This window comes from Monodelphis domestica, chromosome 3 (assembly GCF_027887165.1).
Source record: "Monodelphis domestica isolate mMonDom1 chromosome 3, mMonDom1.pri, whole genome shotgun sequence".
NCBI classification, from domain to species: domain Eukaryota; kingdom Metazoa; phylum Chordata; class Mammalia; order Didelphimorphia; family Didelphidae; genus Monodelphis; species Monodelphis domestica.
Genome location: NC_077229.1, coordinates 130,764,472 through 130,908,650, shown reverse-complemented (window position 1 = coordinate 130,908,650; position 144,179 = coordinate 130,764,472). Strand labels below are relative to the sequence as shown.

Here is a 144,179-nt window from a genome sequence, read left to right as displayed (position 1 = left end):
TCTCTTTTCTCTTACAAGTCATGGATTTTGAAGTACCAAGTTCTCTCCTCACAAAGGGTCTATGGAATGCACTGATGCATTGGTAATTTCTAAGAATTGTTATTCTAAATACAATCTAGTTAAGGATGGCATTTTTAAAAATGAGAATTGAGAGTTGGGAGAATACCTAGTTGAATGTAGCTTAGATTTACATGGGGCTTTGAGTTTATTAAAATGTCTTCTCAAATGAGTTCTTGTGATGCTGAGAACTTGACTATTGTGATCCTTGATTTATCCATGAAAGAAACTGAAATTATTTGTCTGGGGTTCCATAGATGGTAGGTGTCTGAACTCAGACTATTTGAATTAGATTCATTCCAAGCCAATTGTGTTATTTCAAATAATCTTAACTGTATTGATATGCCAAAGCAACCTTCAGCTGGGGTGGTTCCTTTTCATAGTAAATGCTATCAAGTAGAATATAAATTCACTGAAGACAGGGACTATTTTTATTTGCATCTCTGTTTTTCTAATACCTATATAAGTTGGAGGAGATATATTTGAGTAAGAGTACCACACCTGGAAAAAATGAAAACCGAGTTCAAGTATTATCTCAAACACAATGGCTGTGTGATGGTGGACAAGTCATTTACTTCCTTATAGTCTCATTGCCCTAATCTATAGAATGGAAATAATAGCTCCTTATTCACAGAATTGTTTTGAAGATCACATGAGGTAACCATGCTTTGAGAACCTAAAGTATTATATAAATGCTAAATAAAGAAAAAATACAATAAAACTTTCTACTTACATAAGGAACTTTTCAGGGAATAATGACATGTGTCTCTGATTTATTGCAGACTTGATAATGAATTTTATTTCTAAATCCATGGCATGTGACCTTAGGCAAAACATTTCCCCTCTGGTTATGATTCCTCATCTTTCAATTGAGGGATTTCACATAGATGACAGTTGTTGCCTCTTTGGTTTTCAATGCTAGGAGTCATAATGAAGTTTTATATCCCACTTGGATGAATCTAGGAGTACACTTGGGTCATTTTGAAAAATACTTCAGGACAAGGCAGCCTAAACAGAATGAGAGTTGGCAGCTCTTAAATAAGGGGGCAGACCCAGAAGACAGTTATAAAATTGTAGAACTGGGAACGATCAATGAGGTATTCTTTTCCAACTCCCTTCTCTTTTTTGAGATGAATTGATACAAAGGTAACATATAAAGGAAAACCAAGTTTAGAGGAAACCAAAGTTTCTATGCTATACCTGATTGGCTTTTGTGGCTATAGACCCCATGAGATACTTGGGTGGGAAAGGAAACTGCTTTAAAGAGAGAAATAGCTATGCTGCTTTAGGTCCTTTGTTCTGACATGCTCCAGATTTTAGCCTCGTTTGTTCCATAGTAGATACCATATAAAGGAGCTTTAAACTCAATCTAAATACAAACTGTCACAATGTCACAAAAAAAGATCAGGAAACTTTAAGTAGCCTTAAAATAGATCAAATGTCCATAATGAGAAGTGTTTGCTGGTCTCTGATCTGCCAGAAGAACTATGAGTATTGTGTATAGTTCAATGGGTCAGAATTTAAGAAGTACCTTGATAATTAGAAAATACCTAATTGAGGGAAAATAGGACTGTGAGGAGTCTAGAGATCTTGTCATGCCACTTGGCAATTCGGTTTAATTCATTAAAATTTTCCCAAGTTCTTATAATGCATAAAGCACTGGGTAGATAGCACCAGTAAAACAAAGGCCAAAAATGGAATGATTTACTTTCATTTAACCCCCCCCCAATATTTTCCCCAAATGAATTATCTAGGTATGTTTACCTCATATTTGTACTTGTGAAATTAATTTTTTGACCTGAAGTATAAAAATTTACCTTCATCTTTACTAAATTTATTCATTTCATTTCAGCACAATTGGATAGCTAATCAAGATGGAGAAAGGTCAATGGCACCACATATTTGAGTAGAAAGTGAAATTGTTGAATCTAGAAACTTGAACAAGGAAGAGTTGTCACCTCCCCCAAATCTTTCCAACTCAAGATTTCCAGAGTTCTAATGGAAAAAAAGCAAGTTTCATGAATCATTATATTTTAATGGAAAGATTACTGGGAGTGACTAGGTGGCTCAGTGGATTAAGAGATTAGAGGTCCTAGATTCAAATCTGTCCACAGGTACTTCCTAGTTGTGTGACCCCGGGCAAGTCACTTAACCCCATTGCTTAACCCTTCTAGCTCTTCTGCCTTAGAACAAATACACACAGCATTGATTCTAAGATGGAAGGCAGGGATTTTTTAAAAACAAAAAAAAAGACTACAGACTCTGAACACATATAAATGTTTACTTCTCTCTAATTTGTTATATCTCTATATGTGTATGTATATATGTATACATATATATGCATATGTAAATTATGTATGCATGCATATATTTGTCCAAATTACACAATACATATGTGTATAAAATCTGTATACAATTAATTGCATGTAATATCTCTCCCCTTAGACTATGGGTTACTGCAGGGCAAGAATAGGATTTTGCTTTACTTTGCTTCACTAGAACCCTGCATAATGTCCAGGACACAGTGAGCACTTAATAAATGCTTGTTGATTGACTAAAGTCCTAAACTATGTGGATCTTAAGAATCGGTCCTTTACTACCACTGAGCCAAATATATGGCCATCAATGCTGATTAGTTCACTGGGATTTTAAGTATATATATATTATCACACTTAGAACAAAAGCAGAAGGGAACACTATTTAAAGAGTTGTTTAGAAAAGGGATTATAGATGTAGAAAATTGGGGATGCATTTTTGGTGGAGCTGTGAAATGATCTAAACATTTTGGGCAGCAGTTTGGAATTATACCTAGAATTATAAAAAAGTGTATAACTTTAGGCTCAGAAATAACATTTCTGGGTCCACTTCCCAAGAAGATCAGGGAAAGAGAAAAATAACCCCTAAGCTCCACAACATTTATAGCAGCTCTCTTTGTGGTGACAAAGAATTGGAAAATGAGGGAGTACCCATCAACTGGGGGGAATGGCTTGTGGTATATGATTGCCATGGAATATTAATTACTACCCCAAAATAAATGATGAACAAATAGATTTTTTTTAATGTAGAAAGAACAATATGAGATAATGAACAGTGAAATGAATAGAACCAGGAGAACATTGTTCAAAACTATAGAATTAATCCTGGAAGAATGAACAGTGACTGTTACCTCCAGAACATGAACAGAAAGGTAAAATACGAAAGACAATTTATATATACATGTTGGCCTCTTTGACAATATCTTTTGTGCCATGGGGAGAGTAGGGACAACCTGGAAAAATAGTGTACAAGATTTAGTATGTAGATATAAAAAAGCAAGCTAAATATATAGGAGATTTATGATTTAATTTGTGTGCTATCTTCTTTTTCTTTGTATCAAACAAAAAAAAAAGGGATTACATTTACTCTGTTTTCCCTTAGAGAATATCAATAGGAGCAATAAGGACAAATTACAAAACTTTTTTTTTTGCCAAAAAAGTTATATATCTAGTGGAATGGGCAACTTTTTGAAGTAGTGAATCCCTCATGACCAGAAATCTTTGAATAGAAGCATAATGACTGCCTGTCACGGGCTTTTGTGGGAAATGTTATTAGGGTTGGAAATGGATTAAATAACTTTCCCCAGACTAATTTCTGATAGTGTGGTTTAGTGGAAAGAATGCTATACATGGAATCAGGAGACTTGGGCTCAAATACTGGTTGTAATACATTCTGGGTAACTGTTAGCAAACCAATTAACTGCCAGAGTCTCTTTTTCTTCTGCTAAAAAAATGAGGGGTAATGGAGAAGGTCCCTCCCAACTCCACCATTCTGCTAATATAATACTTCCTAGTAATCTATAATGACTTTGTAGAATAAGTTTCCTGAAGCCATGAGTATAGGCTCCATCAATCTAAACAAATTGATTTAAGAAAGTTTTGGTGAAATTCAAGGTTGGAGTTACAACTCTATCTAAGGGTTAGTAAAGGAAACTAGGCACATTTGCAGTCACTCTCAAGCTTTTATTTCCTGGAGAGCAAAGAAATCAACCAGCCTTATAGTCACATTAAGAAACACAATATTAGGGTCAATGGACCATTGGATAGATTCCGAATGGCAACTTTAGCATACCTTCAGTGGGAATGCTGCAGAATAATTCAACAGTCCCTGCAGACTTAAGCTCTTTGGAACAGTGTGAGAAATGTGTTAGTAAGTTATTATTTTCTATCTAGAAAATGTTCTACTAACCTAATTACTTTCATGTTCTGGTCAGTTGGTAACTCCTTATCTCAAACTTTCTGACTCTAAGTCCTGGAACCTTTCCGCTTTACCACAAACACTTGGGCTGAGACCTGCTTCTGCCTCTTTCGTGGTATCTTAGTTGAGTCACTTCATTTCTCTGTAGTTCTTCATCTTTAGAATGAAAATAATAAAAACACTGGCAATCCCCACTCATAGTGCTGTTGTGAGGAGTCATTTCATTTCTCTAGATCTGTTTCTACAACTGTAAAGGGAGGGGGTTGAACTCTTCCTGATAAACTTTTGAAACTGTCTTCATTGCCAACATAGAGCTTTGCATGTAGGAAACACCTAATTAAAATGGTTGAACTGGAATGAATTGAATCTAGATTATCCCATATTCAGATGGAAATTGACTTTCTATGTATGACTTCTTGATGCTTTACCTTAAGGAGAATACCAATGGCTTACTTAAGGAGTTCTGGGCGGCATCTGTGAACACATCTCATACTGGGCTTTCCATCCCAAGTCAGCATGATCAAAATCTTTCTAATTACTGACAGTACTGCTAGCTGAACTACTTGTTGGTGGGAATATGTCAGCTGCTCCAGCAATTATTGCCGCTGGCTCTATGGGGCAGAGTGCTAATGTAAGGGCTTCAAAGGGTTGATGCCAACAGGTGACATAGTATTGTAATTCAATTATGGCATAATTAAAGTGGTCTGTTGTATACTGACATTCTCTCTGGGTTAAAAAATAATTCATCCTGGTAATGAATTAGTCCACCATGATCACCTTTAACTCAAACTTTAATGACAAATTTTGAGTGTGTGTTATATATCTGGCATCGTGCCTGCCTTATTTCTTCTTAGGTGATTAAAACTAAATACCTTGGATTGTTTTATTATTTATTTCTTAGCTTGCTGAATGAACTATTCTGGGAAATATCTGACTTCTCTACCATACCTCCACATCAACTACTTTTCCTGGCTCCCACCTCCAATTTTAGTTCTCATTTATCTATTATCTCTTCCCATTAAGATATAAGTTCCTTGAGGGTAGCTACTCTCTTTTTTCACATTTTTATTTGTACCCCTAACAATTATTTGTTTTCCCTAGCCTTGCACATAGAAAGCATTTGAATAATTATTGATTAATTTTTCCATATCTCAACTACTTGAGACTCTAAAGGACAGTAAAAGAACAGTGGTTCTAGAATTAGAAAAAAAAACCCTGAAATCTTAACTTCTCTAATTACAGAAAAATAATTGAATTTCATTAGGCCTCAGTTTTCTAAGTTGTAAAATGAGGAGGAGTTATGGTTTCAGTGAAAACAGCAATAGGTGGAGGTTTAAATTCCATTTCTAGTGTTTACAACTTTTATGACCTTGGGTGAATCATTTAATCTAACTGTCTGTTTCTTCAAGTATAAAATGAAAGGATAGGACTATTATTTAGTCATTTCAGTCATGTCTAAGTCTTCAAGACCCCATTTAGGGTTTTTTTTATTTTTGCAAAGATACTAGAGTAGCTTGTCCTTTCCTTTTCTAGCTCATTTTATAGATGACAAAATGGTTGCACACATAATTAAGTGACTTGCCCAGGGTTACATAGCTAGTGTCTAAAATCAGATATAAATAAAATTTAACTTAGTTTAAAGATGAGTATTTCTGATTCCAGTCTCTCTCTATTATACCAATTATTAGAAAAATTTTCCTAGAACAGAGTAGCAGCTTGCAGTGGTGTGCCTTCCTCTTATTGTTCCTAATTTTGTCCCCAGTGGTCAAGCAGGACAAGGGTAATCCTCTTTTCTGTGGAAGTCCAAATACTTGAATACAGTTATCATATCTTTCAAATGTAGTTTTGATTCTGGATTAGAATACATATTTGCTTCTATTGACTGATCTGCCATGATCTCCATTGCTTTCTCCATCCTAGTCAGCTTTTATTTTTTAATTCCAAAATAGGAACAGACTTTATTGATTTTTAATTTTATTTTTCTAAATTATATGTAACATAAATTTTAACACTTAGGCAAGTGATTTGATATAGATTGTACATATAAAAACATTTGAATAATAGACATGTTGCAAAAGAAAATGGGAACCGAAAAGAGAAAGAAGAAAAATAAAGTTTAAGTAGTATGCTTTAATCTGCTTTCAAACTCCATTAAAAAAAAAAGCCTCTTATTTTCTGTCTTAGTAACAACTCTAAAACAGATGGATTAGGCAAATAGTAATTAGTAACTTGCCCATGGTCATAAACTGGAAAAGTATTTGAAGCCAAATTTGAACCCAGGTTTTTCTGACTCCAGGCCTGGTGCCCTATCTACTGTGACACCTAGCTGTCCCTCTATAGGCTTTCACTGGAGGTAGATAGCATTTTTCATTAAAAATCCTTTGGAATTTGTCTTATATTATTATTTGAAGAGCCTATCTAAGACAGCCAAACTTACTACTGTTAAGGGTTAAATTTTGGTTGGAGTTTGACAAAAATGAGGAGAGCAGAGCAGTTTGATAAAACAGTTTTATTTGAGAGGAAGTACAGATAGAAAAAAAAAGAAAGGAGGAAAGAGAGATTAATACTCGAATATCTTATAACTAAACCTAAATTTCTAATCCCACCTAAAATTTCTAAAACATCCTACTCTGTCTTGGAGGACAGTTTCTCCTGCCTGGTAATACCAGGCCTAACTACCTACACTGTCTCCTTAGAAATTTATTCATTAACTAACTACTATGCTAATAAATAAACATTCATCACCTACAAACTGCTTAAATCTGCTTCTTTATCCCAACTGTCAGTAGTAAAAACTACCAGTTGCAGAGACAAAGACAGACCAACCTTCTGTTCTCTAGGGATAGCAAAAGACCCTTCAACTGCCAGCTGATGCTCCTTATATATCTTGTCTCCTAGGTAACAGAATCTTCAGCTCTGGCTCACTCCCACAGAATCTGTCAGTTCTGTTGTTCTAATTAAGAAATCCCTCTGCTCTTAAAGAGATAGAAGGGGAGATTAAGAAAATCCCTTTAACACCAGTTATACCATATTGCTATTATAGTGTGAAGTATTTTCCTGGTCCTTCTCATTTCACTTTGTATCAGTTCATTTAACTCTTCCCAGGTTTTTTCTCAGAACTATCTGATTGCCATTTCTTATAGCACAATAGTATTAAACAGCAATAATATACAAGTTGTTCTGAAATAACCCAACTGAGTGTCAATCTCTCAATTTCTATTTCTTGACCACTGTAGAAAGAACTGCTACAAAGATTTCTGTACATATAAGAACTTTTCCTTTTCCTTTGATATCTTTGGGGTACAGTTTCTCTAACCAATAGCCATTTACAACATTTTTTCCTAAGTTTAATAAATTTATTTAGTTCTCTCTTCTGAAAAACTGCCTGTTCATATCTTTTGACATTTATCAATTGGAGGATGACTTGTATTCTTATAAACTTGACTCAGTTCTGCATATGGGTTAGAAATGAATCCTCTAAGAGAAAAACTTACTGTAATTTTTTTTCTCCTAATTCTCTGGTTCCCTTCCAACTTTGATTGCATTGGTTTTGTTTGCACAAAATCTTTTTAATTTAATGTAATCAAAACTATCTATTTTAAATCCTGTAATACCCTGTCTCTTGCTTTAGCCTGAACTTTTCTCTCAAAGATCTTAGAGGCAAAATCTTTCATATTTTCTTAATTTTCTTATATTACCCCTTTTTTTCCTAAATTGTTATCTTATTTTGACTGTATGTAGGTATGTAGTATGAGATATTCATCTATAGCTAGTCTTTGCCAAATACTTTATAGATTTCCCAGCAATTTTTGTCAAATAATGAATTTTTCCCTTAAGAATTTTGGTCTTTGAGTTTCCCAAACACTAGATTACTGTAGTCATTCACTATCTCTTATGTTCCTAATTTGTTTCTCTAATCTACTATACTATATTTGACACAGTATCAACTTGTTTTGATGATTACTGATTTAGAATATTGTTTGAACTATGGCACACCTAGGGTACCTTCATTCTTTTTTTATTGTTTCCTTTTATATTCTTTGTTTTTCTGTTCTTCCATATGAACTGTTTTTCCCTAGCTTTCTAAAATATTTTTGGTAATTTGATTTGGAACTTAATAAGGAAATTAATTTAGGTAGAATTTTCATTGTTATTATCTTCACTTGGTCTATCCACGAGCAATTAATATTTTCTAGTTTTTTAAATGTAACTTTATTTGTGTGAAAAGTATTTTGGAATTGTGTTCAGTTAGTGTATTTGTTTTGGTAGTAAGGTTCCTAAATATTCTTACCTACATTTAATTTAAATGAAATTTCTCTTTCTCTTGCTATTGGATGTTGTTGATAATATATATTAATGCGGTGATTTTTATGTTTATTTTATGTTGTACAACTTTGCTAAAGTTATTAGTGGTTTTAATATATTTTAGTTGATGCTCTAGGATTTTCTAAATATATCATCATATTTTAAGGTATCATTGTTTTGTTTCTTCATTGTCTGTTCTAAATCCTTCAATTTCTTGTTTATTCTTTTATTGCTATAGCTAGCATTTGAAGCACAACATTGAATAATAGTGGTGATGATGAGCTTCCTTGCTTCACTCCTAATCTTATTGAGTAGGCTTCTAGCTTATCCACATTATACATAATGCTTGCTGTTGGTTTTAGATACTACTTATTTAAAGGGAAGTTCCATTTATTCCTTATTTTTTAAATAAGGAGTGTTGTGTTTTGTCAAATACAATTTTGGAATCTATTGAGATAAACCCATGACTTTTTTTTCATGATATGGTCACATATGCTGGTAGTTTTTCCCATATTGAGACAGTCCTGCATTCCTGGTATGAATCCCAACCTGGTCATAGTGTATGATCTTATACATTGCTCTAAATCTTCTTTCTAATATCTTATTTTAAATATTTATTAAGGAAATTGGTCTATAGTTTCTTTCTCTGTTTTTATTTTTCCCTACTTAGTTATTAGGACCATATTTGTCCATATTAGGACCATAAAAGGAATTTGGTTGAACTCTTTTTTTTACCTATTTTCTCAAGTACTGTATATGTTATTAGAATCAATTGTACTTTAAGAATTTGGTAGAATTGACTTGGGAATCCAGCTGATCCCATTTTTAGAGAGCTCAATGATAGCTTATTTTTCTTTTTCTAATAATGGAAGTTTTCTATTTCTTTTTCTGTTAATCTGGACCATTTATATTTTATAAATATTCATCCATTTCACTCAAATTACTAGTTTTATTAGCATATAATTGAGCAAAATAACACTTACTGATTATTGTAATTTCTTCTTCAGTGAAGAATTTACACTTTTCATTTTTGGTACTGATAATTTGGTTTTCTTTTTTTTTATCAAATTAACCAATGATTTATATTTTTATTACTTTTTTTTTTACAAAACTAGCTCTTGTTTTTCTTTATTAATTCAATGGTTTTATTACTTTTGACTTTATTAATCACTCCTTTGTTTTTCAAGATTTTCAATTTGTTCAATCGGGAATTTTCAATTTGTCCTTTTTCTAGTTTTTTTTTAAGTTATATGCCCAATTCATTGGTCTACTTTTGCTTTATTTTATTTATATGTCTTTAGAGATATAAATTTTCTTGTAAGTTCTGTTTTGACAGCATCCCATGAATTTTATTTTATTATTTCATTGACATTCTCTTTGATAAAATTATTGATTGCATTTATGATTTGTTTTTTTTACTCACTAATTCTTTAGAATTAGGTTATTTGGTGTCCACTTAATTTTTAATCTATGTTTCCAGAGGCTTTTTTTTTAATATAATGTTTATTACATTGTGATCTGAGGAGAATGCCTTTGATATATCTTCTTTTTCTCATTTGTTTATGAGGTTTTTATGCAATAATATATATATTCAGTTCTTGTGAAGGTGTCATGTATTGCTGAGAATAAAGTATGTAGTAGTTCTTTCTATTCTCACTTAGTTTTCTTCAGAATCTATCTGATTTTTCTGAAATTCTATTTATCTTTTAGACTTATTTCTTTATTATTTTGGGGGGGTTAGATTTATCTAGTTCTCAGAGGAAAATACTGAGGTCCTCTACTATTGTAGCTTTACTGTCTATTTTTCCTTCTAGTTCACTTAATTTTTCTTTTAACAATCTGGATATTTTTCCATTTGGTGAATATATATTTAGCACTGATAATATTTCATTGTTTATGGTGCCTTTAAAAAAATTAGCTTCCCTACTTGTCTCTTTTAATGCAGTTTATTTTTTGCCTTGTTTGAGATCTTGATTTCTACCTTTGATTTTTTTAACCTCAGCTGAAGCATAATAATTTCTGCTCTGGCCCCTGCCCCTTATTTTTACTCTGTTCACATCTCTCTGTTTCAAGTGCATTTTTATACAAACATAAGATTGGATTCTTGTTTTGAATCCACTTTTCTATTTGATTCTATTTTATTGGTGAGTTCATGCCATTCACATTCACTGTTTTTTCTTGAATCCTACTTTTCCCTGTTTATCATTCTTTTTCTTTTTACTCTGCCATTCATCAAAAATATATTTTGTTTCTGACAATTGCCTCCCTTAATCTATTCTGTATCAATTCCCCCTCTCTTATCCCTTTCCTTTCCTATTTCTTTATAGGGTTAAGATAAATATCTAAAATCAACTGACTGTGTATGTTATATCCTCTTTGAGCTAATTCTCATAAGCATGCATTTCAAAGGTTGTTATCCCCCCATCTTTCCCTCTAATGTAAAAGCTCTTCTCCTTGTTCCTCTTTAGTGTTTCTTCTTTTTCCTATTTTTAAATACCTTCCTCTTTTCCCAGTGCATCCCTCTTTCTCCAGCAGTAATTAATTTTTTTTCAAATCATACCATCATACTCAACTCACTCTTATTCCTGATCTCTATGTATCTCTCTTCTAATTGTGCTAGTAATGTTAAAATTATTGAGAATTACAGTTATTGTCTTCCCATATAGGAATATAAAGTTTAACTTTATTGATTTTTTTATGATTTCTCTTTCATATTTCTTTTTATACTTCTATTGAAATCTATATTTGAAAGTCAGATTTTTCTATTCAGCTCTGGTCTTCTCATTAGGGATGCTTGAAAATACTTTACTTCATTAAATATTCATTTTTCTGAAAGTATACTCAGTTTTGCTAAGTAAATTATTATTGTTATAATTCTAGCTCTTTTGCCTTCTAGAACAGCCAAATGTTTTGATACTTTGATGTGGAAGCTATTAAACTCTGTGTGATCTTAATTGTAGTTGCATGGTATTTTAATTGATTTTTTTCTGACTGCTTGAATAATTTCTCCTTGACCTGGGAACTCTGGAATTTGACAATATTATTTGTGGGCAGATTTGTTTTGGGATCTCTTTCAGGAGATGACTGCTGGATTCTATTAGAGCAGTTTTCCTTGATAATTTCTTGAAATATGTTGCCTAAGGTCTTTTTTTTTTTATCTTGACTTTCAGGTGGTTCAAAAATTCTTAAATTCTCTCTCCTTAATCTATTTTCTAGGACACTTGTTTTCCTAATAAAACATTTCACATTTTCTTTTATTTTTCATTCTGTTTGATTGTTTCTTGATATCTCATGTTGCTTTAGCTTCCATTTTCCTAATTCTAATTTTTAAGAAACTATTTTCTTCAATGAGCTTTTATACCTATTCCCTACTCCTCTCTCCAATTTTGCCAATTCTATCTTTTTTAAAGGTTTATTTTCATCAATGAATTTTTGTGTCACTTTTTGTATTGGACAAATTTTGCCTTTTAAAACATTATTTTCTGTAGGAAATTTTTTTTGCCTCTTTAATCATCTGGTCAATTGTGTTTTTTAATCTGTTTTATTTTCTTTAGTGCTTTGTTGTTCTTCTTTTTAACAAGATGCTAATTTTCTTCCCATATTTTTTCTTGCATCTATTCATTTCTTTTCCTAATTTTCCTTCTACCTCTCTTATTTGATATTTAAGATCCATTTTGAAGTATTCCAGGAATTCTTGTTGTTCTTCTGTTCAATTCACATTTTTGTTGATTTGAGGCTTTTACTATAGCTATACATTTTTACATTGTTGTCTTCTAAGTTTGTGCCTTAATCTTCACTGTCACCATAGAAACTCTTTATGGTCAGATCCTTTTTTCTTTATTATTATTGTTTGCTCATTTTCCCCAAAATAGTTCTTATTTTTAACTTTATGTTTAAGTTGCACTCTGAAATCTGACTAAGGGGGACATTGTCTCAAGCTTTTATTTTCTGAGCTACTTCTAGGATATTGTAGGTTTTCAATACTTCTATGGTGATATGATCTAAGAAGAGGTGTGGTCACAACTCTTCTGGCCTGGGCTTTGGTCTTTACACAGGAAAAGATCTTGTTCTTCATTAGCCACAAATGCTAGCACTCATCTTGTCCCTAAAACTCTGACCAGGCCCCATGCTCTGCTGTAGCCCATAATCACTAGTGCTTCTTTCTGCCTTTGAGACCAGGGTCTCTAGTCTCTTTGTGTCACCAGAAGCACAATTCTCTGAGTCCTTGTACTCCTATACTCATATAGCTACATGTACCAGTGCTCCTCTTCACTTTGGAACTACAACCTAGGACTATGTATGGGCAATGTAACAGGATCCTGAACCCAGTATCAACAAAAAGTCTACTGTCATATCTCTCTGAACAGTTTTCTGACTCCTTTATTATTGATGGGCTTAGAGCTCCCAAAATTGTTGCTGATATTGATACAGCTACTTCCAAGGCATACTTTTGGATCCCTGGCACATCTTGCCCTGTAATCCAAGCCAACAACTCTCCAGTGAGACAAAATTTTCTTGCTGACCTTCTAAGATATCTTAGGATGAAAAAACCAACCCTTTGGTTGGTTCTGCTACTCTAGAATTTTCTTTAAGGAATTATTTTAAAGTTATTTGGAGGGGAATTTGAGATAATTCAGGTGAGTTCTTATTCCTGATTTCTCATCTTTCACATAATTACTTTGTGACACAAAAGATAGGTGGGAAAGCCCTCTTATGGTCTTTTGATGGAGAGGAAATGGCCTGAATTCTTTCCATTATCCATTACAGATTATATCACTAGGTCACATTTTCCTCAGGTGCCCTCTCTCAGGGAAGTACAGGTAAGAAGAGAGTGTATATGCAAATCATTTATGGGTTTCATCTTGCCCCCAGACTTGCATTTAAATCACACTTATGATTCAAAGTCCCAAACTAAGTACTCACCATCCTCTCCGTGGTGTTGATTATGAGACCCTAAATAAAGTGTGGGAACCCCTTTTTAAAAATGCCAACATTATCTTAATTAACCTGATTTTAAAGTATGTTTCTTTGTATCAGTGAAAACTATCAATTCAGTGTCATCAACATAAAAATAAGTTGTGTTTGAACGGAGAGAGCTCAGAGAAAGATATTATCATTTCCTGTGAGAAATGGATTTTGTATCAGAAGTCTTCAGTACTCTATCATGTTGATAGCAGGACACTTTTGTATACTATCTGTTCTTAAATGTCAGAGTCAAGTTTCATAAAATATGATATTACATGGGGTTTGAACTTCAGATTTAGCAAAGGGTCATTGATTTACAACTTCAAGGAAATTTAGAAACCATGAAGCCCAATTTTCTCATTTTACATCTAAAGTAACCCAGTCCTTGTACAAACCATGAAATTCAATTTTCTCCTTTGACAGATAAAGTAACCAAGGCCTTCTTTGTACAATGACTTACCTGTGTTCTCAAAATTTATGAATGTCTAAAGTAGGATCTGAACTCAGATTTTCATGATTCCAAATCTCAGGACTTTATCAACTACACTACCAAGAACTGTGCCATAAAGTCCTATTAGATTTGTAGGCACAGATCCATGGTTCAAATCTCAACTCTTTAATTTCATATTTCTGACTTTATGGAAGTTTCTTATCCCCTCTGAACCTCGGTTTTCTTTCCTGTTAAATGGAGAAATCTGAAAGGAAGATTTCCAAGATTTCTCTAAGTTCTAAATCTATGATCCTATGAATTTGGCAATAGAACAAATTAAGAGTAATAAGGAGAGGTAGAGAGGTGCAGGAGGCTATAAGTGACAAAGAAACAGATTAAAAACAGAGACAAAGTGAAATGGTTATCTGTCATACTCTTCTTGTTGAAAAAATCTTTTCTGAGTGTTTCCTTTCTGCTAAGAACTTTCATTTTCCCTTGATGGCTGCCTCATTTCCCCCCAAGAAAACCAAACCACAGCTTCAGCCCTGAGTATTTAAAACAAGAGCAATAATATGTCTTAGACCAGAGTAGGAAATTAGAAATTTTTATATTTCTTAGTTTATCAAATGCCCTGGAACCAAGATGAGCAATATTACAAGAAATGAATGTCTGAAGCACAGTTGGTTGCTCTCTAAAGCTGTGTTTATTTATTTATTTATTTATTTATTTTTCTCTGTAGCTGAGGGTTTATCTTCTTAAAAACAGTACCATTAGAAAAAATATCTTGGAATGAACATTTCATAGATTTTTAGAGGAATCTGGGTCCGAATGGGTCCCAAAGATCACTTAATCAAGATCATGTCATCCTTCCCCTATCCTTTCCTTTCTCAAACTTTCAAGATTCTCTATCATCTATAGGATCAAATATAACATCTCTTGCTAGTCTTTTAAAGTGCTTCATGATCTGGAACCATTCTACCTTTTTCCCAGTATTCTTTCACTTTAGTCTCCTTCCAATACTCCAGCTGTTGTTATGGTAACACTGGTCTTCTAGCTCTGCCTTGAATATGGTCTCCATCTCTCAACTGGGTGCCTCTTCACTGAATGTCCCATCATGTCAAGATTGTTTTCCCTACTCAATGCTACCCTAAAGACTCGTCCAAATCCTGTCTTCTGTAGGTGTCCTGTCCTGGGGTTAGTTTACCTTTTTAGTTAGTAACTTCCCTCTTAGGTTATTCCCCATTTATGCTGCATATATATGCTGTATATACTTAGTTATTTGGGGGTAGCTAGATGATGCAGTGGATAGAGTGTGAGGCCTGGAGTTGGGGAGACTTATCTTCATTAATTAAAATCCAGCCTCAGAAACTTACTAGAAGTATAATCCTTGGTAAGTCATTTAATTGTTTTTGCCTCAGTTTTCATGCCTGCCAAATCAGCTGGAGAATGAAACAGCAAACCATTCCAGTAAATTTGCCAAGAAAACCATAGATTGGGGTCATGAAAAGCCAGGCATTACTGAAAATAACTGAATGATGCCTTGGTTTTTTGCATTTTTTTTTCTTCAATAGAACATAAGTCCTGTGAGATTAAGGGTCATGGTTTTTGCTTTTGTATTTTTGGATCCCTAACCCTTAGAAAACTGTAGTTGCTTAATAAATGTTTCTTGATTGATAGTTCAACTATTAATTTTTTTGTTTAGGAAGCTGAGGAGTTGAAACAAATAATTTCACCTAATCCACAAAGGCTGTAAGCAATAATAATAGGAAATGATAAAATAAGCTAAAATGGGATAAGTGACAAATGGAGAATAAAGATTGTTAATGTTGTAGCTCCCTGGCTTCAGAAGAAATAATCAGTGTAAAAGCTGGGACCTAAAGGATGTATTATAGTAGGCACTGTGTAAACCTTAAAATTTCTTAGACTTATAAATGTTGGAAATTTCACCATTGGGAAATTTCATACTTGGAAAATTTCTTACTGATAGTCTATTGGAATGGGAACCCCATTGGCATGGGAGATTCCTTCTCCTCCCTTCTTAAGATTACTTTAGGACAGAAACCTTTTGCTGAACAATGGAAAGGGGTTTGACCTATGCTTAAGCATAGAACAGGAAGTTCTTTGAGTCATGATTGATTTTAGAATTGATACAATAGAGATACTTGGAATGACAGAACCAGGTCTTGGAAAATACAATTTCCACCCCACTCAGTCCTAACAGGATTTAGGAAGGGCTGCAGCAAAGGATCAAGATTTAATTATTGAGAATATGACCTTCAACAGACATGTGCAAAGCCACAGACCTCTGGGCAGTCCTGGGTTAAGCTAGAGCCACCATTGGCACAGGGAAGACATGGACAGTGATTGGTAGATGTGAGAACTGAGGGGAGGGAACTTGGATGGTTTGCTTAAAGATAGAGGGGTCTGAGGACTGGGGTGGTTGGTTGGAGAGGTGGTGCTTTGAGAGTCGGCTCTGAAGGAAGCTGGAGGTGGAGGCCCCTGAGACTGTTTCTCCATTTTGGTCACGTGAGTAATAGGGACTGATCTCCTTTCTTTGCCTCAGCTATCTAAGGGCTTGGGCCTTTTGGCCCAGCCTAAACAGAAGGGGTATTTAAGCCCTATTCCCTTCTCTCCCCTTTCTCTCTCCCTCTCTCTCTCTATCTCTAATACCTTTCTTCATCCTGTTTGTAATTAAACTCCATAAAAGGTTGACTGCTGATTTGAGTTTTCATTTAGGAATTACATAGCTGAATTCCTTGGCGACCTTAAATTAATATATATCAGTCTTTTAGAGTGATTTCCTTGTCACATTGTGGCTGACCACATGGGAGTCTAAAGAATTCTCTCAATAAACTTCTGAAATTCCTTGCCTTTTTACTATACCGTCTCACCACTTAGTCCCTTTTAACAAAAAACTTGGCTTAAAGACACAGCTGCTAGAACACGTGAGTATAAAAAACTTTTTCTTTCTTCTCTTTTCTCCTTAAGTTAAATTGGAATCAGCAGTTTTTCTTTTTCTTCCCTTTAATCTTAAGGGATAGCTGGGTAGCTCAGCGGATTGAGAGCCAGGCCTAGAGACAGAAGGTCCTGGGTTCAAATCGGACCTCGGATACTTCCCAGCTGTGTGACTCTGATAGACAGAAAACAGCTGTTTTAAATCTCAGCAACAGGACCCTAAAGTCCTGGCTGGAAGAGCTGTTTCTAAATATCCTTTCCCTTAAGGAACAACTTCCTGGATTAGAAAAAAAAAAACCCTGTGGAAAGTTTGTTGCTTTGCCCTGCTCCCCACATGTTTTGTGAAATTACAAAATATATATATAAAAATGAGTAATACATTCTTTGACAATTATATGGCAGCTGAAGAATTAGGGGCATTGAGGAATGCAGGATACATCCAAATTTTTATATTAATAGGTACTGTCATTTTTGTACTCCTCAATACTATATTTAGAGATGCTAAAATAAAAAAAAATTGAGGATAAAATTAAAATAAATGAGGATAAAATAGAAAATATTGAGGATAAAATAGAAAATATTGAGGATAAAATAGAAAATATTGAGGATAAAATAGAAAGTATTGAGGATAAAATAGAAAAAATTGAGGATAAAATAGAAAATATTGAGGATAAAATAGGAAATATTGAGGATAAAATAGGAAATATTGAGGATAAAATAGGAAATATTGAGGATAAAATGCAAGCCCAATTAGAAGATCTAAAAAGTTTCTTACAGGATCAATTGGCAAACAACCACTCTACCAGAAACAGACCTCTTTCTGAACCTTTGAATGAGGAAATTTCCTTCCCTGAAATAGAGATGGAAAACACCTTCCCTATAGCCCAGTTAACAGACTGCTTCTCTCGTGCAGTGCAAATCTTGACTGAATTTAATCCCCAAAACCCTTCCCCTGTAATCCCAGTTTCTCATGTTCCCTCTCCTACAGAAAACCAAATTCCAACGCAAAGGAGATCTTGTCCTCCTAGAGAAACCTGTCCTTGTCAAACTGACCCACAGGTACAAAATTCAACTAGAGGCCTGTTTCCTCTAAGAGAAGTACCTGAAATAGGACGGAATGGGGATGTGGTGACTTTAAGACATAGGATACCGTTTAGTCCCCAAGAAATAAATGAATTTACACGAAATATCCCCACATATGAACAAGATCCTTTTCTAGTAACAAAAAAGATGGGAGACATATTTTTTCAGTATAATCCATCTTACAAGGATGTTGAGAACTTACTACAGGCTTTTTTAAGTGAATGTGAAAAAAATAAAATAATTTCTCATGTCAACAAAACCAGGGGGCGTAATGCAGCACATTGGCCATCTCAGGATCCCGAATGGGACTATAACAATCCTGAGGATTATCTACAACTATACCGTTGTAGAGAGGCCATCCTCACGGCAATGAAGGAATGTGCCGACAGTACAGATAAGTGGATGGAACTGGAAAAAATTAAGCAAAAGGAAGAAGAATCACCCTCCAGATTTATGGATAGAATTATCGAGTTTGGGGACAGATACTTAGATTGGGACTTAACTAAAGAGAGTAGTTTAAGACAAGTTAGAAGAATCTTTGTAAATAACTCTTGCAAAGCAATTAAGAATTATTTTAGAACACAATGCCCAAGATGGTCAGATATGGACCTTGAAGAATTGCGAAAAACAGCTATATATGTTTTAAAAGGGAAACAAAGAAAAGGAGAAAGAAAATCATGATGACATGAAGGAAGTGAAGAAAAAAATAAGATATTTAATAGATAGGATGACTAAATTAGAAAGTGGGCATGATAATGAACCAATGACAATTGCCCCTCTCCAGAAATCCAATTATCAATCCATTACTTGCCACTTCTGTGGGAAGAAGGGCCACAAAATGATGGAATGTAGAACCTTTCTTAAGATGTTTGGAAAGAATACACAGTTTAATAATAATTTTAGAAATAATAACTATAGAAATGATGATAATGGTTATAGAAACCAGAATTCTAGAAATTATAATAATGACTATGGAAATAACTATAATGAATATAGAAATAAGAACTTTAGAAACCAGAATTATAGAAATAGGAATTGGGAAAATAATGACAATGCTCCAATTGAAGAAAATGATAATACCCAACAACAAAATATAAGAAATGGAGCTCGTCCAAAACATGCTCGAGGTGCTAATGAACCTCAGAGAGGTGCCCTTCAGGAGGGTGCCCAAGGAACTTCCCAATAAAATGAAAATGATTCTTCTTAGATTGTATTGATTTTGTTGATGTTAATTAACCTTTTTCAGTTTTTTCTCCACTCTAAATAGCAGGAAAGAATGAACAAAGAACTTAAGACTATGATTGGCAAATTATGCACTGAGACCCATTTAAAATGGCCTGAAATTCTCCCTCTGGCCCTATTTTATCTTAGAAGCAGGCCTAGAGGAGACTTAAATATTTCACCATTTGAGATGCTTTTTGGACATCTGCCTATACAGGCTAAGCCTTTCTCCCTGGCTTATACATCGCTATTAGGGGGAGATATTATTATTACTTCCTATATAGAGGAGTTACAGCACAAACTATGTGAACTTCATGAATCCGGAGCTGCAGTACAATCTGGACCATTAGACTTTTCTCTGCATGACCTGAACCCAGGAGATAAAGTTTATATCAAGAATTTCAAGCAAACTGGAGCAACTCAACCTTCATGGGAAGGACCATTCCAAATAATATTAACTACTCCAATATCTATAAAGATTGGAGAAAGAGACTCTTGGATTCACTTCTCACATGTGAAGAAAGCATCTTCTGCTGAGACTGATTGACTGCATCCTATCATATGAATTGTGACTCTATCTTATCATATGAATTGGAGATAATAATCCATAGACAAATGGATGCTGTTTTTTTTCAAGAATATATTGAATTACTGATTTTTTTCTTATTTTTCTTATTTCTTTTCTTTTATTTTTTGATCAGAATATTTGATTTTTTCTCATTTTTTGTACTGAAGGTACACATAATTAATATTAATATTATTTTTCCCTACAGTAATACAAGTTAATATATATACTCTTACTATAATATCTATATATGCCTAAAAGCTTTAAACTATGGGAACCTGCCATTTATTGATAAAATATTATAGGACTGTGATTAATGTTTGTGTCTGATTCCAGGAAAAGAGATAAAAACAAGGAGCACAGACTAAACCTGAATAGTGCCAATAGAGCACACAAGAAATATTAAAGTGAGACTCGAGGTTGCGACGCTTAACTTATGTTTAAGTCGTAGGACTTCCTTGTATCTACACTCTTTACAAAGTACTCAAACAAGTACAAAGCTTGACTATCATACTGGCTCCCTATATCCCTGAATGGGAAAAAAATCAGACAAGGGAATGACATTTCCCCATCAAAATAGAATTCTAATTCTTTTCTTCTTATATTATGGCAACTTCCTGTAGTCTTGGCTACAAATGGCTAAGTGAAATATTACTGCATTCTGTCCTACATACTTGTGGGATAGAAATTACTTTAAACTGGACCTATACAAGGCCTATTTTGAATTTTTCTTATGTTTTTGATTATTTTTCTATTCTTTTGATAATTGACACATACACCCCCATAACTGAACATTGCATTCTGAGCTAAACTTGATATTTTTTTTAATACTTACTTCAGGGGGGATTGTATTTTAATTTAAAATCTAAGAATTTTTTTTATTTTTGAATTTTTTGTTGTTTGAGATTGTATTTTTATAAAAATCCAAGAATTTTGTTTAAGACTTTACTTTTATAAAAAAATTCAAAGATTTTGATTCTGTTTGAGAAAAGATCTTCAAGAAAGAAGCTTGAAACTTTTATATCCAGAGAATGAACTGCTGCAGAAAGATGCCAAAAACCTACACTTCATCAAGAAGATCAAGAATGAACTTTGGATGTGATTGATTGGACTGAACTTTTGATTGAACATTTATTGTAACTGTACACATTTATGCCAAAAGGGACTGCCCCTAATTTGGCTTTCTGTCAATGCGCCTAGCAAACATTGGTTTTGCTTTCTTTTCTTTTCTATTTCCTCTCTCACTATTCTAATTTCTCTTAGAAAATTGAATATTGTGTATATCTTTAGTTAGAAGTGAATTTAGAACTACAAAATGATTATGTTAAATGATCAATGGGGAGACTAGCCTCCCAATGATCATCAGTGGGGATTGTAAACCTTAAAATTTCTTAGACTTATAAATGTTGGAAATTTCACCATTGGGAAATTTCATACTTGAAAAATTTCCTATTGATAGTGGGAACTCTATTGGAATGTGAACCCCATTGGCATGGGAGGTTCCTCCTCCTCCCTTCTTAAGATTACTTTAGGACAGAAACCTTTTGCTGAACAATGGAAAGGGGTTTGACCTATGCTTAAGCATAGAACAGGAAGTTCTTTGAGTCATGATTGATTTTAGAATTGATACAATAGAGATACTTGGAATGACAGAACCAGGTCTTGGAAAATACAATTTCCACCCCACTCAGTCCTAACAGGATTTAGGAAGGGCTGCAGCAAAGGATCAAGATTTAATTATTGAGAATATGACCTTCAACAGACATGTGCAAAGCCACAGACCTCTGGGCAGTCCTGGGTTAAGCTAGAGCCACCATTGGCACAGGGAAGACATGGACAGTGATTGGTAGATGTGAGAACTGAGGGGAGGGAACTTGGATGGTTTGCTTAAAGATAGAGGGGTCTGAGGACTGGGGTGGTTGGTTGGAGAGGTGGTGCTTTGAGAGTCGGCTCTGAAGGAAGCTGGAGGTGGAGGCCCCTGAGACTGTTTCTCCATTTTGGTCACGTGAGTAATAGGGACTGATCTCCTTTCTTTGCCTCAGCTATCTAAGGGCTTGGGCCTTTTGGCCCAGCCTAAACAGAAGGGGTATTTAAGCCCTATTCCCTTCTCTCCCCTTTCTCTCTCCCTCTCTCTCTCTATCTCTAATACCTTTCTTCATCCTGTTTGTAATTAAACTCCATAAAAGGTTGACTGCTGACTTGAGTTTTCATTTAGGAATTACATAGCTGAATTCCTTGGCGACCTTAAATTAATATATATCAGTCTTTTAAAGTGATTTCCTTGTCACAACTGTGATTAGTAATCTAAGGCCCCAACCACTCCCTGACCTCATGGAGCATATGAGACAACATACTAACAAATCTCTATAATAAGATTTGAAGGAATAAATTCAGATTATTAACAAGAGGAAAGTACCAGCTTTAAAAAAGGGATGAGGAAAAGGCTTCCTATAGAAAGTGGAAATTTATCTAAACCTTTTTAAAAATCATAAAATTTAAAAAATATATATTTTCCATGTATACATGATTCATGTCCTTTCCTTCCCTTCTTCCCTTCCCACTCATGAAATTGACAAGTAATACCACTGGATTATAAATGTATCACTTGATCCCTATTTTCATATCATTCATTTGTGTAATAATAGAGTAATCTTTTAAAACAAAACCCCAAATCAGATAACCATAAAAGCATGTGATAAACCATATGTTTTTCTTTTAAATTTCTTCTCCCACAGTTCTTTCTCTTGATGTGGGTAGCCTTCTTTCTCATAAATCCTTTGGGATTATTGTGGATCACCGGTTTTCTCCTAGTAGCAATTATATTTGGTTGTCCCAGTGTTTCAGTTTCTGTGTTCAGTGTTCTCCTGGTTCTGCTCATTTCACTCTGAATCAGTCAATGAAAGTCTCTAACTATAACTGTCTTCTGAGGACAAGTTCTTCTTGCCTGGCAAATACCAGGCCTATCTAACCTACACTATCTATAATTGCTTCACTAACTCTCTAACTCCTTGAAATGATAGTGTTACCACTCACTCACTCCTTCAATTAGTTTTCTAAAGCAGTCCTGTCAGCAACTCACTGACCAACTGTCAGCAATTGACTCTCCTAATTGTCTGCAACTGACAGTCTGCAACTGATGCTGGCTCAGCAGGGGACTCCCTAGGTCCTACTTCCTGTCACTGTGGGCTGGTTAATCCCTACACATCCCACCTTTGAATTAAATAAATGAAAGAATTCCTTTTTATATAGTGTTCATGCAGCATAAGCTCGCAAATGGGAGGCTGGGTAAGACAAATAATTCAGGCATTTATCCTGAGTTAATCCAGGTGTTGGTCAATACCCTCCTGGGGAGGGGGTTATATAATTTTCATAAAATTCAAAGTTAAAAAAATTTTTGAGAGTAATTTCAGGAAAAGAAACTCACTAACTCCCTGAATTGAGAAAGTGAACTGTTTGGAGAATGCACCATGGAGATGCCTGCAGAAACCATACATTGCAAAAAAAAGGTCCAGAATGAACTTTGTGATGTAGTGAATTGAACTGAGGGGAGTTGAACATATTTACTTTGAATGTAAACTCTTATTCCAAAGGGGATTGCCCCTTAATTGACTTTTGGTCAATGTGCCTAGCAATCATTGGTTTTGTTTTCTTTCTCCTTTATTTCTCTCTTACCCCTGAATTATTGTAATTTTCCCTTAGAAAGTACAATATTGAATGCATCTCTAGTAAGAGATTTTTAGAGATATAGGCTGGTTATGTGAAATGATTCATTGGGGAGACTAGACATGTAAATCTGGGGGATTTCTACATGCTCTTCTCCCAAAGAATCACAGGACGAGTTGTGTAGGTAGAATTCTCTCCCCAAGGTTCATCCGACCCAGCTCATCTTACCCAGCCTCCCATTTGTGTGCTTATGCTGCATGAACACTGTGTAAATGGACAGATGTAACACACATGCATGGGATGGACAGAGTGTAAAAGTTTTGGAGTGGTACCACTCCCTCTTTCTGTTTCCTGGAATGTGGCTGGGGAGCTTGGCTGAGAGCTAGAGAGTGGTCAGTCAGGTTAGATTAGGCTTTATACTTCTGTCCTTATTTATTTTTTCTACTTCAATCGATTATTAATGAACTTTATGAAAAACAATACTTGGAGTTATTGTTATTAAATTTAAATTTTACAAGAGGCAAAACTAAAGATTGGCAACAGTAGGCTCACACTTTTTTAAGAGTTAAAATAGTCCATTGAATATCACTTTGACTTGTCCATAAAACGATGACTTTCATGACCTTCTCAGTCCTCTTAGAGGAATTAGAATGGAGAAGCAAGATTTCCTAGGAAATTTTTTTATGTTACTTCTCAAAGATAACATGATTTTGATCTGGAAGAGACTGTAGGCCATTTTTTCTACCTTCCTCATTTACAGATGGGGAAATTAATTCTCAGAGAGGTAAGTTACTTCCTGAATGTCATATAAGTAGCAAATGATTGATTTGAGGTTCAGACTTGCCTCTTCCACCTCCAAATCCAAACCATTTTCTGCTTGACCATAGCTGAGAATGTGTACATTTCTGGGTCAGCCCCTCTCTGAGATTGCTGCCTCTTCTTCTCTGTGGCCTAAGAAACAAGCCATTCAAGTTTATTTGGTCAATTAAGTATAACTAGACTCTGAGTGAGGACTTGAGGGACTGGATAGCCACTGACGAAAAACGGGCTGTCAGTGCGTTTGCCTTAGAATCATAGAATTCTAGCAGATTGAAGATAAGTTTTCCCTGTTACATTTTTCTTGTTCATTTTCCAGGTGGGTGGATTTTGTTTTTTAGTGCTGATCACATAATATGAGACTGAAAGAAATAAACAGATAATAGTACTACTAGGTAAAAATTTCTATAAAAATTAAAATGTTGTCTTTATTCAAAGTGCTGATGCAAAGATGTTCTCAACATGCGTTTTGCCCAATTATTTTCTCAATGGAAGGAAAGTGACAGTAAAGTAAATCAGAGAAAAAAAAGTGTCATTAACTTGCACATTTCCTCAGTCTAACTCTTAAAACAATCCAAATGACTTCTCCCCATTTTTCAAATTTGAATCATATTTGGTTAGGAACCTTTAATGATTTTGCTTGAATATTCATTCTTAGGAAGTCCTCTGGGTTGGATGCTCAGTTAGCTCATCTGTTTTTCCTATATCATTGGTTCTAGGCCTTTATACTACAGACACACACACACACACACACACACACACACAAACTTATAATATGTATAAAATGAATCAGAATCAGACTATACATATAATATGAATCAGAATCATCTAAGTACCAATTATTGTCAATTCCAAGTCAGATTTTGAGAGCACTCATGAAAATAACAAGCAACGTTCCTCATCCCATAGTTTCTATGAAATCAGGTTTGGTGGATTTCTTTGTTAGAGTCTCAGACTGAGTGGCACTGCTGTATTCCTGGATGACCTTGGGTAAGTCCTTAACCTATCTGGACTTCAGATTTCTATTCTATGAAACAAACGAAAGACTAACCTTCCCTGACCTGATAGAGGTGTTGGGAGGGAAAATGAGTTAATATTTGGAGAACCGCTTTGTGACCTTTAGAGCAAAGCCACTATCAGAGTACAAAGGTAATTTGAGTTTTATTTACCATCCCATTAGTAACTCAAACAGTTCAAGGGGCCCCTTATGCCAATTCCTTGTAAGTCCAATCTTGGAACATGTTCATTTTATGCATCCAAGGTCTTAAATAGGAATAGGAATAGCCCTTTCTTGTGAGGCCTAGTTTTAAAACATTTCCAAACAAAAACAAATAACAACAAAAACTTTTTTTCTTTTTTCCCCTGAGATCCCAAGGACCCCAGTTGATTCAATTGTCATGTCTGTCACTGGCAGGGAAAAAAAAAGGAATAATAGATGGAAGTAACTGAGAAGCTGTCCCAAAGAAGAATAATGGGTTCCCCTTCAGTGGAAGTCTTAGGCTAATTATTTCCATTTCTCTGGACCTCAAAGTCTTCATCTATAAAATGTCAGGTGGATATTAAAGGATCTTAGAAGTTCCTTCCACTTCTTAATCTATAATCTTATGATAGTAATTGCTTGGTATGTTATGGAGTGGATTCTTGACCAGAATCCAATTGTAGTAAATGGTCTCTGAGGATGCTTCTAATTGCGAAATCATGTGATTTAGTATAGTATCCCAAATTTTCCAGAGAGTATTTGATGACTTATGGGTTCAAGGACATTCATCATAGGACAACTATAGTAATACTGAATTTTTGTACAGCACAAGGCTCATTAGGTATAGTGATCTGATTTTCACAATGTTGAGAGTACAGCTAGAGTCCTATAGTTCTTAGTCCTATAGTATATATAGTGTATATATGTGCATATATGTGTATATATCTCAACTTAAAATTTCAACAAGCATTTATTAAGAACTAAGGATGGTTAGAATAATGATAGTTAACATTTTTGTGGTGCTTTATCTGTTGTGATTAGGTACTATAGAGCATTGGACTTAGAATCAGGAAGACTCATCTTCATGATTCAAATCTGGTCTCAGAAACTTACCAGATGTGTGACCCTGGACAAGTTACTTAACTCTGATGCCTCAGTTTAATCATCTATAAAATGTACCAGAGAAGGAAATGGGAAACCTCTGCAGTATCTTTGCCAAGAAAACCAAATGGGATCACGGAGAATCAAATCTCATTGCAAAACAATTGTGCTTTAAGATTTTTAAAGTATTGTACATAAATTAGTTCATTTTAATCCCTAAAAACAACCTTGTGAGGTAAATTCTCAAGTGATCTTCATTTGGCAGATGAGGAAATTTGAGGCTGAGTGACTTGCCCATGGCCACATATTAAGTGTCTGAGGCAGGATTTGGATTGAGATTTTTGACTCCAGATCCAGTGTCTAATACATTCCCTAGCTTTTTCTTACATAGAATAATGTTCTATATATTCAGGGTAACGGTGATCTAATCCTAAACAGTATTCTGCCTTGGAACTTATACTTAATAAAAATAAAGGATAAACAAGTGTAAGACTTAAAACAGTAGAGATTTATAAGACATTTGATATATATAGATATAGATATATAGATATATAGATATAGATATAGATAGATAGAGTTGCATTTCTCTCTCTGTCTCTATCGATTTAGTTAGGAAAAACCTTAGATATCATCTGATTCAAATCCCTAATTTTACAGGTGAGAAAACTGAGGTCCAGGATCAAATGAAATAATATTTGTAAAACACTCAGCACATTGCTTGGCACATAGTAGATACACTTAATAAATACTTGTCTTCTTCCTTTTAGAATAGTCAACTAAGGAAATAAAGGCAGAGCTAAGATTCAAACTTCCTGAAGCTTGTTAAGGACATAAAACAAGGGAGTGCAAATTTCTTACTAGGAATGCAATGTATACAACAAAGGCAAAGAGTGTCATTTCCTAAAATTCTATAAGTCAAACAAATATAGTTTTAAACTGAAAAAGAGAGAGAAAAAAGTTTGTGTATGCCAACCAACATAGGCACCCTATAAAGTAGCTTCAATGTGTGTGGGGTAGAATTGCAGTGAAGAAATGTAGAAATTCATAGGTGATGAGATCCATGAAAACAGAAAGTATTATGTTGAGATGTTATAAAAGAGATTTGTGTCCCAGTAGAGAGTAAAGTGGTTTAATATACTATAGGGAGAAAAAGCATGAACCCTTGCAGTGATGGCTAAGTTAGATTTGATAGACACAAAAGAAGGTCATAGGATCAAGGGGAGATACTGCTGGAAGTGCCAGCAGTGTGAAATCAATAGATTTCTTCTAACCCTGTGATTCTGAGATTCATCACCCTGCAGCTTGGTCTTCTTTGTGATATAACATACATTTGAGAATTAAAACATCAGGGAGATTAAAGTAAGTTGCAAAAAAAAAATTTCCATTGCCAAGTGTATAGTAAGAAAAAATAAAATATGATTCTCTAATGTTCAGCCATACCTTTTGAAACTTTAGAACTCTTTTATAGATGAGGAAGTTGGGACAGACATTAAGTAACTTGCCCAAGATCACATAGCTAGTAAGTGTCTGGAAGGACTTGAACTGAAGATTTACAGACTACTAACTAGTAAAACACTGAAGACATAGATTAAATGACTTATTCTGTCTTTTCCCTCAGCTATTTCTGTCTTAAATATAATATCCAGTATGGAAATTGAACCTTCTATCTGAATTTTAATAATCACATCCTAACTGACTAAATTAAGAGGACTGAATATTTTACCTCTCTTACTATAGTTCAAGTTTGAATTAGCTTTTTGTTTACTTTTGTCTGCAGCTTCATGTCTTTGATTCATATGGACCTTAGAATACAGTAAAAATTTGGGATCATTTTCAGACTTCATTTAATAGAGTTTTGATCTCAAGCATAAGAATTTATATTTTTCACTATCAAATATCATCTTATTAAATTCTAACATTGTAGCTAAGGGAGATTTTTTTATATTCTGACTCTGTCATATAATGTGTCAAAGTTTCAAGTTCTCTTCTTCTCTCTCTCCTTTCCTTCCTTCCTTCCTTCCTTCCTTCCTTCCTTCCTTCCTTCCTTCCTTCCTTCCTTCCTTCCTTCCTTCCTTCCTTCCTTCCTTCCTTCCTTCCTTCCCTCCTTCCCTCCTTTCTTCCATTACTTGTGTGACCTTTTAAAGGTCACTTACTCTCTATGGACCTGTTTCATCATTTGCAGCATAGATAACTTTTGATATTCTTTATAAATCTAGTATTATGATTTCTTTCTTTAAAATTTGGATATTTCCTCTTCCCTATTTTTGTGGTACCTCTCCCCTATTCCACAATCTTTCATATAAGACAAGGCAATGTCTCAATTATCAAATTTGCTCATCCATATTGAATTCCAGTAAATACTTCACCTGAATGACTCAGATTCATCAGAGGCAACTATATACTCTCATACTATTTCCTTACTTATCTTGGTTTTTATCTTCCATTAGGTAATTTCATTTTGACATTTTTCTTATAATGGTCATTCTTCTTGACCCCAGATGATTAAAGGGAGGGGGCATGAAAAAAAAGCAACTTGAGTATCTCTGACTTTTTCTTTTTGCTACTTATTTGTCCCATCTACTCTGAAGTATAGTTTTTAAACTCTTGGTTGACACCTTACTGCTTTATTCCAATATGCAGTTTAAATACCATTTTAATCATATAGGTGCTATTATTAGCCATATTTTACAGTTAAGAAAACTGAGGCTCAGAGATTAAATGCCTTGACCAAGGTCCCACTCTAGTAAGTGTCTGAGATGGGATTTTAACTCACTGATTCCTGGCTTGAGGTATAGCCCTTTAGCTACTGTACCCCTTGTCTTTATAAGAGTCAAGGCATTGTGGATTCCTAATAAACAATTATAGACTGAGAAAGCGGTACAGTGAAAAGACTACTAGATTTGGAAATAGAAGACTTGTGTTCATTGTAAGTCTATTTTCTCCTATATATCCCATCTAGCCTTAAATTTAGCATAATGGTTACATTATACTCACTCTAGTTGTATAGGTATGTTTAATCTAACATATGCAATTTTTTAAAGGAATCATGAGTAGAGGGCATAGGTAGTAAAAAGTCTCAGTTAACTAGAACATCCATTTAATCAAAATGACCTCTTTCTTCAATGGTTTAAATTAAGCAGGGATTTATTATCATCTGCTTTCTGGTCTTATATTGTTTAATGAACTTATATGTCAATAGGGCTGAAAATTCCTCAAGGACAAAATTATCCTCTTTCTCCACAATAACTACAATACATTCATTAAGCACTTATTAAGTATAGAGGAATGTGTTTTGATCAGGAGTAATGTAAAATTAAGTCTACATATTGTGACCTCCCAATGACATGTAAGCTCCTTGAGGACAGAGAATCTTTTAAATTCTTATATCTCTAGTCCCTTGCATAGTCCCTCATATACTTTTTTTTGAGTGGACAAGATGGCAATAAGTTTGAGTCCTGAGATTTCACTGGCATAAGGGGATTTTAGAAAGCTAACTACCTGCACCAATATGGATCTATAACTTAAAATCTTATGAGAATTACCTGAGGACATTAAGAGATGATAATGCAAATCTAGGCTCATATAGCAAATATTTATTAAATCTGAGACTTGAACAAAGTCTTCCATGCTATGAGGATAGCTCTCTATCCAGCACCATATTACTTTGTGGGTAGCAGGTGACTAATAAATTATTATTGAATGGATGATGGGAAGGTCTTTGCCCTTGAAGAACTTATAGTCTAATAGTGGAATACAATGTACAATTTTAGCATTGAAATTCAATATTTTGATGAATCATTCAGGATAGGTAGGAATAGTTGGGTTGCCAAATCATTGGAAGGAATACCTACATTGATGGAGATCTTGGATCTTTGGAATATTGCATTATAAGCATAATATGGTGCAAGAAAACATTGCTGTGTAAGAAAGTCATGACTGATACATACAAAATACTCACACACACTTGTTGGAAATGTAGCAATGAAAGCAAAATAGTCTTCAATTTTTTAGAGAAAATGGAATGTGAGAATAAGCGCTGAACTAATAATCAGGAGTTTAGAGGAAAGAGCATTGCTTTGAGTGTTGGAGGACATGGGTTCATATTGTACCTCTGAGGATTACTACCTCTGTGATCCTGGAAAGGTCACTTATGCTCTCTAAGACTCTTATTCTTAATCAATAAAGTCAGTGTGATGACCTAGATGTTCTCTGCAATGCCTTCAAGCTCTAAATCTATAACTTTATACCCTGTATTGAGTATTGTCTCTTCCATTTAATAGCTGTATGATACAAGATATATTTTACCACTGCTTTGAGCCTCGATTTTCTCATCTCTAAAATAGGGTTACACTTATTCATATGACCTATCTCAAAGGTTGTCAAGAAGAAAATGCTTTGGCAATTGCAAAGGACCACTCTCAACAATAGGGTGTCCAGATTGGCACCATGAACAGAGCACTGGATTCTGAGTCAGGAAGATTTATATTTGTGAATTCACATCTGGACACTTTGGACACTTCTTAGCTATGTGATCCTGGCCAAGTCACTTAACCCTATTTGCCTTAGTTCCCTCATCTAATAAAATGAGCAGCAGATAGAAATGGCAAATCACTCTAATGTCTTTGCTAAGAAAACCCCAAATGGGGTCATGAAGAGTCAGACATGACTGAAATGACTGAAGAACAATTATTAACAACCCAGTAGGCAGTCAGTTTTTTGTGTCTCCATAAATCCCAGAGATCTCTTTACGTTCATGGGTGATGATATTTGAAAGGGAACCAAAAGAGCAGTGAGCTCATGTAGAAGATTGGAGATCTAAGGACAAATAATGCCTGGATGGATATACATAACGAGTTGTGTTGCTTGGTGACAGAACCAATGCAGATCTTTGTCTGACTGATTTCTAATATCCTGGATTCTGGAAGATACTAGGCAGCAACTCATCCCTTTCCATCACAACAAATTGATGCATTCAACCTATGGCTTTAAAAATTGTATTTTATTATGAAAAGTAAAGGCGACTCAGGGAGATTAATATATGTTACTGAAGAAAAACATTTGTCAATTGCAGGGAGACAAACAGTTCAGAAACACCTCATTAATTCGGAGCCCACTCATTTGAAAGCTGTGAAGATTGGGATGGAGGCTCAGCTAAAATTTACATACTGAAAAAAGATTTGGAAAAAAGCAAACATGAATATAGAAGAATGTTAGCCTCCTTTGGAGAATATGCTAATTTTAAGTATTTACTGGTGTCCCTCATTCTCTTCCCTTTTACAAATCTGGACCATTTGCCCTTTTCTCTCCTTCATCTCCACTCAAATCTCCCATTCTCCAAAATATTTCAAAAATCAGTGAAAGTGACTTGCAATTACAATGACTAATTATTAGTACTCAAGGATGTCCATCTGGGTCCCCTTACTTAAATTTACAAGAGGGACAAAGGGGATCACTTATAAGCTTCCTATTTCTTTTGGACATTATATCAAATCTCCTTAGTCTTTTTAAACCTGTCCTTTCCAGGCAAAGGGTCATTCTTCTTGCAAGAGAAAATAGAAGAAAATAATTGTGAAAAAAGCCCAACTTTCTCTCTGTTGAATATTTATCTTTATATTAGCCACCTTGACTTCACTCACCTTCTATAAAGTCTGTCTTTTCCCATTGGGTTGCACATTTCTTGAGAGCAAGGAACTGTATTCTGTCTTTTTACTTTTATTTTTTTGGTATCCACAGCTCTTAGCACATTGGGTAAGATGTAGTAAGGGCTTAATAAAATGTTTGTTGATTGGTTTCTCCAGTGAGATTAAAGAAAATGCACTATATTGTTTGTTGTCCTAAACTTTTCTTCACAAATTTCACTCAGCTTATTCTGATCTTTACTACTTCTCCTAAGACTGTGCTACATATTTGTTTCAATCTTTTTTACCTGTCCTTGCTTCCATCTTTGGCCAATGCCTCTTTAAAATCGAAGCAGGTTAATCGGTAAATGTTGCAACCACTAAAATAAATTAGCCTATTTAGAAAACTCATTTCTTTTGACCTAGATTTATTTATTCATTTGCCCCAAGAATTATGTTCTTGAGAACTTCTTTTCCCTCTTGGGTTGATATCCCTTGTAGAATTTAAGCTCATGGGTTTTTATGTGTGACTATCATTATTTTTATCATTTCTCTGGACCCTTTGAAATATGTTTTACTGAAATCTAAAATGTCCTTTTTACTTTGCTGTTTTCCCTATCCTTTTCTATCATAGACTTCAAGATGGAAGGACTACTTTCACAAATATTTGTATCATTTCCTTTCCAGTACCCAATTTCTCTTTGATGGAAAAGCTATGTCTAGAATAGTAGTTTCATATACTGGTTCTTTTCTTTTGCAAGAAAAAAAATTATCATCCTACGATGAAGGGGCTCAGGGCGGGAATTGAAACAATATTTCATAATTATAATGATTAAGTGATTAAAATGTGTTCCCTTCCCTTTGTAGATATTGGGGGTGATGGGTGTGTGACATATCCTATACAAACAGACTTGTTAGATGATTTGAATGATTTTGCTGAAATGCTATCTTTTCCTTACTTTCACAATCACTGAATATCCATCTTTCCACTCTGCTTGTTCTTTCTCTCTGTTTATCTTTTGTATCTGTCTCTGTCTCTGTTTCTCTTCTATTTTTTTCTTCTTTCTTTGTCTCTCTGTCTCCTGTCTTTTTTTCTCTGTCTTTGACTCTATCTCCCTCATTTCTCTTGTCTTCTCTTCCTTCTCTTTTCTCTCTCTCTTCGTCTGTCTGTCTGTCTGTCTCTCTCCCTCTCTCTCTCTCTCTCTCTATCTATCTCTATCTCTCTCTCCTCTCTACTCTCTGCTCTCCCCTGTTTTCTCTTCTATTCTTTATTACATAAAATGATTTTTAGAGATGAGTTAGGAAAGCAGAAGAAGGGGATGAGTTTATTATGAGAAAGGCATTTTTAAACCCTAAAGAATTATATGGATACATTCAGATGTGATCATTATTTGGTCCAGATTGGTGATATAATTGTAGAAAACTCCTGGTGAAAAATGTCCTTCTGTCAATATAGAATCAACTACTTCTCTTCCATTTAAGAGTTTTTCAGAGTTGCCTCATTCACAGAGAAGTTTTGACTTGCCTAAGATCATATAGCCAACATGCATCAGAAGTAGGTCTTGAATCCAGGACCTTCTGAATGCAAAGCTGGCTCTTTATTCATTCTGCCTTTGCTGCCTCCCCGTGATCATTGCTATATACGTAAATAGCACTATTATGCTTTTGCATGCAATTAACGTCCTCATTAAAAATGATCCCTATCTATTCAAGAGGAATCAAGTCTGGCAGGACCTGTATTTGGCACATTCAGACATTAGCTGGCATTGTTAAGGGTTCTTGAAAATAAAAGCAGCCTGCATTTTATATAGTCATTAAAGAATAAGCTTTTGCTTACAAATTCTGGGGGTCTTCTCTCTTGATAATCCTAATTAGTAAGCGGCCCAGATATACTCATGATACGATAGTTTAAATAGGAAGAAAATAGAACATGGGAAACAGATAATGACCCATGCTAGAAATTTTAAATCTCCTTCCTCTCTCTTTAGATGGGGATGTTTTGCTAGCAGGCCTTCTTGAGGCTTTGGTATCACCTGGCTATGGAAGAGATTCTACCATGTCAGTTGTGAGCAGATTAGCTCTAGGCCCCCCTTCAGTTCAGTTCTCCTCGTTACGATGCCATGATTCATCCATCCCTCAGTTCCTGGGGCCCTAGCTGTGAGAACTCATTAATTGTTGGTAATTGTGCCAGGCTGGACATGGTTCAGTGAGAGGGAGGTCTATTCACCTGGAAAGCAGCCTGAGGAAGCAAGAGAGAGAGCCTCATATCCCAGCGGGGCTCCTGCCTCAGGTTAACAAACAGTTTGAACTTCAAATCAAATGATTTGGCCAGGGCACAAGTAACACACATTATATGCAAATTTGCTTAGCTTAGGGACACACATTCTCAGCAACAGAACAAAAGCTGTATGGCCAGAGCTGCCAAGTCACGCATGGGGCTAAAAAATGGGGCAATGTAAGGCCTGTCTATTTCTAATACTTGGAAAGGAAAAGGATCTAATGCTCTTTATGGCTCTAATAATCAATCCTAAAATGATGCCTTCAAGTTTTAATCTTCTAATTATCTTACTAGAAGCAAGGGGGCTTCGTCGTTTTGCCAAGGTACACCTCTAGAGCACTGCTTAAAAGTGAGCCTTTAAAGGCTTTCTCCTTAACAAAATATTAAAGGTTTACAGATTTCTGTGAGATCATGAGTAAGATTATCTCAGAGAGTTAACTTGGTGGCTGCCTGGGAGTGTGGAGACCTGGGTTCTTGTCCCTACTCTGCTGCTGTTTAATTTTACTTCAATAGTAAATATATTCCCTCACTTGTAAAAGGGAGGAGTTGGGCTCAAGGATTTCTAAGCATCTCTTTAGCTCGGTGTTTTATTATTTGGGTATAGAGGGAATTTATTTTTGTTTTTAGAGGCAAATGTTTATTAGGCTTTTTTCATAAAAACATTTTAATTTGTCAACTAAAGAAAATATCACTTAATCATAATATTGCAATCTCTAAAAGAAAAATCTGAGATTAGATTAAAATGTTAAAACATTGTTTTATGAGAAAATAGGGTTCATGTAATGATGAGGGAAGAGAACAGACATTTCTATAGTTGCTACTATGTGCCAGACATTGTGCTAAGGGTTGATCTATCTGATTTCCATCCTCATAACAAGCCCTATTATCATCATCCCTGTTTTTATGTTGAGGAAGTGGAGGTTAAATGATGCCTAGTCACATAACTCATAAATGTCTGAGGCTAGATTTGAATTTACCTCTTCCTGACTCCAGGCCCAATGTTCTTTCATTATCATCAATCTCCTAAGCACATGCTGGACACTCTGTTCACCTATGATTCAAGTTCTGAAACTCTCTTTATGTGTCCTTGGGCAAGTCAGTAACTGGACTTCCCTTGGTCTAGTTTCCTTATCAATGAAGGGAATAGGTTAGATACAATGACTTTTAATTTCTTTTTATCTTAAAATCTGTGATCACCTGATCCTACTTATTTCTTTAAATATCTGTAATCTTTCTTTAATTCTACTGTTGCAAAGGCAGTCTTTGGATGTAAGTCCTTTGCCCAGAAGGGAATGAAATCTTGGTTGGCTCTTGATTGACTCAGGGAACCAATCCATCCTAAAGTTGCAATGGCCCAGAAATTAGGTGTATTGCCTCTCTGGTGCACCCATCAAATCCTCATGAACATTAGAGATATTTGAGTGAGTGTGGGAAGAAGAGAATCAAATGAATTCAAGGAAAATGAGGCACCTGACTTGATTAATGCTTACAACATCCCTACTTGTATTAATTAAGTCAATACCCAATTAAAAAACAAAAACAATCCAAAACCTTCTAGTTCTTCCATGTGCCCTGACAAGTTACTGTTTGACGTTCACTTTTGCACAAATACACTTGTCCAGGAGAGTCCTTTAAAAGTCTCAGCCAAAATGGTTGCTGAGACTTTGTTCAGGCTTTTCCTTACCTGAAAGAGTCTGACATCCTTTCTCCATCTTTTTAAACATTCCTATCTGAATTAGAACCCTCAGGTCAAGTGCCACCTCTTTTTTTAAGCCTTCTTCAACCACACAAACACACAACCCTCTCTGTCCTCTAAATTAGCCCAAAAGTACTTGCTGTCTTTTCCCTTAAATGTTCTCACTGCTTTGGAGTGTTTTATTTATTTGTTTTTTTTTTGTTTGTTTTGTTTGTTTGCTACTTTTAAGACTTGGTTTCCTAATGAAATTATTATGAATAATTATGAAAATAACCCCTCAAACTCCCTTTTGCCTCCTCCTCAGGAACTTTCCCATGCCAGAGATACCCTCACCCCTGATTCCTCCCTGTCTCACTAGTGAATTCCTTTCTGGAGTCTCCAATGAAGGGAACATCCACCCATTCCAGCCATTCTTCCTGCTAACCTGGCTCAGCTGCTGACTCTTGGGACTACATTTCTACTTTGATTCCCTCTCTCCTTTTCACCTCTCTTTAATGTATTGTCCTTAACATTAAAATGTAAGCTTTTTTCAGGGGAAGAAATTACCTTCCTTTGTACTTGTATTTGTACTTATATTTGCAGACTTTAGCATAGAGTGTAAAACACTGTAATATTTAATGATTCCTTTATATAAAATAGAGGCTGTTTGAGGTCAGAAGTTATGTTTATATGTCTTATTACCATATTACCCTGAATATAATGTGACCCCAAATAAAGTGCAATCCCAAGATTTTGAAGGGTAACTGAGAAAGAGGAAATTCCCATTTTATTTTCTCCTTTTAGATTACAACTTTCTCTTAACTTGAAAATAATGCATACAATTTATATTAGAAGTTTTTTCAAGGTCCTGAAAACAATTTTAAGAAATTTTAATGCCAACACTTTTTATTAAATATATATTAATTTTATAGATATTTGCAAGAAACTACCTTCCAATATTTAATCATGTTTTCCTTCCTCTTCCATTTCCTCATCTCTCAAAGTGGAAACATCATTCAAGTCATTGCCATCACTATCTTCTTCCCACAAAACACCATCTTAACTACTACCCATTCTGTTTGACATAAATTTTTAAAATCCAAGCACAATGGACTCGGTGGAGATTTTGACCCCAGAGGTTTTGATCCAGTTCCCTAATACAATGACCTATAGTTTCTTCATTTTCATGATGGAGTAAATTCATGGTTTCTGGCCAACTCATTATATTCTTTACTCAAATGATCTTTGACTGACTTATTAATTACTATATCTAATACTTGTAATTGTGACGTCATTCCTCCTAGAATAGTAACTACTTAGGTTCATGTACATTTCAGCAATTCTCTTCTTCACATTTTTAGTCACGTGACCCTTGAAGGTATGGACTACAAGCATTCCTCTCTGACACAGTAATGCACTAGGGTGCCTATCCTAGACCACATTCAACCAATCTAACACAAGTTCCTCATTTCTCTATCCCTTTTCCTGCACACAAAAGATCAATCCTGATAGTCATTTAAAATCACAAAAGGAATCAGTTTTTACCTGTCAGCTCTGACAGCCAGCATCATGGTCATTCTAGTTTTCTCATTTCAAGTAGTTTTAATCAACACTGATTTGGCACCTTTAGTATTAATGGTGACATTTGATAGAATATTAAGACAAACAGGAGTTTGGTTGGCATTTCTGCCCCAAGAAATAGCCATGCTTTTTATGTATGCTGAGATACACAATATACGACTTATGGTTTCAAAGCTGGAAGTACTCGAATATAGTGTGAATGAGACTTTCAAAGGAAGATATTGGGGGAAAATGTCACACTATATTTGGGCTAATATAGTATATGCCTTCTCTATAATGCACAATAGAAAATCTATAATAAAAATTATTTCATGTTATTTGTTTAATTGGAATAAATTTGCTTACTGTAATATTTTAAGAAGATCTATTTGCAGTATTCAGTAATTAAGACATAATAGGAATTGACTGGCTTCCTTTACTTTATTTGCCTTTAACAATGATATCTAACTGCATGGTGGTTTTTCACGCCCTAGACAATGGATCAATTATTAGAGAAAAAAAAAACATCCCACATAACAATATTTTAGTACAAGCAAAAAAATACTCATAACCTCATACATTTTGCTAAAATGAGATCCACAATTGGAAAATAACATCTTGTGGAAAGGAAGCTCAAGGCCATATCATTAGATTTCATAATAATGTGGAGATTTGGAGAATGTAACCATAACCCATTTTCTTTTTATCATTGTATAGACAGAGTCTATAGAGTATCAAAAGAGGATTAGAAAAAATAAGTAAATGGATTTGCCTTAGAATATTTTATCCATCAATACAATCTCATGGCTCGATGTTAGCTTGTGGTCCAAATGGCACCATTCACCCAAGGAATGATTTTGTGTCATAGGAAGATAAAATTGTTCTGAGAATTAAGAGATGTAGTTCCTTGTCCTGACTCTTCTTTATGGATATTTTTTATTGTAATGATATTTATTGTAAGAATTTGACCAGTATCTGGAAACAAAGAGTAAGTCACATGAATCCCCTCAGTACCATATATATTCAAATAAAAGCCATTCAATGAATTCTGATCAAGGCCCTAATGAGGGTATAAAAAAACATAAAATATGGTTTCTACTTTAGAATATTTACATCACATCCCTACCACACATGATATATGATGTAATCATTGTCTAGTTTCTTTTCTAAACTCTGGTATCTTCATCTGCAAAATGCAGGGGAAGTTTTATTAGATAATTTCACAAATTTTTTAAAGATACCAAATGCTATGTATGCTATGTTAATGACATTATGTATTTGAAGAAATATTTTAGAGCTACTGGATTAGACCTGCTCTACTTGACCAGAGAAGAAAGAACTAGAACAGATGGATGAAAGCCACAGTAAGGCATATTTTAGTTAAACATAATTAAGGGCATTCTAGCAATTAGAATTCTCTAAAATTAGAATATTAGATAGTGAGTTCTGTGTCCCTAGGGGGTTTCATTCAGAGGTTACTGGTAACTTGTTGCAAATCTTATAGTGGTTCCAGAGTGTAGTGGATTTCTTTATGGGAAATTGTGTCCCAATAGAGGTGAGAAAACAGATGTGGATGAACATAATACAAATTACAACATGCCAAGTTCATAATAGGAATAATTGGGTTATGAAATCAGAGAAGGGAATTATGAATGGAAGATTGTTCCTTCTTTTTTATCTTCTTGAACAGCAAAATCCCAAAGCTTGAAGGAATGGCCCTGGTAGTCATTATTGGTGAAAAAAACACTCTGAAATTTTTAATTTTATGGGATCATCTCCCAGGCAATTGTAGATTTAAATATCCCCTGATATGGACATAATGCATTATTCACTTTAACACGAAATTCAGGGGATTAAACATATTTATAGAACTTGAGAATATTATGAAGTGATGGCAATGTGGGATTGTTCTATAAGAGAGAGATCTGTCTTCTTAATAAGTCATATTATGTTTGATATAATGTGCTGGAAGGCTCACTGGAATCAGAATTAGGAGTCATGAATTCAAGCTAAAGCTCTGTAATATCTGGGTATAAAGTCTTTCCTGAAAGAAAGAGGATCAGCTTTCCTATCTACTCTATTTTCCTCCCTCAACTCACTTCTATGCACCAAACTATACATCAGCTAAACTTGTTTGCTTTTCATTATTCCATGAACGTGGGCTTGTATTTTCCATTTTACAACATTATTCATACTATACCATTCTACATGACTAAAATGTGCTTTCCTCACATATTGGTCTATTAAATCCTACCTATCATTCAAGGTCTGCTCAACTGTCCCCTCAACAATGAAGCCATCTCTGATTATCTCCATGCTCATAACTGTCATTCCATCCTCTTATTCCATATAGCATTTTATGACTTCTCTGTGGCATAAGAACCTACCTCACCTCATTTGTATTAAAGATACACTAACATTTTTCCTACTCCACTAGATTGTAAATTCCTTGAGGACAAGAACTATCAATCATATTTTATTTCCCCGAAGACTATGTGGAATATTATATTCACAGTCAATATTTACTAAATGTATTTGACTTTAAATATGGAGTACAATTATAAAGAAATGAGGCTTAAAAACCATTAGAACATATTTTTCCCAAAGAAGTTGTTTCCTTCAAAACTATCAATGAATAGGGTCATTCATTTACTCCAATAGAACTTTGCACAAAACAACTCTGGTGATACTCTTTGGAAATGATCTCCAGAATTAAAAGCAATGGGGGAATAATCAACTACTCATTGTTTAGCCACCTCCAGTCTATGTTTTGATGGAAAATTGTAGCATTCAGCTAACCACATTCTTAACTAGATGACTCTCAATGATTTGGGGTTGTTTCCCAAGACTGAATTTACTTTTGAAGAGCAAAAATTTGCTACCTTAAAGGGCATGCAAAAGGATACACTATGATTCTCAAAGTTCAAGTTCTATCTAAGGTATTTTAAGTAATAACATAATTATTTTGGATCTTCTCTTTAAAAGTCCAACATATTCTCATTTAATCATTGCTTGAAGACCTCCAATGAAGGTTAACCCACTACCTCTAAGACAACTATTCCAGTGGTCTATTTGTTCTTAGACAAGATGTTTCATCTCTATTATATGCCCTGTTCATCCTCTGTGTCTGGGATGCATTCTGCCCTCACTTCTGCCTCTTTGTGATGATAAGAAAGGCAAAATTCCAAGGTGGAATTCCAAACTGGCTTTAGTTCCAGAAAGACCCAATTTTAATCCCTTCCTTTATGATCCTGAGAAAGTTGCCTAAACTCTAAAGGATCTAGGTAACTTTTAGAAATAAGTTGAAGTTGATTTGGGTTGAGAAAGGACATTTCCTCATTGAGAGAGCTCTGTATGCTAATGAAATTATGATTCCTATCCCTATCTCCTTTATGACTGGCGAGAGGAAGGGATAAGTATTTATATAGCATCTACTAAATGTCATGTACTGTCTTAAACACTTTTGAAATGTAATATGACACATGATCTCTGTGATCTTGGGTAAGTCACTTAGCCCTGTTTGCCTTAGGTTTTTCATTTATAAAATGTGCTGGAGAAAGAAATGGCAAACCAATCCAGTATGTTTGCCAAGAAAACTTCAAATAGGGTAATGAAAAGCTGAACATGACTGAAAAATAACTAAAAAACAAACATACCAGGTACTGTTTTATGCATTTTACAAATATTATCTCACTTTATCCTCATAACAATCCTGGAACAATGAGACCATTACTATCCCCATTTTACAGTTGAGGAAATGGAGGCAAAGGTTAAGTGACTCTCCTAGGGTCACATAGTTCATAGGTACCTAAAACTAAATTTGAACACAGATTGACCTGACTCCGGATTCAGTACTCTATCTACTTGCATACCTAAATGCCTCTATCTACTTATTTATATAATTACATATGCTCTTCTTCTGTCTCCCTAGTAAGAATGCAAGATCCTTATGTAAAAGGACTGCTTTACTTTTGTGTCTGTGTTCCCAACAAGCCTATTGTCTGGCATATAGTAGGTGCTTAATAAATACTTATTGATTATTGATTATGGACAACTCTACTTTTTAGTACATAAAACCTACACTTGCCCTTCGATGTGTTATTCCTCATTTTGTCCTCTTGGAACAAATACAAGTCTCACTCCTTTTCCACATGACCCTTCCCCCTTCACATACTTGAAGATGATTATCAATTCCTCCATAAGACTCTTATCAAGTTTAAGCATTCCTATTTTATCATAAGATTCCCATATGGAACGATCCCAAGTTGGCCTTAGGATATACTTGCAATGCATTTGTTGCTCAAAAAAACAAACCAAACCAAAACACAAACTTGCTCATGTAATGATTTAAGGTTTGTAAAGCCTTTAATGTAGACTATCAAGTCTTGAGGGAATGCAAACAAAGGGGTACGATATGATCCTTTCTTGATGAAGTTTGAATCTGTAGAAGTGGACACTGTTCAGTTTTCTTAGAAAAAAAGGCCAGACATCTATTAATTTCTTAGACAACCTTATTTGAAAACTCATTGAGATTCTGTGCTCTGCCACTGACTTGTTATCTGATGGATGGGTGACTCACTAAGTCTCATTGGTGTGTGACATTTTCCATCAGTAGCATGTGGATAACAGCATTTGCCACCTGGTTCAAAGAGGATATTTAAAGGGGTAATGAGTTAATGTTTATAAAGAGCAGGAAGGGAAATATTATGCCCATTCTTTTTTTTTTAATCAGTAGTGAATCAGAGGCACACAATGGTGGTGTTCTTGTAATGTAATAAAGGTAAGTGAATAGAACCTTTATTATCAGAGTATCACCATGAGCACAATGGATATCCATTAACATCTCTGTGTGCCTATGCCTGTGGCCAACCTAAAGGGTTAATCATCTTTGCCATGATAACACTAGTCATAAAACTTTAGTGATAGAATCGAGCCAAGAAATCATCTGGCCCAGGCCTCCTCTTTTCTCTCTCTGCTCTCAATGAGTGAGCACCTCATATGCCTTCTTCTAGTTTTTGGGGAGATACACAGATAAATGTGACAATCCCCACTGACCTTAAGGAACTTATGATACAATAGATATATAAGTACCATAATGAAATATATTGTCATTACTAAGGTACCAGCTGAACACGTGAAATTTACATATGCTATGCCTTATTCCCACTACACAATTGGCCCACGTCTTTTCAGGCAATATGTCTCTTCCATCATATATTTTATGCAGCTTTTTGCAAAAAGATCCATGGTTGATCCATGCCTCAGCCTAATACAGGGGAATAGTATGTATAACAAATTGTAGAAGGGGTAGGCGCATAAGTAAGGTACAAACACTATTGAGAGAACAAAGGGAGAAATCATATGCCATAATTCCAGCCAAATTAGAATCATAAAATCACAAGATCATGAAATTCAGAATTTGAAAAGGACTTCATTGACCATTTAGCCTAACCCACACCTTCCTTTCCTCTAAGGAACCCTCACAATAATCCACTCAACAGTTAGTCATATACGGTCTTTGTTTTAAGACTTTCAGAGAACAAGAACTCATTACTATGTAAGGAGCCCATTCTACTTTGACACAGCTATAATCATTAGGGAGATTTTTCCTGTTATCAAACCTAAATTTGCCTCTTTGTAGTTTCCACATATTACTCCTGGTTCTGTTGTTTGGGGCAAAATAAAAAGTCTCTTCACGTAGTGAAGACAGCTATCTTGTATCCTCCCAATCTTTTCCTCACCAAGCTAACCATCCCCAGTTCCTTCCTCTGATACTCATAAGGCATGGTTTAGTGGGCCTTCTTTACCCCCTGTTACCCTCTTTTGAAAATCTCTACATTATCAATGTCCTTTTTAAAGCCTCCTACCTCACTCAAATTGATCATCTACTCTGTGCATAGTATGATCAGGGCAGACTAAAGATGAGACTATAACTTCCTTATTCCTGAAAGTTATGTCTCACTTCATGTGACTCTAGAATGCATTAGATTGCTAGTCTACCATAGAACAATATTGCTTCATAATGAGCTTGCAGTCTGCTAAACTCCCTGGCACAATCTCAGACAAAGAGTCGTCTTTCCACGCTTCCCCTTATTTGTATGTGTAAAATCAATTTCTTAAAATTAACTGTAAGGCTTACGTTTTTCCATATTAAATTTCACCCAGAGGCAATCACTTCATGCCTGGGTGCGGGTAACTGAGAGTGGACTGCAATTCAGCATCTTTGACTTGGGAAGTGCAAGGGAGGTTTCTGGCAAAAAGCCTGGTATTGAATTTGCAAAACTACCCTCTGTTTTTTTCACCCACCATTTTCCCCAGTAGTGACAGTGGAGCTTAAAATAGAAATGCTTCACATTTCTAGAATGCTGTCCTCCCACACCCTGGTGAGGCAGATAATAGTTGTTTGTTGTTTTTACAGAATGAAAAATAGAAATTAAAAAAGCCCAACTCAAGATACCAAAAAGGTAGCCCTTCCCTCAGGGAATCCCAGGTAAGTGCACTGCCTTTCTAAGCTCATATTCTGGGAAATTTGTTCTCTTCTTAGTTTGTTCAGAGGGAAAATATAGACCTTAGCCAGAGGAAAGCAACAGGACAAAATCCATGGTTAATTTGCAGTTAACCTATGTGGCTGACAAGTGGATAACCATTTCCATTTTTATTTTCAAGTCAAGTTTTCTCATATACCTGGACAAAAGGAAAGAGCTTTTCAAAAAGTAATCAGGAGGCAGGCAGTAGGGATAGAATCAACAATGCACCAAAAATGGCTTCCTGTTTCCCTTGTCCTCTGGCTTTCTGATTTCAGTGACATATTTCCAGGGTGACTCTCTTGTCTCTGATTTTTTAAGTCAGACCCTGCCTGCCCTCCTCTGGTCTTTTTACACCTTCACAGGCAAGGACATCAAAAGCTAATGTGTCAGCCAGAAAAAAAGGAGTAAAAGAAAGATGTCATAAATGAAGACTGATAAATATATTTTATTTCATGCACAAAGGATAAAAATATGACTTTTTAAAATGGATGAAGGTGTATGGGGCTTCAGGGGACCAGCCAAGATTTTTTGTTCTTATGTTTGTACTGCTTTTCTTAATTCCTAGATAGATATGATAATTAAAAATAAAAAAAAATCTTTCCCTTCACATTATATGTTGTATAATTGTGTATTCTTCTCTCTCAGATCAAGAGACCAAAATGAGATAATATTTGCAAGGCACTTAGAAGACTACCTGTCCTATCGTAGATATTTAATAAATGCTTTATTCTATTATCCTATTATCCCCTTACCCCATGGAAAGATTTCTAGCTAAGCCAGTGCATCTACATAATATCCCTAAATGGATTTATTATCACCCCTTCTCCATTTCCATAAGAGAATGAAATGGCCTTGAGGGACAAGGAGTTTTGATTTGTCTTTTAGATTCCACTAACATGGTGTTTTACACATAGTATGCCTTTGATAAATATTTATCGAATTGAAATGAATGGAGTCTTTACCAGATAGGTTAAGAATGATTTCTGTAAAGTAACACTGCCTGTAATCCAGATGTAGCATCTGAAGTGGAGCAATGGGGAATTTGACTTAACCAAGATCATTTTGAAAATCAACTGTATGAAAAGACTAATCCCAGTCTCGTCTGTCTCTCCATTTATAAGATAATAGATCTAGAATTGGAAGGAATTCCAGAAGCTATATGTCATCCAGTAGTTCTCATTTTTCAGATAAAGAAATTGAGGCTCAGAGAGATTAAATGGCTTGCTCTATAAACATGGAAAGTGGGTCTTGAACCCAGTTAATTTGACCAAATGCAAAGTTCCAATCTAAAGGAAAGGAAGGGCAGTTCACTAATTTTACTTGAGAAAATAAAGGCACATTTATATTTTATTTGTACATTGAGGGTCTTGTAGATTGAGTTCCTATGTCAGGAAACTAATGACACTTTTCCTAGGCTTGAAGTATGATTTTATGCAGTTGACATCTGGAGTGGTTCCATTCTGACTACCTTCCAACATTTGAGGAAAAGAATATGAAATTAGTGAGAAAGGATGTGTATTTAGTCAACAAATCTGATTTTAAAAGCCATAGTTGATATCTATAATATGTAGTACCTTGGGCAAGTTCCCTGTACTCTCAAGCTGGAGTTGTGTTATCTATAAAACTGAGGTAAGTTAGACTAGGGGAACCTTAGTTCCTTTCCAACTCTACATCTCTTAAGCTTAAGGAGCTGCCTTCAATGGAAGGAAGAAAGTTGATTTTGGGCCAGAGAGAAGAACCAGAATCAAGTCTTAAAAGTATCAGGGTTATAAATTATGGCTCACTATGTACTTCCAAAGGAAGTACTTTCAAACACTGAAAGCTATTCAGACATATTATGGACCCTATCTTGAAGTAGTGAGTTCTCCATAATTACTGCTGTTCAGTAAGATGATATTCTTTGGAAACGGTATATGCCAATTATGTGAGCTGAACACTCAAATTCTTTCCAGTATGCTTCTCAGAATCTCTAGGTTGGAAGGAGCCTCTGAGGCCAGTTCATTCCCAAACATGAATCCTCCTCTGTCACTTGATAAGTGGTCATCTAGCTGTTTTTCCCTTAGTGAGAAGATATGACCTGCAGACCATTTCACTTTAGCATAGGTCTAATTTTAAGGGAGTATTTTCTACATCAAATGTACATATCCATAGACAGACAGACAGAGAGAAAGATAGATAATACATTCATACATACATAGAGATAGAAATATACAAATTCTACTCATTGACCCTTTTTCTGCTCAACTCTCTGGAGTAAAACTGAATCCAATTGATTCCTCCTCTGTGTGACACCATATCCTTTATTAGAAGGTATATATACACCCATGGGTCTTCTTTTCCCTAATCTAAACTTCATGAATTCTTTTTCAAAAGCCTTTTTTGGTATCATATTAAGGAAGGTCCATCAGTCTTTTTATTGCCCCCTTTTGGAGTCTAGTTTAGCTGAGAATAATCTAAAATGTGATGCCTCAAACTCAACCTGGCACTCCAGAATTGATCTAACTAAGGAAAAGTATATTGGGATTATAACCCCCTTAGTCCTGAACACTAATGACTATATTAACACAGATTGAATTTACCTTAACTTTTCTGACTGCAAAATAAAAACGTTGACTCATACTGAGCTTATAATCCACTAAAACTCCCAGAGCTTCTTCATTTTTATTACCATATCTACTCACTCATTTTGGGTTTTTTTAAGTTTTTATTTTGAAATTTGTGTTAAGCTTTGAATTAATTTCTTTTAAACATAATATTTTCATGTTAAATCTAACATTCAAGCCTATCAAAGTGTTTCTCGATAGTAGCAATTCCTGTTTGCTTTTTGTCTCATATATAGATTTGATAAGTACCCTCTTTACCTCCTTAGTCAAGTCAATGACACAAAGGTTAAACCACATATAACCAATATTCATAACTGGGGCAGTAGAGACCTCCATTGAAGTTGGTATAAACATGTGTGTGTGTGTGTGTTGTCTTTGATTCAGACCATCCAACAAATTTTATTTTTTAATTTACTACCTACTATTTTGTTTTCCATTGGTATAAAAGAATAGCTTGACAATCTTTGTCAAATGCTTTGCTAAGTTCTAGTTAAACTAGATCTTTAAGATTTCCATGTCCTTTCAAAAAGGAAATGAGATTAATTCAATGTGTTTGACTTTCTTGGTGAGGTCATGATGGATCTTTGTGATCATTGCTTTCTTTTCTAAGTTTACTAATCATCTTTTTAACAAAATATAAGAAGGATAAGGCCATTTTCCTATTGTCCCTGGGAAACTGGGCAAAGTTACTGTTCTTCCCTTTCTAGGTCAGTATTACTAAATGCTTCTTTGAAATTTAAGGAAACTTCAAAAATTTGCACAGCTCTTAAGGTACATGTCTATGTGATGATGGCAACTTCAAAGCAGTGTTTATAGTCATACTAAGTCTCAAAAAGATTCATCATTAAGTAACTTGTAGATGGACTGGGGTATAAATATTGAATCAGGTAGAAGAAAGAGCCACAGCCTATACTTGGGGTGAGCACAAAATTGACTTGTTCTAACCCAGGATGACTGGTAACCTTTCTGCTTATGGGAGCATTGAATAAACACGGTCATTTTCTCTCTTCTCCAACCCCTCCCTACTCCACAGCAATGCATGATAGCAAAACTTTTTGTACAAAAATCTATGAGATCTTGAGAATGATTTGGCAATTTACGTTATTATCTTGAGGCTTCATTTCCCCCCTCCCCCCACTTTTTGAGTTAGCAAATTCCATTTTCTAGGTTAAAAATTCAGGAAAGTATAGTAGTGTCTGCCCCCTTTGCCTAGAGTAAGTTTGTATATGATGAAGAAATTTCAGCTTTGGAAAAGTGTAAACATATTTTTGGTGGAGACCTGAGGGACAATTTTGAATATCCACCTTGTATAGTATAGGAATCACTAAAAATAAAAAGTAGAAAATATGTTGATGAGTCCTGATGCATGTTATCCTGGAGTAGTCTCACAAAAGAAGATGTAATTCCTAGAAGAGAAAAAACTCCCAAACCTCTGAAGTAGCAGAGGAGAGCTTTAGAAGAAGTAGAAAAAACAGAATGAGACTATAATCTCTCTTCCTCTGAAAATCAGCAAAGCACAAGTTCAAAGGTCAAAAATAATAGTATTTGAGAACTTGAGGGATTAATTGCTTCAGTTATGATGTTGTAGTAGTGAGTGGCCTGAGGGACTCTAGAAGTACACTAAAGAATCAGTGAAAGTCAGGGCTAAGAAATCATAAGGGACAGTAAGTTGTAAGAAGATTACTTAAGTAGTGTTTTAACTGAAATGCAACATTTTCCCTATTAGTGTGTCAATCTGTGGGAGAATGTATACCTTTATGTAAGTGGTGGTGGGATGCTGCCACTAAGTCTATTACTTGAATTTAAGTTATTTAAACAAATAAATTCATACTTCATTTTTAATGGTTCCTGCTTGGTTAATAATCATAGTGGGTTTCTGCACCATTTTTATATGCTTTAAGTTCTAGACTTGGCTCCTGTCATACATTCTAAAAGTTTTATAAATTAAAGTCAAGCTCACTAGCCCATAGATGGCCAACTATATTCTTTTCTTCCTCATTTAATATATTTAAAAAAAACAAAACCAGATTTCCCTTTTCCAGTCCCATCAGAAAGAAATGCTCCATGATTCTTTAGAGATCAATAACTGCAAGTTAGCAATCACATCAGCCTTGCCTTCTTAGTCTTTCATTATATAATTAATTAATCTAGGCCTGATGGCTTGGATTCATTGACATCAACTAGAAGTTTTATTGCTTTACTTATCTCGAGTGTCTTCTTTTTGTTAGCCATTTATGGTCTTTGCTTTCCAGTCCAAATATCATTCTCCTTGGAGGAAAAACAAAAATAAAAACAGAAGAAAAATAAATATCAAGTACTTCTTCCTTCTTTATAATATCTGCTATTGTAGTGTTATCTCCATCTGAAGCAGTCAACCCTTTCTTTTTTTATTAATTTCTTTTACCCTATATAGCCCATATGTACATATAACATATACACATACACACACACATGCCTTCTTTGTTCTTTTCTTCCTCCACTTATTCCAATTTGTTCTGAGCTTTAAGACTTTTATTCATTTATGTATCTACCTTTGCTTATAAATATATATGTTAATCTAAGATAATTGATGAGTTCCCTGATCACTGCATCTGTCCTTTAAGGAATTATTCTTCTCTTGTTGCTATTATTACACCTCTTGGAGTTTTTGGTTTATTTTGGTATGTATGTGTGTTCATAACTTCCTTCTTGAAAGCTTGTCATTCCTCTTGGAATTTACCTCCTCTATAGACTCTTAGTCCACATGAGTCTATCTTTTTTACTAGACACTTTGGAATCCACTGGATTCCAAATCCACACTGAACTTCCAAAGTATAGGATGCCTTAACTTCTTTTCTATATAACAATTATTCTGTGTTCAGTTTTCTTCTGATCTATCACAAATCCAAATGGAATGATAATTTTGTTTAAAATTTCTCATTATTTCCACTCAGTTCCTCTACTGGTGAGATTGCAAATCAGAGTAGCATCTCTCCATAAGGCTCCTTCTAATATAAAAAGAAGGAAATTATTAATTAACTTAAACAAATATATTAAGTAAGCACTAATGCAAGGTAGCACTGGAAATTAGGAATATAATGATACAAATATAACAACCTTGCTTTAAATAAGTTTTTCTCTCAAAATACATGTTGCTACAATTTTCACTAATTATTTACTGATGTTTTATGATCCATATTCTCTCCTTCTTTCCCACCCCTCCTCCTTCCCTAAAACAGCAGGTAGGTAATATGATAAAGATTGTACAAGCATTATTATATATTACATATACCCATGTTCATCATGTTGTGAAAGAAGACACATATTGATTACACTACAGAAAAATTAATGGAGGAAATAAAGTGAAGAATGGCATGCTTCAATCTGCATTCAGATATTGTCAGTTCCTTTTATAGCAATGGATAGCCTTTTTCATCATAAGTCCTTTGGAGTTGTCCTAGATTTTAGGATTATTGATAATTGTTAAGTCCTTCACAGCTGATCATCATGCTTTATTGTTATTACTGTGTACAATGTTCTCCTGCTTCTGCTCTCTTTATATAAGTCCTTCCAGGTTTTTTGTGATCATCTTGTTTGTCTTTTCTTATGTTATAGTGAAATGATTAAGGATTATCCAAAAGTTACTAGCTGCTCAGATTTGAGTAGATAAATAGCATCATTTAGATGCCTGGATAATTAAAATTCCTCATTGCTGCTCTTGTATACTTCTATGGCAGACTTGTGAGCTAGTTTTTTTATAGTATATTTTGATGACAAATTCACTCCTGTTGCTACTTCCATTGATCTTTCTCCATACACTCATTACTGTGCATTCATCTTCTGTGTCCTCGATTTTCTAACAGAAGTATATCTGTTTAATATGTAGTACTACTCTGATCCATCCTTTTACATATCTTGCTTCTTTGATAAAGGAATACACTTCCAGACCTATAATCTTTTCACAGGGTTCCATCTTGCCAAGTTTCAAGGATGTTTACAAGTTCAAATCTGTTTTCTTACATTGGTATGTTCAGCTTGTGCAGTTTGTTACTAATGCTTTATGGATTTGTATATACAGTTCAGAAGCCATAGATTTTCTTTCTGAATCTGTTCCTTGAATTTGTCTCATTGATTTGAGGACCTTTCTAGTGATATTTTTATTCCTATATTCTCTATGGTTTGTATAAGATTTTGTAGAAATTGAGAGGAATTTTTCCGCTCCAATCTACTTTCATTTTAAGTCCTTTTGATCAGATTTATAAGGCTCCAATCAATTGCATTTTACCTGTCTTTGTTATATAAATTCCATCTTTGAACAGGTGCTCATTATTTCTATATTTAAATAAATTTCATTATGGTAGCATTAGTAAGATGATGAAGTTATAGTCTAGTGTAGTGGCATTAACTGTTAGTGAAAGACATAGTACCAGAAATTGGGAATATAATGACATATAAAACAATTTCTACTTGCATTATAGTGTGAAATGTTAAAGAATATCAGCATTCTCAAATCTTGGCTTTGAGTTTAGATTTGGTTGTTCATTATTTATAACATTCTAGATAAGTTATTGAGTCTCTTTGGTCCTTAATTTCCTAAGAGAATAATTAAAATTTAATGTCTTTCTCATGGAATTGTAAGGGTCAAGTGGAATCAGACATGTGAAAGAAATGTATAACATTCTATAAATGCCCTATTTACAATATATCTTCAAGTTTCCCCTCTATATTACTGCAATCCTCAATACACATACATCAAAAAATTACCAAGTTATATTATTATATCTTTGAGAACCATCTGCATAGTGATAATTGCATCCATGAGAATGGTTGAGATCAACAAGAGACTGAGTACAAAGGCAAATGAGAAAAGATCCTAGGACAGATCTTTGAAAGAGATCGTGATCAGGGAGCAGAAGGTTGATGATGACAGTGATGGTAATATTTCCAGAGTATGAGTATCTTCTAAGATCAGTTTGACTAGAACTGAGTTAGAAGGTTAGTTGGTAGTGAGAGATAAAAAGGTAAATTAGGATAAGGCTGAACTAAAAAGAATTCTGGAACCATGGTCAGGAATTTGAACCTGATGCAAGGATGATTGAGCAGGAACTATTGAAAAGTTTTAAGAAACTGGTAAATATAGCCACATACATATACAGTGACAGATAGGAAAAGAGCCTGGAGTCAGGAAGGCCAGCTCAGAGAATGCTACTGTGACCTAAGCAAAAAAATGACCAAGATCTAGACAATTGACAGAGGCTAGGGGTCAGAGGACAGGGCAAATGTCAGAAGTTTTCAATGGGATGAAAGACTGTGAAGAATTGAAGGTATCTTTGAAGTGTCAAAATTTGGAGGGTAAGGAGGCTAGAAGGCAATGCTTCTGAAGGATAGGAAAATAACAAAGGAAAGGAGATAAAGGAGTTTGGATTTTAATGTTTGAGCTTGAATTGGCATCAAGATATCCTGAAAGAAGAAAGAGATCCAGCCTTATATTCTTTATCTTTTGTCTTCTTTCCTTTTTTTTTTTGAAAAGGGTTTTCTTGCCTTCCTCAGGCACTTCCTCTAAGAATAGGGGCACACTTTTAAAGGCAACACTGTTGGAATATGTTAATAAGTAAAGCTGAGTGTGTTATTGTGCTCCAAAGTAAAGTTCCACAATCCAATAGAACTTATTTTACTACATTTAGGAATACAATGTAGGAATCTATGTGAAAAGAAGATGAGTTTGAGAGTTTCTTTGAATGAAAGGGGACCTATGATTACTTAGGTAATTAAGTGACAAGACGCTGTAGAAAATTCAATTAAATAATGATTTATCATTCACCTACTATGATTAATGAAAATATGGAACACACAAAGGTAAAAATAAAAACAACTATTCTTGTTCTTAAGGAGTCTACATGTTACTGGGATACAAGGCTCTTTGAGGTAGAAGTAAATGACTTGGAATTTCTATTTGAAAGACACATTAAAGAACTATCATCGTCAATTCATGACTTGACCTTGGTCACATTACTTTGGACTACATTATAAAATAAAAATATTAGAATATTGGATTTAAGGATCCTCTCAACTCTAACAGTGTTAGGAGTAAAAATTTCTCTCTGTCTGTCTCTCTCTCTGTCTCTCTCTTTCTCTCCCCTCCACAATCTATAGATATTTAAGATTGAAGAACATAAATGTTCTGATTTGTCTACACACATATATGAATGCACACATGTATATACACATATACATATGGACATAAGTATATATATGTATAAAAGTGTGGGAAGATATTTATGTTTGTAAAATACACACATGTGTAGACATAGCCATACCATTACAAGTGTATGTGAGTTTATATGTGTATATATGTGTAGATAGATAGATATGAATGGATAGACAGATAGATACATAGATGAATGGATGGATGGAGAGAGAAAGACAGACAGACAGATTGACCGACAGATAGATACAGATAGACAGACAGACAGACAGACAGACAGACATAGACATGTAGTTATATATTTGGAGATGTACACATGTATACGCCAAAATTTAGAAGATGAGGGTCTTTAGAATTTAATTAAATTGGTTTATAGGCAGTGATATGTTATCTATCTTTAAGACCAACTACATGCTGAGGCATCTGAGCAGTGATTTAATGGAAAGATTCTATGGATTCTCAAAGATTGTACCAGTGGAGTATAAGTTTTTACAAGTCCTACCAAGTCTCAAAGATTATAAGCAGAGTTGCAGTACAAACTGGGTCTGTTGCCTAACCAGCCCAGCTAAAGACAGCTATAACTCAAGTGGAGTGATTGGGTCTTCATAGCAAGAGTACTGAAACTTAGAAAAAAGAAAAAGAAGAAATATAGTCATTTAGGAAGAAACAATGAAATTAGCATATCGTTAAGAAACATTATCATTTAAAAACAGGTCTAGATGCAGAGTGAGAGGAGCAGAACCAGGAGAACATTGTACACAGAGATGGATACACTGTGGTACAATCTAACGTAAGGGACTTCTCTATTAGCAACAATGCAATAACCCAGAACAATCCTGAGGAATTTATGAGAGAGAATGCTATCCACATCCAGAGAAAGAACTGTGGGAGCAGAAACACACAAGAAAAACATATGATCAATTACGTAGTTCGATGAGGATATGATTAGAGTTTTGATGTTAAAAGATCACTCTACTGCAAATACGAATAACATGGAAATAGGTTTTGAACAGTGATACCTGTAGAACCCAGTGGAATTGCTTGTCAGCTCAGGGAGGAGGAGGGAAGAAGAGTGTGAAAAATCATCATGAAGTATGTAACCATGGAAATATATTCTAAATAAAATAAATAAAATTTTGAAAATAAAAGGGGCAGCTGGGTAGCTCAGTGGATTGAGGGCCAGGCCTAGAGATGGGAGGTCCTGAGTTCAAATTTGGCCTCAGACACTTCCCAGCTGTGTAACCCTGGGCAAGTCACTTGACCCCCATTGCCTAGCCCTTACCACTCTTCTGCCTTCTACAAAAAGAAAAGAAAAATAAAATCAGGTCAAGAGCTTTCTTCCTATAGAGGTTGCAACTCAGTTCAGCTTCCTACTTCCTACCCATCTAATAGCAGGCCCATGGTCCCATGAAAAGTGATTTTTACCCTTAACTTGAAGACTATGCTCACCCCTTTCCCTCAGTTGATCTCTTCTTTATCCTATATGTTTCAAAATTCTTGGTCTTAATTTATAAAAATGCTATTTTACATCCCTAGAACCAAATATGGACATGTTCATAATTCCAATGGTAGGAGAAATACTGACCTAGAAAATGATAAAGTATGTCACCTACATCAGATAATCAGCTAAAACTCGTTAACTAGTTGGATATTGGCCGAAGTTAGAATTCTAGCTCTGTGATTATATGACTGTAACTTTGTTCTGAACCTCAATTTCCTTCCATGTCAAATTAGTTTTTGTTCTTAAAGGTCACTGCAAGATGTAAAACCCATGATCCTGTGATAGTCATTACCTTTCACCCTTCAGTATGTACTCTTAGATGCAGGTTTTGTCTCATAGCTACTTAATACTTTAAAAGTGTTTGTTTATAAAATAAGTGAACAAAAGAAGGAAAGAATGGAGAAAAGGGGAAGGAAAGAAGGAAAAAAGAAAAGAGGAAGGAGGGAATGAGAGACAAAAAAAGAAAAAAGAAAGGAAAGGAAGGGAGAATGAGAAAAAGAAAAGAAAGAAAAAGGGAAGGACAGAAAGGAAGGAAAACTAAGGAACTGAGGACATAAACTGAGGTTTATGTTCTAAACCTTTAATTTAATCCTTATTACTTCCAATTCTATAATAGGCTATATTACTATATTACTCAGATTGCTTTATTAAGGATAAGAGATGACCTAGGTTTTCACAAGGATATGTGAACAGACTCCAATTGCTGGCAGATGCTATAAAGTTGGAATTGATTCAAATAGAATAGAAGCTCCTTGAGTTAAGGGAATATTTTTTTTTTCTTTTGTCCCTGCTCTGCATCCTTAGAGCATGTAGCAGAATATCTTACACATAGACATTGTAGGTACTTAAATATTTTTTGTTGTATTAAATTCATGTTCTGACCCAGGTACAGACTTTATATCTGTTGACCAACTTAGATAAGTTCAGAGAGGTTCATTGGTAGAATGCTGATTTCTAGAGAATTAACCATCTCTGACTCAGAAACTCTTTACTGTTGTATTTTAAGCTATAGAAGATTTATCATGTAAATCAGTTAAGTAAATGTCCATATGGTGAAATAATGTGTTCTCTGACTTGCTGAAAGCTTCATATCATAGATTTCTATATAGAATGGTCCTCAGAGACCAGTGAGTCCAAGCCCTTTGTTTTACAGATGCGCAAACTCTGTCTCATAGAGGTTAAGTGAATTATCGAAGATCTCATAGGAAGTAAGTGGCAGACCCAGATTTCCAATTCAGGACCTCTGACAATAAATTTAGCACTCCTTCTCCTAATGGCTACTTTCATATCATCTCTTGTTGAAGACTCCACTGACTAAAAGACAGTTAGATGGAACCTGAAAGCTTCCCAATCTTTATTCAGGAAATATACTGCAAAACCTGGCCCTGGGTGGAAAACCCTGTCAGCATTGGCCACCTATCAAAAGCTCATCATTAAACAGTGGTTTCTTTGTGTATGTGGCCAGCCAATGATGAAAGAGGCAGGTATAGACATAAGATTTGAGGGAAAGCTCTGACAAAGGTAACAAATTCCTGAAACTTTCCTTTTCTTTTTATTTCCTACAATTAAAAGCAGTCTTCCAGATTAGGAGATCATGAATGACCTACATGGAGCAATGGGGACCTTTATAAGACTTTGCAAACTTGGGAAACTTCTGAAATAGTTTTTACACTAGAAATATGGGCTGTACTGCAGAAAATCTGCCCTGCTTTGAAGTTCTTCAGACTGATCTTTGAAGGTGATTTTATCAAGTTCCTCAATCTCCTCTTCCGGTCCCATTTGGCAGGCAGCCATGCTGGGCGTCTTTTTCTTTATATGTTTAGTTCTCATAAGAAAAAAAATAAAGGCCACACACTTTTCTTTATTAGCATCCAGGGAAACAATGACTAAAATAATTTATATAAATTTTCATCTATCAAATAATATCTTTATTATGTGCTTATTAAGTAAATTTGCAATTAAAGGGCCTTTCCAGTTTTATATCAATGTTCCTATCACTCTACAATCCACAAAAGATTTACCTAAACATGTTAGTGGCCTTCAATGCAGGATATGAGGGTATCTAGGTATTATTCTATACTGTAGTTGTATTACAAGGCCACCTGGCTATGTCTGTTCTTGATCAGAGACATGAATATAATGTAGATCAAGTGTGCCTAAACATCTGGGCATATGTTACTCTTGCTCTTGCATGCTTCTTTCCTTGATGACATCTTTGACATATATGACAGTCTACCTAAACATACTAACCATTTTTCCATTGCCCTTTTGGTCATCTAAAATTATGACTACAGAGAGCATAATCCTTTCATATTTTGACACAAATGATAGAAATATAGATCAATAGTTGATTGATAGATTAATAAGCAAAGCATTTATTAAGTACTTCCTATAATCACTGTTGACACATTCTGGAGATAGAAATATAAGCAAAAAGATAATCTATACCTAAAGAAACTTTCTTCTTTATTAGATACAACCAAGAAGTCTTAGAGAGAATTGGAGAGGTGAAAGAATTTGTTGAAGCCTGGATCTAGGAACAAAATAAACATTTCTAGGCTGCCAGGAACTCACCAACCTAGAGAGTGAGCTTCAGTGTGGAGTGATCTCTGTGGTAAGAAGAATTTTTGGAGAAAGGATGGAGAAGTATAGAGAGTGGGGAATGAAGATAATGTTTTATATTTATATCTCACCTTTTGTTAACTGAGTTTTACAATTATTTCTCTTGATCCTCACAGTAACTCCATGAGATAGAGTGTAAACTTTATAAACATTAGACAGATGAGAAAAAAATAGGTCCAGGAACTGAATGGATCATAGATTAAGTGATGGAAGTCATATCTGAACCCAGTCAAGTTGAGATATGTACCTCTTACTCTGCTAAGCACTAATGATCCAAACAAAAACAAAAAGAAACAAACAAAAATGGAGAAATTCCTGCCCTCAAGGAACTCACATTCTAATAGGGAAGTCAATGTGCAAATGTAGATCCAAGATGTATGCATGAAAATCTTGAATTAATCTTCAAGAGAAGGCATTTGAACTGAGGGGACATAAAAGGGGAGAAGGAATCTCAATGGTATCTTTTAGAAAATGATATTTGAACTGAGACTTGAAGGAAGTCAGGGAATCTGGGAGATTGAGATGAGGAGGAAGAACCACCTGATAACCCATGGAAAATCAACTAGTTTCCCTTTGTTAGTGGACAGGATTTTTGCCTTTTGATAGATTCTGTTAGTATCCACAATTATTTTGAATTTTTTATCTTATATTTTCTCCTCCTGTCATCACAATCTTTCTTATAATTATTACTCTAATATATAGTCAAAACATTGAAGTAAGGAAACTCTGGTATCTGTTGAGTTTTTCTCCTCTGCATTTTATGTGCAAAACTGAAAGTTATAACTTGGGAAACCACAACCAAAAGTGTGTTAGCCTTTTTTCTTAATTTTTTATGAGTCTCTGTTGGTTGGAAATAGACTTTTAGTTCAATATGAGTCAACATTTTGATATGGAAGTCAAGGTACTAATGTGATCTTAGCCTGAATTAAAATCAGTCTTATTTTCAGACCTGTGATACCTATAGTCTTTGGAGTATTGTGTTCAGACTAGAGCATCTCATTTAGGAATAATATTGGTAATCTATTATGAATTTAATTCCCCTTACCTCCACATACTCATGTCCTCATTTCTCACTAAGGTTGCTTATGTATGCAACAAAAGCCCACTCAGTGGTGCTGGACAGATAGTAGATACTTAATAATTATTTGTTGGTAGACTGATTGATAGACTTTAGCTAAGAAGTGGAGTACTCACCATTTTTCAAGTTAGGATCACAGAATCTTAGATTTGGATCTGGAAAAGTCTTTGGAGATCATCAAGTCCAAATGCCCAATTTTACAGATGAAAAAACTGAAGCACAGGGAGATTTAATTGTCTTGCCTAAGGACACATAACTAGTAAGTGTTTGGTGTGAGATCTGAATTTATTTTAATCCCTAATCTATTTTCTAATTTACTATAACCTGTTCATATCTATAGTGCACTCCCAATCATCTACTGAAATCTCTCTACCACTTCAACATTTAGCTCAAAAGGAATCTTGCTCTTGAAGTCTTTATTGAACTCTGACAACTCAAAGTTCTCTTTCCTCACATTCAAATTTGTAGAATTTTAATAAAACTTGTACTGTCTCTTCCATTAGTTTATAAGCTCCTTGTATTATTTTCCATTTTAAATGCTTGGAGCCAAGAACAATGCTTTCTTTTTCATAGGCACTTAAATGTTTGTTGAATTATCATCATTAGTAATATTTTTGCTAATGTTAATTATGTTAACATTTATAGTGCAATTTAAGGTTTGCAAAGCACTTTATAAATGTTTACTCATTTGATCCTCACAACAACCCTTCAAGGTAGGTGCTATTAGTTTCCTTGTTTTGTAGGTAAGAAAATTGGAGTCTGGGAAAAGCTAAGTCACTCACCCCAGGTCACATAGCCACTAGTAATTATTTGAGACAGGATTTGAACTTAGATCTTTCTGACTCCAAGTTTAGTAGACTAATCATTGCACTGTGAATATACCATTTTGAGATTTACAAAGCCCTTTATGTGTAATAATTCATTTGATTCCCATTTTCTAGTATTTTGACTTAGGAAGAACAAGTATAAGAGATAGAGACAGAACCTGCACCTTTGATTTTTTAGTATAGAAAACTCTCAGGCAAGGGACTTCCACGCTAAAGTGGGAAAAATAAGATGTGTATCACCTTCATTATAAGGCTGCTATTGGTCTTAGATAAGATAATGCAGATGAAGCATTTTGAATAATTTTCCAGGCCATGTGAAGGTCAATGATCATGATGAAGGTGTTAATGAAAGTAGTGTTGATAATGATGCATACTCCTTAAGCTTTAGAGATCATAAAACACAAGATATTGGATAAGAAATGGAAAAAATTCTCAATAATATCATGCATCACTCGATACGTGAATATCATGTTAAAGATATGTTATATTGACTAAAAATGGAGAGAAGATTGAAACAAGAAATTGAATAACTTAAAAAACCTTTTTTTTGGTTGAATAGAATATAAGGTACTTAAATTTTTAAAAGATTTCCATTCCATTTTATTTTGCAGGCATTAGGAGAGGATATGGTTTTGAGAAATGGGTGGGATGGTGAAGAAAATGACAAGAGGCTGATAATGGAGAGTAGGTATAGAGATTGTTCTGATTTCTGGCCAAAGGGAATGTTCTGAGGTTAAGAGGTTATGAGAAGAGGAATTTTTATCACTCTATTCTCTAAGGACTCCATGTGTTTCCTTGACCTTCTAATGCCCCAATGGTTGTACAAGGCACAACACAGCTTCTCTTTGTGGTAGATCCTCAAATGTCAAGTGGGCAATGAGTTCCAGGTGAATTATGCTTTACATCAATTTAAAAAAAAGCATTTGCATGGGACCATAACATTTAAACTATATTTTTCTACTATATAAACTACTCTCAGGGAATGATTCAGACACTTTGGAGAACTGTATGATGTTCTTCTGGACCAATTCAATCACAGGGAGGACTTCACTATCAACTGTTCATCAGTATATGCTAAATTACTAATTTACCAAAACTCACACCATAGTATAAATTCTGTCATGTAATATGTCAAATGTAATTTAGTAACATCAATTAAGGACCCACTGTGTACAAGGAACTATGTGAGATCTTAATAAGACTAAGAGAAAAATAAAGTAGTTCTCTTCAAGAAAGAAAAATTTTCTCAGAAGTCATCTAGCTCAGTCCATGCCTGAACATTCCGGAACATAACTCCAACAATTGGTGTCTCCATTTCACTTGAAGACTTCAAGGTAAAGGCAAATAATTAGTTAGAGAACATAATGGATGGAATTTTGGACTCAAAATCAGGAAGATTCAAACTTGAATCTTGCTTAAGATACTTGCTCTCTGCATGACCCTGAGAAAAATATCTAAACTATGTAAATTTTAATTTCCTCATATGTAAAAATGGGGTGAATAATAGAGCCTACCTCTCATCATTGTTGTGAGGATCAAATATGGAAATATCTGTACAGTTGTTTGTAAACTTTAAAGAATCACATATAAATGTACACATATTCGCTATTATTGTTATGTATCCATAGATTCTCAAAGATCACCACTGCAGATATAATCATTGGCTAGATGTTGGGTCAAAATTTGACATTCTGCCTTTGGACTCCTCCATTAACTTTTTTATCAGGGGCTAAGCAGAAACAAGGCTATTTTTTTCTTCTTAGGATAGCCACTGAAATACTAGAAGACCACTGGAATTCCTCCCATATGTTTTCTCTTCTGGAAACAAAGTATCTTCAGTTCCTTCAGCTGAGTCTTGCATGGAAAAAATTTGATTCCCTTCATTATCTTGGCTTCTGTATACTAGATTTTTCTGGCTTATTTTTTCCCTAAATGTTGCACACTAAAATAAAAGATACCAATCATTTTTACCTCTTATCACACTCACTTCATTCTGTACTTTGGGCTCCTCTTCAAGAAGCTTAATGTTAAAATTACTCGTTCACCCCCCTTCCACTGGCCCTATGATAAAAAACTGGATCTTTTGAAGATAAATTATTGTTTTGCCACTTTTGAAAAGGGGAAAAAATTTGACATGAATATAGTAAAAGGTGGGAAATGATGGAAGCAAAAAAGAGATTTCAGGAATATTTGAGAATGGTGAAAAGAAGATCAGCTAAGGTGATCCTCCTAATTACTAATCTACCTGACTGCATTGAAGGCCCATCCAAAATTCCACTTCCACCAGGAAGTCTTCTCCAACCTTCTTAATTCCAGTGTTTTCCTGTTAATTATTTCCTACTTATCTTGTATATAGCTTGCCTTGTATATGCTTCTTTGAATGTTGTTTCCCCATTAGATTGCAAGCTTATTGAGGGCAGGTATGGTCTTTTGACTTTTTTATTCACACTGGCACATAGTAGGAACTTAACAAATATTTTATTCAGTAAAATTGGATCAGCAAAGAAGTCAACATTAGAGATAAATGGGAAAGGGAAGGTAATAAATATTGGCATAGCACCTACTATGTTCTAAGCACTATGTTAAGTAATTTACAAATATTATCCCATTTGATATTTACATCAACACTGTGAGGTAGGTACTGTTATTCCCATTTTGCTGTTGAGAAAACAAAGGTAGACTCAGATTAGGTTATTTGCAAAATTAACAATGTAAAAATATTAATAACAATAATAGTATTAATATAACATTTTTAAGCTTGCAAAGCATTTTACATGTCATTCCATTTAATCCTCAACAATAAATAATCTTGGGAGATAGTTTCTATTATTCTCATTTTCATTTTACAAATGAGGAAACTGGAAAATGAGAGGTATTATGTTGTAAATTGCTTGAGGATAGAAATTTTTGTTTGTTTGTTTTAAATTTCATGAATTTTTCAAATGAATAACCATAGATTGAACTGGAAAGAACTTCAGAGGTTATTTACTTTAGTCACTTACTTTTAGAAATGAGGAAATTGAGGCCCAGAGATAAAAACTGAACAAGGTCATATAAATTAGTTGGAATAGTCAGGATATGAACCCAAGTCTTTTTATTCCAAGCTTAATACTCCACTAGACCAAATATTGTTATAGCAATATTATAAATTGTTATTATGACACTATTTCTTGTAGGTTTTGTTATTCCTCCCCCCAAACATTTCCCCATCACAATCTCACTTAATTTTCATAAGTTTGTGGTATAATTAGGGAATTTATTATCTTCTACATTTCTCAAGTGATAAGACTGGGCTATAGAAAGGACAACAGGCATAGACTCATAAAATTAGAAGAGAAATTAGTGGGTCCTGTTACAGATTTTTTTCTTTTTAACTAGAACCCAGAGATTTAAAGTTATTCATCCAAATTATGCCCAAAGGACCTTAAAAGAACTTATATCCTTTGATCCCCAAAGAAATAATAAGGAAAAATACTTGTATAAAAGTATTGATAGCTTCACTCTATGTGGTGGCAAAAAAATTGGAAAATGAGGGGGTGTCCCTCAATTGGGGAATGGCTAAACAAATTGTGTTATATAATGGTGCTGAAATACTATTATGCTGTAAAGAACAATAAACTGCTTGATTTCCATACAAGCTGTAGAGACCTCCATGAACTGATGCAGAGTGAAATGAGCAGGACCAGGACAACATTATACAGAGAAAGTGAAATATTGTGGGACAATCAGATGTAAATTAACTTTTCTACAGACAGCAGTGCAATGATCCAGGATAATCTGGAGAGATTTAAGAGAAGGAATGCTATCTACATTGAGAGAAAGAACTGTGGGAATAGAAACACAGAAGGAAAACATTTAATTTTTCACTTATTTATATGGGTATTGGATGTGGGGTTTTGGTTTTAAAAAGATTGTCAAAACAATGATTAATATGGAAATGGGTACTGAGTGATAATATATGTATAACCCAGTGGAATTGCTTGTTGGCTCTGGGAGGAGGAGGGAGGAAAGAGGGGAGGGAAAGTATCTGAATTTTTGTAACCATAGAAAATACTTTAAAAAGTAAGGTAATTTGTCCAAGGACACACAGATTTGGTGTCCTAGACCGAAATCCAAATTTGTTGACTTTAAGCCTACCATTATTCACACTACTCAACTGCCCCACTAAGATGCAAAAATTAATTTTCACTAATCATTTATCTGACAGGAATAGTTTGCACAATTGGAATCTACATCAAACAAAATTTTCTTTCATTAAAATCCAGCCTATTCCTCATCGAAACTTTAATGGTGACACTTATCAGGAGTGTCAATGGCTTTTATGAACTTCATGTCCTTTCCAAGAACAAAGGTGTAGTAAAATAGACAATAGGTAGATGCAATGGATAGGGGAGGTTTAAAAAAATGGAGTATTTTGAAGCCTGACAAGTTGGGTCTGAAATCACTGAGGATTAATAATTGTATGACTGTGACTATAACATACACACTCTGTTGAGCCAACATTTAGTATGAATGGATGAATGATAAAGCATTTTCAATTTTAAGAATTTATTATGTGCCAACAACTGTGTAAATTTCTGGGATCAAATAGACATGCAAGATAGTCCTTGCTCTCAAAGGGCTCATACTTTGATTAGGGAGTCAAAGCCTATAGGAAGATTCAACAGTAGGATTGATGGAAAGGCCCAGTGGTCCTTAGAATTCTTTAACTGTATAGATGACAGAGACCAAGGGTACTTAGGGTGCAGTGGCAGGGCAGATGGTAAATCCTGGTGGCTGGAGGGTTCAGTGACAGGGCAGATGGCAAGGCCAGGTGGTCCAGAGAGGGCTATATCAGGGCAGATGGCAATGCCCGGGGATGAACTGAAATATTTAAAAACTATTGTTCTCTTTCTGATTGCCTCTTTAGAGAAAATCTACTTAGCAAAAATCTCTTCTTTCTTAAAATTTAATGTTGATGGTCTAACAAAGAGAAAAATCTCCTTATCCCTCTCAAATCATTAAAGAAAGAAGAGCTCAAAAGGACCTTGTCTAAGAGAATCCTTGTCCTCCTTGTGATATGCTTGTTTATCACACATCTCACAATCCATGCAGTTAACATCTAGAGAGAAAAATGCAAAGGTTCCTCTAAGATTGTAGTTGCTCAAGTTTTTTTTTTCTTAAAAAGTTATATTATTATTATTTTAAGGAAGCAAAGCATTCAGGTTATGTTGGAGCAAGGGTCTTTCTGCAACACTTATCAGACACACATACCCTACATTTACCCCCAATTCCACGGCTAGTAGGGTGGTATTGGGGGCTAAAGGGAAACCAATTCCAAAATGTTTAGTATGAGACATTGTCAGGATTAAGTAAGAGAATGCATTTTAGATGGGACATGAGAAAACTATAACTGGCCTTCAATGACCCAGCTTGGGGTTCAAGGTCAAATAACTGACCACAATCAATTTTTTGGAGAGTTCAAGAGGAGGAATTTGGCAAATTCACTCAATTACTGGAATTTCTTGGGTTGACACAAATTCCAGTCCAGTGGTTACAAAAGGAAAACAATTCCAACAATGCAAAGGTGAATCCTACTCTGCTTTAATTTGATTGCAGATGCAACTGGGTTGTCATTTAATACATATTTTTCTATACATCTATTTTCCACTGCTATTATTTTTTCAGAGAAGTATTGTGGGATGAAGAAATTTATAGTAGGACTGAAGTCAAAGAGATTTGGGTTTATATTCAAGAAGTCATGCTCACTGTGAGGCAATGAGTAAGTTCCTGATTTCTTTTATGCTTTCATCTACCAGATTGAGACATGGTTGTGTAACCTACCCCAAAAAAGGTTTTTTAATGAGTTCTATGGAAATATGGGTTATTATTTTTCTTTCCATTTATTAATTCCCTTCCCCCAAAATTATTGCCTTTATTTTGTTGGTTTTGGATATGCTTCTATATTTTGATATTGAGATAGTCTAGATAATTGAACCTGGAGTCAGGAGCATTAGAATTCAAATCTGTCCTCACACACTAGTTGATTAGTTGACACTAAATGATTTAATCCCTTACTAAGTTCCTTCACAGGGGTTAGCCAGATGGTATAGTGGATAGACTGCTGGGCCTGGAGGCAAGACTCATCTTTCTGAGTTTAAATCTTGCCTCAGATACTTATTACCTGTGTGACCTTGAGAAACTCACTTTTGCCTCAGTTCTCTCATCTCTGCTCTTAGCTGGAGAAGAAAATGTACCTCTGCCAAGAAAACCCTAAATGGGGTCATGAAACGTCAGTCACAAGGAAAAATGACATTACAATAAAACTCCTTCACATATAAAATGAGAATAGTTAAAGCATTCATCTCCCAAGGTTGTACTGAGAAGAAAATGAGATAATATTTGTAAAGTATTTTGCAAAATTTAAAGTCCTATAGAAATGTGGGAGCAGCAAGTTAGCTCAGTGGATAAAGAACCTGGTCTGAAGAGAAGAGGTCCTGGGTTCAAATTTGAATTCAGACATTTCTTAGGTGTGTGACCCTGGGCAAAGTCACTTTATTTAGTATTAATTCTAAGATAGAAAGTTGAGTTTTTTTTAAAGCACCATATAAAAATATTAACTTATGAATAGGATTAGATACTCTTGTCTTTGCTGTTGGAATGGAAGTCCCATATGAGAGATAATATTTTATTTTTGCTTTTGTAATCCTAGGTCTAGGATAGTACTCAGCATATGGTAGATATTTAAGAATGTTTGGTTGACATTATTAGGTAGATGATTGCTAATAGCATTTAAGGTTTATAAAGCATTTTCATATATCATCTTTGTTCTTTATTTTGCTAACAATCCTGTGAGGTACATGTTCTTTTCCTTCTCCTCTTCTATTCTCTTCATTTATCTCTGTGATTTTTTTTTTGGTATTAGGAACTCCTCCTACAAAAACAAATTAGCGTTTATTCCTCAATTTATAGTCCTTGAGAATGCTTCAGTCATTAAAAAAGCTAGGCTATTTGCCCAGTGTTACACAGCCAAGATATGTCGGAGGTAGGATTTGAACTCATGTCTTCCTGCCTGAATCTAACTCTACCCACCATGCCATTCTGCTTTCTATCATTATATTTTTCATTTTATGGATGAAGATGTGAGGTCCAAAAAATTGAGTGATTTTACCCATAGTCATATAGCTCAGTAATATTGGAGGTAAAATTTGAACTCATGTTTTTATTGACTTAAAATCTAGCATTTTTCTGTTATATCACACTTACAATATACACCATCCATTTTAACCTTTTAAGTCTTGCTGTTCTGTAAGAACCCTCTCAAGGATTTCCTCCTTCTAAAGACCTTTCTTATAAGCTCCAAGCCACCTTATTACTGTCCATTCCCCCCCGAGTCCATACAAAATTTGAGGTCTATGTCACAGATTTGGTAAACTAATCACATGCTGCTTTTGTAATTGTCAGAGATTCTGTAAGAATCAGAGAATGCTGGAATTGTAATTAAGTTTGCCATGTGTCTTATTTCTTAGCAATAACCAGTGTTTCAATAGTAGAAATCAGAATCAAAGAGCTAGAGGTCATCTAATCTAATTTCCCATCGAGTATTGCAATTGCTTCTCTGGTATCTCTAAAGTATGGTCTTTATATACCTCCACAGGCTTGAGGTTTATTTTCTGAGGAGGCAACCTATTCTGTTGCTGGGTCGCTCCTTTTCCTCTCCATCCCTCTTCCTCACAACTCTGGTCTATATTCAAGAAAGAGCTCCTTCTCTGTAGTCTCTACCATTAACTCCTAATTCTGCTCTTTGGAGCCAAGCAATATAACATAAGAAACATTAAGCTCCCACTATGTGCCAGGCACTGTGCTAAGTGCCGAGAATACAAATAAGAAAAAGAAAGAGAAACTCTGTTCTAAAGGAGTTTACAGTCTAATGGGAGAAGACAGTGCACTAAAGAAAGCTAAAAATCAGGATGGAGGGAGATGTCAAGAAGTATGAATGTGCCATGGATTCTAAAGCAAGCAGAGCTACTGCTGGAAAGTGACAGTCATCTGAATAAGTATAAATAGAATAAGTATAGTTCCATTTTGACAGGAGCAACCTTCATATATTTGTAGATAGTCACTTAATCTTCTCCAAATTGACTATCCCTAGGTGCCTCATTTTAACTCTTCCTTATATCACATGGTCTCCAGGCTCAGCGCAATCCTAGTTATTCTATACACTCACCACAGTTTGCCCGTCTTCTTTAAGGCTGTCATTGACATTGAAGTTTATACTCTAGACTTTGTCTGATTCAGAATTCAGTTAGAATAGCATTTTCTCTGAGAAAAAAAAAACACAGCAGAAGATATATTCAATTATTTGGCAGTTCTCATGCTATTGAGTCATAAAAAAGTTTTTGTTCAGTCTTTTCCATCCTAGCTGACTCCGTGAACCCATATAAGGTTTTCTTGGCAAATATACTGGAGTAGTTTGCCACCTCTTTCTCCAGCTCCTTTTATAAATATCAAAACTGAGGCAAATGGCATTAAGCTAATTGCCCAAGGTCACACAGCTGATGTGTGAGGATGGATATGAACTAAGGTTTTCCTGACTCCAGACCTGGAGCTCTATCCACAGTACCACCTGGCAACCCAATAAAAAATCTATGTGTAACCAAAACCTCAAGATTTCATTCCTTAGAATTGCAGCCAAGCCTGCTCTTTGACAATTATGTACTTATATAATTGCTATGGCAGCCAGATTTGTGCTATGACATTCCATGATAACTCCAATATCTCATTTTTATAATGTTTTCTAAAAATTGTGAAACACTTTCTTCAGCTCAAAAGGTAGGTTGTTTAAGTATTGTTAACCTAATATTACAGCTTTTTGGAGTTAATTAATGAGCTTATTTGTTATATTTAAACACCCAGTTAACTGTCTCCCTTTCCCTGAGCAGAGAAGGCATCACTTGTCAAAAATTATGTATATGTGTGTGTGTGTGTGTGTGTGTGTGTGTGTAAAACTATTTCTTATTCATTTCAGTTTATCAGTAATTTTCTGGAGGTAGATATACAAAAGTCATTCTTTAAGCATTATTTATGTTTATGTTTATGTGTGTGTGTGTGTGTGTGTGTGTGTGTGTGTGTGTGTGTGTGTGTGTGTGTGTTTTCTCTTGGTCCTGTTCATTTCACTCCTTACAATTTCATGTAGGTCTTTTCATGTTTTTTTCCAAAATTAACCTTCTCATCATTTCTTATGGTGCAGTAATATTACATCATGATTGTATGCCATAAGTTGGTTAGCCATTCCCCAACTAATGATTATTCCTTTAATTCTCACAAAAAGAGATGCTATAAATATTTTAGAACATATAGGATCTTTTCCTTTTTCTCTGATCACCTTAGGAAATAATCTAATACTGATATTTCTGTGAAAAAAATGTATACACATTTATAACTCTTTAAGTATAATTCCAAATTGCTCTTCAAAATGGTTGGATCAGTTCATCATTCCATCAACAGTGTATTATTGTCTCCATTTTCATATCTCTTTTAACATTTGTCATTTTGCCCTTTTATCATTTTAGCCAATCTGATAGTTATAAGATATCTTAGAGTTATTTTGATTTGTATTTCTCTCATCAATAGTGATTTAGAGCATTTTTTCTTTTACCTATTTAGAGCTTTGATTTCTTCATCCCAAAGCTATCTGTTCATATCTTTTGACCTTTTATCAACTGAGGAATGGCTTAAAATCATATATATTTGAGACTTCTCTATATTTTTAGATATGAGCTCTTGTGACAAAGTGTTTGCACATAAGACAAAATGCCAGGCTGAAGAGTTTGTGGATCTGCTCACCTCGATGTGGGAGGGGTCCCAGGAGGTCTTGATTGTTGAAGAGACAGAAGATTCTGGTTGGGATTTCAATTGGATAGCTCTCTCAACCTTGAGGAGCCTAGGAGGAGAGGTCTTGCCAAACCTTTCTTCTAGAGATATCCATCTTTTTCTTCTCCTGGTGCCTGGACATCACCCCCTCCCCCTCCAATTCCCAAACTAAAGGAACATTTGAAGAAGATATTTTGAGCCTTTGTCAAAACTTTACCTTACAGCTCCTGGTGCCCTGGGTTGGAATTGTGGCCAGGGAATCAAACCCAGGGTCAGTCACCATGACAATCTCTCAGGGGGTTCAGGCTGCCAAAGCCTGAGTTTCACCAAACTTGAGGAGGCAGGGGAAGGTGTAGTTAGAGAAAGGGACTCCCTTTCCCCCTTTTCCTTTCCCATTCTTTTCCCTGCCAGCCATTTTCTTTGTGCTATCCTAGTTGACTTAATTTATATTAAAGGTGTTAGCCTTTCCCAAGTGACTCAAGTGTGAATGATACAGCTTGGGGGGAGGGGGGAGAGAAATCTTTCTAAGAAGAAATCTTTTAGGCTCTAATAGTGGAGGAGGACAAGAGTCCATCTGTGAGGGCAGCCATAGCTGAGGAGGGAAAGGTGAAGGGGGCAACTAATCAAACCCCTTCTTCTCTCACTGAGCCAACCTTAAACCATCAGCTGACTCTGTTTTCCTTTTACCACCCACAAACCTTCTCCATTACACTCTCTATTCAAGGAACTGTCTAAAATCTTTTCTTCAACTTACTACCTTCTTCTAATCTTGGCTAGATTAATTACATTTTTACAAAAGCTTTTCAATTTAATGTAGTCAAAATTATTCATTTTACATCTCATAATATTTTCTATCTCTTGTTTATTCACAAATTTTTATCCTGCCCATAAATATGAAAGGTAATATGACCCTGCATCTTTTAATTTCCTTGTGATTTCTCCCCTTAGGCTCAGGTCATGTATGTATTTTTATCTTATCTTGACAAATGGTATAATATATTGCTTTATATCCAGTTTCTGCCATCCTGCTTTTCAGTTTTCCCAACAATTTTATCCAAATAGTGAATTCTTATTCCAAAAACTTGGATCTTTATTTTTGTAATCTTTCAAAATTTCACAATAATCTTTCACAATTAAATTTGTTGTATGTTTGTTCTGTTCCACTGATCTATTTTTCTATTTCTTAGCCAATACCATATAGTTTTAATTTTTATACTACTTTATAATATAGTTCAAAATTTGGTACTGTTTGACCACCTTCATTTACATTTTTTTCATTAATTCTGTTGAGATTCTTGACATTTAGTTTTTCCAAAAGAATTTTGCCCTATTTTTTAAATTCAATAAAGTAATTATTTTGTCATTTAATTGGGATGGTACTGGATAAGTAGATTAGTTTAGGTATGAATGCTATTTTTAATTATGTGACTCTACCCACCCATAAAAAAGATTTTACTAATTATTTAGATATAATTTTATTTGTATAAAAAGTTTTATAATTATTTTCATATAGTTTTTGGGTATGTTTTGGAAGATATGTTATAAAGTATTTTATTTTATCCATGTTTGGTTAGATGGATTCTCTCTTACTATGCTTCTTGCAGGACATTTTTGGTGTTATATAGAAATGCTGATGACTTATATGAGTTTATTTTATATTTTGCTACTTTGCTAAAATTATTGAGTGTATTGATTAATTTTTTAGTTCAATCTCTAGGATGTTGTATATATATCATCATATCATCTATAAAGAGAGATAGTTGTATTACCTCTTTTCCCATTCTTATTCCTTTAATTTATTTTTTCTTCTCTTATTCTTATTCCTTTAATTTATTTTTCTTCTCTTGTTGCAATTACTAGCCTTTCTAATGCCATATTAAATAATATTGCTGATAATCAGCATCCTTGTTTCACTTGTGAACTTATAGGGAAGGCTTTTAAATTGTCTCTATTACAGATAATGTTTGCTGATTGTTTTAAATATATACTTGTTATTATTCTAAGAAAAGATCCATTTATACCAATGCTTTCATGTGTTTATTAATAGGAATGAATTTTGGTTTTGTCAGAAGCTTTTTCTGAATCTTTGATAAAATCATGACTTTTGTAACTTTTTGGTTGATATAATCCATTTTATTAATAGTTTTTCTTATATTTAACCATCCATATGTAATTGATGTAAGTCCTATTTGGTCATATTGTATAATCATTGTGATGTATTGTCATCTCCTTGTTGATATTTTACTTAATATTTTTTGCATCCATATTAATGAATTTGGCCTATTATTTTCTTTCTCTGTTTTTGTTCTTCCTCGTTTAGGTATCAGCACGATATTTATTTTCTAAAAGAAGTTGCCAGGACTTCTTTTTTATCAATTCTTCTAAATAATTTATTTAATATTAGAATTAGTTTATCTTTCCTTGACTGAATTCACTTGTTCATGTATTAAAATGTGTTTAAACTTCTTCCAATCATTCCGTGGCTTTATCAGTGCCTGGTTAGAAAACACATTTTAGTCTGATAAGCTTTCCATAATCTAATTTAAAACCACCATTTTAATTTGGTGTCCCACTGTTCTCTTAGTGTTTAGCAAAGTGTCTGCCTGGGACATAGTGGATAATTAATAAGTGTTAACACATATTGAGTACTTAGTACATGTTTTTTTAAATGTTTAACTTTTTCTTATAATCAATATGTATATTGGTTCCAAGGCAGAATGCTAATTACTAGGCAAGGGAGGGGGGTAAGTGACTTGCCCAAGGTCACACAGCTATGAGGTGTCTGAGGTCAGGTTTAAAACCAGGACCTTCCATTTCTAAACATGACTCTCAATTCACTGAACCACCTAGCTTCCCTCAAAGAATGATTTTTGATTGGCTGATAAGAACTTTCAGTTTATTTACTGTTATGTTGAAAATGTGTTTTATTTATTGAGTAGAACCTAATATTAATCTTATCCTGAGCTCAACCTATGTTCTTGCAAATTTGTGAATTCACCTCACTGTGAGTTCTCAGAACTGAGCTAAACTCAGCAAGCATGTGTTAATTGATTAGTATGTTTAAGTCTAGAGATGATGAAAATGACAAATAGATCCTGGCTTCAAAGATCTTAAATACTCCTGAGGGATGCAGATATATTATATTTATTTATTCTTTCATTTTTTGTCAATTTTTTCATTCATTTATATACTTATTTAAGTTTTGTGGTGTGTCTTGATTTCATATTACAAAAATTGATCAATTTTTCTTTTTCTCGCCACTCTGATTCATCTGCCAGATCCTTCTTGAACATGGAAACTATATAATTTTCATAGTGCTTAACTCATTGGTACTTACTCAGTAATGATCTAATTATGTTTTTTATTTTAAATTATCTTTTTAGTACTCATTTATCCATTCCAAGATGATGTTGTTTAAACCCCTGATCTCTCTTGATATTGTATCCTCTATGCCTTGAATGCCTCATACCACATGTTGACAAGACATATATACTCCTCAAGATGTAACTTCCAAATTACCTTCCCCTAGAACACTTCCTTAAGTCTCTCCAGCCAAATCTGCAAAAGGACCTGTTTACTTCTCCAACCCTTATTACATACAGCTTTTTATTATATATCTCTCTGCATCTTGTCTCTCTAATTATACTGAAAGTTTCATAACAGACTATACCTTATTCATCTTTGTTTTTCCTACAATTAATGCCTACTATGATGTCTTTAAGTGTGGGAGCATAAGTCATCTAACTGAATGAGGATAAATTAGATTGTTGTTGTTCATCCTTCAATTTGGAAGAGGACCAGTGACATCACAAAAAAGGATGACTTTCAAGTGAATTGGATTTAAATGAAGCAGAGTTGCAAGGAGTCAGTATTCTCACTTTCTCTTCCAGAGGCATTGAAGTCCAGTGGCAGAACAAAAGCCAAGACAACTGGTGATGGCTGAGGATATAGTGGGTACCGTTGGGGTCTTTGATGCCTGACCAGGCTCTAAGTGCCTCACAGCACATGTTTCAGCTTCCGTCCTGGCTGTTGGAACAAAGTTTCCTCATCTGTCCATCTGTGGGGGAAGCCTTCACATGCTTAGAGTACACACCTTCCTAATTTACCAGTGTTACCATTAGTTACCCTCAACCTAGTTTAGTTAGTCTGACAAGATATTTTAACCAGGCTGTAGCCACTGAGCATGCTAAAACTTCTTGGTGTCACAAGATAAGCAGTTCTATAAAAGGTATATTTATTTGAACGCCTTATATACTCTAATGTATAGGTTGTGCAGTGGATAGAGTGCTGGGCTTGAAGTCAGAAGACATCTTCCTGAGTTCAAATCTGGCCTCAGACCCTAGGTATGTGACCCTGGGCAAGTCACTTAACCCATTTGCCTCAGTGTCCTCATGTGTAAAACAAGCTGGAGAAGGAAATGACAAATCACTCCAATATCTTTGCCCAGAAATGGGATCACAAAGAATCAGATTTGAAGAAAACAACTGAAAATTAACAAAACCATAATAGCTTACACATAGAATTATTTAATATTTATAAATTCCTTTGGATATACTATCACCTGTTTCCCTTTGACAACCCTGGGAGGTGGGTGTCACAAGTATTACTATCGCCACTTTATGGATGAGAAAACTAAGTTTCACTGTGGCTTAGTGATTATCTAAGATCATACAAAGCTAACAAGAGCCAGAAGAAAGATTCCAAACTAGGTTTCTCATTTATTTTTCTATGTCCCAATGCTTCCCAATCACAAGGATATCAACAAATCACTCTATAGCATGTTGAAGTTTATGAAACATTTTCCTCATAAGAGCTCTGCCTGGCAAGTCATATAAATACTATTAATCCCTTCTTACAGTTGAGGGAAATAAGATTCAAAATCAGGTGTTCAGTGAATACGTCTATTAATCTATTACTACATATCAAGAACAGTTGTAGGCATTGGGGAACAAACACAAAACAACCAATCCCTGATCTGAAAGATTACCTGAAGTGGGGGGTGGGCACAATGTTTTCCGATGAATAAAGGATATATAATTCTCCCTCCTCATAAAAGGACCACACTGATTTTTGCTGAGGGAGGGCAGTAATAACTAGGGGTCCTGGGAAGAGGAATGGTCTCCTGAGAAAAGTAGAATTTGAGTGGTTTCGAAGGAAATAAAAGACTTTAAGAGCCAGGGATGAAAAAAGAGAAAATTATGCCCATCGTGTGGAACTAGAGTGTATAAATATATGTAGGTAGATGATAGTATATTTATGGTGAATGACAAACTAGTCAGTTGAGCTACAGTGTGCAGAATACTATATAAGATAGAACATAATGTGCAGAACAATATATACTCTAATAAGATAGGTTGTATACAGTTTGTAAAGAATATTAAATGACAGAGTAGTTTGTATTTTAACCTAAGGGCAATGGGGAGCCAATAATGCTTGTTTAAGGGACAGGAGAGATGGTTAGACTTTCACTTTAGTATTATCAGTTTTGGCAGCTTTGTGGAAGATGGATTAAATAAAGGAGAGTTGTCAGGGAAACAAATTAGGGGGCTACTGCACTCACTAAGATGAGAAATAATGAAGATCTAAACTAGGGCAGTATTAGTATGAGTAGTTGGCCTTAGAACCAAGATGTCCTGGGTTCAAATTCCAGAAGAGAGAAAGGTCTTATGCATGAGATGCTTAGTTGGAATCCCAGAGACTTAGCAACTGATTGGATGTGAAAAGAGAGTAAGTGAGAGGCAAAGGATGATTCCTAGGTTACAAACTTAAGTGACTAAAATAGTTGTACTCTTAATAGAAATGGAGAAATTCACAGCAGGATTAGCCTTTAAGAAGGGGAGAAGAGAATGAGTTTTGTTTTGGCCATGTTGGGATTGATGTGCCTATAGGACATAACGGTGGCAATATCCAGCAGGTCATTGGAGATGTGGGGATGAAGCCCAGGAGAAAGAAGACGGAGATATGTAGATTGGGGGTGGTATCTGCATAGAGATGGGCAGGTAGGTGATACACTAGCTAGAGTGCGTGGCCTGAAGTTAGAAGACATCTTCCTGAATTCAAATCTGCCCTTAGACACTTACTACCTATATGACCCTAGGCTTGCCTCTGTTTGCCTCCTTTTCCTCATCTATAAAAAGTGATCTGGAGAAAGAAATGGCTAATCACTCCAATATCTTTCCATGAAACCCCTAAATGGGATCACAAGCAGTTAGATACAAGTGAAAAGATGGAAAAACCACTGCCTACAGATGATCATTGAATCCATGGAAGCTGATGAAATAACTTAGAGAGAGTTATATAGAGAGAAAATAGCAAAGCTCAGCCCAGGGCTTTGGTACACAATCACTCTTAAGTGATTATAGTGTGTCAGGCACTGTGATGAGTTGTACAATATTGTCTCACTTTATCCTCACAAATACAGAAAGTAAGGAGCTGTTATCATTCCTACTTAGTTGAAGAAACTGAGGTATAAAAAGGTTAGATGACTTGCCCATGCTAGTAAGTTTCTGAGGCTAGAGTTGAGCACAGGTCTGAGTGATTATAGACCCAATGCTCTACCTGAATGCCTCAGGAAAGTTAAATAAATCACTCAAAGCAACAGAGTGAGTTAATAGAGTTTGAATGGGAAACAAAGTTCCTGTGTTCCAACCCAAATTCCCGTCTGTATCACCATACTTCTTCATTGATTGTATACTCTTTAAGTCATCTCCTTTGTATAAGATATGACATCAGAGTCTGCTTTTCAAAAGTTCAATAAGAAAGTACACAGATTGAAAAGATGCTGTTAGCAGCAGAGATAGGAGAGATCTTGCTCATCTTGCTTTTTTTTTCTCTCAAACACAAAGATGCAATTCAGCAGAAGATAGGCCTGGGAAAAACCCCCTAAGGAGATTAGGTCTATGGGGTAAAGTTAGACTGAGTAGAAAAAGTGGAGATTCAGAGGAAATGCTTTGCACCAGGTCAACTGAGCCCATGAAGGTTAAATATATATATATGTATATACATATAAATATATATATATATATATATATATATACTAAAAAGGTCATTTCCTTTAGCAATTTAAATAATAGGTGACATTTCTGCAGAGTTTGAAAGGTTTCAAAGGACTTTGTGTTTCTTAATTTCATCTTAACAACAGATTTGAAGAAGTATAATTTCATTCAGGCTGTTTTGTTTTCCCTTCTCTGGTTCCCCTACTGCATATGCCCATATTCTTGGCTTTGCTTCCTTAGGTTTCCTGTAATGGTAAAGCTGGAAGGGCTCTCTCAGTGTCTAGCAAAAAACCTTTCATGTAGGATGTATTCAAGATAGCTTTCTAGTTGGTCTTTGGGCTTCAAGACTCTCCCCATTCCAGTACATCCTCCAATCAACTATCAAAATAATTTTTTAAAGTATATGTCAGATTAGTGTGAAGATAATTTTAGGGTTGTCACTTGAAATCTAGATTTAATTGGCCACCAGGGGAAATCCCAAATAAATTACACAAGTCAGTCTGGAAATTTATGGTAATTTAATTAACATAGAGGGAAGGAATTTAAGGAGAAGGAGAGAAGAGGATATAGGATTTCTCCTACCTGGCCTGTGCCAGGGGGAAGTTAAAATTCCCGCCTCTAGGTCTCTGAAGAAGACTAGAGGCTTCTAAGAGGTTAAAGTTGGAAAAGTAAAGGAGGGAAACTCAGCCAGAAACTGAGCACCTAACTGGACAATAGCTTGTAGCCACGCTAAGATGTCAAAAGGCCCAGCATGCTGCTATCAGCCAACTCTCCGCCACAAAGGTACAGGAGAGAGGAAATGAGCCAATATGTATACCTTTCACCCTTCTTTCCCCTCTTCTAAATGCCCATTCTTTTAGAGTTCTCATCTTCTTTGATTAGATTATATCTTTAGAATTACTTAAAACTTCTTTGTTAAGTTCACCTTTTGTGAGTTTTTTAACCTTTTTGTGATTAATTTAACCTTTATAGTTACTTACCTTTTTGTATTAAGATCTTAAAATAGACTTAGCTTAAAGGTCTAGCTTCACTATAAGGTTAAGTACCTTCATTGTTCAATCAGGAGATTACAACTTTATCTTCCCCTAAAGTATGGTCTAAGTAGGGTGTGTGACAAGGAAATCACTTTAAAAGACTGATGTATATTAATTTAAGGTCGCCAAGGAATTCAGCTATGTAATTCCTAAATGAAAACTTAAGTCAGCAGTCAATCTTTTATGGAGTTTAATTACAATAGGAGGAAGAAAGGAATTAGAGATAGAGAGAGAGAAAAGGGAGAGAAGGGAATAGGGCTTAAATACCCCTTCTGTTTAGGCTGGGCCAAAAGGCCCAAGCCCTTAGATAGCTGGGGCAAAGAAAAGAGATCAGTCCCTATTACTCACGTGACCAAAATGGAGAAACAGTCTCAGAGGCCCCCACCTTCAGCTTCCTTCAGAGCAAGCTTCTCAGAGCATACTCCAACCACTCAGACAAACTCCTCAACCACCACCCTCTATCTTTAAGGAAACCATCCAAGTTCCCTCCCCTCAGTTCTCACATCTACCAATCACTGTCCATCAATTTCCCTGGGCCAATGGAGGCTCTAGCTTAACCCAGGACCGCCCAGAGGTCTCTGGCTTTGCACATGTCTGTTGAAGGTCATATTTTCAAATAATTAAATCTTTGATCCTTTGCTACAGCCCTTCCTAAATCCTGTTAACCTGAGTAGGGTAGAGATTGGAATAATTAAATTTTGATCTATGCTGCAGCCCTTCCTCAATCCTGTTAGGACTGAGTAGGGTGGAGATTGATTCCAAGTATCTCCATTGTATCAATTCTAAAATCAATCATGACTCAAAGAAATTCCTGTTCTATGCTTAAGCATAGGTCAAAGTCCTTTCCATTGTTCAGCAAAAGGTTTCTGTCCTAAAGTAATCTTAAGAAGGGAGGAGGAGGAAACTCTCATGCCAATGGGGTTCACATTCCAATAGCCAAGACCCACTATCAATAGGAAATTTTTCAAGTACGAAATTTCCCAATGGTGAAATTTCCAACATTTATAAGTCTAAGAAATTTTGAGGTTTACAGGTGGAGTAATTTAACATTCACAATACCCCCTGATTTTGTTAGACACTAAGTATCTTCATTGTTAAAATCAGGAAAAACTAAATCCAATCTTCACACTAGTAAGAATATCCTTTCTCCTTTATCCACTTTGCCCATTTAATGGTTCTCTATTACCTTTAGGATCAAATATAAAGTACTTAGTTTGAAAGCTTTCCTAACCTCATCATTTCCTCTCTTTTCAGTCTTCTCATCTTCTACTCCCTTCAATGTGGTTTTGAAAGCAATGACACTAGTCTTCTTGCTCTCCTTTGCACATGATACTTGATCCTCAGATAGCTTACCTTTTAACCAGCTTTTCCTATTCTTGGGAATTCTTTCTCTCCTCACCTCCATTTCAGATTTCTAGGCTTCCCTCAGATCCCAGATAAAATCTTGCATTTTACAAAAAGTCTTCTCTGGTCCTTCTTTTAAAACATTATATTATTATATATTTTATATTATAGTCACATTACAGTTATATATTTATGTTCTGTATTAATATATATTATTTCATATATTGTTATATATTCTATTTATATATTTTCATTTAACCCTTGTCTTCTCTTTTAAAATCAGTTCTTTCAGTTCCAAGGCAGAGTAGGCAACTGGGATTAAGTGACTTGCCCAAGGTCATAAAGCTAGGAAGTGTCTAAGGCCATATATGAACCCATATCCTCCTAACTCCAGTTCTGTCTCTCTATCCATTGAGTTGCCTAGGTGCCCCTCTCACTCCTCTTAATGCTAGTGCCTATTCTCTGTAGGACTTAAATTAATATCCAGCAACTCCAAGAATTATATTTTATAGAGTTTATTAATAATCCATTGAAGTTGAAGGAATAAAAAGGGAAAAGAAGTTAAAAAATAAAACCTAATTATTTAACAAAATTAAGACCAAATGACTAAGTTCCCCTTGTCTATTTAAAAGCCTGCTCCAACAAAGCCAAGAAAATAAGGCAAGAGAGTGATAGGTAGGACTACACCAAATTTATATTCTCCCTATGTCAGCATGTAACATGAGGAGGGATCAGGGTGCTGGGAATTGTAGTTCTAGGGATAGATATTAATTTTAAAATTCTCCCTGTGATTCTTTGGGAGACTAGATCATTTAAACATAACCAGTTTATATCTCTAAAGATTTTCAACTAGAGGTACATGCAATGTTGCATTATCTAAGGGGAAATTACAATAATTTGGGGACAAAAGGGAAATAAAAGAGAAAGAGAATAAAACCAATGATTGCTAGATACATTGACAAAAAATCAATTAGGGCAGTCACTTTTAGCATAAGAGTGTATATAAAAAATAAATTCATTTAATCCCCCACAGTTCAATTTCACTACATCCCAAAGTTCATTCTGGATCTTTTGGTGCACTGTGAGGTTTCTGCAGGCATCTCCATGGCTCCTTTTCCAAACAGTTCACTCTCTGGATTCTGGGAGGTAGCAAGTTTCTTAACCCTCAAATTACTTTCAAATAAGAAACATTTTTATAAAACTATAATTTAAATTAATTATACAATCCTCCATGAGGAGGGTGTTGACAAACACATGGATCACCTAGCAATACATGACTGAGTTATGAGGTATGTGAATCAATTGTTAAAAATTAGTCAAAAGCACAAAAAATAAACAAACAGAAGAAAAAAATCAAAATTAAATAGTATATAAAAATTCTGAGTAGGCAAGAATAAGCCTATAACAGGTTATAGAATCAGGACCCAATAAAGTAATTTCTGTTCCACATGTAGGACCATTGCAGCAGTATGAATTTACCCAATCAGCAGCCAGGACTACAGAAAATTGCCTTACATATGAAAGACTGAAAAAGGACTAGATTTTTGTAGCAGACAGAAAATAACATTCCCTGGTCTGATTTTATCTTTGCTTTCAGGGATAGGGGAGCCAGTATTATTCTAGTCAAACTGAGGTTCTTGTCAGAATGTGGAATGGGGAAGACCTGTATTTGATATATGTCAAACATCCATAACCTTGAGCCTCAAATAAGTCCTTTCTCTTGGAGCATATCTCATCAATCCCACTGGGATTGGTTGGTCTCCTTAACTTTGTGCTTATAGGCATTGTGCAGATTAAATTTGTGCTTCCTTGGCACTGTGAAATAGCTCTTTTGTGATCCCTTCTCTTGGAATCAGGCAATCATTAATCAAAGTTCCACACTATTTATCAATCAATGGCAGGTTTCCATAGTCTAAAGCTTTTGAATATGCATTGATATTAGGGCTAATGGATATTGTAAACTTATATTAGTACAAAATAAAAAAAAATACATTAATGCTGATGACGAGCTTCAAGAACAAAAAATGAGAGAAAAAAGAAAACTCAAATACTCTATTGCACATACAAGGAAAAAAATAAAATTAAAAAAATCAAAGATATACAATCAGTGACACAATATGTTTGCTCAAGGAAAGGCAGAATGCAAAGGTTTCTCACTCAAAAATGAGATCCATTTCCTTTTTAACTTAGAAAACAGCTTTATAAATAAAATAATAGCATAGCAGTTAATGCACATTCAAGAGGTACCCAAATCTCCAAAATCATAATAGCCCATTTAATGACAATAGTAAACAAACCTACTATCATTAGGATTCACATCAGACTCTATAGACATTGAAGTTCATGGATACTTGTCACAAGTTCTGCAGATCGAGCAAATCTTTCAACCTTAGCTGAGATAATTTTAACAAAGCCTTCATTCCAAAATTCGGCAGAAGAGCCCAGAAAAAAAATCCCTGTACTACTGATGAAAATCTTTTGGGTCTAAAATGTCCCCAAGAATCTAGATCATTCTGGTGGAAGGGTAGAGTAAGCTGAAGACTTACAAATATATATTTAAAAAAAAAACATTCAGAAGCTACTAAGCTTCATGGAGAATACTCCCTCTCAGGGGCCATTCAGGGGTACCACACATCCTAAGAAAAACTTTACCACCTCTTGATGAACCTCCCTCCTCTGTCATGAGAGTGTAACAGATGTAAAAGGCATGTCTTTATATGTCCCATCCATTGCAATGTGGAGATGAGGGCCACAATAGTGAAAATCACTTCAGAAGTCTAATTCATTTCATTTTTACAAATGCAGAGGTGGGGATTAATAATAGTGCTGTAGCACTTCACTTCAGATACTAAATGGACCCTTACCTCTTGTTCCAAACTCAGAGTTAGGCAAATGATCAGTCAGAGATAGTGGTGCTACTAGATATCTAGAAATCATTTCTGAAGGCCCCTTAAAATTAATTAAAAATTTTAGGTCATTAAATTCTCTAAAGGTTGTTAGCAGTTTGATGGAGTCCATCCATCATCATCTATGTTACAATTAACAAAGACAAATAGGCACAAAAAGCCATTTAGACAACATATAACCTTGGTGTATCTGCTGACAAACCCAGCATCCATAAGGACCTATGGTTTTTCCAATGAAAAGGGTTTGCACAAGTTGACTATGGGCTTTTACAATGGTATTTTCTCCTGTCCAGTCATAGGGAAGGTACCAATAAAGGCAATGTAACTAAATATCTAGCTAAATGGCCAAAACACAGTAACTTACAATGACATAGAGTAACAGAATATATTAGATTAGATCAATATTTGAACTTAAAATAAATTAAATCCTAAAGCAAACAATCAGCAAATACAGTATATGTGACAAGATACAGGGACTGAATTCAAGAGTCCTTTTTTTCAATTCCAATAGCTGTGTTACAGCCTTCTTCACTATCTAGAAAAGAACAAACTGACACAATTAGCAATGGAGTCTGAAAAGCTAAAAATTCACTTCCAGATTTTTTAAGGTCCCTTCCCCTCCCCAGTAACATAATCCATTTATATTCCTTTGGTCACACCTCTGGGGTTCCCCATACCCACCCTGTGCCTAGTGTGGATGAATCCCATATTGGATGTGTTACAGAGACTGAGCAGGCCAAAATGGAAAGGGGGTGTAGGGAGATGAATCTCCCTGCTGAATCTCAGGAGTACTCAAGCTAATCACAAGGGCCAGTGCACCAAGGAACAGTAGTAAGAGAAAATACCCCCAAACTATGAGCTGTGTGAGCTTGTAATGCTTTTCCAGAATGGGAGCTGTTTGAGATAGGAAACTGGGGCATGCTTGCAATTCTACTTATTGAATTGGTTGCAAATCTACTTCCTATTTGGAAGAGTAACTTCTACCCTCCCCCCAGGAGTTAAAAAAACCCATCAGGGAGTTGCTTGTTTCCCTTGCCACATGGACAGGGGGTATAGAGGGTAGAAGTGTCTCCCAAGTTAAAATCCCTTTAGAAGGCTAATTATTGCCTAAAAGAAACACCTGGGTTTTACATTCAGGTGTTAGCAATACAAGGGAAAGAGGGATTAATACTTTACCAGTCACAGCAGTAGCAACAGCAGCAGCAGCAGGAGGAGGAGAAGGATGAGGAGGAGGAGATGGAGGAGAAGGAGGAGGAGGAAGAGGAGGAGGAGTGGCAACAGCAAGGACCCAGGCAGAGGGAAGCAAGGCAGACAGGTGAAGATGCCACTACTCCTCAGAGAAGGGAAAAATTGTGGCAAGGGACTTCTTTTTTTCAAACAAATCTACTCACTAGGAATTAAGGGTTCTAACCCTACTTCTGGTCACCATGAATGTAGGGCTTAAATTAATATACAGCAATTCCAAGAATTATATTTTATAGAGCTTATTAATAATCTCTTGAAGTAGAAGGAATAACAAGGAAATAGAAAAAATGAACCTAATTATATAACAAAATTAAGACCATGTGACTAAGTTCTACTTGCCTGTTTAGGAACTCGCTCCTGGAAGAAAAGAGAGGTGGAGCTACACCAAATTTATATACTCCCTCTGTCAGCTGGTAATGTGAGGAAGAGAGTGGGATGCTAAGAATTGTAGTTCTAGGGTAGTTATATTAATTTCACACCTCTGTGATAATCTCCAACTTCTCTTTATATCTCATTTGTACTTGGTTGTTTGCATGGCATTTCTTGAATAGATTCTGAGCACCTTGAGAGTAGGGACTGTTTTTACCTTTGTGGCCTCACATTGAGCACAATGACCATCACATTGCAGTCAATTAATAAATGATGATAAGCTTGACTTTATTAAATAATCATACAGAAACCTGCATTTCCAAAATGGCACATCATAGGGTAAAAACTTAAGCAAGCTGTATGCCAGATGACTTGAGTTCAAGTTCCTTCACTTCTACTTGTTAGCTAGGAGACCAAGGATTAATCTTTGTTCTGCATGAGTCTCAGTTTTTTCATTCAGAAAACTGGGACAATAATAATGCATGAGTTTTTAAAACCACTTGAAATAATATATGCAAGAAGATAATATGATATAAATTTCTATTATTATTGTCATGATCATTCGATTAAGTAGGAGTGTCTTTCATTGTGTAACTACTTTAAAAAATATTGGTTCAGGACAGCTACTTTATTTTGCTCATTGGCTAGAGAATGAGGCCTAGAGAAAAGAGGTCCTGGGTTCAAATATGACCTCAGATATGTGACCCTGGGCAGGTCATTTAACCCCAGCTGCCTAGCCCTTCTACTCTTCTTATTGGAATCTCTATTTAGTACCCATTCTAAGATAGAAGATAAAGATTTTTTAAAGTATTGGTCTGAAGAATTCTTTGCGTCTCTTCTCCTCTAATAGATAGTAAGCTCCTTGAGGGAAGGAGCTGTGTGATGTTTATGTTTGTATATTCTAATGGTATAGCATAGTCCTTTTTTGCTGCCACCAATGAGCAGAGAAGAAAAATTAATTCAATGAATGGATGTGAGGATTACTTAATGCATTCAGGTATCTGTGTTTTCATTGAAATTATTCAGGAACTTATTGGTTATATAAAATTAGTTATCCTAAGTGAAATAGAATAAAGGGAGAAAGAATAGAGGATTTTAGGACTTTAGACCCAAGTATCTAAAGAAGAAAGAAAAAGACTCTATTTTTCTTTCCATATTTAGCTTTATCCACATCTCTACCACCATCCCCCCCATTCCACAAATGGGAGGAGCTAAGTAAGGGGATTTTTCTGTAAACAGGCAGGTGCTCCCCAGCCTTGAGGAAGTATCTTTATAAGTGGCTCATCCATTTCCACTCCTGTTTTCAGATGAAACTGTTTCTGGCACCTGAGTTAAGATAATTAAGAAGGAACCTTCCTTGGATGGTCAAGTAGTTTCTTTTTCCATTTCTGCTTTTCTTTGAGGGTTCAACAAACCATAAAAAGAACATCATCAAGAACATTCATGTCCCATTGTATGTAGTGTAAACTCCATTCACCAGGACTGTCCAGTGGATAAGGCCTAGTATTCTGTTTTGGATAGGAAAACAAATTTGTCAAATATATGCCTTCCAACCATATCCTTGAATATCTTCTGCTTAATTTTCCAAATCCATTCTACATTCATCACTAACATGTATAATGATGATCTCTAAGACCACAATACACACAAAATGAGTCAAAAAGAGATTCCTTGCCATTCATCAGGTTGTACTTACAAAAGCAGAATTTTTTTTCATATATTCTAGGTAGGTTTTTTTAAAGGTTTTTTTATGTAGAAACAAATTCAGTAAATGTATTATTTTTGTTTTCTGTTTTATACTCAATAAACACAGAATTGTTGAGGAAGCACTCACTGTTTGCCTTGTAAGAGGTTTTCAACCAATGGGAAAGGAACATTGAATTTGGAGATAGAACACTTGTGATTGAATTTTGGTGCAGATATTTCTGGTACATGGTTGACCCTGTATAGGTTACGTCACCCTTGGAACCTTAGTTTCCTCATCTCTTAAAAAAAGGATAATACTACATACATTAAATATTTCATAGATTTTCTATGGGAAATAATCTGTGTAGAACTTGTGGTATTATAATAATATGAGCTATTATACTTATTCACTTAACCAGAAAATCTAATCAGCCATAGCCCCCCAAGCATTCTAGATAATTAAGTCTATGTTATCAAAGCACAATGTTCTGCTGAGTAATTTTCACAGACTCATTAATTTATTTCTTACCTGTAGAATTAATTTAACTTTTGTAATTATTACTTGAGAATTGATTCTTTCATCAGTGCAGAAGTTCTCTACACAGAGGCAAATTCTCACCTCTCCATACATTAACGGATTGTTTAAACAACTGCTGTGATGACACCCCTTAAAATAAAGCTAGAAAATCATCCACTTGTAAGTGAAAGTTCTAGTGACCGGACTATTTAAGGGTAAATAGGTTATTTCCTCTGTAACAATAACAGAGTCATTTTCTGGGCCTATAATCAAAAGTTTCTAACTTTTTTTAAAAAACTAAAAAACATGGGCCTCACTGATGTCACCTTCTAGAATTCAGGATCAATTTGACCCTAGAAAGAGACTTTGAAGGAGGAATTTAATGAAGGTTACTAATGATATTTATTTATATAGCCTTTCATAGCTTGTAAAGAATTTTCCTTTTTAAAATCCTGTGAGTATGACTTTCCATACGGTGCTGGTACATGATCTGAAAAAAAGACAAACACAGAAAAGAAAAATGAAACAGTATACACAGGCCCCCTTCAAACCTGATCTGCTTTAAACTCATCTAAAAAACAAAAATTAAGCCTTGATTTGTTACCATTTTGTTGAATTGTTAGGTGTTGATGCTCACACTGCAAATTTAATAACCAGTTCACCCAAACTGTTTAGTGCTTGTTCCAACACATCTCTGCCATTTTTTTCATTTGGGCAGACAAAGCCACTGAAAGTCAGGCAATTACGTAGTTTGGCCAGTCAAAATATGGGCTGAGTTTGATCTTGAATTCAAAGAAGGTCTCCTTACTGCTTCATTGAGTTCTGTTTTTGTTTTTTCTCTTATGTTTCATTATCTTTCTACTTTTCCTACTTTATGAATAGTGGTCATTTTGTAAAAACGGTAGTTAAAATTAAAGAGCTAATTGGTTTTCTATGATCTGGGCCATCAAGACAAAACATCAAAAGATAATAATGATTTTTTTAAGAACCTTGAGTTTATGCCTTATGAAAATTGGCTGAAGTAAATGGGAGTATTTTGAGATGAAATTGGGTTTAAGTGAGGAGAGGGGATGACACCTGACTTCAAATATTTGAAGGTATTCCTATTCAAATAGGTTTATAATTGTAAAATGTTAAAAAAATATATATAATAGGCTTTGCAAACTTTAAAGAAAGGAAAGGACCAAATATTTATTAAGTGTCTGCTATCCTTGCAAATATTATCTAATTTGATTGTCACAACAACCTATTATTATCCCCAATTTTGCAATTTATGAAACCAAAGCAGACAGAGATGAAATGATTTGCCCTTTATCACACAACTAGTAAGTATCTCAGGTTATATTTGAATTTAGTTCTTCCTTTTTCTAGACCCAGAATGTTATTCAATTTGAACTATGTAAATATAAATCATTATTATTGCTCTTTATCATCATCATCATTCTGTTGGGTTTTACAGAATAGAATGAGAAGAAATAGTTGGAAGGTAGAAGTTGCCAAAAAGTCAATTGAGGAACAATATTAAGAAGTATTTTTTTTCTAAAAATAATTAAACTGATAGAAAAGTGTAATGGAGTGTTAAGAATAAAATGATGATTTGCTGGGTATTTGTAGAAAGAATAGTTTTTCAGGTATTGGTTATACTCAATAGCCTCTAAATTCCCTTCCAGTTCTGAGATTCTATGATATTATTATTCTCTTTATGTTAAGCAACAACTAAAAAATTTCAGACTAGGAGCAACTATTTGGCTCAGTGGATAGAAAGTCAGGCCTGATGATGAGAAATCCTAGGTTCAAATTTGACTTCACATACTTCCTAGTTATTTAGTTGTTATTTTAAAGTATTGAATACTATAGTTGATATCTATAGTGCTTGCTTATTTGTGGTACCTTTTAACATAATAGCGTTTCCCTGTTTATTTCTTTTGATTATATCTATTTTAACTTAAATTTTGTAAAATATCATAATTTCTATCTCTGCTTTCTTTATATCAGCTGAGGCAGAATGTATTGTGCTCCAGAATTTGCTTTTTTACTCTATGCATGTCTCATTTTCTAATGTATGTCTTATAAACAACATATTGTCTCATTTTGATTTTTGATCCATTTTGCTATCCATTTTCATTTTGTGGGTGAATTCATCCCATTTACATTAAAAGGCAAAATTATTAGTTATGTATTTCTCTCTCTCCTGTTTTACCTTATTGTCTTTTTCCTCTCTTTTCACCATTCCTCCTCAGAAGTCTAATGTTTTCTGTTCACTACCCCTCTAATTTGCATACCATCTCAGAAACCTTCACTGGTCCTCTTCTTCTGCTTTCCTAGTTCTAAATTGGCTCACCTTACTAAATGTTACTCCTTTTTCTCTTCCCCCTTACCTCTCCATTTTTTCTACTTGTCTTTCCAAAAGTTTTTTCCTTATTCTCTCAACCATCTAAATAAATTGGAGATGTAATTATATGACAAAAAATAATACTGGGGGACTTTAATTTTCTTCCCTCAAAAGTAAATAAGTCAAAACAAAAATAATAAGGAAGAATTCAAAGAGATGAATGGAATCTTAGATGAGTTAAATATGACAACTATCTGGAGATAATTGTATTAGAAAAGGAAGGAATATACCTTCTTTTTAGTAGTATATTGTACCTATACAAAAATTTACTATATTTTAGGGTACAAAAACATTATAGTTAAATGTAGAAAAGCAGAAACATTAAACACATCATTTTCAGACCATAATGTAATCAAAATTATGTATAATAAGGAACCATAGAAATGAAAGATAAAAACTAAGTGGAGACTAAATAACTAAATCTTAAAGATGGAATGGATTTAAGAATAAATCATAGACACAATAAACAATTTTATAAAATTCATGAGTTCCATTTAAAAAATTTAACAAAATAATTATGAGATAAGATATCAAAATATATTGGATACAGCAAAATTAATTAGAATAAAATTTGTATCTCTGAATTTTATATTAATAAAATTGAGAAAGAAAACTCAATGAATTATGAATGCAATTTAAAAACTAGAAAACAATGATTTAAAATCCTCAATTAAACATCAAATTAGAAATCCTAAAAATTAAAGGTGATATCAGTAAAGTTGAAAGTAAGGAAAACATTAATCAACAAATAAATCTAGAAACTGGTTTTATGAAAAATCAACAAAACAGATATATTATAAAAAGAATAAAACTAAATCATTAGCATTAAAGATGAAAAAGCTAAATATACCATCAATGAAAATAAAATTACAATAAGTATCAGGAATTATTTTGCTCAAAATTATGCAAAAATTTTGAACAATGTATAAGAAATGAAAAAACAATTTAAAACTGCCTAGAGGATAAAATAGAATATTTAAATAAACATTTTAGAAAAAGAAATTGAACAGACCATTAATGTATCTAATAAGAAAATAAGCCTCAAGACTAAACTGATTTACAAGTGAATTCTCACAAACTTTTAAAAATCACCTAATTCATATTAAATAAATTAATTGAAATAACAGATAAAGAAAGAATTTTAATAAATTCATTTTATGAAACAATTATTATGCTGATAACTAAAGCAGGATGAGCAAAAACAGAGAAAGAAAATTATAGACAAATTCATTAATGAATATGGATGAAAAAGTACTAAATAAAATATTAACAAGGGGACTATATAATAATGCATCACAAATATTATACATTATGACCAAATAGGATTTATACCAGGAAAACAGGCATTGTTTTTTAGATAGAAAGCTATCAACACAATAGATTATATTAATAACAACAATAGCAAAAATAATTATATCAATATATGTAGAGTAAGCCTTTGGGAAAATACAATACTCATTATTTTTAAAAGCACTGGAAAGTATAAGTGTAAAAAGATTTTTTTCTTAAAATAATATTAAAGCACCTATCTAAAACTGACAAAAGATATTATTTGTAAAAGGGATAATATAGAAGCCTTTCCAATAAAATTAGAAGTGAAACAAGGGTGCTCAATATTATTAAACATAGTAATAGAAATGTTAGCAAAAGCAATAAGAGAAGAAAAAATGAAGCAATCAGAATGCACAGATATAATAAAACTATCTGTTTGCTGATGACATGATGACATATATGAAAAAACTTGAGAGATTCACCAAAAAATTGAGACTACCAATAATTTGGGCAAAATAGGATGACATAAAATAAATGCAGATAAATCATCAGTATTTGTTACATTACAAAGATCGACAGGAAGAAAGAGAAAGAGATCTTACATTTAACATTACCACAGATAGAATAAAGTACCTGGCAGTAAGACTCTCAAAACAAGTCAAGAAACTATATGAACTTTTTACATAGTCAAATCTAAAGAACAGGAAAAATATTAATTGTTCATGGATAGGTAGAGCCAATATAATTAAAATAATGATTCTACAAAAAACTAATGTACTTATTCAATGCTATACCAATTAAATTTCCAATAAATTATTTTATTGTGCTTAAAATTAACAAAACTCATTTGGAAGAATAAGATAATAATTAATGAAAAAAATATAATGGAAAGTGGTCTAGCAGTACCAGATTTTTAAACTGTAATATAGAACAATAATTATCAAAATTGTCTAGTAATGGTTAAGAAATAGATAGATCATTCATAAGCAGAGGACAAACTGTGGGAGTAGAAACACCGAGGAAAAGCAACTGCCTGACTACAGTGGTTGAGGTGACAGGTCAGAGGAGAGACTCTGAATGAACACTCTAATGCAAATACTAACAACATGGCAATGGGTTCGAATCAAGAACACATGTGATACCCAGTGGAATCACACGTTGGCTATGGGGAGGGGGAGGAAAAGAAAATGATCTTTGTCTCTAATGAATAATGCTTGGAAATTATCAAATAAAATATTATTTAAAGAAAAAAAAGAAATAGATCAGTGGAAAAAGTAGGGACATACAACAAACAGTAGGAAGAGACTATATAAGTTTGTCTTTGATAAAAGCAAACATTAAAGTTATTGGAATAACAAATTACTATGTGGTTAAAAATTATTGGGACAACTGGAAGGGGTCAGAAACTAAGTATAGATCAATATTTTATACTATTCACTAATATAAAAACAAAATAGATATATGATCTAGACATAAAGGTAGATACAAGTAAATTATAAAACTGGGAACATATTACCTAATGAATTTATGGATAGAAGAGGGCTATATGAGCAATATGAAACATAAAATGGTTAATTTTGTTATATTAAATTGAAGTTTTTATATAAATAAAACAAATGTTGCCAAGATTAGGAGGAAAGCAGAAAATTGGGAAAAATGTTTGTAGATAACCTCTAAAATAGAGGTTTCATATCTAAAATACTCAGAGAACTTAGTCAAATTTATGAGAATAAGAGTCATCTCCCAATTATAAAACTGGCAAAACATAAGATGAGATAGTTTTTGATTGAAGCAATCAAAGCCATCTATTGATATATGAAAAAGTGCTCATCACTACTGTTTAAAGAAATGCGAACCAAAACAATTCTGAGATATCATCTCAGACCCATTAGATGCCATAAAATGACAAATGCTGAAGGGAATGTAGAAAAACAGAAACCCTTATAAACTGTTGGTGAAACTGAACCAATTCAACCATTTTGGAGAACAATTTGGAATTATACTTAGAGAGTTATAAAACTGTTTTGTATAACCTTAGACCCAGCAATACTACTGCATCTGTTTTTTTTTTTCTTTCTGGAAAGTCAAAGGAAAAGGAAAATAACTTATATGTACTAAAGTATTCATAGCAGCTCTCTTTGTGGTGGCAAAGAACGGACAGTTGAAGGGATGTCCATTAATTGGGGAATGGCTAAACAAATTGTTGTATATGATTATGATGCAATACTACTGTGCCATAAGAAATAGCAAGTAAATTAATTAAAAACAAAACAAAACAAAAACAAACTTGGAAAGAACTTCAAAGGAAAAGGAACAGCAAAATGAATAGAATCAAGAAAATATCACATACAGCTACAGATCTAATACTTGAAGAAAAAAAATGTGAATGTTACCTCCAGAGAGGGAACAAAGAGGTGGAAACACGAAAGATACAATTTGTATGAACATGTTTGTCTCCTGGATGATGCCTTCTGTGATGAGGGAAAGATGAGAGATGTTGGGACACATATGGATACATCTGTTAATAAAAAATAATAAAATTGTGTTTGGAGGAAAATCAAGGAAAAAAAGGGAAGAGAAGGCATTCTAGATAGTAGTTGAAAGAAGAAAAGACTATCTGTTCAGTATCAATATCCAACTTATAAGAGGTAATATTTGTAAAGCACTTAGCACAGTGCATGACACATAGTAGATAGTTAATACTTATTCTCTTTAGTTTCTTCTTTATAATAGGAATCTTTTGTGTTTTGATATTATACTACAAATTAAATCCACATTTTAAACTGCCTTGTTGGAAAGAGTTCTCAAACTGATGAAATCTTAGATCTGTTGAAATATAAAACATATATCATAGCTGCCTCTAGTAGATTGCAAGTTATTTCTTTGAGAGGTGGTATTGTGTTGTATTATTATTTCTTCCCTGATAAGAGGCTATGTGGTATATCAAGAATGGGTCTCAAAATCAAGAAGACCTAGATCCTCTCTTTGACATAAACTGTGTAACCCTGGGCCTCTTAAATTCTCAGTGTTCTGAAAAACTCTTGAAGATTCTGAGTAGCTGAGAAGAGGCTGAACTTCACTGAGAGAGGGTCTTACTAGAGAAGGTCATAGGTTCAGTCTTTAACTCCTATCTCTTTGTCTTTTTATTTTCTCCAGTATGTAACAGAATATTGGATGCTTGTACAGTAGATACTTGATGAATGAATGATACAAATTAACAATGATTATATTAAACTATTCCAATACTCCATGAAAAGGAGTAGGTGTGGGGAGGGTTTAGGCATAGGCAATGGTTTACATGAAACTTCTATTTTTTTGCCTTCCTTTTATTCCTAAATTTCTAGGAATAAACATCTACTTTATCAGAGATGAGGAAGAGATTGCTAGATAGGACATTCCAAGGTCACAATGACCTCTTAATTTCCAAATCCAATATATCAGAATGACCTTTCCACCATCTTCAATCTCCTTGACTTAAAAAATATTTTATTGCTATCTTTTGCTTAAGAATTGCCTGGATTTTTCTCCTCCATTTTCCCTTCTCCAGAGAACTATTCTTTATAACCAAGATTTTTAAAAATAGAGAGTAAAAGTAAGAAAAAAAATCAGCAAAATTGATCAATACATAAAAAGTCTAACATATGCAGAACACTTCCCTTATATTTGTAAATTCTCTTCAACCTTCTAAAAGGTTTTATGATGTTGTTTGTTTTTATAATACTTTTTTAAAAATATGCCATTCCTCATAACACTACCCAGTCAATCTTGCCTTCTAATGAAAATTTTAGAAGTGGTCAGATTGGTAAAACCAACCAATATATGAACCAAGCCTGATGATATTTATAGCATTCCATAGCCATTGTCCCAGAACTCTTCAAAGAAAGAAGAGAGGTGGAGTTCTTTTTTCTTTTCTTCTCAAAGACCAAGATTAGTTATTAAAATCACACAACCTTGAAATCTGAGCAGCTAAGTGAGGAAGAGTATAGCTTGCTGGATTTGGTCAAGAAGATCTGGGTTCAATTAGAGCTTCAGATATTTACTAGGTATGTGATTCTGGGCAAGCCACTTATCATCTCTATGCTTCAGTTTCTCTCATCTGTAAAAATGGGATAATAATAGTACCTGATAAGCCAGAGTATTTCTGAGAATCCAACAATATAACCTGTGTAAAGTGCTTTAAAAACTCTAAAGAGCTATATAAAAATTTCTACTATTATTAGAACTAATTTTCCTCGTCCTTCCTTTTACATCATTGAAGTCACTCTATATATTGTTTTTCTGATGCCATTCAATGAAATGAGCATCTGTTCATGCCCTCTAATGTTTCTACACATTTTTATATTATTTCTTTTATCAAGCAATATTTGATTACATCAATACATTGTCTTTCTCCATTGGATTGTGAGATCCTTGAGGTCAGACCTTATCTTTTGTCTTTCTTTTGTATCTTTAGTGTTTAGCACAGTACCTGGCATGTGTTAGACTGTTTAACAAATGTTTATTAACTGACTGGTTGACCCATAGGTACCACTAACTAAGTACTGTGAAGATTGGATTTAGTTATCTCCTGATTGTAACATTGAAGATACTTAGCTCTTTCTTTATTGTGAAGCTAGAATTGTAAGTACAATCTATTTTTAGATTTTAACTATAAAAAGGTGTTAAGTAACTACAAAAGGTGAGCTTACCAAAAGAGGTGTTAAGTAACCCAAAAAGATATAATCTAACCAGAGAAAGTGAGAACTAAAGAATGGACAGTCCTGGAGAAAATCTAACCAAAGAAGGTGAGAACTAAAGAATGGACAGTCCTAGAGAAAAGTGTCTGTTGTGATTGGTAGACATGAAATTTGGGGGAGGTGACACAAGAGAAAATGATCTTTAAAAACAGAACAAAAAAAGCAGAAGGGATTCATCTCATTCCAATTCATTTGAATCTGGATCATTCATTCAGATTCAGACATTGGGATAGTCATTCAGAGATTTGGGCACTGACTCAGAGGAGCGACTGGAAGACAGACCTTTGAGGAGGGACTGGAAGTCAGATACCCAGACTTCTTTTAGACTGTCACCATTGGTGAGTGAAAAGCTGACTTAGTGACCCCACCTTTCTGAAGGTGTGAAGCCCCCAGGTAAGGCCCATCTTCTTGAGACTCTCTTCACCTGGCTGAGGCTTAAAGATTCTAACTGGTATCAGAAGAAGCCAGAGTTTTCTCTCTCTCTCTTTCATTCCTTAATATCTTCCTTCTATTGTAAATATTGTAAATAAATTACCATAAATTCCATTTACTTTAGTAATTCATTTTGGGATTTAGAAATTAAATCCCTGGCAACCACCAATATAAATATTCAGAGTCCAACCACAATTAATTTTAACAGTACTCTCCTTTCTCCCTGAATAAGTATTTCCTTGTTACTCTTTACTATCTGATTGCAGCAGTTATTCCTTTATAATAGGGAGAAATAAGCACTAAGTAAGATTCCTGTTACCCTTTTGCTTTGGTCTGGAAAGAGGTGTTACAAAAGAATATGTACATATAATTTATCTATAAATAAAGATGTATGGGAGTGCTTTAGAAAATTTAACCGAGACCTACCTGAAATTATGAAAAGCAAAATGAGTGAACCAAATGAATAGTTACAGAATTAATGTTTGAAGAATAACTTGTTAATGTCCAACTGCAGAGAAAGAACTGATAAATAGAATCACAAGGTAGGTTTATATAGACATCTTGTGTATATATGTGTGTGTGAACTGATAATTTTTCTAGTGACAGGAGTGGAGGGAGGAAGATTCCTGGGAAGTTTGATGTAACTAATAACAAGTAAAATTTTAAAAGAATAAAAAATAAAATTAATATTTAATGGAGAGATGTGTATGAACAACATTTCAAGTCTATAGTGGATAGTATCAAATGCAAATTATATTCACCAGCTAATGTCTGCCTTTGTTTTTTTGTCATCATGTTCTTCTCATGGTATCCCTAGATGTGGAGCTAGTAGTCTTTGAACCATAATGAGGAGGAAATATGTTCTTCTCTCCCCAGAGGTAGTGCCCTGGAGAAAAGATCTGGTAACTCTACTTACACATCTGGCATCAGGTAAAGACATGTCTTAGGTAAGTGACAGAATTTGAATTCAACCTCAAATTCAATGTTTTTTCATTATATCTATAATTCCAAGGAAGATCATCCTAACAATTAGAGACATTCAAAAGTGAAATGGACACCCTGAGGGGTTGTGGTTTTTCCACTGCCAAATGTGTTCAAACAAAATTCAAATGATCATTTCTTAGGGATATAGAAATGATTTTTTAAAAACCCTTACCTACTTTCTTAGAATTGATACTAAGTATTTGTTCAAAGGCAGAAGATTGAAGGCTAGGCAATTAGGGTTAATTGGTTTGCCCAGGATTATACAGCTAGAATGTGTCTGAGATAAAATTTGAACCCAGGATCTTCTGTCTCCAGGCTTGGCTCTCTATCCACTGAGCAACCTAGCTGCCCCTATTGAGATGATTTCTGAATAGTACCAGTTAGAGTTAATGAACATTGAGCTGTTATTCAGCAAATCTTTGCAAGAATTCTCAAAATCCCAGTTAACCTCAATTCTCAGATTCCTAATTTGGTGCCTTTTCTCCCAGGACAACATCCTGATTTCCCTTTGACAGATACACAAAACCAGTAGATTTTGATTGAAAATGGGGAGAGGTTGGACAATTTCATGCCATGGAGAGCATGTCTTATAGAGTATGGGGGTGAATGGGGAGAGATACAGCATTTAGGCACTGCTTTTTAGGAAAATAGAAATTGAAAAGGATCCAGAAGTCATGGGGGGGGGGGGGGGCAGAGAAAAGCATGGAGGGAGTATTAACAATATCTAAGATTACCCAGGAACTTGGTCATTGGTTTCCTGAACTGCAACACCCACAGGGGCGGGGAGGGGTGGAACTGAGAATTGGAAGACAAAGCATCAGTGATGAAGGATTGCTACTCTATATCCTTTGTCTTCTGTCTTTTCTCCTTTTGAATCTCTTTAATTGATTCCTCTGTTGGAGACAGCCTGTATTACTATCCCATCTAAGTTTCCTATCTAAGCAGTACTTGACCACTGAGCATAAAAGCCTTATGGGAAAGGGACTGCTTTTGGAAATAGCCAATCAGGTAGGGGAGTTGAATTAATGTGGGGGCTGTGCTTGACTAAAAACAAAATAATAAAAAGTCCTCCTTTCTTCACTCTCAATATTAGAAAGTATTCATTTTATATTTACTTATTTAAGAGAATTGTGACTTTTCTGGTTGTGTCTGGATCCTCAATGCCTAACTTTGTGACTAGCACACAGTATGAAATTAAGAAATGCAATTTGTCTGCACCTCTGACTCTAGAGTCCAAGGGAACATTGACAAAGCTCTCCAGCTTCATCTAGCTATGTTTTAGCCTCCCTGTCTGATTCATAGATGAGTCTTCTCTGCAATTTCCCCATGGAACATGGTAATCAACCAGAGTTCATAATAATGCTTCTTACCAAAAGGTTGCTCAGTGAGATTTGAATCAACGAATAATTTTGTGTCCAGGACAAACAGCAGATGCTTCTGGGTGAGCCAGTGGGAATATTTAGGGCTGCTTCTTTTTTTATTATTTCTTTTTTTATTTTACGGGAACACTAAATATAGGCTGTGCTTTCAAGTTAATTTCTTGAGTAAAACACAGCTTCCTGCTTTCTCTGAAAAGGTACATGAACTCTTTGCTGGGAGGCCACTCACTTAACCAGGGGGCCCCTACAACTGCCATTCACAGGCAGCAATTCAGAAGGTAACAGGTACAACTAGTTTTTCAAGCAACCCTTGAAATTCTTCCTATGTTACCCAAAGAAGGGTCTCTATCACTAGAATAAGGCTTTTCTGACATATCTATAACCACATACCCCATTATTTTTTGGTATCTACACACATTGCATTGGAGTGTAGTGGTAGGTTGGTCTTTATTTTTTTTTTATAGGGCATAGGGATTGTTTATAAATCATCAGTTAAAAAATCTTACTCCGTAGACTTTGTCTAAATTATTTACCCCCAAAATGTATTAACTAGTTCAAGGCCATAGACTGAACCTTGAGCAATTCAGCCAATAAGTTCCCTGCAAGCTGGCATTGACTCACTTTATACATTTCAATTCAGTCTTTTAGGCATTTCTGTTAGTACCCTTGGATTCATAGTTGCAAGGAACTTAAGGTGCCATCTAACCAAACCCAGTCATTTTACAGATGAGAAAACTGAGACCAAGTGAGATTAAATAACTTGAGAAAGAGAAGAGGAGAAGCATTTATATAGCTCCTACTTTGTGCCAGGCTCTGTACTAAGCAGTACAAATTTACAAATACTATCTCATTTTATCCTCAAAACAGAGCTGTGAGGTAGATGCAATTATTAACCCCACTTTAGAGCTAAGGAAACAGATGGACAGAGTGTACACAACTTACCTAGATTTACCCAGCTAGTAAATGTTGGATGGCAGATTTGATCCCTTCTCAGGTCTTCCTTACTTCAGACCCAGCAGCCAGTATTTAAACTTGGTTCTTCTGAGTCCAGAGCCAGTGTTCTTTCTACATATAGATCATATAGTATAATTCCAGTATGTCCAGAAGAAAGACATGAACAACTTGGACAGGCGATTCACTGAAATCTAGATATACTATATTGGCAACATTCTTCTGATATCCTAATTTATCAAACTTGTCAAAAAAGGAAATGAGCATGACCTATTCTTGATGATTGCAAATTGGCCTTTACTAATCTCTGCTTCATCTCTAAGTGCTTACCAATTTGCCTTTAATAACAGGCTATAGAATATTGTGATAATTTTAAGTGAAGTGAATCATTTATTAAGGTCTTACTATGTGTTTAGGCACTGTGCAAAGTGCTAGGGATAAAAAGACAGGCAAAAATAAGTCTCCAATCTCAAGGAACTCATAATCCTGAACTGCCTCTACCCATTCTCTTCTTTTTGAAAGTTGCCCTTCTCTTTTTTTATGGTTCCTTCCCCATTTTCCACAATATTTCAAAGATAACTACCAAGGGTCCAGCAATCACATTTAGTGAAAACTGTATTTTCCCCAAAATTTTTACAAACCATATATTTAGTAGACATTCTAGATTTTTTAAAGGATTTAATTCAAAGTAATAACAATATTTCTGAGCCTATTGTCCTCACCTTTGCATTTTGAAAATCAGGATAGTATTTACCAATGGTCAGTCAGTTGTCAATTCTACTATTTTTCATATTTTCTCAAAGATTTCCAAAAATTAATATGAGATAATATTCATAATATTTTAAACATTCTTATGTCTTGATCCAATGCCTTTAAATCAATTGTAACAAGGTTTTATTAACCATCATATTTTATTTGGGACTTCAATTTCTTTCTTTTTTAAATGATTTAGTCTACTCTATAACATGAATGCCACTTTCATTGCTGAAAGAAATGAAAAATATCAAAAGGCACAGAATGCCCAACTTGGAGGAGGCAGATGTCACCAAGTCTAACATGCTGTTTGAATTATGAATTCCCTCTACAATATAACAGTCAGACAAGTGGTTATCCAGCCTAGTCTTGAAGATCTCCAATAATAGGAAACTCCCTCCCTCATGAGTCAGCTCATTTTATCCTTAAGCATCCTTATTTGTTAACAAAGCTACTGTTTATGTTGCAAATAAATCTGCCTCCCAGTAACTTCCATCCATTGATCCAAGTTTTGCCCTAGGGAGATCACTGTACATAGATAGGATCTAAATTAGTTACAGCCACACTCTTAAATTGTTACTGGAAAAAAAATTAAAATGTATGACAGTAGCCCCTAGAGTATAATGCCTTTCTTAAAACTAGAAGAATACCAAGAAACTCTGTATAATGCAGGGTAAAGAAGAATATTAGACCTTGAACATAGCCTCTATCTTCTGTCATTTCTTTTATGAATTGCATCTTATATAGCTATGATTTATATCATGCTTACTCCACACCAAACTCTTTACAATTATCTTATTTGATTCTCACCATAATCCCAGAAGGTGGTTGCAATCATTGTCTTCACTTTACAGATGGGGAAATTGCAACAGAGGTTAAGTGATTTGCACATGATCATACATCTATTAAATGTTAGGAAGCTTTGAACTAAGATCTTTCTGATTCTGGGCCCAGAGCTGTATCCAATGTACATCTAGTTATTTCAGGTATTTGTAATCGTAATCCTGGGATTTTTAGTTTTTGGATTTCTTTTAGGAGGTGATTAGCATATATTCTTTTAATTTCTAGTTTCTCCTCTTGCTCACAATCATGAGGGTAGTTTTTCCTAATAATTTCTTTCAATAGTCCAGTTTATTAATTCTTAAGTCATCTCTCATGGATCTATTTTTCAGTCATTTATTTTTCCAGTGAGAGATTTCAAAATGTCTTCTATTTTTTCATTCTTTTGATTTTGTTTTATTGTTTCCTGCTGTCTCGTGAATTTATTAGCTTCCATTAGTCCAATTCTAATTTTTAGGAAACTGTTTTCTTCTTTGAGGCTTTGTACTTTAGTTCTTAGGGAGTTCTTTTCCTGTTTGAGGTATTGTGTTTCCTTTTTTAGGGCATTGTTTTCTCAGTAAATTGTTGTTCTAAGCTGTTGATTTTTTCCATCATTCTTTTTTTCTAATTTTTCTTCTAAGTTTCTTATTATTTGTTTTCTGCCCTTTGGATATCTTCCATGGATTCATATTGGGCTTGACATCTTTTCCAATTTTCCTTTGAGACTTTATGTATTTTCATTTTTGTATTACCATCCTCTTCTGAGGTTATATTTTAGTTATTTCTTATTGAAATATTTTTTCTAGCATCAAGCTTTTTCTCTGTCTTTGTTTATTTTATAGTTATCCCCTCCCCCCTTTATTTTGTCTATATGCTGAAGCTTACCAAAATCCCTGGTGTTGAGAGAAATAGTACTATTCAGCACTTGGACTGTCCTTGGGATCAGCTCAGCTGTCTGAGTCTTAGATTGAGCACTCTGTAGAAGTGGTCTGGTTGGTGTGCTGTGTGAAGATTCAGTTCTGCTGGTTCAAGTTGAGTTTTGCCCATGCTGCCAAAACTGGACATTGTTGGACTGAGTTCCTCCCATTGTGGCCTGGGCTGGTTTTCACTCTATCTCTATTCTGGCTAGATTATGCAGGTCCACTTTACTCCCACTTCTTCTTATTATTATATTGCCTTAGTCAGGCTTTGCTCTTACCCTGCTATGGCTGGACCTAGCCAGTTATTCTCTTTATCCTTTTGCTTGGGCTATATTGTGTCCAAATTCCACTGAGGCTTGTTCAATGCTCCTTCTTCATAACCTATCCCTCATTACTGTCTCTCCAAGTTGTTCTGAGCCAGAGAACTGCTTCACCCCTTCTTCTGTTGCTTCTGCCTCTCCAGTATTAATTTTGAAGAGTTTTATTCTTCTGTGTTCATTTGGAATATTGCTGGTGAGCTTCAGGTGTTTCTTCTTTTTGCATCTTGGTCTGATCTGTTGCTGCCAAACTATAAAAATGTGCTCCAGGTATTTGTATATACAAGTTAAATTATCTACCCTATATCTATTTCTCTGTGTCTGTTTCTCTTTCCCCAAATATATACACATATTTTTATATTATGCCCACAAACATATGTGCACACATTTACATTAGTATATGATAATCATGTAAAAATGTTACTTTCTTTTTACTTTTTTTAAGGTGCCTAAATCTCATGGTGCCATATTAAATAGTACAGTAATTCATTTCAATGCTTCTAAATAATACAATTAATCTATGATTTCATTGGTGTGAATATTCCCCCAACATATTCTGAGTTGCACTGTTGTTGTTTTAAACCATTATGGGTTCGTCAAATTTCTGGTAATGAATCCTTGCAAATAAGTTTGTTTTTTAGATGAAAGTAGGTTATTGATTCCATATTAAAATTTTCTAATATCATAGAATAGTTCTGAGATTGTGTCTTAAACTTCCAAGAAGTATAGTCACCTCCATGAAATAATGGATTAGAAGGGGCAGCTGAGTGACTCAGTGGATCGAGAGTCAGGCCCAGACACAGCAGGTTATAAGACATGTAAACAAATATATGTCAACAAGATACATAGAGGATCAACTGGAGATGATTTCAACAAGAAGTCATTGACTAGGAAAAGGAGGACCAGGACAATGCCAGCTGAAGGATATTGCTCAAGATTTATTTGTTGATTCAAAGATAACTTGGAATCTCTGTTGCTGAGGGAGTTCTCACTAGAAGTTCCCTATGCTGAAAAACCATAGATTCTTCTTATAGTAATATGTATGCTGGCATATACAGGTACATCTATTCTTTTCTAGTTCATAAAATAAGATATAAGAGTGGAAGAGTTCTCCACAGGTCACTTAGTTCAACCTCTTGACTAAAGCATATATTATCCTTGATATATATATATATAAATATATATATAAGCACATATCTATTTTTTCAGCCAATGTGTAGCCATCAGTGAAGATCAAAAAACTTCAGTCACATACTCCCAGCAATTTCACTGCACAATTTTTTAACTCAGAGTTGAAACAAAACTGGAAGCAAAGAGGAATGCGTGCCTCAATAAGTTTAGTAATTGCTCCTTGACCTTGTTACAAAGTGCTTCTTTGCTGCTTCTGTTCCAACCAGAACCAATCCCCTTCATCAATAAGCAGGTATAATAAATAACAGTCCACTTCAGTGAAGTGAAAATGCTTTCCCCTCTGCACTTTTAAATTTTGTTAAACTTGTCATTTTACCAAGTACTTTGCATCAGAATATTTTACTAATCCTTTCTTTCTGCCACCATGGTAACTTAAATTTTAAGATTAGAATGTTATTTTTCCTTCTTTTTTTAAGTGAAGGAATTTCAAGGTTTTGACTACAGTACTAGAAATAGTCTGCTGCCAGAGACCAAACTATATAACTACCCATAGACTCATCAGCAGCAGGCTGGACTTTAGGTGATTAATTCTTTTCACCCTGGTCACCAAAGGAACAAAGAAAAAAATGGCTTGCAGTTCTGTAAATCTCCCTTTTATTTCTATATTATTTTTATACTATTATAATTATATATAATATAATAAATATTATTATAATTTTTTTCTACAATAATGGTTGTGGAGAGGTTAAAAATGGACAGGAGATGCAAAGAATTACAGTTTTTAGATTCTCAATCAATATGATTGATGGCATCGTAAACTTGAGATCTTAGTCTAGTGATTGTTGCATTTACTAGAGGATCTGAATCATACAAATATTGAAATCTTTGCTATAAATGAAGCCAAAAGACCAGAGGAAGTTCTAGCTAAGCAGAAGGGTAATTCCTAGAGTGGTGAATAGTTTTTCCAGAGGACTGTATCATGTACCCACATGCAATGAGAAACATCCCTTCATGAGATACATATTCTTATTGCCTTGAAGTTGTCTTAGTCCTTTGGTGCTAACCTGGTATGTTGAGGTAAAAGATGTAAAGAAATTATGGATCATCTGAATAAAATGAACTTGTTTTAAATACTTTGATGACTTTAATTTGAATTTAAATTAAATGAATTGAATTTAAATTAAATTACATTAATTAGTTGAAATTGGACAGTGGAAGATATTTCAGAAAATATGACTTAAGATTGAGGAATGAGATAGGCTTTGTGACTAAACAGTCACATATCCACATACATAAATTCTAGAATTGGAGTCAGGGAATTTGAATTGAATCTGACCTCTGGTAGCCATGACTGTTATCAAATAACTTAGCTTCTTGGAAATTTGTTTTCCTCATCTCAGAAACAGGATTAACAATATTTTCAATAGTTGCCTCACAGAGTTGTTGTGAGAAAAGTGGTGGGTTTTGTTTTTTGTATCATCTGTGACTTTATTAAGTTAAGATGTTATATGAGAGAAGGGATGAATTCTAAACATCTCACAAAAATAAAATTGATTACATTTTAATGGTTGTTTTCCTTCATACTCAGAGGCCTAAAATGACACAAGTCTGTTGGGGTCAATATACACAATGTGTCCAACTGTAGCTGATCAGAGCAATATGAACTCAGAAAGCTCTGGCATAGATTGGGCACAAATAGTCCATATGAACACTTGAGATGGATATGTCTCTAAATCTGTGCATCTCACATTTCTTTTGAACTACTGAAATTCTACTTTGTTAATAGAGCACAGCACTTTCTTTGATGTGGCATTCCATTCTGGAAGGTCCTATGTCAGTGTCTCCCATGTCTCCTAATCAGTACAAAAGTTCTTTAGAAAGACTTTGAGAACATCCTCGAATTGTTTCTTCTGCTCCCTGTGCGAGTCCTTTCCTTGTGTGAGTTATCCTTAAAGTAGACTTTTAGGCAAATATGTATTTGACATACAAATAATATGGCCAGTCCATTAGAATTTCCCTTTCTGTAGCAGAGTTTGATTGCTTGGCAGTTCAGTCAAGAAAGAACCTCAGTGTCGGGTACCTTATCTTGCAAGTGATCTTCAGAATCTTCTTAAGACAATTCAAATAGAAACGATTAAGGTTTTGGCATGACACTGGTATAGTGCCCAGGTTTCACAGGCATATGAGAATGAGGTCAGCACAACGGCTCTGTAGACCTTCAATTTGGTAAACAGTCTAAGAACTCTTCTTCCCAACACTTTCTTTTGGAACCTTCCAAATGCTGTGCAAGCTCTGGCAATATGTGCAACAAGCTCATCATCGTCATGGTCATCTTTGAAAAGTATACTGCCAAGATATGTGAACTTATGCAAACATAGTCTTCAAAATTTCTTCATTTGTTGTACTCAGTGGTTCCACAGATGGATGGGATGGCTTTGGCTGGTGAAGAACCTCTGTTTTCTTGGTGTTAATTGTCTATGGCCAAATGGCTCTGAATGTGCCCCATCTCTTGATCCCAGAAGCTAAGCAGGGAGGGTCCTGATTAATACTTGAATGGGACACAACTTGGGAATACCTGATGCTGTAAGATGGTATCTTCATAGATAAGGAATGATTAGGTGTTTATGGGGACTCATTTTGACTTTGTCAATGTCTATTCAGATCATTTTCCTATTGAAAATCAAACACCAATTTAAAATAACATCTATCTAAAGTACATTAAAACAAATGAACAAAACCTGTTCATGCAAAAAAAAAAGTAAAGCAGTAAATGGAAGATTGACATGATCTCAGCATGAACTATCATTATTCCCTGTGATGTTTATAGGCTATATAATCTCTAGAGAAGGGACCAAATGGCGATGGAGACATATAAAAGGCACAAGTTGGTTGTACTCTATTGTTGACAATGACTTTTGCATGAAGTAGAGAAGGTAGACTCTTTGAGGTCAAGGAATGTTTAGTTTTTGTCTTTGATTTCCCAGTAACTAAAAAAACACCTGGTATATACAAAACACTTAACAAATGCTTGCTTAATTGAATAAGGAGCATAAGAGACATCATCTAAGAGAGGCATGTTTGGAAAAGGAGTTGTGGCAGTCAACATAGTTTGGGGAGAAGAATTGGACAGTACCATTGTTTCTTTGCCCATTAGTCTTATTACCCTTAAAAGACTTCAATGAAGGCTTACAACTCATATGCTAATTCCAAGAAGACTGACTATATCACTCTAAGCAGAAGTGGTCTTTCCCTCCTTTGTCTGTCTCAGATCCTCCATGATCCATAGCTTTCTCCTGAGAAACATATTTCTATTTAAAAAATTTTTTTGCTCTTTAGTTGTTTCAATCATATCTGATTCTTCATGACAAAGATACTGTAGTGGTTTGTCATTTCCCTCTCCAGCTCATTTTACAGATAGGGAAATTGAGGCAAACAAGGTTAAATGACTTTCGCAGGATCACACATAAAGTAAGTGTCTGAAGCCAGATTTGAATTCAGGAAGAAGAATGATCCTGAATCCAGACCCTGTATTCTATCTATCGACTGTGCCATCTAGCTGCCATAGATATTTGTGCATGAATCTTAAATGTTCTCAGTTGAAGAATTTATGAGGGCAAGTATTGAGTTTATGTTTCCCCATTACTCTGCTTATTATTAAAATAGATAAATAATAGTGAAATAATAGTTTACATTTATAAGTTTTAAGGTTATCAAATTCTTTCACAAGTGTCTCTGACCTGCAAATTAGATAGTGCCAAAATGATTTCCATTTAAATTATTAAGAAATCAAGGCCTAGGGAAGATAAGAAACAATTCCAAGGTTGAGAAATTGGTGAGAGATAGAGGTGAAACATGAACACAGACTTTCTAACTCAAAGGAAAATATTCTTTCTACTTCACCAGCACAATACCTGGCACATAATAGATGCCTAATAAATGTTGACTGATTATACATTATAACTGGGTCAATGTATTTATATAAATTTGAGCCTTTAAGCCAGCCTCCAACATTGAACCTTATTTTCATACATACATACATACATACATATATTCATTCATGCATATGAAGTGTTCCTTCATTAATTTGTTTATTTATCTGTTAAGCAGTTCATAATTCAATTTATTTGCAGGCTTACAGATTTGCTTATTTAGTTAGTTATCTTTTAATTAATCTACCAATCCATTCATTCATTTATCTTTTTTCTTTATTAGGTCATGTACTTAATATTCATTTACTTGATTATTCACTTATTTAACTTTTCTGTCCTGTATTTGCCATATTAAACCAAACTCTCTGTCTGTAGATTCTGAGAACCCATTCAACACATAATATTACTAGATAATCATCGCCTGCCATAATTCTCATATTTCTCTTACCTCAGATCTAAAAGCCAGTAGCCAGAAAGCTATTGATAAATGATAAAACTAATAAATTTTTCAAACCTAAACTGAGTACTTTCATATTTACTTAGTCTGGTTTTGGTACCCTTCCTGGTGAGCCAAATCATTAATGATAATTTTGTCTGAGACTCTTGGTCATTCTGCAAGTGTGACAAGAAATCATTCCACTACTAACTGTTAACTGCCCATGGCAGTTGGGTAACTGTACTTTCTAAATTAATCACATTCGATGAATTTTGATGATGAATAGCAGGAGTTTTATCAGCTAATGTTTCACTTACCATCACAGTATAGGTTCTTATATTCTTATATTAAATGGATCATCTACATAAAAATTCTGTAATCTAAATCTCCCCTATTAACTCTGAAGCATGGAATGAACTATATATATTTAGGTGCCCTGCCAAAAAATTCCCCATCACCATCCCTCAACATTTAAATTCTCCTAGACAAGTCCTTAGCAATTCATCCATCCATCCATTCAAAATTTAATTAATTAATTCAAAAAACACTTATTAAATATCTGCTATGTGCCAAGTATGATGGTAGATTCTGGAACATACACAGAAAAAAGCAAAGCTATCAGTCCCTAAGGAACTTGCATCCTACAACAGAGAAGGTCAGATAAAATATAAATAGTAATTGCAAGGTAAGTTTTTCTGAGGAGAGGATATAAACAACCAACTGGGAGGAGCATAAAAGTGCTCTATAGCATATGACACCGACACCCTGAGTTGAATCTTGAAGAGAGGTAAGAATTCTAAGAAGCAGTGATGAGAAAGAATTACATTCCAGGCCCATAGGATAGCCAATGGAAAAGCACAGGATAGAAGATAGGCCTTAAATTTTTTTCAAATTGCAAAATACTTTAAACTTTCTAAAGTACTTTCACTATCATAATTTTGTTTGCTCATCACAAGAATCCAGAGAAGAAACATTGAATGCTTTTTGAAGTAGTTGGGAATAAAGATCATGTAATTGGGGGAATAAATATTTTTAAATAAAATATGGAGAGGGAAGAGTTTAGAATCCTTAAAACATGAAGTTATTAAAAAAGATGATCTAGAATCATGAATTGTCATCACTGTAAGAGATCTTTGACATGTAGTCCAATTGCTTTATTTAGCAGATGTTGAAACTGAAGCTCATCAAAATTTATTCTACTACTTAATGACCAATTAGAATCCAGGTCTGCTGAATCCCAAACTAATTCTCTTTCCACTACACACCTTTTATTTAACCTTCCCTCCAGTACATGGACCCTTTCTCTGATGAATGTGTCTTTAGCCTCTATTTTCACCCCTACAATCTAGGAAACAGCTTGGGGATATGAGTACTGAGACAAAAACTCTTGATCAGAATAAACAGGAAATCACATAGAAGAATAAACAGAACAGAGAAAGGGGTCAGAATAGGAAACTGATAAATAATTAGAAAAGCAGAAAGGTCACCATGTCATATTGAACCCTTGCCATGTTCCCTGAACTTCTTCAAGACTCAGCTCAAATCCTGTCTTTAATAAGAGCTTTTTCTCATTCCCTTTCACTTAGTGTCTTCCTTCTGAGATTATCTCCCATAAATACTCTTTACATCTTCTATATTCTTAATTATTTGCATGTGGACTTTTTCATTAGATATGAACTTCTTAGGAAAAGTAATATGCTTTTGTCTTCCTCTTCATGGTCCTGACTGATTGGAGCCTCTTTGATTTGGCTACTCTTCTTGACTTCTACTCCTGTGGGTGGATCCAGCTTGTCTTCTCTTACCATCAGCTTCTACTCTACTTTACTGGTATAGTGTTTCTGTTCCTGATTTTCTGGTTTGTTGATGTTTACTGCATGTCATCTGTGCCATGTAGCCTGCACTGGAGGAAGCTCCAGTATCTCACTTTTTGCTAGCACACTCCATTGCTTACTCTTACAATAAAGCAGCTCAGGTGGGTTAACCATAAATAAGAATCTTGAGATTTTGATAGCTAGAACAACAACAACAACAAAAATTCTCCATGTAGGATAGGAAGCCAGGGAAGATCTGGTCAAAGATGCACCTGGGCAGGATTCCCTCCTTTGTGACAGAGAGGCAATTACATGACACCCAGGAGACCTCTCTAAGCTTCAATACCCTTGTTCTTTGTGTATGAATCAGCACAGTATTCCACTTCTGCCCCAGGGAACCTGATATGAAAATAGTATATGGTATGTGTAATCTAGGAATGGTGAGATTGCCCTCCGACTATACTCAGCACCTTTTCTTCAGTGTGACAATGGCTATCTGAGGAGCTACGGTTAGGGCTTTCTTTTACTTTGTCATCCCTAGCTTATAATTAATATGCCTTCCACAACTTCCCTTTATATCGTGGGCAGTGATGCTTGCGGAAGAATGCAAGGCCAAATAAACCTCAGAACATCTGGAGTGTTTCCTGACACTCCCACATAAGTCTCTCTGCATGTGTGTGTGTGTGTGTGTGTGTGTGTGTGTGTGTGTGTGTGTGTGTGTGTGTCTTTCTAGGAAATGACTGGAGGTCTGTGTTCTCTTATCTTTATTTTTCTTTTAGAAAGTTTTTTTTTTAATTATGAATTATAGTACATTTAGAAGTAGTTGAGGTATAAATAATGAAAATTGTGAGGTGACTGTCTGCTTGCTTGTTCAAATTAGAGAAACCATGGTGCAGTGGACAGAGTGAACTTTGAATCAAATAGTCTTGGGTTAGAGTCCCAGCAAACATTCATCTGCTATATATTCTTTCAATATGCTTTTGACTTCACTGGGCCTTACTTTCATCATCTCCAAAAATGAAGACATTAACAGCATTCGCCATTAAAATATGCTAGAGAATCAAATGGGATAGTAAGTACAAAATGCTTTGCAAACTTTAAAGTGCCAATTACATATTATTATGCCCACAGAGACATAGTTTTTGTCTCTCAAGACACAACACTATTATTTTTAAAAAATCAAGGCAATTATACAGTTTTTAGGGAAGAGATATTTTGGATAGATTAGGTACCTCCTTTATTTTTCTCTTCCTGCTTTCCTAATTATATAATTAACTTATAAGTATATTATTTATTATCCCATATTATATTTCAATGGCTGTAACTTCCTATGAAGGCATAGGGAATACTTTTTTCTTATTCTTTGGGTTTTCTAGAATGCCTGTTATATGAAGGAATGCACTTAAAAATGATGGTTAAATAAGTGAACAACCATGCATATAGACATAGATATGTCTGTGTGTATTGTGATTTTTAGATTCTCTCCATCTTGCTTGGTCTAGCACCCAGGAGTGTGCACACCCACATTACATGAGCATGTGTTAGCAAATGACAAATCAGAAACAGAGGACAGATCCCTGGGCTGTCCTAAGTCAAGTTAAGCTATACAGATGAGATGCAGGAAAGTAGCGAAAACTGTTTTTATAAGTCATGTCACTTCCTCTCTCTGCCTCTTTCCCCAGAGAGGCGACTCTGGCTGGAAGCGTGCTAAGAGTTCTGACATCTTGGCATGGTGGCAGCTATTTGTCTGGGTTTGGTGGTGAGTTTGCCCTTGAGCTGATTCAGGCTGAGACATCTTAGCTGAGCCCTTTTGGAGTTCAGGCTGATTCCTGCCTCCTTACTTTCTAGAGCCTCTGGTCTTCCTTCTGGCACTAGCCAAAAGGGAGAAATCCTACTCCCTTTCCTTCTTCCTTATTCTTAATCTCTTTCCACTATATCAATTAAATCACCATAAATTTCCAGCTGACTTGGGTATTTTGTTATTTGGGATTTTTCCTGGGAACCAATTAAATTTAGATTTTAAGTCACAACGCTAAAATTATCATATTTTTTCCTATTATGATTGCTTGTGACTAGAATTTTATCCCTTCATCAAGTAGCAAGGTTTCTGAGTTCAGCAACCATGTTTTCTACTGCTGTTATGACTTCCCAAAATTCATAGTCCACAATATATTTCTCAAGACATTGAAATTCCTTAATAAACATTATTGGCAGATAGATGTTTCAGGATAAATAGTAGAGAAAGGATAATGGCTTCTAGCATCTTCAAGTTAAAAGGGTCCCTTTAGGTCCTTGTAATCTAACCTGTCCCTTAATGGAGGAATTCTTTCTTAGATCTCTTAATATTGATCACTCAACACCCTAATTGAATAAAGTAAGAGAGCTCACAGCTGTATGACGTAACCTTTTCCATTATTGGTTCTTTTTTTTGTAATAAATTTTTAATTTTTAGATTGTATGTCAAGAAAATTTTAAAATATTTTGTGATCCATGTCCTCTTTTCCTTCCACCCTTCCTTTCTCCATAAGATAGGCAAAATGATATAGGTTGTATTTTTGTTATCATATAATATATAATTCCACATTCTTCATGTTGTTAAAGAAGACATATATTATTTACACTAGAGAAAAATTCATGGATAAAACAAAGTAAAGAACATTATGCTTCAATTTATATTAGGACTCCATTTTTTCCTTCATGGTGGCAGATATTCTTTTTCATCATGAGTCCCTTGGAGTTGTGCTGAATCCTTGTCTTGTTGATAAGTTAAGCCATTCACAGTTGATCATCATACATTTTTGTTACTGTGTACCCATTATTGTTTCTTAGTTAAATTTAGTTTCTTAATCAGACTCCAAATCTGTCTCCACATCACTTTCACCCTGTGGTCCTAGTTCATTCTTCAAGAAGCAGAGAAAACAAAGACTTCAACAACTAGAAACCGTTCAAAACATTTATGTTAGTATTATACATCATCCAAATCATTTTTGCCAGAAGCTCTTATTTGAATATTCCAGTAGATGAGATTGTTCACTTTTGGGATGTGTGTGTGTGTGTGTGTGTGTGTGTGTGTGTGTGTGTGTGTGTGTGAAGTTAAGTCAACAAGCATTTATGGAGCTCCAGGCATTGTGCTAAATACTAAGACTATAAATTAAAGTAAGAAATAATCCTTGCTTCCAAGGATCACACAGTTTAATGAAGGAGACCACATTCAACCCCCTGGTTATAAATAACTGGGGAGAATTGAGAGGGAAGGCATTCCATTTAAGGAGGATGGGGAGAGACTTTTTGCAAAAGTTGAAATTGAAAGAAATATGAGAACACAAGAGGCATAGTTGAGGAAGGACATATACAGGAGTGGAGGACAGCAAGTTAAAATGCACAGATCTAGGAAACAGAGTGTCCAGTGTGAGAAGCTACAAATTGCAAGGAGGTTAAGGTCACTGAATATCAGAGTATGTGGAAGGGAGTAAGGAATAATTAGACAGAAAAAACAAAAAGGGATCACCAAGCAAATAGTTTCAAAAACCAAACAGAGTAGTTTATATTTGATTCAGGAAATAATAGTGTATATTGAATAGAGTTGAGATGTAGGTCAAACCTACACTTTAGGAATATTAATTTCACAGCTGAGTAGAGTATGAATTGGAGTGAGAAAAAAATTGAGGAAGGAAAACCAGCCATTAGGCTACTGCAATAATCCAGGCATGAGGACCTGAAAGCCATATTACTAGAGTTGTGTGTGTGTGTGTGTGTGTGTGTGTATGTGTGTGTGTGCACGAGTACTCATGTGAGGCTCACTTGGGATTTGTTCTTTCACCTAGAGATTAGCCCTCAATGAGGAACATTAGAAAAATTAACTGTGGACTCTGATATGGTCAAATTTGGAATTATTGTATTAACTTTTGGGTGCTCACTATCTGTGTGGGCAAGAGATTTAACTTCTATGCCCTCACCTTCTTCAATTATAAGACAACACAATGTTGTTGAACTAGATATCTTCCAAGGTCTTTTCTAGCTCCAGTTCAACAATTCTTTGATACTTAAGATGCAGTCATCCAAACTCCCATTGAAGAATTTTGGTGATGGAAAAATCCATACCGTTCCACTGAAATCAAATATACTTTTGAATAGCTCTGCTGGGAAATTTTCCTTTGAAACAAGTTGAAATTGCCCCTTAAAAATTTCCATACATCACTTCTAGTTCTGTCCTTTTGGTTGAAGCAAAAATAAATCCCAACCACCTTGTGATATTTGAAGAGAGCTATCATACTGTTGTGTTAGAACTTCATTATTTAAAAGAACCAGTGACATCACAAGGATGATATCATGACTTGTGTTGTGAATTGGATGTTAAGTGAGACAGAGTTGCACCAATTCACTCTCTCTTCCAGATTCACTGATGTCCAGTGTCAAGGCAAAAGTCTAGACCATGGGCAATGGCCAGTGATACAGTGGATGATCTTGGTATATTCAATGTTTGATCAAGCTCTAAGCACTCTACAGTGCCTGCTTTTATAGACCTTTGAATTAATTGTTGTCATTATCCTATTCCATTGGGGAAGTCTTTACATGCTTGAGGTATGCATCTTCCCTATCTCACCTAATTCAATCAGGTTTAGCTATTCTTCCAAAATCTGTCTTCTTTTTTTAAGCAAGGTGAGGCCACTGAATATTTTACAGCTTCATAAAGTCACTGATAAGAGTTGGGTAAAAGATACACATCAAAAGTGGATGATCAGCTCTGCAAAGGGCTTGAGGCTTTAGCCACCCCACCAGAAGTGCTGGACTTCTCTAAACATTCCATAAATCCATACATCACAGCTGCTATAAATCTTCTTTTCTCCTGACCAAGAAATAATCGATCCTTCAAAAGATTTTTCCTGTGGCATGGTTTCTAAGCTTCCTTCAATCCAGGAATGTATCAATTGGATGAGTTCAAATTTATCAATAACACTGATTCCTAAAATGCACTTCCCAGAAATGAACACAATAATCTAAATTAATTCTGATCAGAAGAGACTATGATTGGACTATCACCATTTTACTCTAGTCAATGTCAGCTCTATTCATGCATCCTAAAATAATAAAATATCTGAAGACTGACATCACACTGTTGACTCAAAATGAGCTTGAGTTCCCCTAAATACCACAGGTCCTTTACCTATATATTCATGTCTATCCACTTGGATCCAGAAGTGCAACAGAATTTTTAAGCTTGTGCAGGACTTTATACTTTATCCTGATTCAAATTCTTATTTTATATTTATAGTAGATCTTTAGCAAGAGACACTCTTCTTCCACTGATATTTAGCATTAGGTAACATGCTTGTGCCAGGCATTTTTCTTAATGTATCTTTACATTTACAGGAGTTCGAAATGCAAAACCAACACAACCTATTCTTTCTGGCTTCTGTCTATACATGATAGAACTTATGCAGAATGTGAAACAACTGAATGTGTGCTAAGTTGGGGATTTCTGAGGTTCTCTTTCCAACTGAGATTTTATGATTATAAGTAAGAAAGAGGCATCTAGGGGCCTGGTGCAGTGGATAGAGCACTGGATCTGAGGTCAGGAAGACCTGAATTTTTTAAGTTATGTGACTGTGGGCAAGTCACTTAACATTTGTTTGTCTCAGTTTCCTCACCTGCAAAATGGGGGATGATAATACTACCTACCTCTTAGGGTTGTGAGAATCAAATATTGTCAAGCACTTAACACAGTGCCTGGAACCTAGCAAATGCTATATAAATCTTACCTATTAATAGCTATTATTATTCACACCCTGGCTTTGTATCAGCTGCCTTCTATTTTTTTTCCTTTAAAACCTTATCATTTCTCTTAGAATCAATACTAAATATCAGTTCCAAGGCAGAAGAGTGGTAAGGTCTAGTCAGTGGGGGTTAAGTGATTTTCTCAAAGTTACACAACTAGAAAATGTGTGAAACCACATTTGAACCCAGGACTACCTGTTCCTAAGCTTAGCTCTCAATTCACTGTGCTACCTAGCTGCCCACTTTCTTAACTTTTCTGTTGAATGATATTGTGGAAAGAATATTGAACTGACTGCCAGGGACCCTGGTCTCTGCGGTTTATTCTGCAATCCTTATTAAATACTGTATCACATTGCACTAGGTGCCAAGGATATAATGACACAAAGATAGCAATAAAGGAACAACAACAATAACAATAGAATATAACTAATAAAACAGCCTCTATCTTCAGGGATCTTAGGTTCCACTGAGGAGTCCCAGCTCTTTGCACTGAAATTCTGTATCTCTGGGTCAGTTATTTTTAAAGTCTTTGAATCTCAGTTTCCTCATCTGTAAAATAGATATAATAATCCCCATTTCACTTGCCTATTGGAGCATCAAATGCCCCTTTAGCCTGGGGCCTCTGGTTATTTTTCTGTCCTCAACTCTTAGTATTACATATAATACATGTTTAAAGTGCATGTTGTTAATTGAATAGAAGAAAACTGGGGGAAGTCAAGTATATTAATATGTTCCTAATATATAAAAATGTTGACAAATATTTTAATATTCTGATGAATGGAAGAACTGTTAAAATGATATAGAATAGAATACACAGTCAGGTCCCCCTTCCCCCATCTCACTCAGCCCCATGAAGACTAGCGGGAAAGCTAAGATTAGCATTAAGAGCCTTTAATCAGATCACTATACCACACTACAGAAAGCATTTCCATTTCTATGAATTGGACCTGCCCTTTGGTCTGCTAGTATTTTCAGAAGCCACAGAACTTTTAAAAAAAATTTTCACTTAGGAAGTGGTGGCTCTTCATGATGTGTCACCTGCTAAAAGGTTACATCAGTCACACATTAGTCCAAGCTTTCTTTTTTCTTTTTGGGGGTGCTGAGTGGAAGAGGGATAAAGGACTATAACTCAGTATCACTTCCAAGCAATCATTTTGCATAGAACAATGGAGGTATGTTGGAAGAGCAAGGGATTTGGAGTCAGAAGATCTAGGTTGGAATTTAATGTCTGCAGCACAAATTGTATGTAGCCTTCAGTAAGTAAATTAAATGCTATGAGCATTGGTTTTCTTATTTTCAAAATTAAAAAGTTGAATTGGATGGTCTCTAAGGTTTCTAGAAGCTAGAAATCCTCTAATGCCTATGTATGTCCTGTCAGACATATCATGAAATAAATTAGAACTTTTGGGAATTGGAAATTCTGATATGAAACAGGTCTTGAAATTAATGTATAAGTCAATTGACAGGTATCATCTTATTTATTCATAGAATGGGGGCCATGGAATTGTTTGTTGTTGTTAATCCTTTGTTTCTGGAGAGTACCAATGGACAGTACCAATGACATCACATGATTAATGACATCCTGATTTGTGCACAAATTTTGTTTGAGTGAGCCAAAGCTGCCTAAGGTCTTCAACTTCACTCTTTCTTCTAGCCATTGAAGTCTGGTGGCAAGATAAAAATCAGAATAACTGGTAATGGCCTGGGATACAGTGGATGATCTCCACATCTTTAGATGTCTCACTAAACTCTAAACACTCTCCAGAGCTTGTTTCAACCATTTTTATGCTCATTCACCCATTCTGAGGAAGTCTTCACATACTTGATCATGGAATATTCTAGAACTAAAGGGATAGCTGTTGTTTGAGAACTGAGACACTAATAGTTTCTAAGGTTGGTTAGTTGTTGTAGTGCCTATTATTATTGGGGCTGAGCCTATCATAGTGATCCCTCATAACACGTTTGCTATGGTCTACTGGATCAAAGATTTTGATTTAGTCAGCAATTAGTTACTGAGACTATTAAATTCCTGCTGTATTCCAGATACTATCCTGATTGCTAAGTATATTTGTTGCTATTCATTAATTTCAATCACATCTAACTCTTCATGGTGGACCTCATATGGGGCTTTTTTTTTTGGCAAAGATACTTGAGTGGTTTGCCATTTCCTTCTCCAGCTCATTTTATAGATGAGGAAACTGAGGCAAATAGGATTAAATGACTTGCTCAGCATCACTGTATTCAAATGTGGCCTCTGATACTTCCTAGGTGTATGACCCTGAGTGAGTCACTTAACTCCAATTGCCTAGTCCTTACTTCTCTTCTGCTTTGGAAAAGATACTTAATATTAACTCTAAGACAGAAGAGAAGGGTTAGAAAACTAAACTAAAATAAAATAATGTTAACCAGGGTTAGGCCCCTCTTGGTAGGTAGGACGAAACTTAATTTTAAATTCATTTATTGAAGATTGTAAACCTCTTGTGTAAGTTGTTACTGATTTTGTAGAGTGCTATCCTTGCAGTTAGGAAGATCTGAGTTTCATTCATGTCTCAGATACTTACAGGTTGTGAGACCCTGGATAAGTCACTTAAGTTCCTTGGTCTCAGTTTCCTCATCTGTAAAATGAGGGGCTTACCTGGAGGTCCTTTTCAGGTTAAAATCTGTTATTATATGGTCATAAATTGCAGACAAGATTATGATTTCTATCAGTACTGTTTTCTAATCCAATGAAATAATAGATAGCAATCTAAAATAGCAACACCAACAACAATAATTGTCACCATCACCATTGCCAACATTATTATCTGTCTTTATAATGATTCACTCAGAATAAAGGAAAAATGACTGTTTCTCTCATTTGTTCTAATCCAGGAAACAGGAAACCCTACTGAGAAAGGAGGAGAAGTTGAAGAAAGACACCACTAGAAAGGAGGCCAGGGATACAAGATCTGTGACTTGCAGGAAGAAGGAGGATTGCTAAGTGCCCTCTTCTCCAAATACCCCAAGCATGCAAAGTGATTTCCTCCGAGAGAACTCATTATTATAACCAAAAACTTTTTGTATTTCAGTACTTCCAGCACCTGTCACTTCCTTGGGTGTATATACTCGCTCCAGCCATGCATATGATAAGGTCTATGTAACTTAGGAGACCATTGCTAAGGTCAAGAGATGAATCACCCTTTGGTGAATCTTGTGGTGAGTCCATACGGGCTGATTAAAACTTAGTTTTAACAGGTACTGCTCTATCCATCCTTGAGACCAAACAAACAAACAAACAAAAAAAAAAGCCTTTCTGACTCAAAGAAGCTGACAGGTGTAATGTTCTGACAACATCGTCTCTGACCATCCAGGACATCTCTCTCATGGGATGACACATCAACATAGTTTTTGTGTACATCACTCATTTGTGATTCAATTTTTTTCTGACTCTTCTGATCCCTTTACGAGCTTTCTTGGCAGAGATACTGGAGTGATTTGCCTTTTTTTCCCCCTCCAGCTCATTTTTATAGATGAGAGAACTGAGGCAAACACAGTTAAATGACTTGCCCAGGATCACACAGTTAGAAACTATCTAAAACCAGATTTGAACCCAGGAAGATGCATCTTCCTGACTCTGGAGCCAGGGCTCTATTCACTGCACCACCTAGCTGTCTGAATGTTATGCATACAATAAAGAAAACATTCAGAATCATTTCATGCACATCAACAAGGAGCAAATGCTCTCTTCAGGCATCTTTCAATGTGTTCATGGCTTTTACAGTTGTTGAAATATAGGCAGGAGACCAGGAAAAGAGTCATAGTTCCAATATGAGTTATGTGGCACTTAGTAGGTTATTTATTCTCATCTGTAAAATGAATTTGTACCAGATGACTCCTAAGGCCTGTTTCATTTCTAACAGACTGTGTAAAAGAACCACTAGATTTGGAATGTGAAAGCTAGACAGTCAATCAACAATCAATCAACATTTATTAAGCATTTTGTATGTGCCAACCACCAAGGTATGTGTTGGAGATACCAAGAGAGGCAAAACCCAACCAAACCAAAATATCCTGTCCTTGTTCGCAACAAACAAGGGCAGCTTGTTCTAATGGGTGACCTCACAGTCTAATGGGGGAGACACCATTCAATCAACTGTGTACAAGTAAGCAGTATAGAGGATAAATTGGAGATAAACAAAAGAGGGATAGCATTAATGTTAAGAGGTACTAGGAAAGGCAGCTTCTTAGTAAGTCATATTAGTTGGGAGTTGAAGGAAATCGGGGAAGCCAGGAGACAGAGATGAACATTCTCTGAATAGGAAGCAACCAGGTGAAAATGTCTGAAGTTGCTAGATGGAATCTTTTGTTTGAAGTAACAGTAAAGAGGTCAGAGGTTAATGTTACTGAATTATGGAGGAAATGGGTTAAGGTTGCAAAATAAAATTTAAGAAGATTGGAAAAAGGATTCCAGACTATGAACTTTACATGAGAATCTGGAGATCACCTAGCTTATTTCTCCTCATTTAACATGAGAGGAATTTGAAGTCCAAAAGGTTTTAGATGTTGGCACTGATTATAAGAGGGGCAGCTAGGTAGCTCATGGATAGAGCTTGAATTCCAATATGGCCTTAGATACTAACTAGCTCTGTTATCCTGGGCAAATCCCTTAAATCTGTTTGCCTCAGTTTCCTCATTTATAAAATGAGCTGGAGAAGAAAATGTCAAGCCATTCCCATGATCTCTGCCAAGAAACCCTAAATGGATCACAAAGAGTGGATTACAACTAAGAAACAATTTAACAACAACTGAGATTTGAAGCCAGAATATGCCTCACTGAAATGGGCTCTAATCATTGTATTAGAATGTGTCCCCTTCTTGTCTTCCCATCTCTCACTCTTTTGTAAAGGAAGGAACCCTATATGAGGGTAGAGAGAAAGCAAGACAGAATATTACATGACAAAGTGGGTAGAGTTTTAAAACTTGGAGTCAGGAAGACCTAAGTTTGAATCATGTACTTCCTTGTTGTGTCACCATGGACAACACTCTTTTGGCCTTGGTTTCCTCGTTTGTAAAATGGGAATAGTAAGAGTACCTAACTCAGCAGGTTATGGTAAGGATAAAAAGAGATAACATAAAAAGTGCTATAAAAATGTTAGCTATTCCAGTGAAATTAATCAAGCAAGTAAATGTTAATTAAGCATTCACTGTGTGCCAAGCACTGTGCTATATGTAGGAATATAAAGGCAAAACTGAGCCATTTCTCTGGAACTTAAATTCTAAGAGGGAAGCTAACATGTGCATATATATAGATAATATATACAAGATGGACATAAGGTCCTTTTGAGAAAAGAGTGCACTCAAGCAAATGATTAAGAAATACAAATTAAAGCGCAGCTAGCATTTGGTGCCTGTGGGATAATGATAAGATGTTTGCTTAAAATTCATAAGAATGAAAAAGTAATATTTCATATTTCTCTTTTCCCAAGCATCAGTCATGTCTGCCTCTAGGCCTCTCATGGTAGTGGGTGTTTTGTTGTTGTTTTGTAGACCTCTGGGTGTTTCCATTATGGTAGTCTCCTTAGATTGGAGATATATACATATGACTGGTAATGAAGGTGGATCAGTAAAATCAAAAGACTGAGAGAAAGCTGATGGCTTGACTTTTATTTGCAGAATATTGGAAGACCTAGAAACCCATCAGTCTTTTGGGTTGATTACCATGGAAAGATACTGTTAAGCATCAAAGAGGTTGCAAGTACACCACTGGAGAGAATTCTTATGTTGATAAGAAGACAAATCCATTGAAGCGTTGAATTACAGAAAAGTGGTGCTGCTTCTCATTTCCTCTTGTTAGGTTTTTTTTTTTTGAGAGGAGGGTATGGAGTAGACTACTAATAAACAATGTGGCAATCAGATGCTGAACAGAATGGGGAGAAGAGTGAAAGCAAATGACATGAACTAGATAGTTTTACAAGAGGCAGAGATCACCCTACTGAGCCTCCTAGATCTAAAAGATTGAAATGGTAGGAATAACTATTTGAATAACCTTTCAAAGACTGGATTTTTTGGTTGTTAAGTTTATAGTATTTATCCTTTTGAAGTTATTAAAGCATAAAATTGTATCAAGAAAAAAGAGAAGTTTTAAAGTAGAGTGTTTCTGCCCTGATCACCCCTCCTGGCCATTGCCTATTCCACAAAGTACAAGACTCAGTCTATCTGCCAAGAAATTACTTATAAACTAGGTGGGCTTGATTTAGCAATGGGGTGGATCCACTCCATGAAGTAGTGAGACTTCCATCACTGAAGTTGTTCACATGAAGACTGAGGGATCACTTCTTGGTGATGTAAGGGGTGGGGAAGGTGTATTCCTCCATGGCATGAAAAATTGGATTAAATGATTACTGTGATGCCTTCCAAGTAGGTAATATAAAGAGAATGATTTAAGAAGGCACTAATTCTAAATATTTGAAAGAAGAGGTGAAACTTTCTCTCCAATTAGGGCTTGGATCTGTATTTGTTTTTAAGTCTAAAGACGGCATTTTCCATTCCTTTCTCAGAAATAAGGTTTCCAGGCCAATTTGTCAGAGACAAAGTGGGAGGTGAAGCAAAGTCATTTGCCCAAAGGCTGCCAAGGTGCTCTCCCATTGTCTTAGAAACTCCAGGAGTGAGTCACCACCATGCAGATCAACACATACCATACTCTTCATACTCCTTACTTCCTCAGCTCTAACTTGACTTTAAAAGGTCTCCTTTGAAATATGTACTAATAACAGTACTTTGAATTTTTCTATTGCTCTATTTCTGAGACTTTAAAATATCTTTTAGTAATTTGAATTCCATCACAAGAATTTGGTCCTCCAATAGACCTCCAGCCTGAAATCCTAGCATAATTTCCTAAATGTTTCTGCTGATATAGTTGGAGAATTTGTGGGCAGTTGTAGATGTGAAAAAAGACAAATTTCCTGACTTGGGGGAAACATAAAAAAAGAAGGGAAAAAAGATATCTGAAAATGACAGGCAGTGACTTTGACTTTGATTCTTAGAAAAATTCTATAACATTTTATTAAATGAGTTCAGCTAGGTGGTTCAGTGGATTGAGAGTGATACCTAGGGATGAGATGGGTTAAATCTGGCCTTACACACTTCTGGTTGTGTGACTCCACATGAGTCACATAACTCCCATTGCTTAGCCCTTACATCTCTTCTGCCTTAGAACCAATACACAGTATATATTCTAAGATGGATAATAAAGGTTTTTAAAAAAGGGAAGAGGAAGCAAGTAGGTGGCTCATTGGATAAATAGCTAGACAGGAAGATGGGAAGTGCTGGGATCAAATTTGCCCTCAGACACTTTTTGGTTGTATGGCCCTATACAAGACACTTAACCCCCATTGCCTAGCCCTTATCGCTCTTACTCTTCTGCGTTGGAACTAATATATATTATATTTAAGATGGAAGGTAAGGGTTTCAAAAACAATAAAAAGAAGATTACTGTCGAGAAATGAGAACTGATTTTAAAAGAGTCAGTTTGACTTCATCAAGAAAGGATCATGTCAGAAAAATGTAATTAAAAAACTTATTAGCATAGTAGATGAGAGGCGTGTGGGATACATTACTTATGTAGAGCATAAGATCATAGATCTACAGTTAAAAATAACCAAACCTTAGAGGCTTTCTAGTACCTTCATTTTATAAATGAGAAAACCAAGGCCAGCTCATTTCCCTTACCTTCGCATTCTTTCTTCCTATGCTGACAGTGCATACACTGTTGTGAGAGGGCATGTGGTACTCCCTACTGCTTCCATATGGTTCTGTTTACCAGCAATCTTGACATCCAATTAAATAGCCAATAACAATCTCAGAATAGGGAAACTCGTATCAATAGACCAAGATATCAGTCTCTCATGTTCAATACCAGTAGAATCTATCCTTTGATGAGCATGTGATTGCTCATGGTGGATGTATGGATGAATATATCTTTAAGGATATAGCTCTTTCCAGAGCCAATCTTTCTTATAAGCTCATAGGATCAGAGAGTTAGAGATTTAGAGCAGAATGTGTCTATACAGAGGACATGTGGCTCCACCTTCTTATTTCATAGCAAAACGAATCCCAGAGAGGTTAATGACTTGCCCAGGGTCACACAGCTACTAATTATCTAAGACAGGATTGGTACCCTGGTCTTCCTGATTACAAATTCAGGGCTTTATCTATTATATTACAGTGCCTTTTAGCAGATGGCCTCTAAGTAACCTTACTAAGAAGAGCAGAAATAAAGAAAAATGGGCTTCTCCCAGTTTATGAATTATGTATTCCCTAGATTATATATTGCTTAGAAAATGTCTTGGAGGTATATTATTTTTAAGCAAACTTATAACAATGCCCTGCATATGGTAAGTGCTTAATATTTGCTTGTTTATTGAGTGAGTAGCACCAGTGATGCCATGGATAAAGTCTAGTCTCTTTTTGTTCCACTTTATCATTTGTTAGTTGTCTGACCAGGGCCAGTCACTCCAATTTGTTTAGCCTCAGTTCCCTAATCAGAAAAAAAAACAAACCCAAGAATAATAATGATAACCTATTTACCAACCTCAAAGAGGTGCTTTATAAATATTAAATCACTATTAAAGGGAGCAGTTAGGTAGGTAGCACAGTAGATAGTGCCAGGCCTATAATATGAAGAACTGGGTTCAATTATAGCCTCACATACTTCCTTGCTGCGTGATGTTGAACAAGTCATTTTACCCTGTTTGCCTAACCCTTTTTCTTCTGTCTTAGCATTATTACTGGGACAAAAAGTAAGAGTTTTAAGAAATGACTTTAGAAAAATAATACATTATCATTATTATTTCAAAGTAATCTTTATATAAATAGTTCTATTATTAATAATAATTTATTACACATTCTAAAAATTGGGAAATTTTGATAAACATGTAGGCAGGTAATTTGATCCTTAAATGTCAGGGAACTCCTCATTTAATACTCAAATGTAGGAGCGGTATAAAGCTGACAAAACCTTCCACTCCTCCTTGACTCCACCTGAAAAGGAGAGACAAGTGAGATTCAGAGGACAGTGCTATTGAGAAGTCAGGCAAGGCAATCTAATTTAACAAAGATTTATTCACCAACTACTGAGGAGACATTGTCCTAGGTCCTAGGGATACAAAGACAAAAGGAAGCATTCCTAGTCTTATTCCTAAAATTGTTCCAAAGTCATCCTGCATTCCTGACTGACTCCAGTTTTCTTGGTGGCTGGCTACCAGCATGGTTCCTCTAAGTCATCTTGTTGGGATTGGTCACTCCATTCACCTCACTTTGACCTGAATAATGTCTTTGTGTATGTTCTTAATGTCCCTTCCCAGCCCTCCCCCACCCAGTTTTGGTGGCTCAGTTCCCTATATCCTCCCCGCCCCAACCCCACAGTCCAAGCCAGCTGCCTCCAGAAATCCCCATCTAGGAGAGATCATTAACTTTTTAAAGCCATATGGAGGGCACTGAACACAAAGGAGCTTAGTGTCTCTACACCCTCTCTCCTTTGGTGATCTCACCTCCCAAGAGTTCAATTATCATTTCTAGGCAGAGGAGGACTATATCTGCTTACCCAGCCCTAATCTCTCTCCTGAACTCCAGTCCCCATAGAGTCAACTGCCTATGGACATTTCCTATTGGCACCCAAACTTAACGTACTGAAGCCAGAATTCATTACCTTTCCCTAAAAACCTTCCCCCTCTTCTTTGTTTTCCTATTTCTGTTTAAGGAAAAGGTCCTTCCCATCACTCAGATTCAAATTCCCAGAATTATCCTGAATTTTTCTTACTCTTTCATCACCCATATCCAAAAAATCATAGAATTTTGTTGATTCTATTTCAATAGCATATTACACCCCTCTAATCACAGGCTACTCATTACCATCCTACCTTCATCACCTCAGTTCTGGACTGTTGTAATAGATTCCGAGTTGGTCTCTCTGTATCTAGTCTCTACTCTCTCCAATATATTTTTTTCTGCACAGCTTCCAAGGGAAATTCTTAAGCAAGGTCTATCCAGGTCATTTGCCTCCTGGAAAAACAAAAAAAAGAATTGTAATAATTAGAATTTATATAGCCCTTTAAAGTGTACAATCGTAACCAGTATTCTCTCTAAGTGAATAGGTATAATTGCTATTATGTTTCTAATTTTACAGATGAGGAAACTGAGGCTGAAAGATTGATACTTACCTGGTCACTCAGCTAGTTGATACTGAAGGCTAATTTTGAATCCAAATTTTGCTGATTCTTATATCCAGATGTATATTCACTGTGCCACCTTGAAGAAAAATGAAGATAACTCTAGAAGCTATCTTTTGCCTCTAAATATCAAATATAAAGTCATTTATTTGTCATTCAAGACTCTTCCCAGTTTGGCTCCAGCTTACCTTTCCAGCCTTAGTCTACATTGCCCAAATAGGCTATTTGATGCTTCTTGTAATACAACATTCTTGACTCTAAGGCTTTGCATGGGCAGTTGCCCATTGTAGGAAAGCTCTTCTTCCTCTCTTCCTCAGAGTCTCACTAGTTGTTTCAAAACTCAGCACTAATGTTACTTCCAATATGAGGTTTTTCTCATTCACCAAGCTGCTAGTGGTTCTCACTCCTTTGCTCTAAATTACTTTATGGTTATTTTGTGTTTATTCTCCCTACATTTTGTTCTTACTCGTAATTGTATATGATCTCTCCCCTTGATACTTATTGATTGACTCAGAAAAGCCTTTATCAAATTCAAAAGAAAAAGAAAAGAACAAAATAAAGGAAAAAAAGAATCTGGAACAAAATGTGTTCTTGGTACTCATTATTATTGAAAGTGCTAACTGAGTCTTTCCATGAAAAAAAAAAGCCTTAGGGTAGTTAGAAAGTAGCTAAATCCTTTCCAATAAAATCATTGATAGTATAGAAGTCTTCCTACAAACACTTAAAGCAAATTGGGAATTTAGCACAGTCGTTGAGACTGGGAAATTGTATGTACATTTCAAGAAATGGGGATGCTTATTTACAGAGCTATAGAAAGCCAGGCATCTGTCAAAGTATTGAAGAAAATAAAAATTGGTGCTGATTTTCAATGACAGAAAAATGTGATCCTGGTAATTATGGCATAATTATGATGCACTAAATCTAATTTTAGTAGTCAGATAAAAGAAAGCCTGGAAAACTATCTGGAGGAGAAGAAACAAAATCCATCAACTTTTCAAGGCTAATGGAACCATGGGAAATAACAGGATTGGGCTATAGAAAACCAATCATCCTTGACAAGCTCGATTCCCTTTGTATTGTTTGTATAGAAATATTAAATTTGCAGATGAAAGAAGATATAAGATGTTTTCAAAATTCTTGACTCAAGGTCTAAGGTTGTTATTCTGGGTGTTTTCTCTTGTTACCTCTCTGGACAGCAATATTTTTAAGGCATAAATTGAAAATATGTTTATCTGCATATTCTTGCCCATGCACTTACATTACTATAGAGCTAAACCAATGGGGAAAATGAGTTTTGTGGTCCTAAAGAGAGGAAAGCTTTATTGTGCACATCAAAGAGAATATCTTGCCTGTGAAAAGTGATTGACAGGAGAGCAGGTTACCAAGGGAACTTGCAAATCTCCTTCTTTGTAGACCCTTTAAAACAGCATAGATGCTTATCTGGTTGGGGTGATCATAGAATTTTAGAGTTGTAAAGGACCTCAGAGGCCATCTAATCCAAACCATATTAGGAAAAAAAGAGATTCCCTTCTATAAAATACCTAGTCTCTTTTGGAATCCTTTCAGTGAGGATAAAACTACTACCTTTTAGGGTAGTTGGTTCCTTTTGGGAATATTCTAATTGTTAAGAGAATCATACCTTATATATATATACATATATATATATTCATTAAATATTTACCAATTACACTAAAATTTTTAACATTCATTTTTAATTGAATTTTAGATGATCTCCCCCTTTCCATTCCTCCTCCATTCATTGAGAAGGCAAGTAATATATGGGTTATAAAGGTAAAATAATGCAAAACAAAATTTCATATTAGTCATGTAAAAATTACACAAAAGTAAGAAAAATGAAGAAAGTGAAAAATATGCTTTAATCTGCAATCAGAGTTAATCAGTTCTCTCTCACTCTCTTTCTCTCTGCAGATGGAAATAATTTTTAATCATGGATCCTTTGGAATTGTCTTGAATTATTTGTTGTTTAGAATAGCTAAATTTTTCACACTGATCATCATTATATTGCTGTTACTGTGTACAATGTTCTCTTGGTTCTGCTCGCTTTACTCTGTATCATTTTGTGCATATCTTCCCAGATTTTTTTTTACTATTATACTTCTCATTTCTTACACTACAACACTACTCTATAACAGTCATATACTACAACTTGTTCAGTCATCTCCCAATTGATGGATATAACCTCAATTTCCAATTCTTTGTAACCACAAAAAGAACTGCTCTAAACAGTATTGTACATGTAGGACCTTTTCCCTTTTCTTTGATCACTTTAGGATAGAGACATAGTACTAGTTTTGTTGGGCCAAAGGGGAAGCATAGTATTAAAAACTTTTGGTCTTAGTTTTAAATTGTTCTCTAAAATGGTTGGACTAGTTAATAATTGTCCTCACAGTGCATCAGTGTCCAAATTTTTCCATCTCCTCTATGGCATTTGTTCTTTTTTCTTTTGGTCATGTTAGACAAATCTAACTTGTGTGAGATGATTTCTAAGAATTATTTTAATTTGTAACTGTATGGTCAATAGTGATATAAAGAATTATTTTCTTTAACTTATGATAGCTTTTATTTCTTCTGAAAATGCATATTCATATGCTCTGGTCCATTTATCAATTGAGGAATGGTTCTTATTTTTATATATTTGGCTCACTTTTAAAAATGTGACCCTGACAAATTTGCTGTAAAGTTTTCCCCGATTTCCTGCTTTCCTTCTAATTTTGGATACATTAGTTTTGTTTCTGCAATTTTTTTTTAATTTCATAAAATCAAAATTTACCATTTTACTTCCTGTGATCCTCACTATATTTAATTTGGTTATAAGGTTTTTCCTTATCCATAAATCTAAATTTTTTTTATTTGCCTTTATTTTACTAATGATATCACCCTTTATGTCTAAATGATTTATCCATTTTTACCTTAGGTTTATGATGTTAGATGGTGATCTGTGCCTAATTTTTGTCATACTACTTTCTAGTTTCCTATGTAATTTTTGTCAAATGTTATGTTCTTGCCTCAGAAACTTTATCAAATATTATATTGCTATAATAATTTACTACTATGTGTTATATGTTTAATTATTACTGATCTACCACTCTATTTCTTAGCCAGTAGATTGTTTTAATGATTTCTGCTTTGTTAGATATTTTAAAATCTTATGCTGTTAGACAACTGTCTTTTACATTTTATATTGATTCCTTTGATATTCTCAATCTTTTGTTCTTCTGAATGAATTTTGTTATTATTATTTTGCTCTATAAAGTAATTATTTGATAGCTTAATTAGTAAGGTGCACAATAAATAAATGTAGGTAGAATTATAATTTTTTGTTATATTGATTCAATATACCCATAAGCAATGAACATTTCTTCAGTTGTTTAGATCTATTTTTGTATGGAAAGTATTTTGTAATTGTGTTCATATGATTCCTGGGTTAGTCTTAGCAGGCAGATTCTCAAGTATTTTTACTGTTTGCATTTATTTTAAATGGAATTTTCCTTTCCATTTCTTACTGTTTTGTTGGTCATAGCTATCTAAATATATGTAGATGCTAGCTATTTATTTGGGTTTATTTTATATCTTGTAACTGTACTGGTTATTAATTTTTTCAACCAGTTTTTTCACTTCATTGCATAATGTGCCCAAAATGATGTTTTTAAGATATTTTTCTAAATTTGTTAGTCAGATATTTATTCCTCAATACATCATAAGGTTCTGCAAATGTGCCCTATGTAGCTGAGAAAAGAAATTATGCTCCAATCATCAAAAATTATTTCATTGTGCTAGGAAAAATAAAGAAATTAATGTGGAACAAGAAAAGATTGAGAATATCAAAAAAGTAATAAAAAATGCAAAGGACGGAGGCCTAGTAGTACCAGATTTTAAATCATCTTATAAAGCAGTAGTTATCAAAACTACCTTGTACTCTTTAAGAAATTAATCAATGGAGCAGGTCAGACATATAACAAACAATAATAAAAGATTATAGTAACCTTGCTTTTACAAAAGCATAGATCTGACTTTTGGGGATAATAATCACCATTTGATAAACATTGCTGGGACAAATGGAAATAACTTGGCAGAAACCAGGTATAGATCACTTTCTTATACCATACACTAAGATAGAACAAAATGGACATGTGATCTATACGTAACAAGAAATCATAAGTCAATTAAAAGAACAGAGAATATACTACCTATCACATTTATGGATAGAAGAGGAATTTATGAGTCAATAAGAGATGAAGACCATTGTCAGATGTAAAGTAGATCATTTGGAGTATGTTATAATTAAGGTTTTGTGCAAAAAAAAATGTTGTTAATATTAGAAAGAAAACAAAATGAGAGAGATTTATAATCAGTCTCAGGAACAGAGGTCTCATATCTAATCTATATAAAGAACTTTGTTATATTTATAAGAATATAAGCCATCCTGCAATTGATAAATGGGGAAAAAGTATGAACAGACATTTTTGGATGAAGAAATAAAATCCACATATATGTACAGAAAAACATGCTCTAAATCACTAATGATTAAAGAAATGCAAACCAAAAGAATTCTGAGATATCACTTCACATCCATCAGATTGGCTATCATGACAAAAAGGCAAAATGACACATGTGGGAGGGGATGTGAGAAAATGCAGGAACTAAAACACTGTTGGTAGAACTATGAACTGAGCTAACCATGTCGGAGAGCAACATACTAAAAGAGTTCTAAAGGTAAGTGTACCCTTAGGCTTATCTATACCATTGCTGGATCAGTTCCCAAGGAGATTAGAGAAGAAGTAAAGGCACCTGTATGTTCCAAAATATTTATAGCAGTTCTCTTTGTGGTGGCAAAGAATTGAAAATTAAGGGGATATCCATCAATTGGGGAATCGTTAAACAAATTATATGGTTGTGATTGAATACTCTTACAAAATAAGAAATAATTAGCATGCTAATTTAAAAAAAAAACTTAGAAAGAAATACATAGAATAATGAATAAAATCTGTAGATCCTAGAGAGATTATATACAGCTACATACTTAAATACTAACTTGTGAATGATTCCTCCAAACAATGAACCCCCCCAAAAAACCATGAAAGACATAATCAATATATAAAAATCTGTTTGTGGGATGATGCTTTCTATGATGTAGGGAGGGGAAGGAAGGGCTGAAATACATGTAAATAAATTTTATAAATAAGAAAAAGAATTATATCCCACAAGAAAGTAATTAAATAAGGATTCTAAAGGGGGAAAAGTATATTCCTTTCTATTCACATTCATCTTATTTATCTTACAATTAGGTTTATTTATTTCTGAGAGGAAAAAGTTGAAATCCTTCACTATTATACTAGTTTTCTTTGTAAAATATTTAATTTTTCCTTTAATAATTGGATGCTCTGTCATTTGGTATGTATATGTACATATTATTTCATTATCTAAGGTATTTAGAAATATATTTTCTCTATTTTTAATTAGTATTTTAAAATCTATTTTTGCTTTTGAATTAATTAAGATCAGGATGGCAAAACCTCTCTTCTCTTACTTCAGCTACTGGATAATCATGACTTTAGTATGTTTCTATAGCAGTCATGTGACCTCTTTTCTAATATCTTTTTTTTTTAATTTCCATAGTATCTATAGTACTCTACAAAGAAAAATAACACATTTCATCTTTTTCTTTTTATCAATCAAATGTTCTCCACCATGTTCCTTTTCCATTATTGGATTTTCTCAGATGAGTGTATTTTCTTAATTAATATATAATGTCCTTTCTATCTTCCAATTCTATCTCTTTATATATGTATTATTTCTTTTTAAATATTGTACCTACTGAAAGCCATATTCTATTCATGAGTCTCATCTTACCAAACCTCTAGGCCTTTTTTGCAAATTTCTATAGATATTTTTCAAATGGAGGTTTTATTTCTTTCATAAAGAGAAGTCCCAGGAAGAATATTTGCTTTATAAAGGAGGTCTTGGGACTTAACTGCTTCTTAGTCTTAAATAATTGCTTAGAGGGGTAGTTATATAGCTCAGTTGATAGAGAGCCATGCAGAGAGATGGGAAGTCCTAGTTTCAAATCTGTCATCAGATACTTCCTAGCTTTGTGACCCTGGGCAAATTACTTAACTCCAGTTACCTACCATTAATCTCTCTTCTGCCTTAGAGCCAATGCTTAGTATTAATTCTAAGACGGAAGGTAAGGATTTAAAAAAAAGAAAGAAAAAGTAGTTGGTTAGTTATCTGAGAATTTAAAAGACTTAGTCAGGATCATATAGTTAGTATGTATCAGGGACAAGAAAGCTTCATGTCCATTATGACATATTTTGTTTCATTACTTTTTTCCTTTGTGTCACATTCATCTGTGTTCTGGTCTATTGAATTAGGTCAAATATTTCTCCTGCTTCTTTAGATCACCTTGTTTTTTCCTTCGCCTTAAAGCCCTTTCTTTAGTTGTCATTGTCCTCATGAACATCATGATCATCATTATGATCATCATCATAAGAATTATTATGAACTATTCATTGTGCCTATAATCTCAAGAATAGAGAAGCCTTCTTTGAAATCCTTTGCCTTATTTTTAAGGAACATTACCATTTTTTACATTGACCTCTGATAGCAATTATTAGTCTTTTTAAGAAATACAAATATGAAATTATATCCACTAAACAAGAAGTTCTCAAAACTTTTGGTCTCAAGACTCTTTTATACTGTTAACAATTATTAAGTATTCCCTTTCAAAAATTTTTGTATGTGTGGGTCATATTGACATTTGCCTTATGAAAAACATGTTTGTAGGTTTAAAGTGCTTTCACAGACCCCCTCACAGACCCCCTACCATGGTCTTGAGTACTTCTTAAATCAAACTTTGAGAACCTTATTGCTCTAAGGAGATCACTACAGAACTCAGTTGATCCTTGATAAAATATCTCTTCAACCTGAAAGCAACTGATGAAATTATCTAGAGCAATAAGGAAACTGATTTGAATGGAATTATGAACATTTTTTTAATTTTAATACACTCTCTAATGAATGTTTCCCTTTTTTTCAGATAGTAGCCCAAGGGGGAAAAATATATATGCCATTAAGATCTATTTTCTGTGGTCTTACTTTTTCTATTCTTCCCCTTTCTTGTACTTCAGAGGTACCATTTCTATTAATCTCTATCAAAACTAGTGCTCAGAAAAATATTATTAAACCTCTTCATAGTAAAGCATTTTGTTGTTGCAATAGGAAACTTGTATCTAAATCCAGGCTTCAATGTTTCCCAGCTATATGACACTTGAAAAATAATTTTTCTCTGAGTCTCAGTGATCTCATCTGGAAAAAGTAGCTCGTAATTCTCTCACTCTCTATCTGACAGAATTGTTGGGAGGAAAACAGCTTGTCAACCTTAAAGAAGTATGGGAATTTGAGTCCTTGCTATCATTAACTCAGTCAACATAATGTTAAGGGATAAGGGACTGATAGCTACTAAAATATCACCTCTTCCTGAGGTTTTCACCTTTCAACAGGGAATAGAGAAATATCTCAAAGGAAGTATCCCATTTTTAATGATGGAATCTTAGGTAGCAGCAAAGGATTGGAATATATGAGAAGTCAAGGGACTATTGTCCTAGAGGAGACTAGAACAGCATTTAAAAATGGCAATATGGTGAGTAGGGTGAGTAGCCTTCTCACAACATTTATCATTTAGTAAAAATAAATGAAATGTTATTCTATACTATAGATGAAATATTCATGTAAGAGTCTATTAGAGGATAGAAAGGCAGCTGGACATGAAGTCAGTGTTCAAAACCTTAGAGGTGAAACTTACTGGCTATCTGAATCAAGTCATTTAGACTTTTCCTGGGATCTTATCTGTAAACTGATCACAAATGTTGGGCATGACTAAACAACAACACATGGGAGATACTGTGTTACTCTCTGTAGTTAAAAATGAAAGAAAAATATTTTAAATATATATATATATACATATATAATGTATATATTTACATATGCCCTCAAAAAATCTAGAGAGCCAGTCAGAAACACAGCTGAAAGGACTATGATGTCTGCTTGGCCTAGAGGTCCTGAAAGAAACTCACTAATGGATACAGGTGGTTAGTATGGCAGAGATATGTTCTTTGGTCAGAAGCTACCTGTCCCCACCCCCACCCCCACTGCCCTCCAGCCCCAAGTAGTCGGGGAAGTTCTAGGATAAGACACAGCTGATAAAAAAAGTCTACAAACTCAGAAGTACTATTGGAAGTAGAGACCAAAGAACATGCAAGGTAGGTACCATTTCCAACATCCTTATTACTGTTCTCATTATTGTTTTCATCCTCATTATCTTTCCCTTCATGCTCATCCTTTTTCTTTATTATCCTCATCAATGAAAAACAAATGTTTATTATTATTATTACTATTATATTTAAGGTTTTGTACTAGATAATGTTAATACAAAAAGCTGTAAGTTCACATGATCTTAAAGAATAGGGCAGATAAATATCAGAGCAAGAAACCATATACTAAAAAAATGAGTAGTGTGAAAAGTAATAAAAACTCAAGAGATTTTTTTGATAAGATCGGGGCATTTGGGAGCATTTCCATATTTGATCATCATCCCCAACTGGAAGTTCCCTTGTCCTGCTGTCTTCCCCTTCAAGGCCCAAATATGTATTCTAACAGGTAGGGGATTTCTTCTAAATAATAGCACAAGCCTTGGTATCTTAATAGCATTTGAAGATTGGAATATTTGTGTGACTACCGTGAAAAATGACACTGATCTGGAATTTTCTACATATGAGCTCATTTGATCCTCATAATGACTTTGTGAAGTAGGAACAACCGTTATGCTTATCCCCAATCTATAGATGACAAAACAGAGTCTCTAGATAGCTGAAGTGCCTTGCACATGACAAAACAACTGTGAAGTATTGCAGCAAGGCTTTAGACCAATGTATTCCTGAATCCAACTCCAGAGTCCAATTAGTCATGCTGTCTATGATAAAATATTATGTGCAATGTACAAAACCACATGTATAAATATTGTCATTTTTATATAAAATCAGTATTCCAATTCACATTTGTATGAATTCAATGTGAACTATTTCTAGGCTAATTATAATACTAGTAATTCACTTTGAGTTTTTTTTTTCTCCTTTCCTTTAATCAAATGAATCCATTAGGACCAAAGAAGTATTTATAAAATATTTTTGGTTCCTCCAAGAGACTATGTTTCTGGGTTTTGCTTTCTTTGATTTCTTATCTGAAAATACTGTTCCCCAGAGCAATAGAAATATAACACAGGACATCCTTTAAAATCTTAGTAATTTTTCCACTTTGGCCTTTTCCCTCTTCATGCTAGTGATTTCATTCTGAAAAATAAATGCATTGAAAATCAGATGACATGGAAAAAAAGAACAGAATGGTTATTATTGGGGTGACAAATGTAGATCTTAGTTCTTAAGAAAAGTTATCCATGAAAAAACAGTTCCCAAATGGGACAGGAAATGCTAGGATCCTCAAGCCCTCCAAAATTTGGCTGATATAATTTCCTTTATGAAAGAACACTGACTTCACTAGCAAAAAAATGCTGCTGGATAAGCATGGTTGATTTGATTGGAACTATTGGAAATTTGAGCCTAGGAAACTCCTTGTCTAGGGTTTGGCAATGACGGGATTCTTTTAGATGGGTTTGAGCTTTCCTTGTGCCTTGGAAAGGAAGCCTCCTTACTTTCTCCTACACTAGCAACTTTGAAAAAATATATATTTTATTTAAGCCAGAGCACTAAATATTTTTAATAAAAGAAAGTATTCTCTCTCCTCCTATTACTCCTCCTTTCATTCCACACTTTGCTTCGAGTCTTCTTCTGGGTTCAAGTCAATGTCATAAATGAAATGCACAATGATACAGAATTCTAAAATGACCATTAATCAGCAAATTCAATTTGACCGAAGATTGATAAGCACCACTATGTTCCAGACAAAACAAAAACATGAAGTAGAAATAGAAGCTTACATTCTGGTATTATAAAGAATAATGGCTAACATGTATATAGAGCTTTAAGATTTATGAAACACTTAAGTATCATAAATATCTCTGGTACCACAAATATCTTAGATATTCTAATTTTCTCATACAATTGGAAACCCTTTTAAACCATTTTACCCCTTTATTTCCCTTGATTATTTTAACTATATTAAGAACTTTAGGCATCTCTTGTATTATAGAAATCTTATGTATCCTATTTATCACTTTCCCATGCAGGAGGTGATTGATTTGATTAATTCTACTGATTCCCTTGAGATTTTTCTGTTTACCCTTTTATATTTCTTTTGAACATTTTGAATACATCTGTGGGTTGGGCTACACCTACTGCCAATACCCCTGTGGTACAGCCTGCATGTTCAGTCTCCTTGGGGTAGAATTGAAGCCAAATTGGAGGCAAAACTCATATGTTCATTTTGAACATAGCATTTGGTGATCAAAATTTATTTTTAGCTTTGATCATTTTGTTAAGAATTCCTGGAAATCTTCTATTTCATTAAATATCCATTTCCTCCCCCTGGTGTATTATGTTCAGTTTCACTGAGTAGGTGATTTTTGGTTGTAAGCCTAGATTCTATGTCTTTCAGAATATTATCCTCCATGCCATCTGAACTTTTGATGTAGTGCTAGATTCTCTCCTGATTGTGGAACCTTGATATTTGAATTTTCTTTTTTCTTGTTATTTGTAGCATTTTCTCCTTGACTTGTGAGTTGAGAACTACTCTTATTCAAGCCATTATAATTTATAATCCAGACTAACCTTCTAATTGGTTTCCCTGCTTCAATTCTTTCTCCATTCCCATACAGTGATGGTGAACTTAAGGCACAGGTGCCAAAGATGGCACACAGAGTGCTTGTTGTGGTCATGTGGATGCCCCCCCCCCAACCTGAAAGTTTATTACTAGAAAGGCAGAGGAACTAAAGTAGAGCTTCTCCCTTCCTTTCTCCACTGTGCCTGATGACATTTTTTTACTTCTCTTGTCCCTCTGCCTGGCAGCCCAATGGAAGTGTTTTCTCCATCCCCTGTGTGGGGTAAAGGGGAACAAGGCATGTCCATCATTTGGTGGGAGGCTGAAGCATGGTACATGATCTCTGGTGGTGAGGTGGGGTTGGGGCCCAGCATTCCATCTCTAAAAGGTTCTCCATCACTGCCATATAGCCTTCACAAAGCAGTCAGTGACCTCCCTAAATTTACGGATTATTTTTTGAGAGGAGGTGTTCTGGTCTAGCTTTATTGGACATAAGGTGCTTGTGAACTGGGTGAAGCTGCAATGGCAAAGGAAGGGGACTAGAGAAGGAATTAAATGGGACCGATTCTTTTTTTTTTTTTAATTTAAAAACCCGTACCTTCCATCTTGGAGTCAATACTGTGTATTGGCTCCAAGGCAGAAGAGTGGTAAGGACTAGGCAAAGGGGGTTAAGTGACTTGCCCAGGGACACACAGTTAGGAAGTGGATGAGGCCAGATTTGTACCTAGGACCTCCCATCTCTAGGCCTGACTCTCCATCCACTGAGCTACCCAGCTGCCCCCGGGACCAATTCTTAAGAGGGTAAAGGGTGGATCTGGGGAGGAGAGGAAAGAGGAAACAATAGAAAGGGATGAGGTTGGGGGGCCTGGACTCAAAGGGAAGGCAGGGGAATAAGGCAGAAAGCTGGCAGGAGAGGGTTCAGATAGGTGCTTCCTGGGAACCACGAGCTGTCATCAGGGCCTGTTCCAGTTGCTCATAGAGGACAAACATCACTACATTCCAGGAGCCCAAGCAGAGGAAGGAAGGACCCTTTGTAGAAGGCTTGGGGCCCCTCCTTCCAAAGCATGGTGAGAGCACTGTGTCCAGCAGTGGCATAATAGCCCAAGGCCAGAGTTCATGTGTCTCATCTTGACCACATCCATGAGGGAGGTGATGATGGTGGTGCAGAAGCCAGCCCCAAAGGCTGAAGTGAAGTGGCCTTCAGGAGGGCATCTTTGATGAGGTCACCAGCTCAGCATACTTGACAACAGCATTGTGGGCGACATTGGGTGAAGTTCCTTTGCATAGGCTACAAAGCCCCTCTTCTTGGGTGATAGTCTTATAGGCATCCACCATGCCTTGGTATCTCCAGTTTCCACCTGCAGAAGCCTGGGCCTGGAAATGTGCCTTCACCACATCTGTGGGTTGGCCTACACCTACTGCCAATACCCCTGTGGTACAGCCTGCATGTTCAGACCCTTTGGGGTAGAATTGCTTGACAGAGTCATTGAGGCCAAATTGGAGGCAAAACTCATCTGGCACTGCAATCCAGCCACCAGCCCATTGAACAGGCTGCCAGGACCCTTGGTCTTTACCATGGTTAGAATGGTGCCCATGATACCCCAATACTGGGCACTGGTAGAGGAAGTGCAGATGGCCCCCTGACTCTCCCTGAATCTGCAGCCAGACTTTGGCTGTGGGGGAAGGTGATGAGGTCAGCGATGCAGGTGGCAGTACCAGCCCCAAGAAATTTCATGGTGGCTATGTCGGGTGGGGGGGACTTCTGTAGACTTGAATCCAACCATGTTGCAATACTAGCTTTCTGCTACCTTCCAGGAGGTAAAGGAGAAATGAAAAGATGGCCTCAACCAATTAAGCAAGATGAGATAATGGAACTCTGACAGTGTCCTGCCTTGGAGGCTTTTACAATGATGGGACCTTGATCAAGCTTCTGTAAAGGTGTCCTGCTCTTCAAGTTGCTCATGGCAATCATGGTCTACTTCCCTTGATTTTCCATAGAAAATTTTTGGGAAACTGAACACCTAAGAATCATATTATGTACCCCAGACCGTGGAAGAGAACATGAGGAAGAGGTGGAGGCTGAACTGGAGAAGCTCCCACTCCTAATTACAAACACCAAATGGTTCTTTGACCACATCTAGGATCAAATACAAATTTACCTGTTTAGCACTTTGAATCCTTTACAACTGATTAGAACATAATATTCCAATCTTACTGTACTATCTGTCCCTTTAGCTGAATTGGCTTTACTGTCTGTCACGCAAATTGCTCCATCTTCTCTTCTTGTCTTTTGTACAGGGTGTTGGACATGCTTGGAATGGGAATGCCCTCTTGCCTTGGAATCCCAAGTTTTCTTCAAGACTCATCTAAAATGCCTTCTCCTATAGTAGACCTTAATAGTACTTTTCCTTCTAATTCATGGACTAATGTCTTTCTCCCTATGAAATTGTCTTATATTTTGCACATATTTTATATACCTTTATATGCTTCAATGATGCTTACCTTAAAAAATGCAAGTTCTTTGCTGTCAAATATTGTTTCATTGTTTTTTTCTTTTTATCCCTACCGTTATAACAGTGTCTGATACAAAGTAAGTAATTGATGCTTTTTTTGATGAGCATATTGACTTTAGAGATAATCTATTTCACCTCTTTATAAAATGTATGAAGGTACAAACATGTCCTTTCCCATTTTTAAAAAATCTCTTTGGGATTCAGACCTGGTAGTGGTATTGATGGATCAAAAAATATCCATTCTTTCTTGCCATTTAGGAATAATACCAAATTGCCCTCCAGAATGGTCAAATCAATTCACAAATTCACAAGGAATGCATTAGTATCTCAATTTTGCCATATTCTCTCCAACTTTATTATTTTCCTTTACTGTCTTATTGGTCAATCTGATAAGTTTAAAGTGGTACCTCAGAGTTGTTTTAATTTGCATTTATCTAATCAAAAGGAATTTTGAACATTTTTTCATGTGATTATTGATAACTTTGATTTCTTCATCTGAAAATTGCCTATTTATATTCTTTGACCATTTAGCTTTTGGGGAATGACATGGATTCTCATAAATTTGACTTAGTTCCTTATATACTTGAGAAATAAGACCTTTATCAGAGAAATTTGTTATACATTTTTCCCAGTTTATTGCAACCTTTCTAATCTTAGTTGCATTGGTCTTGTTTGTACAAAATCTTTTATATTTAATATAATCAAAATTATTCATTTCATATCTTGTAATGTTCTCTATCTTGTGTTTGGTCATAATTTCTTCCCTTCTCCACAGATCTGCCAAGTAAAGTATTCTATTTTTCCATAATTTACTTATAATGTCACTCTTAATATTTAAATCATATACCCATTTTGAACTTATCTTGGTATAGGTTGTGAGATGTTGATCTAACCCTAATTTTTGCCATAATGTTTTCCAATTTTCCCAGCAAATTTTGCCAAATATAGTTCTTATCTCAAAATCTGGGATCTTTAGCTTTATCAAATACTATATTGCTGAGATCATTTACCCCTAATCTATTCCATGGATCCACACTTCTATTTCATAGCCAGTATTAGATTGTTTTGATGATTACTGCTTTATAATACATTAATAGCTGCTTTTTTGTGGTGGCAAAGAATTGGAAACTAAAGGGTTGTCTCAATTTGGGAATGGCTGAACAAAATGTGGTATATGATAGTGATGAAATATTATTGGGCTATTAGGAATGAACAGGATGATTTTGGAAAGAACTGGAAAGGTCTATGTATTCTAATGCAGAGTGAATTGAGCAGAACCAGGAGAACATCATACATTGTAACTAAAACATTATGGAATGACAAAATATGATAGACTTTGCTACTAATAGCAATATGATGATTCAGAACAATTTTGAGGGACTTATGAAAAGGAATGTTGGAATATAAATGCAATGAATAAATATATAAAAACATAATTTATCACTTGACTTTTTGGGTATATGACTTGGGATTTTGGTTTTATAAGATTATTCACCTATAAAAATGAGTAATATGGAAATGTTTTTATTTGATAGTATATGTATAACCCAGAAAAAATATATCTAAATACTTACTCCTCTTTTTGTGATTTTCTTCTATTTGGTTTTCTTCATATCAATATTAATACTCCTGTCCAATCTCTTTTGTTGCTTCATCATTTCTGTCTGAACCCTAATAAGGCCATGCCAGTCCTCTTTCTTGGGTCATCTTCTTATATTTACCTTTTTTTCTCTTTTTAAGCCCACTAGTTTCCAAATGTTCAATTATAATCTCTCTGCAGATGATTTCCAGATCTATATATCTAGTCCTTATTCACTCTTCTAAGTTTCACATCACTAACTGCTTACCCGGCATTTCTAATTGACTGTTTGACATTTCAGATTGTATAAATTCTAAAACAATTAATTTCTACTTCCCTCACAAATATCTTTTATGTACAAGGTAACTTAATCCTTAGGTTGCTTCTGGAGATTTTCAATCTTAAAGTCTTCCTTAAGTCTTCGTTTTTCATCACACACGTCTCTATATCCAATCAATTGAAAAATCTCCTTTATCCCCTTTTTTGTCTTCTTGATTCTAACTCCACAATATATCTCACATCTAGCTCCTTTCTATTTGTATCACTATTGTTCCCAGGTCCACATCACATATTGCCTAGAATATTGACATCCCCCTAACTCTAAGCACTTGAATACTTCCCCTGTGGAATGGATTCATGAGAATAAATTGTTCCAATGGCCATGAAGGTGGAAGAAGCAGGGACTGTGGAGTTCTAATAACTTAGTCAGATGTCAAGGTGATCCACTGGATCCCAAGGCTATCATCAGTCATATTGACTTTTGCCCTACCCCTGGACTTCAATGACTCTGGAAGAGAATTTGTGCAATTCAAACTCACTTAAACCTAATGCACTCAAATATCAAGACATTACCCATAACACATTGTTCTTCCTTGTTAGTGAAGGATGGACAATATGAATATTCGAGTAATCTCTTAATTCTTCTTTCTATCTCAAGTCTCTCCCCTCTTTAATCCATCCTTCACACAGGTTGCTACCCAAGTGACATTCCTGAAAAACAAGATGGACCATGATACACCCCTGCTCAAGAGGCTTCCAAGTTGCCATTAAAATAATAAACAAACTCTTCTGCTTAGCATTTAAAACTCTTTTACCTCCTGACTGTAAACTTGTAGCCTTAGTATATAATATTTCCCTATAAGCACTCTACAGTCCATCTACCCTGTTTTCTTACTGTCCTTCACATATAACATTCCTTCTGTCTCTATCCCTTTGTACAGATTTTCTTTCTATGCCTGAAATGCAGGGAGCAGTAGGTGGATCACTGGACAAGAGTCAGGAAGAACAAGTAAGGACTCATTTCAGACATATAGTAGCTACAAGTTTGTTTTTCAAGCTTACCTTTCCCATACAATTCTGACAGTTGTTAACAAGCACTTTTAGATGAGGGCAGAGATTTTTATAACTATAGTTATTATTATCATTAGAAATAATATTTCCCAAGAACCTAACATAGTGCTCTACATATAGTAGCTATTTACTAAATGTTTGTTATATTGAAGCATAAAAATACATTTATTATCAAGCTTGAAGGGAGCCTAGAAGTAATTCTGGATTACTAGTGGTAAGTAACTATTTCTTCTCCTCTTCCTTGAGACTTCTCTAAAGACTAATATTGGGCACAGAGTGGATGGATCCTTAAGAAACATTTGTTTTCTTGACTATTGTCAGCTCAACCTAGGTTGGAAAGAAAAATGTAAATCACTTTCTAATGTGTTTCTAAAGTATTGCGATGCTCTATCTAAAAGTTAGAGACAGCTGCTATTTACTTGGTTTTAACAGCTTCATAAATCTGATGAAGTAAACTCTGATATCCTAAGTCAGGGCAGACTCTGGTAGGCTCACTAAATTATGGCAGTTACATTGATGTAAATATAGGTACTATTATGGCATTTGTTTTTTAGAATGAGTTGTGTAGATGACAAACTATTCTGTCGCATGTTTCATAAAGTTGTAGATAACACCTCATGGGCTCAGAGGCTTTCTGTTTGGTAAATGACAATCTTTCTAATCTTTCAGTCTCTGCACTCAAAGATTTTCTAAAGGATTCCTTGTTCTTTCATGGATTTTGTTCCTTGAGACTTAAATTAGGATATTCACAAAGATTTCTTAGACAAGAGCTCTAAACAGTTGACTCTGAAGCTAAGGATCATTGTTTATTTTCCAATATCATGAACTCAGTCTAGATTTCCTGTTCCTCATTCTCACAAGCATACGTGTACTAATGAGATCTAGTATTGGCCATTTTTATGGGGAACACATAAGGAGGACATATATATATATATGCATATATATTTTAACACAGTAATACTTACCTTCTTATCACACTTCATCTTTGCACTGGCTGTGCTCGTGTCTGATAGAATAGCTAGTCTAGCCCACTAATTTTATAGAAGAGGAAACTGAGGCTCAGAGAGTTTAAGTGACTTACCTGAGGTTATGTTATAGTAAGAAGCTTAGCAAAGGATTTGCTTGAATGTCCTCTGACTATAAATTCAGTGCCTTGGGTGTTACTGAAGACAGATGTGAAGACATTCAAAAGATCAAATACCTGAGTATTTATCAAAATTTCCATTCCTAGCTCTCTCTTTAAATCTAATTACCAAAGAACTGCCACCACCAGCACTACAACTTCAGAACAAATTTCTCATCCATGAACCTCAACTCCGAGACCTAGTATGATTCAAATACCTCCAGTTTTCCAGACTATATGGCTTGGACTTTGCTTTCATCTATTTGTACCAAGACTAAGACTTTCATGGTTTTTTGACAGTTGAGCTTGAAGAACACTACTAACTCTCCCTTGGCTATCATGACTTAGAATGAATCCAATTCTAGCTGCCAACAGTTTATTTTTTCCCTTTCTCAGGAGTGTGCCCTGCCTTCAGTTCATGACATTAAAGGGAAATGAAAAATCAGTCACACATGCAGTTATACTATCCTTATCTTCTCTGGACCTTAGGGGAAAAAAACATTTTAATAATTAAAAAGACAGTCATTTGATCCAATCTCCAGCTGCAAAATGAAGAGCCTTGCCATTAATAAAAAGACTTTCTAGATTACCCTGGCCAAACCTTCATTTCATAGGTGAGGAAACTAAAGCCAAGGGAGGTGATATGATTCCTCTAAAAGTCACAAAGATAGTCAAACTGGGATTAAATCCAGGTTCTCTTACTCCAAATGCAGTGTTGTTTCAAGTATATTCTAACTTTGAAATTCAATTATTTTTCTTTTCTTTGCCATTCCACAGATAGTGTTGTGTGTGCTTCATGCCAGCATAGATACAGAATATTGGTGGGAGTCCAAGTAGACAAGGCTTATGTTTGGGTAAGAATAGTCTACAGTTTATCAAATTCTAGCCAAGAAGCATTGACTCACCATCGTGAGTGACTTCATGTGTAGTATTACTATCTACTAAATTCCTGAGTTCCAATTTGCCTGGCTAGCCCTTATTAACACTCTGACTCAGCTTCATACTCCTCCTCTGATAGATCAGTATGATCAAGAAAGATGTTCTCAACAGAATGTGACACCTTTCTAGCTGCCCCTGGATTTACTCATATTAATCATGCAAAAGATAAAAGATGCTCAGCTTGGCATAGAGGACTCTCTTAATGCTGATTAAGCTGGGCATTCTTGGAAGCAATAATGAAATGAATGTGGTTTGATTTAATAAGAAATAGTTACCTGGAATTTAAAAGATTTCCTGCTCTTCCGACCACAAAAACAGTTAGATTTCAAAGGACAAAGACTGAATTACAAAACATTTAAAATGTTAAAATGAAATAAGAGAAGTGGAGTTATATGTAGGAAGATGTAGATAAGGTCCCGACTCATACTGTATCTAAAAGTACACAAATGAATTGGGTTGCTAAGCCTCATCTCATTTTGCTTCATAGAACTTAAATGGTTCATGCCAGAATGGTGTATAGGCAGCAATGGATAGATAGAGCATGAGTCCTGGGATGAGGAAGAACTGACACTTACCGTGTGATGGTAGGCAAGAGCTCCTTCAGGGGGGAGGATGATTTTGTGCCTTTGTTTTGCCTTTCTTTCTTGGCACAGTACTTGGCACATAGTTGATACTTAATAAATACTGATTGGTTGAGTGACAAAGGACTCTGCATAAATTATCTCATTTAGTCTCCATGACAATCCTGTGAGTTAGGAATTGCAAGCATCACTCATTTCCCATATTTTACAGATGAGAAAATAGCTTCAGCAATGTAAAATATGGTGCTCCAAATCACACAGCCAGTAAGTGATAGAAATCACATTTGAACTCATCAGTGCTATTGGTATGATTGTAGATCACCCAGTTGCAAATCCTAATCCACAAGAACTAGAAATTGACAGCATCCTTGACAGACAGCCCTTTAGCCTCTGATTAGTTATGATTAAGTCATTTCTTTGTAGGAGCTACATTTTTTACTGCTCAAAAGCTACAATTCCATTCATTAGGAAACTCCTTATAAATTAAAATTTCACTCCCTTTAACTTCTACCCATTAAGCTCCAGTGTTCTTCTTTGGAGAGATCACAGAAGGAATATGTTTCCTTGACAGTAATGATCCTCCAAATATTTGTAGAGTTATCATGTGTCTTACTAAACCTTCTCTTCTTCAGAATTCAAGGGAAACTACAGAATGAGGAAATGTTAAGGGTTGAGAGCCAAGTCAAACAGAGATCTAGCTTGTTAGATGTATCCTTTTTTTGCCCTATTTGGAAACACAGAAGATAACTGGAAACAGTTGAGTGAATTTGGTTCGTAAATGAAAGAAGCAGGGAAGCTAAGAGACTCAGTGGATAGAGAGCCAGGCCTAGAAACAGGAAGTACTGGGTTCAAATCTGTCCTCAGAAATTCCTAGCTGTGTGATCCTGGGCAAATCATTTAACACCTAATGCCTAGCCCTTCCCCCTCTTCTGACTTGAAACTGGTACTTAGTATTAATTCCAAGGCAGATTAGATGATGGAGGTTTAAAAAAAGGAAGGTTTAGTAACCAAGGATCATTTAAAAAAAAGGGGTTATCAACACTTACCTCACTCAGAGGGAGCAAATGAGGTATGTATTTTTCCTGCTCAGGTTTAGATGTTGTACGTTTTGATGTTTCTTTTTTAGCTTGACTTCAACCTGTTCTATGGCTTTTGGATCTTTTGATGTTTCATCATTGACCTACTCTTCTAATGTTGGAAAATCCCTTCTGGGAGCCAGTTTGGAATAGTAGGGAGACATAATAGATTTGGAGTCAGAGTCCCTGGAATGGAATGTCACTGTTCTCTACCAACCATGCAGCCTTAGACAAATCACACGACCTCTGTGTACCTCAGTTTCTTTATACATAAAATGAAAGAGTTGAATTAAATGCCTCTTAAGATCTATTTCTATTTTTATCTGTGTATATAATATACATGTTAAATACATATATATGTTTTGTTGTTGAATCACATCAATCCTGTCCAACTCTTCTTAAGGTCATTTTGGGTGTTTTCTTGGCAAAGATATTGGAGTGGCTTGCCATTTCCTTTTCCAGATCATTTTAGAAATGAAGAACTAAGGCAAAAAAAGATTAAGTGACTTCCCCAGGATCACATTGCTAGGCAGTTTCTGAGGCTAAACTTGAACTCATGAAGATGTCTTCCATATATATAGACTACATAAATATATACATATATGTATGCATATATATATACACACATCCATATGTATGTCCTTATGATCCATAATTCTAGTAGCTTATTTTCTTTATCATGTCTTAACAAAACCAGAGCTGGATAATATTAGTAAATACAAAAACTGCAGGAAGAGGGTTTTTTTTTTCTTGCTTAGAGTGGGAGGAGCAAGAAGGTATCATTGGAAAGTTAAACTTCTTCAGTTACAAGAGCATCTGAAGGTCACCAAGCTACCAAGGCTAGAGATGAGCTGGTGAATCAGCTGCCAAACATAGAATTGAGCACCCAGGGAATTTACTGGAGATTAGGAAGCCAGAATTCATGGAGTGCCAGGAGGGTGACATTGTGTCTGACTCATGAAGCTTCCCGGGGGCCTAGTTCTTTTTATTGTAGCCACTTAGGTACCTTTCTCTTACTTGGCACCGATGGTCTGCCTTGGTCCCAGAGAGAAGCAGCCACACCTCCTTCTGGCTCAGTCACTTCTGCTGAGCTATGGGGTGGTGTGCTCTTGCTCTGTAAGGTCTATTTTTTTCCTTCAAGCTATTTATATACTTAGGTTTTACCACTATGGACAGCAGCTCCAATTATTAGAC

At 35.0% G+C, this 144,179-nt stretch overlaps 1 long non-coding RNA gene and 1 pseudogene across 1 annotated transcript; one reads left to right on the top strand and one right to left on the bottom strand.

The window, feature by feature from the left end:
• The first annotated feature begins 43,862 nt into the window (after positions 1-43,862).
• Positions 43,863-124,302, top strand: LOC103101572 (uncharacterized). The gene is made up of 3 exons (XR_008917502.1): positions 43,863-43,994; positions 94,503-94,573; positions 115,703-124,302. It is a non-coding gene; the product is annotated as an uncharacterized LOC103101572 (long non-coding RNA).
• A 10,307-nt stretch (positions 124,303-134,609) lies between these two features.
• Positions 134,610-137,740, bottom strand: LOC130458330 (dicarboxylate carrier SLC25A8-like; annotated as a pseudogene).
• Positions 137,741-144,179: the final 6,439 nt, after the last annotated feature.